The following is a 144,179-nucleotide window of genomic DNA, read 5'->3' on the forward strand; positions in this document are numbered from 1 at the left end:
TAACAGTTGTTCCAACCATAATGATTAATCTGACTTGCAGGAACCCTGCTTACAGCACTCCCCCTGTTATATTTTGCACAGAGGAAAACGTCTGATCTGGTATATTGGCTGCTTCATATGGCTGTGCTCAGTCACTTTCCCACTGACTCTTGCCCAGCTGAGCTGGAGCATTTCCATCCATGTTCAGTACCTTGAATTTTCATTAGAGTGGGAGATTGTTTTAGTTTCTGAGTATTTGTTCACTTAAAAGTCTGTCTGTAGAGAGCTGTGAAAACAATGTATTTGAAAGGGGAGGGGAAACTACAAGTGAAATAAGTGTAAGTAAAGTATATTGTACATTTGGGAGCCTTAGCTGATGCCTGTGAAAATATCAAGTAAGGAGGCAGGTTGCCTTCCTGAGACCGAGCTCTTTGTCCCCCTCCAAAAAGAATTGGAGACAGACAGGAGGTGGGATGTCTCTGGGACGTGGCTGGGTAAAAGCTAGTGCAAGCAGACTCAACGTGATTTTTTTTAATGAGCCTACAGGGATCATTGCATTTTTAAACACTATGAATAAGGCTGCAGACCTGTTGTTGGATTTGAGGTTTTTTCCTTTCTTCTACATGCATTCAGCTATGTCAAACAAATCTTTGTTAGTATTTATTTGCAATATTGTAGTTGTACTAAGCTATTCTTCTTAATGAAATGAAAGTAAGTTGGAAATATTGCAGCATTATGGTTAATTTGTATCCTGAACTACCTGTCTTACTGGTGTTAGTGGTGTTGCCTAAGATGCAAGTCAAGCAGAATTTCCTAACATTACGTACATGGCCACAATATTTGCATTGGTACCAACACAGTGTTTTCAACTATGTGCCCTACCATATATCTTGTTTTAATGCTTACACATTAAAAAAATAAAGGAACACCGAGACATGATTCCTTATATTTTTTCTGGCATGCAGCACAAGATGGCTGATGGTAATTAGCTGTTTTTAATGTACAATGTAACTCTTTAAATACCTCAATGAAAAAAAAATAGATGAAAAAGATCTATAAGAAAAAATACATGAACGATTCTAACTTGGCAACAATGCAGGGATTGATAAAGTGTCTTGATTCTCATCCCTGCAGCTGTTTCTTTCTCTTCCTTCAGCAATACATTGAGTAGTGGGCATCAATTGACAAAATAGATGATGCTCGCTTGTGATTAATTTGAATCAGATTTACATTTGAAAGACACAAAAATCTTGCTGAAGTCTGGATGAAAGCCTCAAGATCTAGACAGGCTTAAATTTAAAATAGAAGAAAAAAGTAAATCTGTAAGTACTGGAAATTTGACACTATAAAAAGCCATCAATAAACTCCCATTGTATATAAGAAGAGAGATTCAAATATTCAGCAGAACTGCTTAGATTACTTTTCTTGTGAGTTTCATAATACCTACCCTTTTCATTCTTTTTAATTGACTTTCAAACTGACTTCCAGACTGAAGTCCTGGTTTGTTAAATTTCTTGGGAATTCTGCTGTGGATTTCTGCAGCTCAGGATTGTAGTGCATGATTTGTGATTTTGGTTTAAAGATAAAACAATCAGAGAAAACTCACTGTTTTCATTTTTGTCTCTTTAAAATTCCTCATGGTTTTAATAGCCCAAATCCAACTATAAGCTTATAGAAATTGTTTCTGAAGCATACTTGTTTGCCTTGGTTCTCTCAGTTCTTTCCACTTTCATTTGTACAATTTATTTACCTTGACCTAAGTTACCTGTCATTTCTGCAAGATTCTGCTCTTGATGCTTCAAAGAAAGGACTCTGTAGTAAATCTGAAAGAATATAATTGGTTTTTTGAGTTTCACTTTTGGCTAAATACATAAAGTTGAGACATATTTCTGCACAGGCATTTCCTTTTCACTAGCACAGTGCGATGCAGTGATTCCTTTCTGACTAGAACATACTAGCCCTTGCATTAATTTAATTCATATTGTGATGCTGAAGCTTCTAACATGAAAACTTAGCTTTTATGTAGCTACAAATGTATTGTATTAAATAGAAAAGGCCAAATTATGTTCTCATTCACATTTGGGAGATCTGTCTGATGTCAGATGTCTTAGAGTATGTAACTTGTGAAAGAACTGGTTCATAGTGAAAGACAAAATATAAATACAATATTGCTTTTCAGTTCTAAATGGAGCTACCAGACATAGCAGAAATTGTGTTACAGTAAATCTACGCTGCCAGAGCCATCCTGTGATACCATTAACATTTCAGTTCAGGTTTCCCTCTCCCAAGGAATATTTTAAAGAAAAGGTAAACACCCTGCCATGATTAGGTTGGTGTGCAAGACTCACCTCTTCTGCAAAGCTTTCCCCAGTAACTGGAGCAGAAGAAGAACCCTGCAGGGTGCTCAGGGCTGCAGACAGGCGACTACACCTCAGAATAAGACAGAGATTTGATTTTCCCTCTTGGACGGATTTCACAATTGTGCGTATCAGGCTGTAACAGCTGTAGGAGATAAGAGGATTGATAATGAAATGTTGAAAGAGATTGCAAAAGTGTGCAGGCATTTAATATCACTGTCATTACATGTGAAAATATCAAATGACCCACATAAAGCACAGGTTTAACACCCAAGAAATTATTGCCGTGATTTTTTTGAACAGTGATTTAAGAGATATTTTCCATCTATAAGCTCAGATCACACAATATCTACAATATGAAATAACTTCTGTGACAAATCTAGGTAAATGGCCTCTTTGGTGTCATCTGTAATATTCGAAAATCCTAATATACGGAGTTCAAAATGGGCTGTCATTTTGATGTAAACAGGCTAATTAATTCATATTTCTCATATAGAGCGCTTGATAAGATTTTCAGACTAAAATTTTCAGTCACTGGCTGCATACCTGTATGTTATTTTGTAGTTGCTGTATGTTGTGTAGCTTGAAATTCACGTGGGTTTTAGAGGGGTTTTTTTGTTTTCCAAGCGAAGTGGATAATTAAGACTCCAGTATAGGACATTAATACAGTTAAGGAAAATGGGCTGTTATTACCAAGTATGGGACTGTAGTTGGAAATAAGTAGAAGGTGTATGTCCTCAGTGTTACCTTCTTTTCTATTGCTGTTGTGAAGTCACATCAAAGACTGACCTTTTTACTTTTATCTGATGCACATTTGAGAAAAAGCCATCTCTCATGCTGCTGTAGAGAAGCTCATGATCCTGAGAGATACACAAAGGGAAATGTGCCAGTTTCCTCTTGAGCCCTATCCATACCCCACTGCTTTCCAGTGGATGTCATTGCAAGACAAAATGAATCATCTGGGTCAAAAATAAAGTGGCGAGAGGCCGGCGGTGCTGGAGCACAGCTTCTGATGTGTTCATTTTTGCTGAATCTGTTCAGTAAACTGACAGGCTGAATCAATTGCCTTGCAGATTACCGGCACAGCTCCAGCAGGACTGACAGGGCTCTGACTCCAAAGAAACTCCCGCCCTACCAAAAATAGTAATGAAAATAATGTTATTAATATACCTACAGAGGATTACCCCATGGAAAATAACATGAATGAACAGCAAGCCTGAGTGTGATGCTGGAACATTCAGACCTGCGAGCAGCGGTGGGATTCCTGCCCTTTTGCTGTTTGCCAGGAGCATTTTGAGCAGTTCAAGGAGGTTTGCTAAAAACCCACTTCTGTGCAGAGCTGCAGCACAGCACTCTGAGTCATTGCAGGTCCTGTGCTGTCTGACTTCGCTCATGATAGACATTACAAGGCCTACTCACTTTTTATATCTCATATCTAGGATGTAAAGAGATATAGACCTTTTATTGGCCATCTGGCACGGAGAATAATTTCTTTCCTTCGTGTCTGCATAAACTGTGCTCTATTTTAGTTTTGCCTCTGAAGTTCTAAGCATGGTAATGTCTTTCCTTTTTTTTTTTTTTTTCTTATTTTGAACAAAAGTTCATCTTCTCATCTTCAGAAATTTATTTTTATTTTAAAATTTCACCTTAGTTCCTGCTGTTCCTTCCTTTGAAGTCATTATGCTCTTCAGTAACTCAGACCTTTCTCATCTAGCCTTTTTCTATCTGGTAGCTTTTTATAATTCACTGAAGATTTTTATAACTGTTTGATGAATTTTGTGCATTCTCGGACTTACGTGGCAAAACACATTCCTCAGAGTGTACATTCTGAAGTCTTCCATATGATCCAGCTTAACATCTCCTTCTTCCTTCAGTTACATCTCTTCCTATAAGGTAGCCATGGATTTTGTTATCCTCATACTTGTGTAAAGGCCTATCGCTCCAGCACTGGGTTCTTTTTTACCTCTATGGAAGTCCTGAGACAGGCTGAAATGAGAGTTCTTTGTTGAATTACATCTCTTCACATCTAGTTTAGCCAAAGTAATTGTAATGTCAGTTAAAAACTCATGTAGGAAATGTCTTTTAGAGTGAAACATAATCAAAAGGCCATATTGCATGCAAGGAGCTGCTCCCGCAGTTCCTACCCTGGATATATTTGTGGATTTGGAAGATGATAAAAATGGCAACCATCTAACTAAGCGGCAGGCAGTTTCCTTTATATTTGGGTATGGTTTTGCTGAACAATGAGAAGCACCTTTGAAACATATTGTAACAGGAGTTTCCCTCCGTCCTTGAAGCAATAAAGCTTCTAATAAAGTGAAACATGCATCCATGGACGGTGAATTTTTCTTCCCATTAAAGTATTTAGGACCTTGTATTAATAACACTATCCATTTCTCACGCTATTTCATGCACTGACACCCAGGTGCACTCTATTTCCTTCTCTGAAAGCTATCTCAAAGGTGTAGTCATAGCTGTCATTTCGGATATAAATTTTCTCTGTAGAGAGACACAGAACTTTTACGCCTGGCTTCAAAATTTCCCAGCAGGGAGGGGCTTTCTTGTGGCAGCTATGTGCTATTATTCAACAGCAAGGGGAATTTCTGAGTGTGGCACCCTACTGAATAAAGGTGTTTCTGTGCTCAGCATACTTGTCATCAATCATTTCCACAACCTACAGTTTGGTGGTTTTTTTTTTTTATACCCTGCTTCCTTTTTGTTACTTGAGCAAAGCTAAATATTTAGCAAAAAGAAAATGACTGGATTCTGCTCTTTGTTCTTTGCCAGAGTCAAGTTTTACTGTACGTTGATTCCTAAGAATAAAACCAAACAGAAGGTTGCAAAATCTACCCACAGAATACTGAGAAATCATTTTCCCTGGAGGAGCCACACCTAAGGATATAAATGGCTTTTTTCTTCCTTTCCTAGACATTTTTGAATAGAAATTTGACAGCTATATTCTCTATTTAAACTAGAATAGTTATTAAAACTATGGAATATATCATAGACCAAGAAATAAAGTGAAAAGTATTGCTTAGAGGCACAGCAACTCTAGAGAAAAATGCACCACATGCAGTTCTTTGTATCAGCAGAATGTAGATACAGAAGTGTTGAATCTAAAGCCCACCTAAGAGACACTTGGATCGACCCTGAAGTTTGAGACTGGTTCTGTTTGACTGAGTTCTCTGTGTTAGCGATACAGTTGGTTTCTGCACACCTTTAACTGTCTATTTTTTGTTTTCTTTTAAACACTTCATAACTCATTCTTCCCAAATCTGCTGCACTTCCAGTGAGTACCACAACATATTTAGCTCCGTTTCCATGAGTCCTTTCATTTAAATCTTAAAAATTATATTTATTTCCTGCAGTCATCAGTGGCACATTCAGGGATGGCATTCTACCCTGAATAAGGCTAATAGTTCCATGGACAGTTCTGTTGTTCATAATGCTCAAAAGATCCTAAATTCACTTGACTTTTTATTGACGTGCTGTGTTAAATCAGCTGATCCTTGCCTTGCTGCCTTCTACTAGGAAAAAAAACCTGTATACCTTTCACATATATGATATTGTTGTTTGAATGCATAGTCTGTTTTCAGATAAACCACCCTACTGGAGTATTTTTTATTTCTTTTATTTGCTTTTATATCAACCTTAAGAAAACTGGAGATGTTGTCAATATCAAAAAAAGCACTTCCTTCTATATTTCTTTCCTTGGATGAAGGCTTCACTTGTGATGCTGTAAAACAAGCAGGTAGAGCCCACAAGTGTCATTTCTGTCAGGTTCCAGCCAAATGAGACACATTAACAGCTCCCAGATGATCAGACAATTAGCCCACATGATTAGCTTTACTCTTCATTTAAGAATTAAACAAATTGTTCATGTTATCTGCTTATGATAACTTGAGAAGCATATCTGATCAAAATGTGGTTTTTGTGTTAAATATGTATTCACTGAAAATAGGCCAGGTTAATATGACAAATTTTAACTACTTAGATCTTGTATTTTTAGAGTATTATTGACTTGATTCATTGAAGGTAATTAATTAAATATGCTGCTGAACTGCTATAAAGTCTGTTTATGCCTGTGCTCCATCAACAGAACCAGTGAGTAACTTCTCAGTATCAGAATTGAGCAGGAGAGATTTATTTAAAAATATTTTTTCCTTGCTCTTCATATGAAAGAGTGAAGTAATGTAAAATATGAAAAAGTGGTATTTTCTAGTTAATATGTAGAAATCATTTCACATTTATTTCAATCAGAATTTGCCTGCAGAAAGACAGGAAGAGAACATTTCAACAGTTTCAGGGGTTGGCCATAGTTGTGGCTATAGCAGTCTACAGCTTAGAGAAACAGCAGTGCTTCTATATGACACAAGTCATCTACTTCTAGCATATGTGTATCTAATATCTATGTTTCTATATTATAAACATTCCTCAAAAAGGAAATAACTGTGGATTTAATTGCAGAAATTATAAGCCTAATTAAAACCACAAATCCCAAAAGAGTAGGTAGTTGCTCTAGTCTCTAACTTTCCCTTGAAAATGAATTGTGTTTCTTTTTATTACTAATACACAAAGCATCATTCAAAAAAACCCAACAAGCCAAAGTTAGGTTAAGAATTTTGTAATACTAGCAAAAGGCTTGTTGACCCAAACAAAGAGGTTTTGTTTTGATATGATTAATTTTGCCCCAAGAAGTCTTGTTATTAATATCTCAGTGTTGGGAATTAGAATAAAAGTTTTTTTCCTTCTGGAAGGTATCAAATGTTTAACATATTTATCATGTGTGTTTTCATTTGGAGATAGTTTATACAGTTTTAAGCCTGTCAGGGACCCAGCTACTGTGGTGATCACAATGTTAATATATGTAAGTCAGTGACACACTAATGTGGAAGATGAAGTCACCAGACATAGAACTAATACATCTGAAAGGAGTTGCAATAGTGGATATATAGGTGAAAAGGGAAAGCCAGAGCAGCAGTCAGTCAATGAATCTGGTATGCTCTCCACTGTTAGAAGCTGTGAAAGTAATAACAATAGCAATGGGAATGTGTCAGCATGAAGAACAAATACGTAGGGCTGTTTTTTTATGATCCTAAATGGCCAGAAAAGACGGTCCACCAAAGGAGGCTGAGACACTAAAACTGAGCAAGCTCTTTTTTTGGTAGAGTTGTTGTTAGAGATCAGTCTATCTTATGTTATTATAATATGTCATTTGTCCACAAAACCATGAACAAGGAATGGGAAAGTAGTGAAGCACTTTGTCTTACTTCACAAAAGGATTGGTTTTGTTAAGGGTATTTTTACTTCATGTGAATACCAGGAGCTCCGGGCAATTGTTTGGCTAGCATCAAAACTCTTTGATGAGACTCCTTTCCTGCTATTCATAAGGAGAAAGTTCTTGGATCTTTCTTCCTTCCTTCCTAATAAAATCTACTTATCCTGTAAATAGTGACCATCTCAGTCCACTCATATTTAGAGTTGGTAGGAGCTGTGAAGTACACCCTCTGTTTCTGTGACTTCAGCAGTTTTAAGCACTTTTCTTTAGAAATTGTATCATTCAGCAAAATTCTTTGTAATGCCTGGTTTTGGAGGTAGGGCTTAAAGTAAGTGTAGTACTTGCTGCTGCTACTAATTATACCATCAGAGAAAACTAAATTTTGGAACCCTTGAAGTGATATATTAACTTAATATGTGTTACTTCTTTTTAAGATGAGAGGAAAAAATTAGAAGTTTAGTGAGTACCTGACCTATGTTAATCTTATCTGTTCGAAAATATCTACATATAAAGAGAATCCCTTTGATTGCCTTTCCATGAAGAAGCATTACGTGGCTCAGTTGGGTGAAATGTAATGAAAAAGTAGTCCTGCTTAGGGGAGTTCTTGTGTTACGACAGCTGGGGAAAAGAAAAAAACAACTGATGAAGAAAATTAATATATTGGTTATTCAGCAATGCAATGGGGAGAATATTTTAAAATCAGGTGACAGCAAGCACTACAGACTCTGACTGTAAAATAGACACATTTTTATATCACTCATTCAAAGGCCTAGAGAGATGCACTTGATGTTTACTATCCTGATTTTATTTCTGTCTTGAAGCATTCTCCTAATCATTTATTGATGGGGTTTTTCCACGTTTTCATGTCTTCTCATAAACTGCCAGTAGTGTCTTAATTATAAACACCTTCGTTTTAATACTCAATAAAAAGAGGTATAATAGATGCATGAGTTACTACTATTATTGGAAAGAGAGAGAGGCAAGATCACTAAACTGGACCCTTTTGCTGCACTTTACAAACCCATTTAGAAAAAAAAAGGTTCTTCCTGTTCAAGAAGAGCTTAAAGTCTAATGCTAACAGCAGTAAGACTGTCTTCCCATTGGACGTACTGTGTATGTGGTGTTTTTTCCAATGAGAAGGGGACAGCTATTTTTAAGTCTGTAACTCCTTTGGAAATAGGCCGATAAATAATTTATTCGGAATACTTCCTCTGTATTGTGTTTATATTTCCTCGTAGTGTGGAAAGTTGTAGCTGTATAAAACAATTCAAAGCATCGGTTCCATTTGAATTGGCTGTAAAGTCCAACCAGCTGTCATTTAAGGGATTGGTATTTAGAAGCTGAGTATTCTCGTTTTGACTCCTGGCAAGACTATAGATCAATCATTTTTTTGACTATTTATAATGAGGAAGTGGGCAAAGTGACATTTTTTGTGCCAGAAGGTCAGCACTTGTCCTTATTTCTACCAGCTGAGAATCCTATTCCTATTGCCTTGGTAAGCTGTAGGAAAATCTTTTTTAAAGAGCTGGTGGTTAAAGCGCATTAAGTATTTTAGAAATATGGGGAGATAATAGCATACTAAATGCAAAGCTGCATAGCTTGTCCCATAGATCTAAATATATGTCAAAGGCAGTAAATACATTAATTGATGCAATAAATGAATATGCTTCTAGATGCATGGAGAGCACAGCAGGTTGGTGTTGAAGGATATTCGTTCTGTTGTTCTATCTTTGACAATTATTTTAAGAACAGGCAGTTTCTTTAGTGCCAGACTTAATATACTTGGACTCCAAGGCATGAAATCTCTTACTGGAATTCTCACCACCAGCGCTGCCCTCCATGCATCGTTTGCCCTTCGTGTGTCTCTGACGTAGTACGTTAATTATGGTAGCAAAAGAATATAGAGGCTTAAAATTGACTCATCGGGGGATGTAAGGGGCGGCGGCGAGGCCTGAGGTGAGCCCGAGGTGGGGGTGGGATGGCGCTGCACAGAGCGGTTTCCCAGCTCAGGGAGCCCCCACTCACCGCCCCAGGCCCAGCGGGAACCAGGAAGTCCGCGGCAACCAATCAGGCGCGGAGGGGGCGTGGCCAGGAGCCGCGCGGGGATTTCAAGGCGGTCAGCGCAGAGGCTCAGTCGGTTGGCGGCGCGTGACCGTGACCGTGGCTGAGGGCGGCGCGTGACCGTGGCTGAGGGCGGGCAGGCTGGGCTGACCAGAAAGAAAAGATGCGGAGGTGGTCTCCACTAGGTCTGTAGCCACAGTCAAAAAGAATAAAGCGACCCAAACTGACCTGCCACAGAAACGTGCAGCTGTCCAGGTGACGGGCGGCGTGGAATGTCTGAGCCTGTCACTCTGGCAGGAGGACAGTGAAGACAGCGCCTGTGTGCACTGTGAGCAGGTAAATGGTCTGCTCAGCCTGGTGGCTGAACTTAAGGAGGGAGTGGAAAGGTTGAGGATCATTTGGGAATGTGAAAGGGATATAGGTTGGTGGAGCCACACCCTGCCATCCTTAGGGAAAAAACAGGTGGAGATTCCACGAGAGGCAGAGGATCCCCTGTCCTCTCTTCACCAGGCAGAAGGAGGGGAACTAGAAGAGGATGGGGGGAATGGAAGCAGGTACCTGCTCAGGGTAGCAGGAGAGTCCCCTCCAGGCCTCCCCCGCCTTCCCAGGTGCCTGTACGGAACACATAGGGGCCTCTGGAGATAGATGATGAGGGAATTGAGGATGCTGGTAAAGCCCCAGCCAGGGAGTTGCCAAAGTAGCCAGCTCCAAGTATTAAGATTGCTTCTGTGAAGAGGAGGGCGATAGTTATGGGTGGTTCCATTCTGAGGGGGACTGAGGGTCCCATGTGCAGGTGGGACCCTTCCCACAGGGGGGTCTGCTGCCTCCCTGGGGCCTGTGTTAGGGATATAACCAGGAAGCTTCCTGGCCTGATATGGCCGTCTTACGGGTAGACAGTCATGAGTTAGAGAGAAGAAGTCTGAGGGCAATGAAGAAAGATTTCAGGGCCTTGGGATGACTTGTCAAGGGTTCAGGAGCACAAATCGTGTTCTCCTCTGTCCCTCCAGTTTTGGGGACTGATGAATGGGTTAACAAGAAGACCAGACAGATCAATGCCTGGCTCCAAAACCGGTGCTACCAGCAGGGCTTTGGGTTCTCTGATCGCAGTTTGATTTACAGGACACTGGGCCTGTTCAGAAAGGGTGGGAAAACCCTATCCTGAAAGGGGAAAAGGGTACTAGGCCAAGAGTTAACAAGGCTCATGGATAGGGCTTTAAACTAGAATTAAAGGGAGAAGGGGATAAAACCAGGCCCAATTAATCTCACCTCCCTCCCTGGGAAGGTAATGGAGCGACTTGTTCTGGATGTCATCTCCAAACATCTTAAAGAACAGGAAGTTATTGGAGGTGGTCAGCATGGATTTACCAAGGGTAAATTGTGCTTGACCAATCTGATAGCCTTCTGTGATGTTATAACTGGATGGCTGGATGAGGGGAGAGCAGCAGATGTCATATACCTTGACTTCGGCAAGGCTTTTGACACTGTCTCCCATAACATCCTCATTAGGAAATTAAGGAAGTGTGGGCTAAATGAGGGGGCAGTGAGGTGGATTGAGAGCTGGCTGTGTGACAGAACTCGGAGGGTTGTAATTAATGGAGCAGGGTCAAGTTGGAGGCCTGTAACCAGTGGTGTCCACCAGGGGTCGATACTTGGTCCAGTTTTGTTCAATGTATTTATCAATGACCTGGACAAGGGGACAGTGTATCCTCAGCAAGTTTGCTCATGATACCAAACTGGGAGGGCTGGCTGACACTCCAGAGGGCTGCGCTGCCATCCAGCGTGACCTGGACAGGCTGGAGAGCTGGGCAGAGAAGGATCTCATGAGGTTCAACAAGGGCAAGTGTAGGGTCCTGCACCTGGGGAGACAGAATGCCAGACACTAATATATGTTAGGGGTGGACCTGCTGGAAAGCACTTCTGAGGAGAAGGTTCTGGGCGTCCTGGTAGATAGTAAACTATGCATGAGCCAGCAAAGTGTCGTTGTCGCCAAGAGGGCCAGTGGAATCCTGGGCTGTATAGGGAAAAGTGTGGCCAGTAGGTCGAGGGAGGTCATTCTTCCCCTCTACTCTGCACTGGTAAGGCCACAACTGGAATACTGTATCCAGTTCTGGGCTCCCCAGTTCAAGAGAGACAGGGAACTACTGGAAAGAGTCCAGCATAGGGCAACAAAGATGATTAAGGGATTGGAGCATCTCCCTTATGAGGAAAGGCTGAGAGAGCTGGGACTCTTTAGCCTGGAGAAGAGAAGGCTGAGGGGAGACCTTATTAATGCTTATAAGTATCTAAAGGGTGGGTTGAAGGAGGATGGAGCCAGACTCTTCAGTGGTTCCCAGTGACAGGACAAGGGGCAACAGGCACAAGCTGGAACCCAGGAAGTTCCATTCAAATATGAGGAAGAACTTTATGGTGAGGGTGACAGAGCCCTGGAACAGGCTGCCCAGGGAGGTTGTGGAGTCCCCTTCTCTGGAGATTTTCAAGACCTGCCTTGATGCAGCCCTGAGTAATGTGCTCTAGGCAATCCTGCTTTAGCAGGGGAGTTGGACTAGATGATCTCTAGAGGTCCCTTCCAACTCTGACAATTCCGTGATCCTGTGAAATTATATCTCCTTTTTAATAACTTATTTTTGAATAGAATTCATCATAGGCAGGTGTTACAGGACGTCTTTAAGTCTTGTATTTGAGAAATGATAATTGCTCGTGACACAGGTGAAAAAAAAAGTGAAAAAGAGAGAAACCCTCTACCACAGCTAAATTAGGATAGCTGGAAAAACATCAGAGAAGAGGGAGGAAATGAAAGCACAAAGTTAATGAATGAGCAGCTAAACTTAAAAAATTAAAACTAAAAGAAGCTATGTAAATCTAAAGCATGAGAAAAGCTATGAAAGCAAAATACTGCCTTAGACCAAAGGAAAATCACAATGCATAAAAAGACAGATCAGAGAGATAACAGTTTCAAAATGTTTCCTTTGGAGGGGAGAGAAGTAATATTTCTAATCACTCTATATGCTCAAAATGAGATTTAGCTTACAGAGCAGATGGAAGCTATGTCTGTAAAATATAAGATGGAGAAAGTACGGAGGGTGTGGAGCAGAAACAGTTATCCCACTGGGAGAAAGATGAGTGTGTGCATAGTCTTTATATGTCACTTCCATAGAGATCTGTCATCCATTACCTCTGGGTGGAATGAGGATCCATGTAGACAACTGGTAATATTTGTTTCACTTTCCATTTCAACAAATAGGGGACAGTAATGTTGTTTTCTTCTGCCCAAAGTATTACACTGGTTTCTTAAACATTTGTTTATTTGTTGGTTTTGATACGGTTCAAATTGCAAGGGACTGCAAGTGTTTCTGTTTGAGACTCTGCTTATCAAAATGATCAGTCAGAGAGAGTTGTTTCTTGAGAGACAAGTAGTTCAGCAGGCCTCTGTGACTGTACTTCTAAGACCACACAGTAATGCATAAAAAGTTTTCCTTGTGAGCTCCTCACTGGATTTAATTTTCATTGCCATTTCAGTGGCATGCGGTCCTTGCAACTTGTATGAGCCTATGTCCTAGAAATGTCTGTTTCATCCTGGATGTTTCTGGGGTGCCATCAAATTACAAGAGTGCTTTGTTCAAAAGAAAATATACCTATTTCTTTTGATAATTCAGGTAATTGGCTATAAATACCTGTACTTATCAATGTTCATTTTAATTAAACAATTGAATTACATATGCAAACTTGTCATATTGTTAATCCAGTATTACTTTGGCACTTCCTGTAGGTTATTCCCTTCTGTACCAATACTAGCATACCCTTTGGGCATATTTATTCTGCTTATCTGTTGTCATTAAATTCAAACTAACAGACTCACCTTTTCAAAAAGTATGACCTTTTGCAATGTGGTAAATAAGGGGTTAAGAATTTTAGTTGGGTTGGGTGAAATATTCTGATTGACAGGTGAGGTGAGCTACCTAAAGGGATATGTTAATCCATGTGAAACACACTGCTTGGCTGAAACTGCAGTTTGGAATTTAAAACTCCAGAACAGAATATACTTTTCCTCTCAACAGTAATGAACCTTGAGCCTTGCAGTGTCCCAGGGGTGTGATTATCTCAGAAAAACTGTTTCCCCAGTTACATCTTGTTGCATAAATAATCATCTCTTTGATGCAAAGGATAACTGTGGGAATGATGTAAGTTAAATATGTTCTCCAGCAGTCTGACTTGCAAGGGAATAAACAATTTGTTGATACTTAGAGTTCTTAAACCGCTTCCTCTGGTTTCCAGGAAGCTTTAAGCATTCTAGCCATACAAAAATAATCTAAATTTCATCAATAAGAAATAAGATCTCTTTCTTTGTTTTATTGTTTCTTATATATTTTTTCACTAAATGTGTGCAACCAAAGCACTAGTTAATACTGCTGACATAGAGCTCCATAAGTTTACTTCAGCTGTTACAGTACTGGAGAAAAGTAATGTCCTGAATATGTTCAAACCAAACACGACAAAAACATTAGTGCTATCAGTATCATTCTGAAATAAAGTATATTACTTGGGTAGAATCCATCTTGGTATGGAGAGGGGACAGAAGACGAGTCCATCCATCAGAATAATGCTTCAAGGAAACTTTATGCAGCAGCTCATTGGTGCATGTCTGAGTTGTGTACAAACTACCTGCCTTGGCTACTCAGAATGCTGCTGCTGCAGTAGTACTAGCTGCAAAATGCAAGGGGCCCGGGAGGTGCATGCAATCCGCTTGTTTCAAGCTCGTTTACTGCCATGGTTCATTTTTGCTATGTTTCCAAGCCAAGTAGTTTAAGGCAGGATCGAGTCTGCATTGACTGCAGTACCCTGTTTGCTGTGGTGGAGACATGCCCTTAATGAAATGCAAGAGGCACCCGAGCATCTTGCTGCCCCACCTCACAGAGATAAATTTCAGCTGTTAGGAACTTGGAGAGAAATAGCTCCTGTAGATCAGTTTTAAGCCTAGAGATCAGAAGTTAACAGTGGTGAGAAGAAATTTAGGAGTGAAAGGATGTAGCCTTTAAATTGTCTGCACTTTGTAATTTTATAAATTAATATTAAGCCTCAAATCAATTACAAAGATGTTTGAGCTCATAATGAAATCATGTCGCTGCTAGTGAGTATCTCCTCACCTCTTTGACTCCTTTAGTTGCAATTGTTGTTTACGGTTTCAAATTTCTCTGCCCTGGGTTTCCAGGGCAGTTTAAATACCAAATTAAAAAGTTACAACAAATAGCATGGCTTCTCATTGTCTCTGAACTGTAGAGATTTTGATTGTGTCATTAATGTAAACATGGAAGGCATCATGGGCTGCCTTGCCCAACTGTACTTACATCCAGGACCACTTTCACAGGAGCTGCCCTGTTGTCTTCAAGCTAATTCTGTCTCTAAATGCATAGTGGCCAACATGAATTATGCTAAGAGAAGCCAAAGTTTTTGCTATTTCTCACCTGCTGTATTCTCTAAGTGCCCTTTCTTCTTAGACCCTCTTAACCAAGATATTCTTTCTATAATTTTATAGTAAAATCAAAGCAAGTTACATCTCAGTTACTGAAACAGTGCTTAAGGAGACTTTGAAATAAGCCATTCACAGAAATGTAAATCAGTGGCTTATTCTTAGGAAAATAAGGCATTTTGGGGAGAAAAATAAAAAGCTTAAAGATAAATGGTTGACAGAGACAGCTTGCTGTATAAGCGTGTATTGTGTCCCACGAAAGGCTTGGGTACAGTATATTGGTATCAGGAGAGTAAAAACTCTATATAAATTGTAATTTAACATGTATCCTTGTGATATTTTAGGGTCCATTTGCACTTGCGATGCTGTAGCGTCCATGGTTTTGCAAGTAACAGAAATTATTTTAATGTCATCAAGCATATTTTCCAAGTGATAACATGCACGAGGTATTTGTAGTATCCCTGATACTTGTAGTATCCCTGTTTGTTTAAAAATTAATATTCAAACTTGGTTACAAAATGGAAAAAAAAAATATGTCTGTAGAAAGAAAAGGTGTGGCTTCACCTGAACAGAGAAACTAAAGTAATAGCAAAGTCTTACAGTGTTGTCTGTGTCTCACTGTGCAGGCAACCCTGTTCTAGCTAGCAGGTGATAAGGGACATGGAGCTGTGAAGGAGAAATGAGAATCTCAAGGCTGAAAATTAAGGGGAGGTTTAGAAACAACCAAAAGGACCAGGAGATCTGTAGGTGAGAAATAGCCCAAAAGGATGCTAGAAGATTATCCAGGAGGAATAATGATGGCAGGTATGTGGAAGTTCTAGATTACAGAAGAGTTGAGTGTTTCTGGTAGGACAGCTGGAGCTCTGGTGTTTCCAGGGATGGGGGAGGGAGTCTGGAAGGATGGTGGTGCTTTGGAGAAGTCCAGTTCAGCAGCTTCAAAAGCCAAGATCCATTGCAAAGAGCCTTTTACACAGTGGAGAGGCAGGAGAAGCATACAGGAGGGACATTAAGTGTATGCAGAAAGTCAATAGAGTATTTAGCAGTGGCAGGAGAGGCAGATGGGGAGGCTGGAAGAGCAGATGGTGGCAGCGAGGGAGAGCAGAGCAAGTTCCAAGTCTGAAGCTGCAGCCTCGCACAACACATGATCGGTTGTTCTGACTTCTTCCTTTTTTTTGTGCATATTCAAAAAATGAGAAATTCAACTCCTACTCTCCCCCCAGAAAGGAAAGCATCACCCTGCCCTGTATGAATGCAGTATGCAAAGAGCTGGGTCTGACTGGCTGGTTGGGAATCACATGTGCCCTTCCAATGAACTGCTTGCTAGTGAGCTGGAAGAGAGGCGTATGGTCATGAGAGCTGTGCTCAGGTGTACAAAACAGAAAGCACATTTCCAATGCCCTCTCCAGAATGTCCAAGTGACCAAATCCAGGCCTGGAAGTCCAAAGGCGAAATGAAGCTCACTGAGCCTTTCTACGTACCAACTTACATATTTTCAGTCCCAGCTTTTGTTTCTTTATACATCCCATTTTTCATTCAACTGTATAAATCAGTAGTGGTATTTCACATTGAAAGATCTTAGAGTAATAATCACAGAATCACAGAATCACAGAATCACAGAGGTTGGAAGGGACCTTTTAAGATCATCTAGTCCAACCAATGAAAAAAAAAAAAACCTAATGTTCCTTACCTAAATTCATTCTGCTCATAAGTAAAGGTAACCATGATGTATTTGGGGGGAAATACTTGGACACCTGTGTTAAAGCAGTCCAACAGCCACCATGCATGCAAAGTGTTTTCCGTTTCTTGTGATGCTGGCAAAACTCATTGTTTCTGTTGCTTTTTCCCCTCCCCACAACTCCCTGATTCCTGTATGCCTCATTGTAATGACTAAAAACTACATGCATAATTCCTTCATTATTTTGGAATAATTCAAAGGTATGTTTAAAGGATCATCAATCATACTGGTAAATAACAATAGGCTTATAGCATTTCTTGGCGAAGTTCCTTTTTCTAGCATAAATTCAGTGAAAAATCTAGCATCGCTTTCCACTTTACAGCACAGATGTCAAACCGTTTTGTAATTAGGGGCCACTTGGGGGCTAGTGACTGCTAAAGGTACGTAAATATGTTGCAGTTCTGATATAGAAACTGAAAGCATTTACATGCACAGCACTGTCAAACTATTCACTGGATATGAGTGTGTTTATTTTCTGAATTATGCGTCAATTAGCATATGGTTTTATGTTTTTAGTATAAGATCTGTGGACTCTTGGAGCTTCTTCCAGTATAAATTTGATCTAGATTAGGCATGAGAAGCAATATGCTTTTTTATGCCAGCTTCACTCTTCATATTTACATTTTGCACACTTAGAGATGCGTGATCCAGTGTTAAGCTTGCAGAAACTTGCCAAAATAAATGTATTGGAACAAATTTGGACTCTCATAGCCAATTTTCACTTTTTAGAGTTTTATTGATACGTGTCCAAGCATTTTCAACCCATCGTGAGACATCTTTACTAATTCACCATTTCATGGAGTCACAACCATTGTGTATCAACCGGGCTTCAGAAATTGTGTGTTTATAGATGTAGAAAGCATTCCTGGGCAGAATCATGGTTTCCTACAGTATTCATTTTCTTATAACCAGCATTAAAATTATAGTGTCTGTTTATGTCTGCACCTGTTAGACTCATGTTCTTAATGCTTCTGTTCAGTGAACAAAAATTTCAGATAAATCCATCTTTTAGCCTTTGGGAAATAGGATTTAAGGTACCCGGTCTTCTTTCACCAATATGTCACCAATATTTGCCAAAGGATGCAGGACATCCATTACAGAAGATGAAAGATACTGTCATGTATTTGAAGTAGTTATTTTTATCTTTGTCCAATAAAAATATACGTTTCTAAGCAAGCTGAATTTGTAAAAGGGAGACAGCATCTATTGGGTTCTTCATAAATCTATTGTGACCAAGCACAATCTGCTCTAGAAGAAAACATTTTTTTTTTTCTTCCAAATAAAAACATTTGATTTCAAGCTATCTGTCTTTAAATATTTGCTTCAGAGATCACGTACAAAGTAGTACCACGAGAGGAGTCCCTCTTTTGGCAAATATATATTGGCTGTTTATTTCAGAGAACTATTCTGCCCATGTATATCTTTTTGCAGCCTTTTGTGTACAGTTGTTTTCATGGTGCCTCCTTTGAAATCTTTGTTCTTGCAATCTGTGTTTTTGCCTCTACAGTCCGTACAGATCTTGTTTATCATGAGTAATTGCTATTGGTGTTCACAAAGGCAGGGGTTTTCAAGTGTTAGTGGTAGAGTTGCTATTTCAGATGTAAATAGCTTATTCTGTATAATAATATGATCACTAAAATTAAAACCTTTTACGTGGAAGGCACTGGGGTATGAAGGGAAAAGGTTTGGAAAAGGGAGTAAAATCAACAATAAATGAGGAAAGTTATTCTGACAGAGAGGCACTTCATATGTCAGTAAACCAGAAGGAGAGGAAGGTGTAACAGTGAGAAGCCAAAGGACCAGCAGGGTACCACATTTGGTGTGTGAGATGACAGGGTTTAGCAGTAGGGATGGTGAGGAAGACGGTTGGACTTGGCGATACTGTATAGGAAGAATTGTCTGGATTTGCTAACAGCTTGTATGTTATGACAGAAATAAACTGTTGTAATCTTTTTTCTTTTTTTTTTTTTTACTATTGGAGTGGGCACATGTACATTTCATATGGTGTTTGCTGTCAACTTCATCTTCTCAGCTTGCACCTTAGGATGTAAGCAATGACTTCTTCACCATTTAAAATCCTCTTATCTTAAATATCTTGCTTTTATTCTTGCCTTATAAAGAAGAGTGGAAAAAAGCAAGATAAACCTCACTTCTCTGTTCCAAATTCTCCATGTAAGTATGTGGAAAGCAATACAAAGTGGGAGGTAATCGAAGATAATTATTTACAGTGAAGAAATGAGACAATGTGAGCACACCTTGATATCTTTCAGGCGAGTAGGCAACCTGACAAACAGATGCATCACACAAACTGTACAAACATTAAAAATGCAGTTCTTTCTACTTATAAATAAGTCTGGCCTGTGGGTCGGGTTTTTTTTTTGTTGTTTTTGCTTTTAAGATTATCTGTCCTTTTAGAAAGAGTAAACAAAAATTCAGACTTTTTATATTAATTTATTTCATTTAGTTTGCATTTTTCTCTTAGAAATCTCTTTGACAGTTTAGGGGACTGGTTCAGAAATAAATAACTCTTTCAAAAAAGCTCTTTATCTCATGCTTATAATTACAATTACTTAAGTATATGACAGGGTTTTCTATCAGAATGTGCCTAACAACCAGCATTTTCCAAAAACTTCAAGGAAGGATTATGAGTATCAATTCTCATTCCTTGAAAGCTAATAAAATGGTTATTGATTTTTTTTTTTTTCAAAAAAACCCACACCAACCCTCCCTTGTATGTAATGTAAAATGATGACCTAATTTGTAAATGGCCAGTCATATAAGCAAGCTGTAAGGCAATTACTAAATACTACCACATGCCACTTCCATAGTTTTAAAGATCTGATTGCTGTAGTTGCCTCTATTAATTTTTTACCTTAACTTGTTTCTTAACTATTTGGCATGATTTTTAGAAGTATGAGCACTCGAATTTAAGCCATTCTAGTAATTTGATTTATTCTAGTAAAGCCAATGGCAGAGAAATAATACTTATCTACTAAGTAATTGCTTGATCACTGTAGGTGCTACTCTCTAGCTGAAGAGTTGATATGAAACTTGATAAAGTTGATAACAGAAAGGCTGTCGTAGATGAAAATTGGCATGTACACTCCAGCAGTTCCTTAGCAAATCTTCATTGGTGCTGATCTGTGGTAGTGATGAATTAGGATAAATTGACATACTTGTAGAATAATTAACTGCTCTAGCTGAGACAATGGCATATAAAAAAGTTAAACCAGTTCCATCTCTGTTGTTAAAGGCTATCATACTAATCTGTAAAATTTTTCAACATATGCCATTTCAATTTGACCTTGCATAAATATTATAACAATTAAAATTTTCCACACACGAAAAATTGAATCTTATTTTTAGTAAGTACATTTAATAGAGAAGAAAATTAGGCTTCATTTGCTGTCTGCTAGTGAAATATTATCAGACAACACAACAGTCTTTATAGGGAAATAAGCTTTTGTTAAAAAAGGTAAAAAAATTATACAAACCTTAATTTTCCGTCTAGTATTAGTACTATATATTTGGATGTTTAAAAAAGATTATGTCTTTCCTTCTGGTTAAGATGATTTGTGTATAAGTCTGCAGTTATTTTCAGAGAAAGACATTTCAAGGGAAAGGTAAGAAGTGTTTTGCATGTAAGAGTAACTCCTGGAGAACTTGGTGTCTTAACTGTGGGAAATAGCTAGTCACCTCCTGAAGTGCTATGAACTTCCACAAGCCCTTTTCTCTCAGCTCCAGGGTCCCATGATACTTAGCACAATCTGTAGTGAAAAAAATGGGGGGGGGGAATCCATTTTCCAGCCTTGTTTAGCCGAAAGGTGAGCAGTGTTCCTTGCTGCTTGGAAAGTTTGAGTTTCACTATGCCTCTAAGGTCTCTGAGAACCCACTCCTCTGAAGCTCTGCTCTTCACATGCTGTGACCTGGTTGCTGACTGGCACAACATGGCATAGTGTCACAACAGTAGCATATGCTAGAAAATATCCATAATACATCCCATGCCTCTGCAGTCAGGCATTTTGTGCTTGCTCATTTGGTTTTTCTTTTAATAGCATATGTCATTTAGAAACATCATGGGCTGTGATATTCAGGATCCCTGTTTGGACAAGTTTAATTCACTGTTTCGAGGAACTGTAATCTGGTAGAAGTTGACTTTTTTAAAGCATATCCTTTGCTTGGCAGAAATGGGAAATTAATTTTTCCAGCACATTCTCAAGACAACAGATTTGAGACTCGTTTCATCTCTGTTCCTAAATCCATGGAGCTCCGTGCCACACGGAGCACCATCATCTGTGTAAGGCTGACGACCTTCCCTTTGCTGCAGTGCAGCCCATCCTGCGCCTGCCACCCTGCGCTTCTCACCACAGCTGCCACAGCAGAGTGTCTCCTGTGGTGAGTCCCCTTTAATGTCCCCACATCACTGGCGGTCAAAGGCACTTTCATGGCAGGGCACCTGCAAGCGCCAGCACCAATGGCTTCTTAGGGAGATGGCTGCCCACCGGCATTAGGGTCGGCCCCCCCCTCCACCACTTTCCTCTGACCCCTCATTTGTCACTTATTTTTTTCTCTAGAGGAAGTGATAATGTGCGTGGACAGAGATTAACTATCAGCCAGGGTGTGACCCTTGGTCAAAGCTCGCTCCGGTCACACTGACAGTTTCATAAGCAAAATCAACCAGAAAGGGGTTTGAGCAGGTCCTGTGAAACCCGTGTAGTTACTGTGGCCATTTGCAAATTAACCCATCATTTTATATGCCTGATGAAGGTTTTCTGGTGTTTGTTTTAAATCAGTAAGTTGTTTTTCAGCTTTTTAAGGAATGAGAATCAGGAAAGATTTAAGCTGAAGTATTCGTTCACTCAGGACAAGTAGAAATATATACACTGTGGTTGGATGAGACTAGCTGCCTTGGGCTTCACAAGGAAGGTAGGCTGGTCCTGTTACTGTTTTCCTATGGGCACTGAGCTCTTGAAATACTGTCAGCAAACTCTTGTGGTGCACGGTGCTCATAGTTGGATGTACATGAAACGTTACATAACTTTTTGTCATGAGACTTATTTTCATTCTCATTTATTTTTTAGTTCCAGATATAGTCGAAAGGCAGGATTTAGGCAGAAGGTTATGTCTTGGGAGACCTTGGACGTGTCACTTGGGAGAAGGCACTGAATTGCAGCTCTGAAAACTCCCACTCAGTCACTGCCTGACAAAAAAAGTGTCAGGGCTTTTATAGGTACTGGATATTGATACCACTTCTCAGATTTGGGAATTTAATATATTTTGTACTGTATATATCTGTTTGAGCTCAGTTCTTCCCTTGCCTGAATACCTTGGCAAATATTTCATGTATGTCAGTCAGGTCCTGAGGGGTTTCATCTGATGACTTTCAAGGCAGTGTTAAGAGTGGCCTGGCTTGAGCACTGTGTTGAACAGCAGCGACAAAGCTGGAAGCACAGACACCCAGCTTCTGTCTTTGCTTTTCACATGAAACAGTCACCGAATGCCATTGAATAAAAAACAAGATCCTCCCAGATATGAGTCTAAACCTTGGATTACAGATCTATACTTGCCCTTATGCTCTCTTTCACTGGTCAAAAAATTTTCTGCACAATGAAGTAACTTCAGCAGGTTAATGGAAATCAGTCCCCTCCTTTTCCCAGCTGCACTCTATGATCTGTGAGTTAGATTAGTTGTTTGTGCAGGAAACCTGTACTTGAATCCCTTTTGGCGGAGGAGGGGAGGGTTTGTCTCCCAGGCACCACATTCTGAGAGGGGACCATAATCAATCAGCTCTTGCTTAAAAATGGGAGTAGGGCAGCAGCTGTGAGTAACCACTTCCTCCAGGTATTTTTTAAGTTTTCGTTTCTCCCAAGAAAGTCCACGAGGCATTATCTGGTGACTGGCCAAGGAAAGCAGTGGGTTTCAATTTGTCCTCTACAGGGGGCTCCCTGCCAGCAATACCAAACTGAAATACCAGAAGTCCCATATTCTGACATACCCGAGTGTCCTGGGATGCTCTCTGGGAGAATGGCTTGACCAGAGCTGGGGTGACACAGACAGGCCAAAAAGCAGTTTATTTGTTTTGGGCAGTGCAGCTTCCTCTGTGCTCCAACCCTTCATTTCTCCCATCTGCAACATGATATTATCTGTCTTCTTATGGTGTTTATCTAAACTGTTTATAATAGACTGAATTTTTCAGGGTCAGGGCTTTATTATGTATATATACAGTTTCTGTGTTCCAGTGAGGGCCTCTGGGTGTTTTTATATTATGCGTGAGAATAAATATGAGAAAGCTAAAAGCTTAGTCTTCTCAGACTTGTGAATATCTGTGTACTAAGAAATTGTAAAGTTACCATAGTATTATTCACTTACTGTGCATTCAACAAGGTCAAAAGTGATCTGCAGTCTTGCGCTTTTCCATACCAAGTAGGTTACACAAAAATATTGTGTAAAAAGGGATGTTTTAAATATTTCCCTTATGAGAGAGCTCCATAGAGGAAAAAGAACCTTCCAGATTGAGAGGTCTCTTTATGATCCTTGATTTTGCAGTAATAAAACCCGAAAGCTGATTTCCATCCTTTCATTTACACGTCTTTATCATGCACAGCATGATGCTTATAAACTGGACCATAGCCATGGTTAGAACTCCTGTGGGGAGGATAAGTGCCCATTTTCCTAATAATAATAATGCCTTTTCTGGCTTCCATAAAATTCATCTCCCAGCAACTACACCTATTAGCTGGGTAACAGATTAAGTTTTTTCAGCTAAATTCATAGGGTTTCTGGAGAAAGACCCACACTAGTTCAGTAGTGCTCATATGCTAACATCCTCTGTGGCTTTTTAGCTGAATCCTCCTTGTTAATAGGCTCATGAAGTAACTAGCAAATTACGAGGTATTGGTGTTTGATTTCTTTCAGCAGTGAACGGGGTTTGAGATGTGCAGCTTGGGAAGTGTGGGATTTTTGGAAATAGTATGAAGACGTCACATCTGCTGACTGAATGGAACAGAATATAGCCCTGCGATGTCAGGGGTGGGAGTGGGTCTGGAAAGAACCTGCTCAGAGTTCTGGAAAGCACCCAGAGACAGATCAAAAAAAGCTACCCTCTTTTCCTGGAGGATATAACATCTCCTGGTTGAAGAGACTACAAAATACTGAACTGAAACTTGTCTGAAGAGGCTAGCTTGTTAAAGAGCTTAATAAGATCAGTGGTAGCCCAGGAAGAGATAGGAGGTTGTGATAGAAGATGCTGTGCAGAACTAATATGGGGTTTTTTATAGCTTCTGGGATCCCATGCCCTGGTCAGTTACTGTCTGATGTTCCATCTAGCGCTTTAAACAAAAAGAAGTGGTATTATGTTTTGGGAAAGTCAGAATCCTTTGGTCACAATAATTCAAATGTTATCTCTGAGAGAGCAGAGTCTCAGGTATTGAGTAAATAAGATATCCTAATGCATCCCAGTATTCAGAAACTAAGAACTGCTCAGTAAATCCCAGGCAAACTACAAGCAAATATCTTTGCTGCCAGACTGTTGCTTACCAGCTGCTCTTATTTTACATGTAAGGTGAAATACATATAATCTGGTCTGGACTCTGTTTTCTCATTTTTCTGTTTTCCTAAGGTGCTCTTACTTCTGCTCTTACTCTTTTAGATCTTCTGGCATGTAGAAGATGGTAAATGAACCAACCTGTATGTTCGGCCTGGTCTTTGCATGAGAGTCTTTATCCCATATTTTGACTGGATTCTAAAAGACATAACTGAGATGACTTGTATTTTGCAGTTTAGGTTACATCTCTCTTGCAACATTAGAGAAATAGTCAAGCCAGACATAACTGTACAAAAGCGCAACAAAACACAAACAAACAAACAAAAAAATCCCAGTTAAGTTATAGCACTTAAATATAAAAATGAGGACATGTAGATGAAAAAGTAATGGAAATATGACCTAGTCATAACTGCATACTTTTGATATAAATCTAATTTTACCATTTCTACTAGAAACAAGAAATGTGGGTAATTAATTTGTCCTATGGGTTTTCAGTTCTATAGTAAGTTGGCAAATGTATTTAAGATACAGCAATAATTGTCAATTCTTTCACATATTGCATCTTTCTGGGGACATAAACTCCCTTCCTTGCAAATGTTTTTTCACTGCAAACTCATCCATTCCTATACATAAGTTTTTTTTTCTTTTTTTGTAAACAAATTTTGTTAGCTGTTCTAATCTTTTTTTTTATATTTTTCATTATGTACAGGAGTCTGAATATGCTCAAATGATCAGGCAAAAAGTATTCTTTTATTTCTGCGTATGTATGCAGAATAGAATGAGTGAAATCTGGCTTAGTTGGCCCTTTTGCTATGTTAGTGAAACACAAGTGTGTACATTCTCAAATACTGTACTGTGGGTCTGATCTCCTGTTTAAAAATCAGTATAAAAAGAAACCAAAGAAAGTAATCTAAAGCTACAGGAGTGCCTCAGCCAACTATTTCCACATCTATTGGTTTAGTTGTCATTTGAGAAGAGTGCATGTGGACTTCACAGGAAAGGAAAATAGTCCAGATAGCTGTGTGGACTACCATCAAAATGAAAAGTTCAGCGTGACTTCGTACCCAGCCAGTTTGATCTTTTCCATTGTAACGGCTGAGCACGGTATGTTTTCCAAAACCTGCTGTACAGATCAGAACCGGCAGACATCAGGTTGGGTTCTGGTTTTGTCATTCCCAAGAATTTTTAGCTATGCTCATTAAAATTCCTGGTCTTCCTCAGATGTTGGGCACGGAGTGACAAGGTGTTACTGGAGAAAGCTCCATGAAAGGCTTCTAACAACAGGTACCACAGAGGGCCATGAATTTTACTGCCACTCGCTGTGCTGTGAGTGGCAGTTGCCCTATTTCTTGGTCATATTATCTTCTATTCCACAGTTTATTTTTAATAGAACCTAATTATCCTTTCCTAATCAGCTAGACATCAAACCTTGCCCTTCTTACACACTTACCTAGGAATAGAATCACAATACAGAAAGGCAGTGTTTAGAGGAAAGCTGTTCTTGTGCACCAGAACACACTGAGTGAACACATGGAACACTGAGGCTTTCTAGAGAGATATATATATGGCACATATCAGCAATACATTTTTAATTTATCTATTAAGTAAAAAAAACTTTCTTTCATTTCTAAATTCATAGGGTTATACACCAATTAAGCTTGCTTTCCTAATATTATTATTGGATGCATGTGCATTAATCTGCTTTTATTTTTTTTTTTAAGTGGTGCTGAGCTTAGGAAGTGTAAAAATGATGCCTATAAATACTGGGAAACTGCTAAAACTCATCAGTATTTCAGTTTTCACTAAAAACTACACACTTCTGTCTTAGCATTTGCACATTGACTGTTCAAAGAGCCAATTCAAAATTTTATCCTGATAAATATTTTCAAGGGACAGAAACACGTTGGGAAAATAACAAACATATGTTAGCACTGAGAATAACCAGTTCAGCAATGTTTTCTTGTGTGCGTTTTGGTGCCTATGTAGGCTATTGCAATGTTAATTTTAGAAACTCTAGCTCAGCAACAGACACTTAGGAACAGAATGATGTACTGCAAGCAGCAAGAATTTTAACTGCAGACTATAGCTTTATTTTCTTATTTATAGCTCTGTTCACTTTGTTATGTTTTATGAAACACGTATCTCCTTTGAGAGTGCCTTGGCTCTGTGCTTTCCTGACCAATGGACTTGACTTCAGATTACATCCTGTTATCTTCAAATACTGAATTTCTAACAAACATCCATGTTGTATCTTACAGGGAACTGACAACACCAAAGTTTAAAAATTTAATAGGATTACACATTTTAATAAGAAAAATCTGATAGCATTAGTTTTTTGCTGAGGTTGAATATTAGGTGGACAGGTTCACAACTGGTATAAATTGCTGCTGCTGTATTGGTTTTGATTGATTTCCCCAAAATGGGAACCAAAGCTATACTTTTCATATTATTTGACTGCATATCAGTACTGTGTAGGGACAGGCTCAGCTTCAGTTACAGTTTTTTCTCTATTCCTGATGTTTTACAAACCAAACTATTCTCCATAGAAAACAAGTTTTTTGTTAGCATTAAAAAAAAAAAAAAAAAAACCCAACAAAAAAACCCAAACAAAACAAAAAAACTCCATACCCAAGACATTTTATGGAAAAATTATTATTATGCAAAACAATTTGTCCAATTGGGGGAGATTTTTAAACTCAACCCTGAATTTTCCAAAGTCTAAAAGAAAATCAACCCTTGGCATTTTAAAATAAAGATTAATTTTATAAATGTGTTATTCTGTTATTAAAAATAGCATTTTGTCCAATAGGTAGCTGTAGTAAAACAAAAAGTCAATAACATAATGACTGAAATAAATGAAAAAAGGATATAATTATTTACTGCCACCTGTTTCAATTGAACTTTCTATTTCTGAATTTAAATTCAGTTCATTATATTCTCCCATTTTGTTGGGAGTGGAAAATGTCTTAAGACAAAAACATTTACAGGAGAGGAAAAGAATTCCTATTCTCCTCTATTTTCTCTATTGACTTCAAGACCAAAGTCCCATAAGAAAGCCAAAGTCACAGAAGAAATTATGGACATACGTGGAATTCAAACTTTAATGTATATCTACTTCAGGATGCACTATGTTTAGTGCAAAATGAGATTAGGGGATTGAAAACTATTTCTAGGTGGCTTTTTTATTTCAGTATTGATTCTTTAGGCAGAAAGCCCTTCTGTTTACATCTTTTTTTATTTAGACTAATAATAAAGAGGCAAGAGTGAAGAGATATTTCTTTCCCTTCTACTTGGCTTTATACAAAACCTCTTTTACCTTTCTCCTTCATTTCCATCATAGTGTCCTTAACTCTTTATTGCTTTTAATGCCATTATTATGAATCACTCTTTTCATGTTCAGTGTGCTCAGTCATTTTAATACAGACATAATTGTAAGGTGAAAAGTGTAAATCCCCATAATGTGTCAGAAGACAGATGTGTCAAAGTCCCTTTGTCATACTGACGGGTTATAAAGCCAGTCTGGCTTAGTTTAATCAGGTTTAAATTTTAATGACATAAGCAAAACTCAGAGTAAAGTAGCTATTTTTTTTTTGTTATTACTTCAGATCTGCCACAAATGAGAAACATTTTATCATTTATTCATTGATTGTTTTGTTCAGCGATATCTCAATCTGAACATCTGTTCTGGAGAATGTGTTTTAAATCATTAAATATTTTTCAGAGGCAATGTCACTGTTTGGTGGCTAGTTGTCATCTTTTCTGATGGTACCTTTGCCTTTTCACCCTTATCTTTCTTCAGGAGAATTCCTATCCCTAGATTTGCCCGCTGTTTGGGAAGTTCCGGGGAAACACTTCATTTCTGTAATGGTCTTGCTTACCTGTCTAGCTTGGCAGTTGAGAGTTTTCCCTTTCAGAACGTGCAAGCGGTGGCTAATAAGGCTAATAATTGGTTGTGGCATTACTACTGGGGGTAAGGGAGGAGGGCCAAGCAGGGAAAGGAATACATAAAGAAAAGAAAAAAAGAAAGATGCTAAACCAATAGACCAATAAACCAATTGACAGGGTTTTACTGGGTTCATCTTCTAGTGTTTGGGGCACATGGAGTATGTTCCACGTCGGTCTGATCCTTGCTAGCATCTCTGTCAAGCATGGCCCTTGTTCTCAGACATTATTTTATTTATGCAGCCAGTTTATTAGAAAAGCATTTTGTAAAAATATTGCTTCTCCTTCTTTTTAATTTTCCTAGTAGCTGTGCTAAGTGGTTCAACCAGTAAACATCTCCAAAACCCAGTAATCCTAAAGGTGTCTCAATAGGTGGACCACATGCTGTAATTGTAACTTCTTCTAAGTCGTTTCCACATCCTGCACTTGGAGCTTCTTATCGGTAAAGTTAATTAAATCAAAGTCTTCCGGAGATGTTACTAACTGTTAACTTGATGCCGGCTGCCTTGAGGAGCAGAGACCTTCTCTGTCAACCTGAAAAGCACCAAGTGGCCAATGGCAAGGCCATACCCTCTGCTGCAGTTCATGTGATGTGAAGGATTTCTGCCTCCTAGCTGAAAAAAACTCTAGCTTCTTCAGTCTGAAGCTGTCAACAGGGGCGGAAATTATGATTTTAACTTTAAATGCAAGTAAGAGGAATGAGATTTCTGACTTAATTAAATAAGAAAGGGATAGTAGTACCTTTTGGTGACTGACATTTTCATTTGACTTCGTAGCAGTGTTCTACAGGCTGGGCTTGTACCGTATTTTCAGTGTTCTGAATCCCCACTGCATTAATACCACCAGATATTCAAATAATCGGAGTGATTGAAATGAAAAAAGAAAAAAAAATAACCGTCCAAAGTTGTGTGTGGACATTGCTGTTAAGCAGCTTTGTATTGGATTTCTGTGTCAAGGTTTTGGTAGCGGGGAGGGCTACAGGGGTGGCTTCTGTGGGAAGCTTCCCTATGTCCAATAGAGCCATTGACAGCTGGCTCCAAGATGGATTGACCACTGACTAAGGACAAGCCCATCAGCGATGGTGGTGGCGCCTCTGGGATAACGTATTTAAGAAGGGAGAATAAAAACCTGCTGGGCAATCAACAGCAGGGATAGTGGAATGACAGTATATGAGAGCAACAACTGCGGGCACCAAGGTCAGTGAAGGAGAGGGAGGAGGTGCTCCAGGTGCCGTAGTGGAGATTGCCCTGCAGCCCATGGTGAAGACCATGGTGAGGCAGGCTGTCACCCTGCAGCCCATGGAGGTTAATGGTGGAGCAGATATCTACCTGCAGCCAATGGAGGACCCCATGCTGGAGCAGGTGGATGCACCTGACAGCGACAGTGACCCCATGGGAAGCCTGTGCTGGAGCAGGCTCCTGGCAGGACATGTGGCCCCATGGAGAGAGGAGCCGGAGCAGTCTGTTTCTGAAGGACTACACCCTGTGGAAAGGACACACACTGGAGCAGTTTGTCAAGAACTGCAGCCCATGGAGAGGACCCACGTTGGAGAAGCTCATGGAGAATTGTGTCCCTTGGGAGGAACCCCATGATGGAGCAGGGGAAGACTGTAAGGAGTCTTCCCCCTGAGGAGGAAGAAGCGGTGGAGACAATGTGTAATGAACTGACCTCAACCCCAATTCAGCATCCCCCTGCTCTCCTGGCAGGGACAAGTTGGAGAAATCAGAATTAAACCCCTGGAAGAAGGAATAGGTGGGGAGAAGGTGTTTTAAGATTTGGTTTTATTTCTCATTACCCTATTGTGGTTGATTGGCAATGATTTAAATTAATTTTCCCCAAGTCAAGTCTGTTTTGCCTGGGATGGCAATTGCTGTGTGATCTCCCTGTCCTTATCTTGACCCATGAGCCTTTTGTTATATTTTCTCTCCCCTGTCTCTGCTCTGGGCTGTCCTGCTTCGGCAGGGGAGTTGGACTAGATGATCTTTATGGTCCCTTCCAACTCTAAAAATTCAGTGAAATTCAGTGTCCAGCTGAGGAGGGGGAGAGATAGAGCAGCTTTGGTGGGCACCTGGTGTCCAGCCAGGGTTAACCCACCACAAGCTTCAACAGCTTCATTAAAGCTTTTTTTTTATTATTATTAAGGGGCGTTTTATAAACAGCATGGCCTTCCTGAAATCAGAAGCTGTTTTCTGGAACAAGAAATGAGGTGCACCCCAAGTAACTGTTTCAGATGAAATAAAGACTAACGAAAGATGTGTCAAACTGTCTATTGGTTACATCAGAGAAAGTGACTGTCGTCATGTTTTTTTCCAAGGCGCAGTTGAGAGGAAATAGAAAAATACAGACTTTTGTCTGTATTGTAGTAGTAAATCATTTGTTTTGTCATATACATGTGCCTGACTTCTTACTAATCATTGCAATATGCAGCAAAATTGATGTCTTCCTCGTGTTCTTGAGAAGTGTGATTCTACCCTCTTAAGGATCTTTATAGAACTTTATAAATCACAAATAAAAGCATCAACATACATTGGAAAAAAATTGCTTAAGAGATGAAACAGATTAAACATGTTAGTGCAAAGATAAATCTGATAAGCAATGTGAAGGTATGAAATATTTTTAAGTGAAATTAGGTGGAAAGCAAGCAGAGAACAAGACAATTTTATACCCTGGTTATAAGCATCACTAACCTGGTGACCAAGACTTTATTGCTGCTTTTCTTTGTGTTTGAATGGTTTATATACATAATGAAAAGGTTGTGAGTGTCTTGTGCGATAGTAAAGTATTCATAAGAGACAATGCCACCCCTTAGACTTTTTGATTTCTAAATTGGACCTCAATTCTAATCTTACATGGAACCTTGTTTTTTGCCCCAAAATTGAAGGTTTATAAATTTTTATCTTATTTTGTGAGGGAACTGCAAATTTAACATGGAGGCAGGTGGGGAAAAGAAAGGATGAGCTGTCCTCAGCATATTGGAAGGGGGCTGAAATCTCTGTGGGGAGTGTGTATATAGCATATGCCTATCACAAATGCTCACTGTGGTGCCTACTTATCAAGGGAGAGTGAATCAGATTTAGCGTTAGGAAAACATCTTTGCATGTCTTTGCATGAAGTGACAGCACATTTGACATTAATTTAAAGGGTATTCTTAAAACATTGATATTTTTAATTGCCTTCTAAGATGTGTTGTTAATATGTGAGATTCAGAATCTACTTGAACCTGCAAAATTTGAATCTGCAAAAGTGAAGGAGACTCCAAGAGAAAAAAACATCAGTATTAAGCTTCCATGGTTTTGCAATTTAGCAATTTCTCAGAAAACTTGGTTTAAAGCACTGGTGGGTGCAAGAGAACTATATCTACACAAGAGTGTAGCATTAAAGATTCTATGAGAAGTAGGCATAAGTAGAGCCACAGTTCTCATGCAACTTACATCTTTCTACAGCAACAGGGTATAGAGACGTTGGCTTTGCCTTTCTGCTCCTTCTGCGTGTTCAAGTCAGGTTTGTGCTGCCCCTCTTTGCAAAGAGAGATCACAGATCTCCTATGCTGGAGGTGGACCCAAATAAATAGAAGAGAATTAAGACATTCGATAGTGGGTGCAGTGCAGTAAATCCTGATGTCCTAATATTAAGTCACCTTCTGTCATTTATGCAAATTTGGCCATCCTGGCCAAAGATGCAAATCTACTTGCAGATCATTTGTATAAATTTGCAAATATTTGAACCTTAGCTTTATTAGAATTGGAAGTTATCTTTGGTTGCCAGATACACAATATTTTCTGCAAGGTTAGCAATGCTGTGAGAACAAGTTCTGAATCCTGCTATGTGAGGACTTCCCCAGATGCTTGTTGGGAAGGTTGTGAGGTTAAGAGCGAACACATGAAAAATATTGTTTAGTAGAAAAGTCAATCAATCTTTTCCAGACTTTGAAAATTAATAGTTCAAGATTGATTTGGGTTTTGGGTAATGGGCACAGGGATCTCTTGACTCATGTTTCATAGCTTTCCATAGGTTACAGAACATATTTCCCTTTACTTATATGAAGCAGTATTTCTATATCCAAAGCCATGAACTGCAGATATTAAACTCTGTAGTTAATATTCTTTTCTTCTTGGGTTTTAAACTGGTATCAGCTTCACTGTAGCATATAGTGTAGTTTAGAAAATGTGGATTGATGCTCTGTTTTCAATCAGACATGTTTTCAAGATGTTTGATCTTGACAAATGTAGGCAGTGTGAGTCACTCTTCTGTGTATAAATGTATATGTGTGTGTATATTTTTACCATTTGTCCCTTTCTTTTTCCCAAGGCATATTCTCTGCCAATTTAAGAGCTTCAAAAACGTAGCTCGACACAGAGAAATGCTTGCAGCACACAACAAAGACAAAATGTATTGATCCAATAAAATCCAAGATCAATGATATAAATTTTTGACTGGCATCTACCAGCAACACATCTCTTTACGTGTATGACAACAAATACATTTTCAGGGGTACTCTGGTAACATACAATAATTAATTATAATAGCCAGCCACTCAGTTCCTTATAGACTGTCATTTTTTTGCACATTTCATTGTAATTCCAGCAATTTTTAAAGCAACACATTTCTCAAATTTAGCAAGTTGAGATACTGGTGCCAGAGTCTATGTTAACATGCTGTAGTAGACTGTCAGTCAGCGAACACTAGACGGAAGGGAGTGCCAACTAAAAAAAAAACCCACAAAACCACACCCCAAGATCCAAGTCACCGTTTCTGCCTTCAGGTAGTGTCTTCAAAACAGGTTTGAATTTCATTCTTCATATCCACCAAGTCAAAGGCTATCTTTTCCAGTTGGGAAGTGCCCAGTTTGAGCGATTGCTAAATGTTGATTTGCACTCCACAGAGCATGCTGGGCCTTGCAGGTTTTCTACAGCAGCTGTTATGTTTTATGAACTACTCAAGAATCTCTTTCCATACTCAATTTCCTCAGTCTCCATTTTATTAACTATTAACACACATCTAATGTTATTCTCTGTGAGGTACTGTATCTACAGTTACAGTAGTAAGAATCTTAACATATCACTTTTTAAATAATTGGCAGGTTTCCAAATACTTCAATGACTGGAGAGTCGTCACGTAGAGTAATGAAGACAAAGTAAGAACAGATGTAACATGTCACCTCTGGTGTCTTGGACTGAAAGCTTATTTCAGGAGCTGGCACCATGTTTTCATCCTCTCTAGCTGTTTTAGACCAATTGTGCAGACAGCTACATTTCATTTTATAAAATAGCTACATTTCATTTTATAAAATGACCACAGAAAAAGTATGAACAATTACCAGTAGGAAGAAGGTTAATTAAAATTAGTCATTGCTTTTGATTACAGTAGCAATCTTGCCAAATATGGCACATTCCTTATAAAAGTATTGCATAAACATGTGTTTGGGGTTTTTTTGTTGAGCGGGTTTGTGTTGTTTTTTTTTTTTACATCTATGTATCTGCTGTGCTTTCTCTGTATAGTCTTCACAAATGGTTAGCAATGATCTGGTCATTATGCTTATAAAGATGCCTCTGTAACAACTTAGTTATTTCCAAATGCCTAAAATGCATCATGTGGGAAATTCAAAGTTTTCTATCTATGCTCAAGGCCTGAGATCATGTTCCCTGCTGTCCTCCTTGCAGATAGTGTTGTGAGCAAGAATTTGTCACAAGTAATGCAGGAAATAGCATAAAGATTCACTGTGTGTTAGTGGGTATGGTGGGTATGTACAACCTGAAGTCTCAGTGCAACCTGTTAGGAAAAGAGCTTTATTATGAATTTGTCCCATAGCTGTGTGTGTTTATCTTATCAGCATATGTTTATACATTCATCTTCAGAAGGATGGGAGAATCCAGTTTTATTTATTTTACCTAGCACAATAACCTCAATGCACTGAAAATATTCCTTTTCTCTTTTCATCTTGAAAATAAATGAAAAATAATAGAAAATATATTTCTATATATTAATGAAATTAATAGAGCAGATTCAGTACTGGTGAATGGATTAAGCCGACATTCTTAGTCTCCCATAGTCATCCAAAACTAAAAATTTTTATTTCCTGAGTTTTTGTAGGCAACTAGTATTTAAATGAAATTTTCATTTAAAAAATATTATTTACATCACTAAAAGAAAGAGAAGGTTATGGAACAGTCATAGAACATTTGCACATTTCTTCTTTTCATTTCCACCTAGCTGATGCACTCATTCTATATAAATGTATGTTTTGTTAGTTTGTTTAATGCAGTTGAGTGCGAAAAACTGGAAATAAATTGTGTGTTTATGGTACCAAAATTCAAAAAAGCAATAGCGATTATCTTCTATATATTTTATTTTTAATTGATATTAACTGTGATTTTTTTCTCGAAACAGAATTCTTACTTTATTGTTATTCCAAAGGTAATAAAATTAAATATATTTTGCCATTTTTTGTTGAATAACTTTCCCCTGATGAGCTTAGCAGATCTTCCTGCAAATGGAAAGCTCTAAGTGGTTTGGTATCCCAATACCTGGATTCAGATGATCATTTACCAGCAGTCCTGGCAAACCGGGGACGTCCCAGCTGGCTGGCGTCTGGCAAATGTGAGGCCCATCCACAGGAGGGACTGGAAGGATGATGCAGAGACAGGCCTGTACGTCTGACCTCGGTGCCTGGAAAGGTCATGGAATAGATCATCCTGAGTGCCATTATGTGGCACATGAAGGACATCCAGGTGATCATGCCCAGCCATCATGGGTTCATGAAAGGCAGGTCCTACTTGACAAACCTGATCGCCTTCTATGACAAAGGGACTGGCTTGGTGGATGAGGGAAAGGCTGTGGATGTTGTTTACCTGGACTTTAGCAAGGCCTTTGATACAGTGTCCCACAGTATCCTCCTGGAGAAACTGGCTGCCCATGGCTTGGATGGGAGGACTCTTCACTGGGTTAAAAGCTGGCTGGAGGGCTGGGCCCAGAGAGTGGTGGTGAATGGAGTTAAATCCAGTTGGCAGCCAGTCACAAGCGGTGTTCCCTAGGGCTCAGTGCTGGGGACAGTTCTCTTTAATATCTTCATCAATGATCTGGATGAGGGCATCAAGTGCACCCTCAGTAAGTCTGCAGATGACACCAAGTTGGGTGGGAGTGTTGATCTGCTTGAGGGTAGAAAGGTATTGCAGAGGGATCTGGACAGGCTGGATTGATGGGCCGAGGCTAATGGTATGAGGTCCAACAAGGCCAAGTGCCAGGTCCTGCACTTGGGTCACAACAACCCCATGCAGAGCTACAGTCTTGGGGAAGAGTGGCTGGAGAGCTGCCTGGCAGAAAAGGACCTGGGGATATTGGTCAACTGGCGGCTGAACATGAGCCAGCAGTGTGCCCAGGTGGCCAAGAATGCCAACAGCATCCTGGCCTGTATCAGGAGCAGTGTGGTCAGCAGCAATAGGGAAGTGGTCATCCCCCTGTAGTCGGCACTGGTGAGGCCCCACCTTGAGTACTGTGTCCAGTTTTGGGCCCCTCACTAAAAGAAAGACATTGAGATGCTGGAGTGTGTCCAGAGAAGGTCAACGAAGCTGGTGAAGGGTCTGGAGAACAAGTCTTACGAGGAGCAGCTGAGGGAACTGGGATTGTTTAGCCTGGAGAAAAGGAGGCTGAGGGGAGACCTTATCGCTCCCTACAACTCCCTGAAAGGACGTTGTAGCAAGGTGGGAATCAGTGTCTTCTCAGATGACAGGACAAGAGGAAATGGCTTCAAGTTGTGCCAGGGGAGGTTTAGATTGGACATTAGGAAAATTTTTTGCACTGAAAGGGTTATTAGGCATTGGAACAGGCTGCCCAGGAAAGTGGTTGAGCCACCATCCCTGGCTGTATTTAAAAGATGGGTAGACATAGAGCTTAGAGATAAGGTGTAGTGATGGTTTTTGTCAGTGTTAGATTGATAGTTGGACTAGGTGATCTGAAAGGTCCCTTCCAATCTAGGCGATTCAATGATTCTATGATCATGAGTGCTGTGTTGGCAAAGACAGGACTTTTGCCTGCACTTGCTCATAGTAAGTTTTCATTGAATGAACTAGCCACGGGTCCCAGAGCTGCAGAGCTAAAAAGGCGGGGTTTTGCACACTAGACAGTGGCACTCCTATGACCTGGCGCCTCATTATCAATGCAATCCACAATGTCAGAGAAGACGTGTTTAGGGACTCTTACCCACAGCTGGACCACCCTGAGCCCTCAGCTGCTGGGCCACCAAGAAAAAAAGTGTGTGCTGTCACGCAGTTCTCTTAAATTGAATTATATTTCATACTGAGAATGAAGAAGGCCATGTATTTTCCATTTATTAAGAGAAACTTTGTCTACGGTGCATATCTGATTTTTTTTATCAAAGGCCATCAGATCCTGCCTTGTCTCATTTAATTTTTTCTTATTTGTGACCAACAATTTGAGCAATCAATTCCTGTCAAGTGGGATAGCATCTGAAACATACCACCTGTGAGGCAATTACTTGGACGTTACTTCTTTGGATTTGTTTTGCTTGTTTGAATCTCCCGTGGGAAGAGCTATCACTCCGAAGTCATGGAAAATGAATGCAAGTACCTTTCAAAATTTGCTTTCAAAATTTCAATTTAATTTCTCTGGTTTACAGTTCTAGCTCATAATAAGATCATGATTATTTAGTTTGCAAGACTGATTTGTGATTTTGAGGGCTCTTGAGGGAGAAAAAAGCTCTATAAAATGGAAGTTATATGTGTTTTGAGCATTATATGTATCCAAAAGAACAAGTATTAGTTACCATTTAGCTACTTGCTGGCTAGGAATGCTGTAACAGCCTCTATGGGAAGTGTTTATAGGCAAGTAGTCATGCTCCAGTGTGTGATCATTTACTCATTTGGCCATGTGATGTAGGGTAGGAAAATAATTCTTTCTTTGTGATTTTGCCAAGTGACTGTTAATTTCCTTTGTGGGGAGCAAGGTTTGAAAATCTTTTACCAAGGCTTTATTTACATAATAAAGCACAAGCAGTCTTTTGGAGGGGAGATGATTATATAAACTGAATATGATCTGTGTGCCACTGCTTATAGGAGTTTTGAGGTTTTTTTGATTAAAGAACCTAATCCTAGCAGTCTGGATTTTGCATATGTCACAAAGACTTGGAAATTATTTGTGTATATGCTTTTTTTATGAAAGGAAAGGGTAAATAAGTATCACATTATGCTGTTCTAGGACATTTTTCAACGTGGCATTAATTAACAGTGAAACATCTGCTATAAATTTGAATACTGTCCCTTTTGCTGCATCACTGCCTTTAATTTTTGAATCTTTGGAGACGTTCCATTTGTAAAATTTTTTTAAAAGAAACAGATATGTTTTTTCTTTGAAATGGTGTCTGAGGGAATAAGTAACGTTTTGCTATGAATATATAGGGATTTTATTTTGTGAGCCCAGAATATTAGATGCCATTTGAACACCTTAGACTCTCTGGGAGAAATGTATATGTATGTACACATTATTTATGACAGCTGGCCAAATAGAAATTGCAACTTCAGACTATCCTGGCATCCCAGGTATTTGCATAGCATTAGGAAGTAGAATCTTTCAGTACAGCATTTCTTTCATTCATTGGACATCTTCTGGTACCACAAGAACTGCCACAGCTCTAAGTAACGCACATGACAATGATGCCGTTGTACCTTTGTGAGTGACTGTCCAATTCGGACATGTAATTTCCAGAGGTTCCTAGCGACCAGATAGCCTCCGAATATTCAGCTATTCCAGCAGGTGTCAAACAAATTGAATTTTGGTGGCTTCTTCCAGTAAGGGCATCACCATTTTAAAAAATATGAAGCTGCTCAATTTTTATTTCTATTTAATTCCCCTAAGAACAAAGTGCCTAGACCTAGTCATTTATGTTTTATGGGGAAGCTTATGTATCAAGGCTGCATGGAAAAGAAATACAATCAGTAAGAATTTTCTTTACATGTTTTCAGACAAAGGTGAGAGTTGGATTTACCCTGGTAGATCGATGCTCAAACACTGAAGCCCAATGCCCCAATCAGTGGTTTCATCAGAAGGCCCCGGATGTTTTCCCACATTCCCACTCTGAAATGCTGGAACTGTTATTAACTCATACACTTTGCTTTGAGCCCAAACCATCAGGACTTTCTCAGCTAAGGGCAGCCCTTGTAGATCCATCAATGGAGATACCCATCTGAAAAAGGACTAAGGAGAAGGAAAGGCACTCGGAAATGTAGTTTCTGACTTCATTAGTTTTGCTGACTGATGGAAATGTAGGGGAAGAGAGTATCATGCTGTTTTTATCCAGATCTTTGTATGCTTTGTTCATTTATGAAGATGTCCTGTGTGAAGGAAAAATCTTCCTCGAGGACTCTCAGAACAGAGATACCAATCTTCTTTTCTCATTATTCTTGTAGGAGATAATAATTTTCTTCCTCCCTCAGGGTGGAATGAGGAAAAATCAGAGTACCGGCTTCCAGGTTTTTACTGTTTTGAATCATGAAGTCTTGTATTTAAGAATTCAGTAAAAAACCTTTCACCTCATTAGCAGCAACATCTCAGGTTCATCACATCCCAATATCTGCCCCCTCCCTAGTCTAATAATTATCTTTGGATATACTGGGACTGTTATTGGGACTATTAGCAAATGGAAAAGGTTTTGCTTGATTCAAAGTTTCACACAGACTTTAAAAATGTTTCGGTTCTTCATTATTCCAAAACAACAAGCTTTTTTTTTTACAAATATGTGCAATGGTTAAGGGAGAAGGGTTGCAACAAAACAACATAAAATACTCGGCATAAATGTATCTGCTTACAAAGATTTAAAACAAAAATGTTTGTTCTTATTTCCTGTACTTACATTCCTTCAGGAAGCAATTTTTTTGAATTTGGTGAGACTGAATGGAAAAGAAAGGCAACAGTGAGGTAGCTAAATGTTTATGTGCTGATGATGCAAGTAAACACATGTTCAGAATAGGTGCAAATGTTCATGGAGAATTAAGGAAGCTTGAGATAACTGTTAACAGGGGCATTAGAATTTAATCTCAGCTCTACAAAGTCAACAAAAGGTTCTTGTTTACCTGTAGTGGGGTAGGACAGCCTTCCTGTACCTACCTGTAGCCCCGTAACTAGTTCAAACAAGTCTTCTGAGTTTTGATCGATGGCACAACCTTGAAATAAGCCTGTGACAAATGACTTGTAAAAGAACAGCCTGCAAGTCATTCTCTGAAATGTTCACTTTTTTGTGCCTGCTGATGTCTTTGCTATTCAAAGTCTATAAAAATTATGGATGTTTTAATGTTATTTAAACACACTAGTCTTAATCTGCTGTCATTGCAAAAAAAATAAATGTACTCATTAGCAGGAGCTAAAACCTTTTTACAATCCTAGTATATAATTTTATCCTCAACAATACCTTTCCAATATGTGTCATGTGCTGATACAAGCAAGAGATGTGGGAACATTCCTCCTGGGACTAAAGTGCTCTAGACAGAATATTGGTCTTCTTTGTGAGTAATAAAAGACAAAGGAACACAATGTCTAACCAAGCATTTACTTGGAATTTCTAATAGATTTCAACTTAATTAGAAACCCTTTCATGAGCTTTTTGTTTTTGATGGGAGCTACTTATAGGTAATCATAATAATATGGCCTTAATAGCACTGCACACCAACTCTACTATCCCTCCAGTGCATTGAAAAGGGTTAAAAATGTCGAAGCACCAGAGAGGTTAATTCGCAAGTAATTTAGAGAGAAACTGTAGTGCTCCTATATTGAAATCACTCAATCTTCAGCACTTCAGGAATGTTACTCATTGGAACACATAAACAAGTTTAGCTTATCTGCTTTAATTTTACAGTATATAGACATGGGTTTAGGGAAGGACCTTTTTCTCCCCATAGCATGTTTCTCTGATTTGAAGCAGATAAGGGTTTGCCTGGTCGTTTTCTCTGATCTGTGGCAGGGAGGTGACCTGCCCAGTGCAAGGATCAGGAGATGCTGGTTTTAGGATACCAAGACTCTGGTGCAATATGGAGACATTTGCAGAGCTCTATTGCCCAGGCTTTAACAGAATTGCATCCATTAGCAGCAGGGAAGGAGATGGCAAACAAACAAACCTGAAGCATCCTGCTGTGACTCCAGCTCCAACAAAAATCCCTGTGGCTTCAGTAGGAATTTGAGGTGCAGAATGATTGCAAGAGTAGGTCTGTAAAAGAAAAAAAAAAATAAAAGGAAATTTATAACTATGAAAATATCAAATATGACATATACCCCTATAATTAATTGCTGATCTACCTTTGACTATTGCTTTTAGTTAAGCAATCCTAAAATCAAGTGAGAAATGTTCTATGGCATTCATAGTATATTTGTATTGATTTAATTGGAGGTTACTGTATGTGGCATTTTCAAATTTCTGAATTTCTTTTTTTCCCCCTATTTTACTTAAAAATGTGTTGGATTGGAACATAACTGTTTTGAATCAGATTGGAAAGAATATGCTTAGAAATTTACATAAAAATTGAATAAGTATAAATAATATATTAAATTTATAAGTTTCTTTCTATTACTTAAAATCATATTATACATTTATAATTTTTTATTATATTCTCAATGTTTATAATTTAGCAACTAAATATAGTCATAGATATATAAAATGCAAATCTTGACATACAGATAGACCCAGTTACCAGTGGATTGACAGACATTCAGAGGTAATGCTCAGGTCTAATGGACATAGCTATGTTTTCCCAAAAGACTAGCTCTGTTTCTTGATAAATAACATTTGAGAAATAAAAAAATAAAGAGAGAAGAAAAGAAAGAAAAGGGTTTTTTTCTTTCACACAGGTAAATACTATCTTGAAATAGAATTGTAACTTTAACATAAACCGGTGGAGTCAACAATGAAAGCAGAATAAAGCTCCCGTGACTACCTGCTTAACTCATTCTTCTCATATGGAGGTTTTCTTCTCATTCTTGAAATACAAGAAATCTGAATAAAGGATTTAAGTAATGCTAACTCACCTGGATTTAAGCAGATTTTCACTCTGTTTAGATTTTATACATACTTTTTAATTAAAATAGATTACATCGGAGATTATTGGATCAGTAGATTACAAGGAATTTATCATTCTTAAACTTCTCGAACCTGTAGATGGATAGGTAATTCATAAAAGGGAAAGTAAGAAAATAAGGAAAAGGAAATAATTTACCTCATAATGTACCTAATAATGCCAATTTTATACCAAGTGTGATTGTCCAGAACAGGTAATACGTGAATGTTTTTATTACTTTTATGGCAGTAATGCAATAAAGTCTATATTTCACTAAGAAATATCTTAACATAATTGAAATAATAAGAAAAAAATTAAGGGAGTTTTAATGTTGGAGGATGGAATAAAAAAATAGGGTAAGGACAAACCCTTTGTTAAATCCAGGCAGTCATAAGTAATAGAAGATTTTCCATTTGAAGAATCCCATTGTCTGTTCTGTCTTTTCTTAAACAACAATATAAGATAAGCTGTAAGGAAAAAATAAAATTACCTATGTATCAGTAGCAATTAGAAGGCCAATATAGAGAGGATGGTTATGATCCTCAGTGACCCTTTGGAGAGAGAGGGGAGGCCTCTGTGTTTACAGGCTACATTCAAGGAGATGAGCAGCAACAGGCAAGGAGCAGTTTGGGGTTGATGGGAGGAAGGTAAATCCTGCACCCATCTTCAGAAACAGGCGGAAGGGCAATCTGGGAAATCACAGGGTGGTCCACCTCACTTTGGTCCCTGGGAAAATCGTGGAGTGAGTACAGCTGTGGGTACGCAAAAGCGATGGGGAACAGTCAGCCGGTGCCTGAGGAGAGCTGGGCTGAAGGTGCTCCTCGAGCAGTTGTCTGGTGTGAGCTGTTAGTGCATTGGTGGTGCCTGAAGGACGGTTCAGAGGGAAAAGCAGGTAATGGGGAAGGTGTAAAAAAAACAGCTGGTTTTGCAGGTGTTGTCTCGGTCTAATCCGCTCTGTGAGAAGAAATAGGTTGCAAGGTACAGCTTGTGAGCTCCTTCTAATGTGATTTTTGCTATTTATTTTTTAAAAATCACTTCTAAAATGGGTATGCTTAATTCAGATGTAATTTTCAAGCAAAGAGTTTCTCTGTGGGTAGTGAAGCCAGTGTATTAGTCACCTCAAAAGGTTTTTAAAAAACCCTTGGAAAATTTTGTAGAGTGTAATTCTGTAATATTTTTGTAGAGTGTAAATTCTGTAATATTTTTATAATGACACACTTAAAAACAGTATGGAGTGATTTTTAAGAAGGGGGTGGAGCTCTGAACGAAGAGGGATGGCTACAGCAAGCGTGCTTCAAAAGGAATGGAAGCTACTCCCTGGGGGAGAGGATCTGCCCATGAGCAGGAGGGCTGTGTTTCAGGTGGGAATGGGAAAGCCTTGTGCAGATGCACTTCTGTTAGACTTTTCCAAAGGTGGGGTGGTAGGAGATCGCTCAAGAGATGAGAATAGCCCTTTACCTTTGGGATAGCCAAGATATACTTTGCTACTATAGGTTAAACATCTTTAATTGCATTTTTCATCTGTTTTTCTTTAACAAAGTGTTCAGAGAAAAGAAAAAGCAATAGGATTTGGGGTATCTCTGTATGCGCCCTCTCTGAGCAGAAGCTGTGAAGCTGCAGATAGCATAGCCACAAACAGAGGTAATAACTTCTGTCGAGAGAAAACACATTGCAAGGGCAGACAAATGTATAGCTCCTAAGTAGTCTCATTGCCTCTCCTTTCACATTTCTTGGGGTAAAGAGCAATACATGGACACTTAAATTTAGTTGGATATATAATAATGCAGGAAGTATATGGCTTTTCTGTATCAGTTCAGACACGTCTATTATGTCCTGCAGGGTTTGTTTGCTTGTTTGTTTTCTGCCCTTGGTACAGTGGCTGATCTATCTGGCCTTGTTTTAAGTGAGGGGCTGAGCTAGATGTCCTCCAGAGGCACCTCTTCGTACCTAAATTATTCTGTGATTCTTCACAGTATTTGGTGGTCACTCAGGTTTCAAAACCTGCACAAGGAGACCTGCTTTATTGAATTCCTAGCTGGGTTGTGATAGGCTGGTACAACATGGAACAACTTTCTTTGGAGTGAGGAAGGTGTGAACAAGTTGTAAAAGTAGGGTGGACTGTTGTCAAGCTCAAGAAGTAAGATTGCTGTGAGCAGTGTGTGCCAGTGGAAGAGATTGAGCTAGTAATGAAAGCATTGGGAACATTACCTAAATCAAAATTGCTGACTCATAGGCAATGTACAAACTCATTTGTACATAACATACGAACTACGTAAAGGAGTTTATCGAAGTACAGCTCATTATTTAAATAAACTGATTTACAGTACAACTGATGTTGTAAAGATAAATACATTTGTGTATATGAAGTACTGGGGCCCTACATGTGTCAAATAATGACATGGGTAAGAAAAATGACCACAGTAAAAAATAGTGATGATAATTATGTTGAAAGAATAAGAATACATATACTCCTACTTCACCTACAAGAACAAAATTATTTTTACAAGCCTTCAGCAGCTGCATGGTCCTAACCAACTCTAAGGTTTTTCACTGTTCTAATCTGGTATGCTTTTACATTATTTTAATATATCTTTTGCCTTTCATGAAATTCTCTCTGGAGTGTCTGTTCCAAAATAGGGAATCCCAAACTCTCATTCCTCTATTTTTGACCTGATAGAAAAATCTCAGGAAATATATAATCTATTTTTTACTGAGTGAAAGGGCGGAAGAAGTTATTTGCCTGATAGACAGCTACATTTTACTGATTGTCAGTAAAAATGAATTTTGCAAGCTATTTTAACTGTTAATGCATATTTTATAAGATTATTATTATTATTAAAATATTATACAAGGTGTGTATATTCGCCAGCACTGCTTAGGTTTTTTCCACATAATTTTTTACAATGTCCTTACTATTTATCTGTTTTAATGTTAATAGCATACCTATTAAGTCAGTCCTCTGACAAAGTGCTGATGATGATTGTTTGCCCTTACAAAATTGTTAATAGGTTCCACTTAGAATACATGCAGCCCATTTTAAGTCTCTTGTTACAAGGTCACACTCATCTCTGGTTTTTGCCTGCAATTTGGAGGCACAATTAACGGGAAGAAAATTTTACCTAATCAGTGAAAGATGCAAAGCACAGATTTTAGAAATCTACCTTCAAATCGCAGGGAGTTACGTATGTGGATTTATCCTTTGTGCTTAAGTGATTATGCCCATTAAATTGTAGATGCCAGTATAAAGATTATTAAAAAGTGTGGTTCAAAGTAGCAGTGAATCTGCTGGTGTTTCATCCTGATGCTTGACAAATCCTGAACCCCATGTTGTCAGCTTGGAGTTTATATATATGTGTGTAAAAAAGAAAAAATATATAAATATAACAGAAAAGAAAATATTTTTAAAAATAGGCAAACAGGCAATTTCCCATATTTCCAGTCTTTTATATCTGCCATGATTTGTGGTAAAAGAACCTGCAGAAATTTCTAGGAAGCCTTTGAAACATGTTAAACTTTGTTGACATATCTGCTACGTATTCCCAGATCAGTGACAGGTAGATTTTTATAACTCAGCATAGAAAGAGAGGGATAAGGGGTTCCAAACCTAACAGCTTTGTTAAGAAACACCCTATGCCCCCAATTAGTAAAAATATGTGCTGTGGTTCATTATGGCAGGAAGAAAAGAAAACTGAGAACATCTAGAAAATAAACCATTTTTTTCCTTAGTGCCTTCATGTGTCACTAAGAACAGAAATACTATTTATGTAAGGCTCACAGGTATTGCACACTTTTTTGGTATTTTTAAGGTAATTTAAGCAGCAGTCATTGCTAGCTTATAGAACAAGGTATGTCAAATAAGATTTTATAATATATTTTCCAAAAAGGAGTGAGGATTTTTATTCTTTTTCATAAGGAAATGGTATGTTTCAAAAGAAACATTGTATTGTGGCACATAAAATATCTGAACATTATTTCAACACCATTTCCTGATGCAGACATTGCATCTGATTGAAAAGAAAAAAAAAGAAGACAGACTGTTGAATGCAGGGTGCACGAAGCTGAGTCTGCACCCTACTGTGGTTTCTGTGCTTTTGTAAACAGTTTCATATTAGTGCAGTAATCTAACCTCTCAGTTTTTGCTTTCTGGTCTCAAATATGAGGTGGCTCTTGGTTATCCCCAAATGTCATTTATGATTGCTAACATCCATAAAAAGTTGAAGGAGGCTGTAGTTCCGCAGAGTGAGGTCTGTGACTGTTGGTGGTAAGAAAGTGGCAGAAAAATGGGAATCCAAGAAATCTGGAGAGATGACAGGACTGACGTGGTGGGGTGTTCTCTTTCAAATTGTAATTAATGACTATACTAAAAAAAAAATTGCATTTTTTATCTGTATCATTACAGGCTGCAGCCAGCCATAGAGAAAAGCAGTCTCTTCCCTGAGGAGCTTCAATGTTGTTTTTTAGTTTAAAGGAAATGCTTGTGATTGTATGGATGATTGAAAGTTGGTTGCCTCTAGCAAAGGTTTGTTTATTAGAGCTCCAGCCCATCCTAATTTGTATATCTTCATGTGTGATAAAGACAAGTCTTAAACCAGTGTCTCGTTATTGCTCTTCCTCTGGTATAGGAGATAATTCTGACAATAACTATCTTGTGCACAAGAGTATTATGAAATTTATTCTCTTAAGACGTATTTCTGATTTCACATCTGTGAAATTAGATTAGATATATCTCTGTGGGAACTGGAGTAGTTATGCCTTCCCAAAACCATCTTAATGAATTAGGAACCAATTCCATAAGATATCCGATGCACAAAAAAGTGCTAATTATTAGCTTATTAATATACATACAGACATAATTTTCCTTTTTTTTTCTAATTGAAAAAATCTAGTGAAATTTTAATGTGTAAGTGGGGTGTTGGCACATCTAAATTCCAATAGGTGGATAATGTCATTCTTTACTAAGTAAGAAAGTAAGCAACCCAAATACTGCACATGGAAATAAATCACACAAGCTTTAAGTCCCACCATTATGTCAAACCACTTTAGTTTAGATATGCAAAATTCATTGATAAGTAATATACAGCCTAGAATATTGCATGAGAATGGAAGAAACCAAATATATCTGTCCATGTTAAAGGCCAGTGTTCCTTTTTCCTTCACTGCTGGTAGTATTATAGTTCATTTTCAATAAGATGAAGAATTACTCTAACAGTCAACTACATTTCAGGTTTTGAGAGCATCATTCAGAAAAGCTATACTTTCAGATACTGTTCAGGTTCGCCATGTTGCTAGTTGGCCAAAAAATGTAGAAATCTTTGATTATTGTGCTATTATTAACTGAAGTTTAAGGACTAGGAAGGTCCAGTGGAAAACCCCAGTATATAATTATCTTGCTGGAAGACTGCTTTAATTAAATTCTCCCAATTGAGACCTGTCCCCATTTTTTAAGTGAAGCATACACTATAATCAGTTACATTAACATTCAATTTGCTTCTCTGCAGATGACCATGAAAGTGAGTGCATCTCAGTTAAGCTGTGCTTCATGCGGGACAGTTCTTCCTGAAACCAGTAAGCCATCAATTCTCCACTTTCCCAAACCTGTTTAGGTGTCAGCTGATGCAGAAATAGGAAGAAAGGATATTGTGCATTGTAGATGTTTGTCAATACCCACTTGAGTGCATACATAAAATTACATTTTGGGGCTCTTTTTAGTTGCTTGTCTGGTAGAGTGCTACAGTATCAGATTGGCAGAGTGTACATGCAGAGAGGAGCTTCAGTGAATCCTGCTTAATGGTACGTTATCTTTTCACTCGTATGGTGAAACCCTGTAGAAAAAGAGGGACTTGAATCACTCCGAAACTTTCCAAACTCAAGATCTCTGTGAGCAGCAAAGTGTTTGTACTGAGGAATCAAGAACTGACAATTGCCCTCTCTACTGCAGGGCCTGACAGCCATATCTGGGCTGCGTGCTCTGCTCTCATCAGTTCATATGCGACTACTATTTTTAAGGTAGAAGGAAAGATCAAGACAAGATAGTGAAGACTGAAACACATGCACCTCTACAAATGTGCATTTTTGCATTGAATTTTTTTAACATTTACACTCTCCTAGAAGCATCTGAAAGTCACAGTGGCTAGAAGTAATAGGGGATCAATGAAGTAAGTGCAGAAATAATTCCACATATTTCTGGTGATATTGCCATAAGGTGGGTTTGTAGCTCCTGGTCTATTAGGTGAATGTTCTAGGATAGCTCCAAAAAGAGCATTTTTCAGAACTCAGTCTGAAGATGAGCTAAACTGTTGTGATACCATTCTGAGAGAAAAAGTTGCAAATTCTCAACCACCTGTGACTTGGAAAAAGGCATTCTTCTCAACACTATTACCAGAGATTACATACCAAAAAATGTCAGACAGCAAACACTCTCAAGAATAAGAAACAGTCCACTACTGTGATCACTTTTGTACACTACAGCCTGATTTTTCTTGTTCATGGTTGAAAAGTTAGATTCCTAATGGGTCAGATGATGAGGTAGAAATGAGGCCAAGTACTTCAGGCTGATGTTTACAAGGCAGATCTTTGACAATCCATTTTACTGACATTCCTGAGCACAACATTGTATATACCCACTAAAGATAAATATTAGGGTTTTGGAGGAGAAACATCTTCACGGACATATAAATTAATTATTCTGCTTACGCAGTCCCTGTGCAACTAAACAAGTTGTTTCATCTTAGTGGTCCATTGTCCCATTGGCAAACTGGAACTAATGAGAATTACTCGCAATCCTTCACTTGTAAGGACTGAAATAAGAAAAGAAGTTCCACGGTCTTCCCATATACTCAGCAGAGAGGAGAGGAGGTGTTTTTACAATTCACTCTGAATCACTCTCTGTATATGGAATTTTCAGAATAGATTAAGGATTTTTTTAGTATTTCAGTGATTCAGGCTTTGGAAATAACTAGATACTATGCAGAAACACCTTCTAGTGTTAATTGTGATACATCTTTCAGGACATAAGAATGATTATTTGGTGATAATTTTGCAGATCTAGCTACAGGATAGCTATTGGTAGACATGCCATTTTGTAAACATAGCAAAGAATTGTTGGGAACCCAAGAAGGGAATGGAAAATTGAATGCACACTTACTGTTTCTTAACTACTAGGAAATGGCCTTAATTCCAAATAATTTATGCAAAAGAAGCTCCTCCAAAACTGCCTACTCTGAACTTCCAGTGGAATACTAAGAGCCTATTTGCCCCAAATTACACTCATCTGAGAGAAGTTCAGAGATTTTACCATTCACCAAACTTAAGTTGGTAGATTTAAATCCACATTTTAAAATCCTGTGAAAGTTGCAATTAAATTCAAGCAAACAAAGAATCATTCTGCAGAACAGCCTGTGAATTATTTGGCTGTACATGGGGATATGCAGTATATGGACTGCTTTCAGCCTCCAGTGTCAGTCTAACTCCACCCTTGCCATGGTAGTCATGATTCAGTGTACCAGCTCATGCATCCGTACAGTGTTTGTGCTAAGGGAGTTTTAGATAACCTTTGTTTAATTGACATCAGAGCCTGGATTTGCCTAAAGAAAAAGCTTGTAATGCAATGGCTATTAAAGTACAGTTCTTGTTCAACCATCAATCTTTATCCATTTTGAAGGACACCTTATGGATATAAATTATGAGGTCTGTCAGGGGAAGGTTCATAGATAAATGGGTTCAGTCACCAGAATATTACTTCCTACAGGAGTGACTGCTGAGTAACAATAAATTGTGGGGTCTAAAGAAGTTTATAAAAAGCCAGATCAACTTAATTGCCTCACTCCTGAATAGACAGCAGCATATGCAAAAGGCAAGGTTATAGCATCACATGGCAGGTTCAACAATGTCATTTTGACAATTACGATATGCTTGCAGATTGACAATGTGATAAAATACAGCAGTAGTATAAAACCGACGGGCTTTAGAGCTTCAGATTTTTTTCAGGTGTTATGTAGCTACATCAGACATAACACATAAAATAAAACCCCTTCAAATTAAATAAACGTCTTTTCTACCTTGATATAATCCAATGTGTGTACACTGAAAGCCCCCAGCTTTGACAGCTCCATCATTTGCCTTAAATTCTCATGTTTTAAAGAGTGTACTAGAACAATTCTGTATTTTTATTTTCTGAAATGCTTGATAAATCGGCTTTGGAATGTACAATATAAGAAATAAGCAATGTCTCAATGTTTTTTACATAGTTGTCACCTTTACTAATGACCATTATGTTTGATTCTTCCCAGCCCCATTTTAAAAGCTTCAGAAACAAGTTTGTATCATCTTTTAACTGTGAGTCAGGTGCTTGTATGTATGTCTGCTGTTGTATGGGTAATAGTTCTGAATGATGAAAAGAAACAAGACCCTTACTGCATGACTCTCTTTTCTTACTCACAGAAGGAGCTTGACATAGTTTCCTTGGATACTGTCCAGCACATATCTCAGACAGTGGTTTTATTTTCAGATTATTATTTTTTTTTTATGGCAGAAGCGGGTGATATATCTTATTATTTGTTAAGAATAATGGGGGTGTGTGTGTGTTTTCTGAATTTCTAGCATCTACTTTTCAGAAAGACTGAGGTGCATCTTAAGTCTCACAAGGATGAAATACCTTCATATCAGTAATTATCTCAGCATCTCACTAAAGGGTCATAGATTTGATTTTCCCTAAATATGGCTGGACTAAGCCTGTATCATAATGCCAAGGACAAAAATGAAATCTTTACAGAATTAATTCCATCATTACATGTTTATCTAAGAATTTTGCTGACACAAAATTTGTTTCTTTTTTTCTTCAAAAGCTTGGGCAAATAGTCACCCACCAGATACATACGGATTACAAATGGATGGTGGAGGAAGACAAATTGAATAGAAGGAGAACAAAGCCAATTTAAAGGAAATCTCTGTTTGACAGAGATAGTTCAATTCAGATTTCATGTATGATTCAAGTACAAGTTTGGCTCAATCTAATAGAGAAATAACTTTTTTATTTTGTAACCATCTCTAAAAGGAATAAATGCAGTCCCTCTATAAAGACTTAGCTTTCTGGTTTTGATGATACTGAGTGTAGCAGAGTAGTTCAAAATGAGTGCCTTGGTTCTACTTTGGCTCTAGAAATCTCCATCATCATTTTCTTCCTAACAGAAATTTTCTACCTTATATAAGGATTACCACTGCTGTTCTTTTGCTTTTCCATCATTTCTGTTACTTCTGTTACTTATGTTTTTGCATCAGACAGGAAGGTGTATGTAATATATTCTTAAAGTGTAATACGGATTTTCTGACTTGCATATGTCTAGATTTCACCCATAATTCCTGCCCCAAAAAAGCAAGGCAAAAGTTTATCTTCTAAAATTTGATACATACAGGAAATGTTAACACAGAGGCAACGTTCTGATGAAAGATATCAAGTGTGTAAGGAGAGGAAATCATAATATGTCCAAAAATGTTTTACATCACCATAGTTTGCATATTTGTGTGGTTGATCTTTGATCTGCTGATGTGGTTTGGGGACAAAAGAAGTGCAACTCAAACCCTGTCAGTGGGAGACTGCAGAATTTCTGAATTAAAAAAAAAATATCACTCCTAAATCAGAAATCCAGCCAAAATTTTTTTTTTCTTTTCCTTACCTGCAGAAATGGGGTATTTTTGCAGTTCAGTAGTTTGGTGCTGAAAACAGTGTTGATTAAGTATTTTCAATCAGATTTGTCTTTTTCCTTTAAAATCTGAAATATACTGATTAACTCTATAAAAAGTGCATAAACATGCATACAAGCACTCAGACAGATAGAAGACAGAGAGGTATCTTCACTTCAAGTTTCTTTTAGAAATTGCGTCATAATTAGGTAAGTAAACAGGTACTGCCACTAGTTTTCCCATAGCTTTCACAATCAGCTTTTGTAGTTTCTTCTTATTCAGTGTGGGCAGGGGTATGGAATTATGTCTCATCCTTTTGTTTCAGGAAATATTGCTTCTTCCGTAGTAGCTTATAATAACCATTATTATGTTATTTTCTAAAGGGATACTTTCTTTTGCAAATAGCAATTGTTTCTTGTTCCAAATCTTCCTTACAAGATTCATGGATTTCTCTTGGTTTCTTTTCTCTCTCCTACCCTAGATGAGACATTTTGTCCCTGAACTGTGTCCTAATTCCATAAAAACAGGAAAATAAAAAATGTTCATGGCAAGCCCACAATGTAATAGAGGTTTTCAGGTTTTCAAAATTACATTGAATCGCCCACCTCAAATGACTCAACCAGTGGGTAGCAGCAGAGTCATTTCAAGTGGCTGTTTTCCAAATCAGTGATTACTTACCACATTACACTGTGGGCTGACTTTCTTCTCATAAAAGGTATATTTTAGAGCCCAGAGACAAAAAAAAGGTAACATCAATCTCAGTCTTGAATCAGAAGTGCTATTGCATTCATATCCTTAAGCCCTGAATAGCATCACAGACATAACAAACTTTAGTCTCTCCTTGGAAAATCCACCTGTTTGACAGGTGGAAAACCTGGAAATATAAAAAAACCATCCCCGTGCATGAATATGTATGTTTTGATAATCTGCCTAAAACCATGTGACAATGGTGGAAAAAGTGAGAAAATCATTGAATCTACTTTGATTGTATATTTTGGGTATTAATATATAGACATATATCCAAATATGCCTTGTATTTTTTATAATTTATTTTGGCTGGCAGAAATTGTCCCTTGAAGAAGAGAATAGAAAACTGGGTAATAGAGTTTGTTTGCAAAGGATTTGTATTCATAGAACCATAGAATAGTTAGAATTGGAAGGGACCTTAAAGATCATCTAGTTTTGACCCCACACCATGGGCAGGGACACCTCCCACTAGACCAGGTTGCTCAAAGCCCCATCCAGCCTGGTCTTGAACACTTCCAGGGATGATCCACAACTTCGCTGGGCAACCTGTTCCAGTGTCTCACCACCCTCACAGTAAAGAATTTCTTTCTAGTATCTAATCAAAATCTCCCTGCTTTCAATTTAAAACCATTACCACTTGTCCTATCGCTATACTTCCTACACGAACAGAGTCCTTCTCCAGCTCTCCTGCAGGCTCCCTTCAGATACTGGAAAGCTGCTGTAAGGTCTTCCCGAAGCCTTCTCTTCTCCAGCCTGTACCCTAGCTCTCTCAGCCTGTCTTCATTGGAGAGGTGCTCCAGCCCTCTGATCATCTTTGTGGCCCTTCTCTGGACCTGTTCTAGAAGGTCCATGTCCTTCTTATGTTGGGGGCCCCAGGGCTGGACACATTACTCCAAGTGGGGTCTCACCAGAGTGGAGTAGAGGGGCAGAATCACCTCTCTCAAGCTGTTGGCCCAACTTCTTTTGATGCAGATCAGGATACGGTTTGCTTTCTGGGCTGCAAGAGCACATTGCCAGCTCATGTTGAGCTTCTCATCAACCAACGCTCCAAAGTCCTTCTTGTTAGGGCTGCTCTCAATCCATTTTCCACCCAACCTGTATTTGTGCTTGAGATTGCCCCAACCCACATGCAGGACCTTGCACTTGGCCTTGCTGAATGTCATGAAGTTTGCACAGGCCCACCTTTCAAGCCTGTCCAGGTCCGTCTGAATGACATCCCTTCCCTCCAGTGTGTTGACTGCACCACACAGCTTGGTGTTGTCAGCAAACTTGCTGAGGGTGCACTCAATCCGACTGCCCACGTCTCCGACAAAGATGTTGAACATCATTGGTCTCAGCACCGATCCCTGAGGAACGCCACTCGTCACTGGTCACCACTTGGACATCAAGCTGTGGACCACAACTCTTTGAGTACAGCCATCCAGCCAGTTCCTTATCCACTGAGTGGTCCATCCTCAGATCCATATCTTTCAATGTAGAGACAAGGATGTCATGTGGGACAGTGTCAAATGCTTTGCACAAGTCCAGGTAGATGGATTTGTCCCTTATCCAACAATGCTGTAACGCCGTCGTAGAAGGCTACCAAATTTTTCAGGCACTATTTGCCCTTAATGAAGTCCTGGTGGCTGTCACCAGTCACCTCCCTATTTTCCATGTGCCTTATCATGTTTTCCAGGAGGATCTGCTCCATGATCTTGCCGGGCACAGAGGTGAGACTAACCAGCCTATTCCTCCCTGGGTCTTCCTTTTTACCCTGTTTAAAAATGGAGATTATGTTTCCCCTTTTTCAGTCAGCGAGAACTTCACCAAACTGCCACAACTTCTCAAATGTGATGGATAGTGGCTTGGCAAATTCATCCACCACAATTCATCTGTATTAGCAGATGCCAGGCTTTTATAAGTGTTCCCCAGGCCTCTAAATTAATAAAAGTGCAGAGTTCTGCTTAATACACCCATCTTTCAGGGGATCTAGTCCATTTTAAGGTGTATCAATATAATATGGAATAAATTCCCTGGAGCTGTAGAAGCTGCTCTACTTTGAAGTCATTAACCATTAGCTATGGAAGTAAGTACACCACTGGTATGGCTAATGACAAGTTTCTAATTGTTTATAATAGATGATGTATTTATGTAGGAATTGCTTCAAATGCAGCACTTTGTCGTATGGGCTCCCCAGGATGCTGCTCAAAGACTTTAGTCATTCTTACATCACAATGATTTCTTTTTAACAAAATATTTTTGGTGAGGAATATTAGCACAGCAGGGGAGGCAGCTACCTGCCGCATTTTCACCAGGGCTGAATTTTAGGCCGGCCACAATTTGGCTGTAAAATTACAGCTGCATATACCTTGAGTGCAGTTATTATCTCTCGGATGATGAGATCTCTCGTATGTGAGTGCAGTTGTAAAACTACATAGTAAAGTAATCTTAATTACAGCTGTGCACATGTACAGAAGGAAAAGTGTTAATTCAAGACCGACCTTTTGAAAAAAAAAGCTTTCCAGTTTCATTCCAATATTGAACTTGCCTCTGCTGGAGCCAAGTTCCACAAAAGATTACCGGTGATGAACTTTGATTTAAGAGCATTATCACGTTTGTGGGACTATAGGATTTTTCAGGAAACATTTAAGTCTGTGATTCTACAGGTCCCTATAATTATCTGAAAAAGCAGAAGTCTTAGTGTACTTTCCAGCCTGGTAACCAGGATGTCGTTTCCTTGGAGTCACAAGGCATTAACAGACACTTTTTTCAGCCTCAGGACAGAGGAAGGATGGAGAGAAGCACGTTCATAATATTCTGTTTTAGGTATATCTGGGCATGATACTGAAAGCGTGGAGGGAAATTTTAAGATATCTGAAAGTTTTAGTTTTCACTAGTCCACTTAAACTCTGATATTATTATTTTTGGGGGCTTTTAATGTGATTGAAGTATTTGTCCTTTTGTGAATATCATAAGCCACGGGGAATTATTCTTTCCATATGTGTTCTTTTCTTTTAACTGAATATTGAATTCCTTGAGTTGCTAGCACCTGGTCCTAAAATGACTGTATAATGTATCCTTCTCTGAATAACTTAAATATGATCTCATTTTTCACTTATTTTCTAATGTTGTTTTGACACGTCGCTATTAAGGCTGCCTGACACACCTGATTATAAGATGATAATTCACTTGCTAATTATTTTGCCAAATATTAATCATTTGTACTGAAATTGTATATTCCAGATGTCTATTTAGGACATTTTTTGTTGTATTTTTTAGTTCAGTTGAAATGGCCTATTATTTTCTGACAATGAGGTAGAAAAGGTCTTCACTATTGATATTATGAAAATATGGTGATCATTTGTTTGGAAAATTTCAAGTCTTTAATGAGTTGGAACAATTTACATTTTCTAGGCCATGTGCAGAAGTCTTTTGTCAGAGATAATGCTCTTAGTCGCATACTCCATTTTTCTTAAAACAATCTGAGATTTTATCAGGCCAAGGGTCCTGGCTTATGGAACCAGTGAGTTTAGGAAAATGGGAAGGTAGCCCAAAGTGCTTCATGACCCTGGAGCATTTCCGCACAGAGGGATTTCTACTGAGACACTGGGGCCAGCACTGCTGGGAGTGGAAGGACACTCAGCCTGTGCCATGAGCTAGACTTTTGCCTTGTTTAGGTAGCGTTAGTATTTCCTCTTGGAAGGATATTGTATGTTAATTTTTGCTTAATGCATGTGTACAGTATGGGTAGAGACCTAATGCCCGTAGATGTCAGTGGAAATGCTTAGATCAAGCAGAGCATGTACAGCGGGCATGTCTCACTCTTATGTTTTTAAAGACATTAATAATATTATATTGATGATGCAATATGTGCTTTTGCAAATAAGACTTTTAGATGGCTTTTTGCAAACAGCAAAAAATCCCACAACATTAGAGAAGCTATAAATTTATTTTAGTTTGAAGGCAATGTGTGAATTCAGTAATGTTAATTAAAGAATAAGTATTAGCAGATTTTAACATTCCTAGCATGCTTTGAGGATTGATTAATAAGAGTAATACTTAGCTGGCACAATGGAATAATTTTCAACATCATTACCTTGTCCCTTGAACAAGTCAAGCTTGAACCCTTGGGATTTGGCAACACTTTGTAAAACAAACATTGCCAAACACATCTGACTTTCTGAAGGACAAAACTTTTATAATAATCAAAGATTTGAATGTCCTAAATTTGTAAGTGATGCAAACCAAAAGCAGTGACTTGAGGATATCGGGATTAGAAGAAATGTTTGAAGGAGTTAATGAAATGTTCTTCAGCCTAGGAAAAAAAAAAACCAGAGAAACTAAAGTTAAGCCTATATATGCAATCATATATAAAGCCTATATATTCCCATCATATAAGCAATATATGATGGGAAGATTGACATGGCAGCGCTGGAGTCATAGCAGCCAGCAAATTAGATACTAGGTAAAGTCACTACAGCTATTGATGAAGGAAGTTACTTATCAGATCTTTACACGGATTAAGGAATAAGAAAATAAGAATATAACATATAATATAAATAATAACACATGTAATATATACAAAATAACATAAAAATAGACATTCAGTGGGAGTTGCAAGACTACTAAAAGATATTCTATGTGGTTTGATGCCACGAAATCATTATAAGTACATCCCACAGGCATCTTACTAGATGCATTGCTTGAACAAGACAAGAGCGGCAATTTGTAGTTGTCACCCAAAAGACATCCAAACCAAGCAAGTTTAGATTTTCTGTTAAATAGGCTTGGTAAATAGGCTTGGTAAACTTTCATATGGGAACTTTATACAAGGGTATTTCCTGAGATCTGACCCCTAGGAGAGCTTAGCCTTGAAGACAAATTGGCCAGGGTGAAAGCTGAGATGGAGCTGAGCTTCTCTATGGCCTTCCAGGACTGAGGTGGTTCTACACATGCTCTGGTGCAGAACGATTTGCGGATAGTTATCTTCAATAATGAAAACTGAAGATGAGGTGTGGTTCCTTTCACAGCCAGGCCAGCAGGGGTTATAGTTTTGGACTTGGACTCCCAAATGCTGTGTTTGATTTTATGTTGTGTTTTTTTAAACTGGATCTCAATATGTAACGGTTGTAACATTTAGATATCTAATTCAGTTTCAACAGTGTTTATCTACATATTCATGAAGACATTACCTATAAAACACAGTCCTTTGTCATGACTTCCTTTTATAGATGCTCTTACAATCATAGTATCCTTAAAGCAGCAAAATAACTGCAAGAAAAGCACAGAACTGCTTGGGCTCACACATATCAGAAGCATATGGATTGTCTGTGGCAAGGATGTAACATTGAGTTTATTATAAACAGGCCTTTGACAGCTTTTCTGATATTGCCATTTTTCCTGGTTACAGTATAGGAAGACAAGGACCAGCCAGGCCACCAAAGGAGCAAAGGTTGTTTTTTTCAAGTGCGGGTGTTTAGTCTTGATAGATGGGAGTTCAAGCCCCAGCTGAAAATGAATCAAATGACTGCCTGAGATGTACCTAATTGCTATAGAGGTTGAAAGAGCCCAGTCCAAGAAAGTGAATTGCAGAATTAAAGTTGGCTCTTGTAGCATAGGTATTTAGGAAGAACTGCTATGAGTAGGAAAGAAGTCTTTGATTTAGGAAGGGCATCTTTTGAAAGACTGGAAAATATATAGATCTGTTCCATTTAGGGGCTTAGGCCTAAGAAAGGAGAAATGAGGCTTGAAAAAATTCTGGGCTTTTTTTTTTCCTTTTCCTTTTTCTCACCTTCCCTTTTTTAATGTTTCCTAAGCTAAGATTAACTTTCTAAGGTCAGATTTTGCTGGTTTATAGGGCAGACTTTTTTTTTTTTTTTAATGGCTTTGAAGTGAATCCTTTCAACCTGGATATGCTCATATTACTTCTGCTGAATATGATGCATTCTTCTGCTTTATTCTTACTTATGTGGCTTTTCTGAAGAGAGTAATTTTACAGATTTAATAAAAACAAAAAAAGTTAGTGTTCTGCCACTGGTAGAAAGAGGGAGTTTGCAAAATAAGCTGGCAGGTGGGTAAAGAATACCAGAAAACAGGATTCCCAAACTGAAAGTTTTAGATATGTTTACATAAGTATTATATAAAAGAGGAAAATAGAGTTGTTCAAATAGTAGTCTAGTTTCAATTTCTTACATGAATGTTTTGTTAAAGAAACAGCTTGAATTCTCTCCTACTTGCCCAAACTCCTGTCACATTTAAATAGTTGATAAAATGACTAGCAAGCAAGTTGTCGCCCATAATGAGACCTTGCTTGAAACTGAGGGAGAGAAGGACCTTTTGAGAATGCAGAGAACTAATAACCTCCTTTTTGAGTCTGCATCATCCTCAGTACAATGTATCATATCTCTGAAAATGTCAGAAGGTTTAGTTTTTCAATGTGGTTATTTAGCACTTTGAGAACTTGATTCTGGCAAACCACTAGCTATGGCTATGTTCAAAATCAGCCATCAGGCTGCATGAGTGAAAGATCAGTTGTCCCGAATGTGGCATTGCCCCAAGTATGACAATAATGAAATTTTACAAAGGATTTATTCTTTTTTTAATTGTAGGAAAAGTTTTGCTTTCTTAAATCTTACATGGTATGCTACCTCTCAACTGTTATATAAAATAATAATTTAAAATATTTTTGATGTTTAACATTTCTGTGATTGACCTGTCTGCCATTGGGTACTTATAAGCCTTGTAAATCCTTCCTGCTCTCTCTGTGTACCTACATAAGCATTGATGTATCTGCCTAGTGTCTTATTTAAGCCTACATATGGTTTGTGTAGATTTAGTGGATTAGTCTTCTAAAACAGATTTCCTTCCACCTTAGCTGCATTAAAGCTGACCCGTCTGTGTATTATAAAGTTCTTTTGTTTTAGATAACCACAGCCTATTACACCTCCTGTTGTAGAAACTGCATCTGGGACTTGGCCAAGTTATCCTAAAAATCACCCATCCCTGACAATTAAACAGCAATGACAAAATGGAGTAAAATGAAATGGCCCTTGAGACGTCACCCAGCAGTCTGCTAACTGGGCAGTCTCAAGAGCAGGAAGGCTGAAAAACAGCCTGGCGTCTTTCCGAAGCTATTTTAATGTTGCTGATTTATAGATCTGTTATTTTGTTTAGAGGAAGAGACGGAATAGCAAAGTAAACATGATGGAGAGGGCATCCACTTAAGGCTAAGGTCAATTACTCAAGGGAATAAATGTGCGTAATTGTACACCTGATAACTAACAGCATAAATAGACTGTTGATTTATGTCACGAGTCTTAAACTGCAACCCTTTTATCCAAACAATTACAATAATAGGAGGTTGATTATTTGTATTTGTTCCAAGAACTTGTGATGATCATCTTTGCAAAGATACAGGAGAAAAATAGACTAGTGTTCCCTTTGGCAGATATCCTTTCTCATTAGATGATAACTGGCATTGTGGATAAACCTTTTATAGGTTAGGGCAGACAAACACTTTAATTATGCTCAGGAAGATATTAATTCCCAGATGCCTAGATCAGAGAATCTTCTGGCATCTCAAGTCACTGAATAAAAAGCATCTATCTGTCTTGCTAGTTCAATGACTTTTCATTAGCTATGATGTTTTGCCACTCTTCTCTATTCTTAGCATAACTACAGTAATTAAGAGGCAATTTTTAAAATTCTATGTTGGAACTCGGCTTGATTCAGAGTTTGCTGAGCTCAGGAAACCAATGTCTGTCAGGCAAACTGGAGGCCCAGTACCCATGTTCGAGGCCAAAATCATCACTACTAAATGGTAGCATCCCTAAGCAGTGCAAGTCCAATCCTGGAAATAGCTGCTTCAACAGACAGGATTATTCTTTTGTTGCATGTTTCAGTTGTTGTGGGGTGTTTGGAGGGGATGAGGGCTTGGCAAAGGGATGTTGGCAGGGAATAGGGATTGCATGAAACTAAAGCAGTTTTCAAAACTCAGTGCAGTCAGACATTTTTCATCTTCCAGAGAAGATGAATCTTTTTTCCCTCCACCCAGAGTTTTTCGTGTCTCTTGGCTGCCGCTAAGTCTAAATCACAGTTCAAATCAGAAAACTCTCATGCATTTCAGTAACCTTATTGATATCCTACACAAAAACATTAAAAGATAACTTAAGATTGTTTGCAGATAATCACACTTTATTTATAGCTAAACCTTGTCTAAATGTATTTACTGTTTCTGTTTCATTGTAAGTCTATTACCTTCTGCAGATACATACAGACATACATTTCACTGTTCTCTAATTTTGTTGTTATGCCACTGACTAGCCTGCCTGAGTTTTGTGTACTCTTTCCTGCATGCTCCTCTTTTCTGATTTTGGTTAGTGAGCTGTAATTCTGAGTTGTGTACATAAAAGTCTCAGCCTGGGTTTTTCTCTTCTCCAGAACTGAGGAACTTTACAGTAGTTATTAGCTAAGCCCATAACACACTAACAAAGCCTAGTTAAGCTTCATAATATGGTTCAGTTTTAGCAAAAAACTGCTGTGTCTTCAATAAAGTCACTGTATCCAGACTTTCCAAGAAACCATAAAGGAAATAAGTTTTTCTGTATTCATTATTGATTTTGGGAGCTAATCCTCTGAATTCTGCAAAAGTATGGACAAAAATCTGAATTTGACGGTAATGTTTCAATGTGTAAAAAAATTTGTGATGGATGTGGAAGTATTTACTTCCACAAAGTTCAGTCCAAAAGTATCTTTTTAATTAGCAAACCTTTCCTATTTTTCTTAGCCTTAGGAACCTCAAAAATGTATTCCTCCTAGGTAAAATGATTAATGCCGTAAGAAGGTACAGCAGGATGCATCCTAACAGGGTGCATCATTCAGTTGGAAATTTGCTAGAACATTGTTTGAGCACTTGTTTTTAGGAGAGGGGAAAAAAAAAAAGTTTTACTTTCCTTGGAAGGAACTTTTCACTTGGGAAGGGGGAAATATTCTACCCTCCCAAACAGGAGTAGTGTTGTTATATGAGAGTTGCATTCTGACCTTTTAAAATGTGTCTCCAGTCTCATATGTTATGTTCTGCTCAAGACACAGGAACATTATTTACGCTTGATCTATTAAATGAGTTAGTGGTTTGAATCTGTATAGCTTTGTGAATTACTAAATTACTGTTAGTAAAATGTGGGTTTGGACCAGATTTTTCAAAGGGCTCTAATTTAATATTGACCTTTGTAAGATTTATAAGATTTAGCCATGTATTTGTCTGCAAATTAGAGAAATAGGTGGCTAAGCAATGCCATTTAACCTGCTATTAATTCCAGTACAAAATTATGCCTGTGAAAAGTGTAAGCCATGTTGAGTCCTGTTTATACACTTTGAAAATCAAAAGCATTTTATATCTCATTGTTATGTTTTATATGTTCAGCAGATATGTATTCTAATACAAGCAAAAGATCATAATTTCTGGAGACTGTGGATGTTATTTTAATAGCAGATTAGCACATTAATACATGTTAAAAGGCTGTCCCCTGCTTCAGCAGACTGTGTTCAGCTATAAAGATAAAATCCGTTTTCAGGGGTCTCTTTTACCTCAATTTGGCATGAACTGCGTCAACCTCCGCTTCCTTACCTTCCTAGGTGTGAGACCATCCCCTCGTTCATTCAATTATTGGATTATGTCTAGTGATGAAGGACGGAGGATAGCTCCAGAAGGGTGCTGTCCAGAGGGTGAACATAAACAGCTTTATTACAAATTCAGAAATAGCTGATAATGACCTCCACCCACTAAGGAAAGGGAATTACTTGCATACTTTGTACTTTTTTTCCATACAAACCCTTAATACAAGAGTAAAAGATCTTGTCATTTCTGTTTCAGAAGCTTTACTAAATGAAACTTCATATCCACTTCTTGTCTTGCAGCTACAACTGACGTGTGGCTTTGGCAGAGCTCAGCACATTTCTCGCTCACCTCGTTCATCCTTCATGAAGAATCTGGCACGTGCCAGGAGCACAGCTCAGAGCCTGTGGCTGCAGGGTGGAGGCAGGTCAAAGAGTTAAAGCACAGTAATGTGGACTAACAGGCTGCTAGATCTGCCTGCTAAAATTCCTACCCAGAACACAAAGAGGTAAGGAAGGGTCGCAGTTTGCAGCCTGTGAATGGGAGAGTGTTAAGCTAACACTTTGTAAGTTGCTGAAGATGGAAAACATCTGTCTCTCTTATTCCTTGTGAGGATGTCTCCTGGGATGTGTGAATCAGCCTCTGAGCTGAGTGATTCCTAGGCCCACACTCACCCTGCTGAAGACGTATTTTGGGAAAAAAGTAAGGAACATGTTGCTCAGTCTCCAGAGAGTAAAATCAAGGAAAGGATCTCTGCTATGTAATTCACTGACACACTAGGTTTGGTTTCAGGGAGGCTAAACATTGACAAAGAAGAATGAGAGAGACAGAGAACTGGGACTGTTTTCCCTGTGTTTTATACCCAAGCAACATACTTTTAATGTTAAAACAGTGGTGGATAAATAGAATATGGACCACAAAAGTGTTGCATACCATTCTTGTGGATTACCTTAGAGTAAGAAGTTTGGTTCTGTAATTAAAATACTAGTTGTAATGAAAGTCAGCGTTGAATTGAAAAATCTCTTCATATTTCTAGTTGTGCCACAGTTTTTTTCAACATGTAGAAAAATCTTGTCTTTTGAAGTAGGCTTTGATGTGAAGTAAATGGGGTCAATTTATTTCAGCTGAGACAGAATCACAGAGTTAATCTCAGTATATGATTTTAGGAGCAATTTTTTTCCACCCTCTCCATAGGATTTTATATTATGAAATATTTGGATAGGAATTCTCAGGCTGACTGAACACAATATTTGAGGTAATATTATCAATTATTATTTCTTTCTTGAAACCTCTAGGCAATGAATAAAACAGAGATGTGCCACATTCTGCTTTGAAATCAGAAGTTTTCTCAGTAGTGAAAAAGGTAGGTTTAAAGGGTCTCATTTAAAGGGCCTTCAAGGGCCATAAAAAGGCCTCACTTCTAAATGAGCATTCTGGATGGGATGCATAAAAATAGTTAGACATTTAACTTAGAACAGCTATAATTCAGTTATAGCTTCAGAGCTGTTATTTCATGTCATTCTAGGCTGCTTGGAGTACGTCAGTCACAGTTAATAAGGTGTACAGTGCTATCAGCGCAGAAGAATAGATTTAGAGCTAAAACCAGGAGTTGAAATTCAGTTTTTCTCAAAAAAATAATAATGATATTGATGTTTTCTTTGGGAAGGAAAAAATTAATCAGATCTACTTTGAAGGTAGAGTTGTTCATTACTTATCTCATACCAGCATAGAACTTCTGATTTTTCTGAGTACATTAGGAAGTTGGAATATAGAAATGTAGATGTACTACGAAGATCTGAAGATAATTTTGACCTTAGCTTGACGCTACTGACCCTTTCTTCAAACGGAGTCCACTGTAAAAATCTCTTATTTATGCAGTTAATACAGTTCAACATTATTATGTGATGCTGTTGACCTGAGTGCAGCCAACAGCTGTAGCCAGACTGAGAAAAGTTGTATAAATATGCGGTGAGTAATGGGAAGCATGCCTTAAGCCTGTGCCTTTACAAATTCTATGAATTTTCAATGTGCTAAGTGTAGTACAATTTATTTGTTCACAGACCAAGGCGACGCATTGGAATCTAAAGCTGTTGATATCCTTTGTTTGAAATAAGAGAGCATAGTCAAAACAAACAGCTACCATTTTAACAGAAATGCACAGAAGAGCAGTCACATACAATCAAAGTCACCTGGGTTTTTACTTCTCACACACTATTATATCACCCTCAGACAGAGATGTTTTCTACTTTCAGCGTGTAAATGCAGTCGTTGCCCCAGCACTGAGCTCTGAATTTCACGCTGTAAAGCTTTTTTTCAAGATTGGGTTACGTGAAGAGATGGTGTTGCTCACCTCTCTGACCCATTTTTTTTAATATGCAAAGTGATGGTTTCCTCCTTTGTAGAATAATATTAAAGCCTTGAATGCAAGATTTTTTTAGGAATACTCTTTCTATCTTTTAATCACTATGTTTTTCCATTCTTGCAACAATGTGGAGTATATTCTCAAGTACCTTGAAATCTTAGCATAATTTTAGAGTTATGCCTCTCATGAGGGGTTCTATTGGATACTTAGATATCTTCTTGTCTTTAAAAAGGCTTAACAGGAAGAAGCAACTGAACTCAGTGTGGAGCCAGGATTCCAGAACACGAAGTAATAATCCTGATTTTGCAGTTAAACTCTGCTTTTCCTTGATCAATTGTGACCTTTATTCTGCAAAGAAATCATTTCAGCTGTGAGTGGTATTAGTAGCAGTAGTAGAAAACTGCACAAAGTTGGTGTTTTCAGTAGTTCTTCATGTGTGCCAAATCTCTGTGTAATTGTATCAGCATTTTTGTGGAAATATAATCTTGCCCATCTATAACTGTTCTGTTAATTTTTCTCCACTTGTTGTTAGTGAAAGAAAGAGAAGCGATAAAATAGTTTATTTCTTAATAAGGCCAAGACATGTATAGTATGGCAAAACATTTCTACTGCAGGGACCAAAAAGTGCTTACATCCAGCAGAAAAGCAGACACATGGAGACACACTTTGAAGAACACCAACAAGAACAGAAGGAAAAGACGAGCAAGTAGGCTCTTGACGATTGCAGAAATTTCTGCTGACAATAGAGAGATTAAAATACTTTAGAGAGAAGTCTGACTGTAATTCACAGCAGGTGGGGAAGAGGTGAAATAAGAAAAAACAAAGATCAGGGAGGATTCTGCCTAGAGTTTTTGGCTTTGCTAATGCTCACCAAAGTTCTGCCTGTGTCTGTATATTTACCTTTTATTTTCCATTACTTGCAATTGACCAGGTGATATTCTGGTGATAAAAAGTGGTGCTGCTTCACGTCTGCTGGAGAACTGTCTCTTAAACAGTGAAGTGATTCAGTAATGTTAAAAATAAATGAAGATAATCTGTAGTTTTTATGGCTGTAACTTTTAAGCTTCCTTCGAAACGTCCTTTCCTTTTACATTTCTTTCCTTTTCTTTGTTCTGTGTTCTCATTTGTCTTCCCCAGTCACGAATAGAGATCACATGCTATAAGCAAAAGCAACTTGTGACCGTCTCTTTGTGTTGATGATTTTGCTTTTACTCAGGCAATAAACAGGGTACTACAGACTGTAAATCACATGAGAAAAGTTCTAGATGAGAGCTGTGACCAGCAACAGTGTCCTCACATCTCTCACTTACATCTGCCATCAGGGAGATGTCTAGAACAACTGCTGTTAAAAAGCAGCACCTCCAGTAACAAAGGGAAATTAGTTGGTAGGCATATGCCCAGCTAACTTCAGCATCATAAAAGGAATAATTATAAATCATTATTCACTAAACAGAAGGAAAGTTAAGCTTGCCATAATACCTTTCATCTATCTGAGTGTATAGTATATAATGGATTCCGTGCTGAATGGAGCCTGAGAGATACCCCAGGAAGCAGAGCAATAGCTTACAAAACAACTGTGAAATCAATCTGTAACCTGGGGGGAGTTTAGATTTTTTTTTCCTAATATAATTGCATGTTACAGTAATACATACTATTCTAGAACAAGGCATAGATTCAATTCACTTAATTTTAAATACTGTTTTTACAATTCTCCTCTGCTATTTTCTAATTATTTCAGGTGAGACTATTAAAAAAATGAAAGAGAAACTCTTGGAAAATGGTAAATAATTCAGTTTAGCCTAGCATGAATAACTAAGCTGCAAATGACTGTAAACTGAGAATAAAAAACATTTGATAGAAATGTTTTTTTCTACTTGAAGTCAGGAAATAGAAACCATAGTGGATGTTTCTATTCTATTGTTATGCAGACTTTACCTGGTATCAATAATAGCATTTAGTGTGATTGAATAGAAGGAAATCCTGATGATACTGTATTGTCTTCTGAATTATTGTCACATCTGACCACAAAAGACAAAAATGGATAGTGCAACCAGATTACAGTTATCTCCCAGATTTCCTAGTCTGGGGGCTGTGTCCCTGTGTACCTGGAGAGCCCCCAGGCAGCAGGCTGAAATAGGGGTTTAAAGCTGTGAAAAGTTGAAGGACCGCAAATTGCTTACAGTGACTCGGAGGCTCAGACATCCACACACCATTTGAAGTTTGTCTGCTCACTACGCACCAGGGAACTTGTCCTACTCTCCCCCTTTGTAAAAACCCTTTCTGAAATGCATCTGTCAGGAGCGGAGACCTTCCTCTTGCCACTGCTGATGGAAAGCAGCAAAATTCCCCTGAAGAACTGTGTGACTTCTATATTTGTGTACCTGTTTCACATCTTCTTTCAAACTATCTGAAGTATCTTTTTCAGGCTTTTCCTCAATCTGAAAAAAATTATTCTCCTTTATTTGTGTAATTTTGAAGCCTTGCAGGTTGCAGGGCTTTTCTTAAATCTCAGAGACAGTTTATTATTAATAATATATTAAGAAATCCACACAAAGTAAGCAAAGAATTAGTTGAAAAAAAGACATTTCCATTTTCATCCAATTCTTAGCAACTCCAGTGCCTCTTGGCCCATTTTTAAATTAGAGAGAAAGAAACAGACAGGAGAACAGAAAGGTCATGGTAGGTTTTCATACTTGCACTTGACCTAATCGTTTGTCCCACATCACTCTCTCTTTTTTGCTGCGGAAGGCTTTCTCCACGTGTTCTCTCCACTGAAGGCCTCGCTCTGTGATCAGTCCCACAGCCAGGTCTCCCTTTTTCATCTCTCACCATCATGGGTGTAAAACCTCTTATCCCCTCTAATTTGTGCCCCAGGCCTATCTCTCTTTTTCATAAGCCATCTCCCTTTACTCCAGACCTCACTTCAGGCAATATCATTACTATTCAGACACCTCTGTTTTGTGCTCCTGGGCTCATCCTCATTAGCTCCATTTAGTTAATCACCTTTGGACTGCTCCATTTTTTCCTGTTTTATGTGATGATATTGTAACTTGCTTTTAGATTTGTTCTCCCACAGCCACTTCATCAGCTATGTTTGACTGGCCTGGGACTCAGGAAATTATATCTTCAGATCCTTTCTGTCCCAGATAGTCCCATTAGTTTTCAGTGAAAGCATTTCCTAGAGTAGTACAAAGTTAATAATACATAAATAAGGGATAATGAATAACGGATAAATCCCATGTCATTGAATGACTGTATGATCCACCAAAACAATAAGAAATATCATCACTATGAAGGAATTACTGTGATAAGGCAACTGTTTAAGTATTTATTTAACATTTGGTGTTTGTCCATGACTGGTTGTCTGGGCTTAGAGATTTTCTGCCTTCGGAAGGGTCAAATGGAAACAAATAGTTTTCATACTGATGGAGTTAAGATAAGCAGAGATTCATCTACGAAACATTCAATTATTCCAGACAGTAGTAAGGGATTAACTTGTGAACAATGTAATCAAACTAAAAAAAAAAAACAAAAAAAAAACAAAACAGATATCATAAATGACAAAAAAGTCTCTCACTTGCACAGAATTGCAAGAACCATTTAAATCTGAATTTATTATAGGAGAGTTAAACCCTTCAGGCAAAGATAGGTCACTTACGAGAACAATTTGTTTTTCATTAGCCTAAACCTGCCTGACCTGTTCATCTGTTTGTGTCCTATAAAATATCCTGTTAGTACATGCAGATGCAGGATTAGCAGAGGAAATTACATTGTCTCTTTGAACCTAAGAATTCTTGGTACAAGTCAATGAAAATTATCGTATTCCCCAGAATCCTGCCTGGCAAGCCTGCTGGCTATCTGGAGCATGCTTCCAGGAAATAAACTGCGTAAGGTACCACAGAATAGAGTTAAAATTGGAAAATTTTACTCCAAGATAGCCAGGAGTGCTTTGAAAACGAGAAATTACTTATTTTATGAGGAATGACTGCTGAAACAGCTTAGAGAGATTATAAAAGAACCAAAGAGATCTCAAAACGAGCAGTAACTTTGACTTCTTTACAAAATCTCCAAGTAGAGCTGGTCTGTCTGCATCTTAAGGCTCACACAACAGTGAGTTGCTGTAAACATCTGTTAAAGTGGGTGACACCAATCTGTTCTAATTTTCCTTGTCTAGGGAAGATCAGGATGGTGGGTTTGTATTTTGTGAGTGTCCCTAACCCATATATACAGGTGTAGGTAATGAAAAAGGTGAAATTACTTTTCTTTCAAAATTAAACCGGTCCTTTTTAGGGGAATTATTTGCAGAGATGTTTCAGCTCTCCAAAAGCAAACTCACTTTCCCTTCAAGTTCTATATAAATAGCCAAGCAAATAACAGCCAGATTCTCAATCAGTAAATCTCAAATAAAATTGTTCTTTAAATGTCCATCCCATTCCAAAGCTTCCTGTATATTTTGAGTGCTGCATACAGAAGATATTCAAAATTTAATGTAAAACTACTCATATTATCTACAGCTAAAATTTAGGCATAGGTCTAAAATTAATTGTCTCATCTTAAGGTGTTGTAAATTATCATTACTCTGTTTTTGTGAATGGGAGTGTGTCAGTTGTAACAGCTAAGGATTCGTCTATAATACATTAAACGTTGGATACTACTCAGGTAAGCAGTAGGTATTTTTTATTTAGAGCATGTAGAAAATACTCTGAAAATATATAAATTCAGAAAGTGCTGGAAGGATACTGCAAAGCTGGTGAAATTTCTAGTATGTTGTGCATACCTATTTATAGCATACATTTTTAGTGTCAGTAAGAACTGCTAAACGGAAGATACACTGAAACAGAAATGTTTTCAGGGAAGTTCCTAGTAATTCTAATGATGGGAAACATACACATCCTTACCCTGATTGTTTAATAAATGTGTCTTGTAATAAACCTCAAAACATTTAGACTGTTTGTGAGACCAAGCAGCCAAGGGCATTACAGCAAAGTCAGCACTCCGCTAACATTTGTCACGAGACTTTATAAATACTATGGCAAACAAACTAATTTTGGTGCTAGTATCATCTTCCTCACAGGCTGTCTGAGCAGCGCGCCAGGGCCACTTGCCCTCTAATGTCTTTCTAGATGTGGTTCTCGTGTTCCCTTCCTCCCAAGCTCAAAGGTGAAAAGATACTTCTTCTCTCTCCTTAAGGGCATCGATGATTTTTGTCAAGAGCCCTTTCTCATTGCGGGTGTTCGATTTGTTAGGGCCAGGGACCTGTTCCCTTTCATATACCTGGAAGCTCATGCCAACCTCTCCTCAGCGCTTGCTTGCTCACCTTCTGGGCTCACCATCGCCCACAGGCTGAGACAAGAAGCCTGAGGACAGCTTTGCAAAAAGGAAGGGAGTCTCAGGAACTTTGCAGGAGAAAAAAATCTTAGAAAAAAAGCAGATCCTGGTAAAATTTGATCATAGAATCATTTAGGTTGAAAAAGACCCTTAAGATCATCGAGTCCAACCATTAACCTAGCACTGCCAAGTCCACCACTAAACCACGTCCCTCAGCACCACATCTACACATCTTTTAAATACCTCCAGGGATGGTGACTCAACCACTTCCCTGGGCAGCCTGTTCCAGAGTTTGATAACCCTTTTGGTGAAGAAATTTTTCCTAATAACTAATCTAAACCTCCCCTGGCACATTGTGAAGTTGTTTCCCCTCTTCCTATCATTTGTTAGTTGATGCTTTTTTAAATCATACAGATGTATGTCAATTGTTATATTTATTTATTTTTAAAAAGGGAGTATTTTCTTTTACTGTTTCTTCTGTAACGCTGAAATGCTACAGCATGCTGGCAGACTATGAGTATGAATGATGGGAACCTAAAAGACTAAGGGCAGGAAGATTTGTATTATCTCCAAAACAGTATTCCCTCTTAGGCCATATAAAACCAGAACTGAAAGTTAAAAGTTTAAAATTCATCCATCAACACAGTAAGGTCCATTTTTTTTTGGATGAACCTTTACTATTAGCATTCTTCCCACCTATAATTCTGTGGGAATACTGGGAACTGAAAAACCCCAGGTAGTAAATATGATCCTGTAAACTTGAAACTGAGAAAGAGTTTTCCTCCCAAGCTTGAAGGGGCAGGTTAAAAGAATTTCCTTTCCCAAAAGCAAATATGAAGTTGCCAGAGAGGTGTTGTGAACAGTTTTATTACCCTTCTGCTTTGAGATAATGTACCATTGATAACCTGATTGCTCTATACAAAGACAAGGTAAAGGCTAATACTATACGGGATCAAAAAAAAAGGTCAGATTTTGAGTTTACCTCTGCATTTCAGCATAACACCACTGATACTGTGGACTCATTTGTTATTATACTGGTGTGAAATTACATTCTTAATCCTGATTTTGAACAAAGAAATATATTTCCCCCCCCACTGTAAGGGGAAAGTGGGGGCATGGTGCGGGACAAAGAGAAAAGAACACTCGATACATGCAGTTCACAGAATAATCCTCCATGTGCTTTCACATTAAAGTACAACTTGCCAGGTCACAGAGAAGGGAATACACTTCTGAGGGTAAAGTAAACATTTGCCTCCCAATTAACAGTTTCTGCTGTTAAGCGTTTCACATACTTGGAAAGCTGAGACACTTTAGGTAGAATTTGCATATGTACTTGTGCAACACACTTCTGCTTATTTTGTTCCTTCAGATGTTTTCAAAAGCTTTAACTTATGATTTTGAATTTCCAGACATTTCTGCCAATGCTAAAGAGCTATTCACCAACTTTACCAGAACTCCACTGCAGTCTCTTTGTAGGAGAACAGTGTGCTACTTCATTCAAACTTAATGAGTTGAATAACTTGGCATCTAATTGGACTTTAGATCACTGCTTGTCTTGTTAATGCAGTGTTAAAACTGAAGGTGACCAGATGTAATCGCAGTAAAGACTATTTTAGTACTCAGTATGCTAGATGAGATCATATTTTAATTCCTATTATATAGACTTCATTTAGTGATACAAAATCCCAAGTATCTCTCTGTGCAGGTACCTGTTGAGCACCCCTCATGCTAATTTGTGATAAAACACTAAATAATAATGAACTTAGAGTACTTAAAGTGCCAAAAATACCCCTGGAAATATACTTCCAGCAGATAAAACTACAAGCTTTTTATTTTCTCTAAATTTCCAATCTATTAACCTGTGGTACAAGTTGGGCTTCCTTCCATCTTACCATTCTGGGAATGAAATAGGACGGCTAGATGGACTGCAGTTATTACAGGCAGCTTTATATCACATTAATATGCTTTGGGGCTATATGAGGATCTCAGAAAGATATCCCAAACAAAATAAGAAAATTAATGAGGATGAAAGACCAAACTATGACCCTGAATGGTAATGTGGGATACAGAGAGTGAGATGTGAATTTAAAAGCGGTGCCAATTTGTATAGAAAGAGAATAAATGTGGAACTGTTGAAGGCCTCTATTCTGCAGTACTTAAGCATGTGTCTGTTTTGAAGCATATGATCCTCTTATCCAAAAAATAAATACAAACCCACATATAGACATATTCATAGGTCTTTCATCAGATTTTGTTCCTACTCAACACTTTTGGCTATACCTTAAGGTCTAAAAAATTTCCTTTCCTGGTTCCCAGAGTACTCACCTTGTCATTTTTTGAACACTTGCCAAACTGTGTGCCCTTGTGTTGTGCAATCCATGCAATGCAATTTAAGAGGGAATATAAGGGGAACAGGCATGACTTGAACTGTGTCTGAAAGACTAATCCAGATTTGATTGACGCCTTGTCTTTTAAAAACTTATAATCTGCTGGATAGAATATTGTAAGTGCTCATCTGCCTTGAGAGTTAGATTTTGTACCCTACCATTTCATAGCTACAGTCTAGTGATTTATTCATAGGCAGAATCTATCAAATATTAACCATTTCGAGGAAAAAAAGTTTATATAAGTAAGGCAGGCATTCGGAACAGTAAGCCTGATGAGTGAACACTCAACTATGTGTTCTGTCCTTAATCTTGGTTAAGTAGTACACCATATTTGTCATGCAAAAAAAAAAATCTAAAATTCTTAGCACATTGCCAGTGATTTTTGTGCTTTATGAACTGTACCACAGGTAATATGTACAATCTGAAATGTTTGTGAAGCCTTAAGATTTAGCCTACCTAGATCTAGTGGTACTAAAAGTGAAATGTGGTCAAGGCGGGACCATTCCTTTTGCCTTCAGACAGTAAGAATTCAGTCAGTTACAGTCTGCTTGAAATGAAAGAAAAACTACTGGGGTGTAGTAAGCAGGCTTGCATTTTTTTTTTTTTGCGCTTTTTCTTCATTCTTCTAATATTCCATACATATTTTAAGGTGCTTGTCTCTTCCAACATCACAGAAAGTTATTATGCAGATACTTGATCTGCCCCAAAAGGAATTCAGCATTTCAAGAAAGCCATTAAATTATGCACAATGTTAGCCTATGACCATCAATTCTTATCTCTATTATAGTTGCTGCCTATCTTCTATTTCTGCTCCCATTTCACTGCTTTCATCCCCCTGCTGCTTAGTTGTGTCCTAGTTAAAATTCAAAAGCAAGACCTTCAGGAAAAGTGTCAGGTCCTCCATTGATACAATTCTGTGATCTATGAGAATGGCAGTGAAAATAAGTTTAAATAAGAAAAGTATTGGTGATTTTGTACATGCTGTATCATATTGCTGTTAAATATTTCACTTAATGATTGAAGGTGGAAAAAATATTTTCTCTTTAAATCTGTTTGTAACATGTAGAAGAAAAACATGTTTGATCTTAAGATTTTCAAGTTCATTCAGCAGGTTTTCAGCTGAAGACACTTGCATCCTACAAGATCCAATAGACTCAAAAAAGAGATTGCTTATTTTACTTATGTAAAGCATTTTTGCTCAGCCTCATTTGAATGTCAGCTTTTCCCAACTGCCCAGACTTATGTATGTGCTTGTTAGGACTCCTTCTAATAATACTCCCAACTCAGAAACTCTACTTTGGACGCAAAATATTTTTTGTCAAAGCTTTTGTTGATCCTATCATTTCACTAATCAGCAACCAGCTACCCAAAATAAAAATAAAGATTTCTGAAAACTTTTCACATAGCTCAGCTGGTGACATTATTACTATATTTCAGAAGAAACGTGGTGAAGTTCATAATTGTGCATCTTACCAAGTATTTAACCTGGCTCCTCTTCAGTATGGGTATAATATAAAGGCAGGTATTTAATGGAAGCCTTTGTATTTGCGTAAATATTTTAAATTGGCAGGTGGTGGACTTGTGTGATTACCAAGAACTTTGATAAGCCAGAAATACACCAGGAATAGCGTGTCTTTCTGAACTTGGATGCTTCTATTCCCCATGATCAATTGGGAAGTGTGGAGAGACTCTGCAGAGACTTCACTTCAGTGAGGATATGTGGGAGATACATACAGACATTTTTGTGATTTCTTTGGCGATGATAGGTCCAAGTTACATTTGGGAAGTATTTTGGAGCTTATTTGGAGTCTTTGAAAATTAAGAGGCTCTTTATTTTCAAATGATCCCACTCTGCCATAATGCAGCACTTGTCTCTTAGGTGGTGGGTTTTTTTCAATTTTTGTCACCTTCCTAGGGAAAATAAAGTACACCTACATTTCAAATTGTGAACTACACATGCAATGTGTAATAGTGTGTCCTGTCATCACACAGGAGCGCTATATCCATCTTTTGGCCTGATAAGCTATCTTTAGGGGCACCGCTGAGCCTAGTCTATGACAGGGGAACCACAATAGTGTGTTAATCAGTGGCTAATACTCTCCTGAGGAACTGAGAATTTGAAAAGACAGGTCTGGCGTAGCCCAACCACAGAGCCTTTGTCTAAAGATGGAAATGTCTAAAAGGTCAGCTAGAGAGTCAAGTGGAGCCTGTGGACAGGCAAGCTTTGTGTAAAACAGCAACTGTCTGTAGACATTGCTTGGGTGCTGCTTGGAGAGTTATCTGTTCAGACAAATTAATAATAACCTGATACTGGGAGATACTGAGAGCCCTCAAGTGATACTTGTGTTTGGATATGGTGAATTTCACAAGATCAGACTAGTGAGCAGGAAACTATCTTCAGAGCTCTTTAATTTTAAAATACACCTGTATTTCTTCAATCTCTAAGACTTTACCAGGAACTGTACTGTATATTCTCTTCAGATTCAAAAATCTGGTTTCTATTAGTAAGTATATGAACTTTATTAAACAGAATATATTGGTGGGAAGGGGAATGTAATTTATACAGTAAACATATGCCTGTGGGACTGTGAAGAAGTGAATTGTTAAAATGGCCCCAGCATGTAAAGGATGCATAAAAATCTCACAAAAGCCTGAGATACAAAGTTGATGCTGACAGTGTATAGTGCAGTAAGCTAATAGTACCTTTATTGTAGACAGCTGCAGCTGAAGGATCCTCTTGGGATCACCATTTGCTTGCCCAGGGAATTTGTTGACGTGTTAGATGTCAGCATCCACAAGTTTTATGGACTGGAACAGAAGGGTGTTTCCTGATCTACTTCTTATAGGCAGACTCTTTTGGTTAGTGAGGTAGCATTTGATAGTACTGTTGGACTGGGGAGGGAAAAAAAATTGTCAGGACATAGCTGGGGACTGGATTTGTCTATGTGTGCTGAGGATGATATTCTGGTGCAGAAGATTCCTGACATCACATGAAGTGTTAAATGTTAGCTTAAAATTACCTGTACTACTCTCAGACTTCAGTAAATATTCTTAAGCAGTCCTTAAGTTACAGAGAAATTCCAATAGTATTGCATTCTATACCAAATGAAAGCAGTATCATTAATGACACACTAATGAATACCACATGAATTAATAATAATCGGCTACTTTTTGAAGTCTCCCTGGCTTCCATCTGTCTCTTAAATCACTTCAAATAATTAATTGCTTAATGCTTTTCACCTTTGACAGACAGAAATAAATTGCAGATTAAAAATACTTGTGTTGGCAGTGGGCAGAGCAAAGTAGTATGACTGCTTGCTGGCAGTTGAGAAGGATGATGTGCTTTGCCCTGCTGAGCCTGCCTTGCCCAGGTAGTAATGCACAGGTAAAGGAGGCCGATACTGTATTACTCTTTTGAGTCAAAAATTCACCCAGACCCATAGACTTTTTTGCAGTTTTTTCCCCTTGACAGAGCTGAATCGATACCTCTGAAGCCTCCAGTCCTCTCTTTGCAGCACTGCTGCAGGATGGTTGGTGGCAATAACTTTCCCCTTTAGCTTGTCTGTGTCAGTAGGTGGCAAGACAGTGCATCAGTTGCTTCTGCTGAATTGGAGTGTCAGAGGTCTTTTTTAGGGTCACCTCTACATTGAGAACTGCCCTGACATCACCTTGGTCGATAAGTGAACAACCAATTGCAAGACATTCCAATCCCATGGACCTCGGATAAATATGAATGATAGTGTTATGTAAATGCAAACACCTTAATTTAACATTGTTTATTCTGGAAACTACCTGGCCCTGAGACAGATCTAATAAGTACTTATTGATTGATTGATTAAAAATAATTTAAAAAATGTTATTTTTATTGTTTTTGTTTATAGGTACTAAGGAGCTCAGTTGCTTGGAGACCTACATCTTTTTATCTCTGCTCAAAGCTAGGTAAGGCCAGTTTTTGAAATAAAGTCGTAGGGACCAGAGAATGCATGAGAAACATGTTAATTTTTAATCAGTTTGAAAATGGAGAAGACAGTCATGATTCTTTCTTCTCAAAAGATTTAAAGTTGTGGATTGTGCAATCTTGCTGTTTCAAAAAGTACCGGAAAGTGTCTGAGATGGGTTGTGGCAGGCATTCTCTCCCTTTGTGTATTCTGCTTTATTCCACATGTGGCAACTTCATTACAGTGCTGGATGCAAGAGTATTGCTTTTGTAAGTTTTATAACTGGCAATACCCATATATATTGTACTGCCTGGGCAATGTATAAGTTTCATAGCTTAATTTATTTTTTCTTAGTCATTTTTTTAACTTTCTTTTATGGCTTTACGATAAAGTGTGCAAGAGTAAGAGAAGGCATGGGTGCTCTGTGATTCAAAGTGAAGGAAAGCCCAAATGCCTGTCTCTCAATCTCTGATAAATGCAGCTCACAGCATTCAACTGCTAATGCAGAATTTAATTCTAGTTCTACATTTTCCCTTCCTCAGCCTTTTATATGTGATACAGAATGGCAACCTGCTACTTTATTCTAAATGCTTTTTTAAATGCACATTTTCAAGCTCTAAAGTTACTGGAGGAGTTCGTTGCATAAAATGACCTTACCCTGTGTACACAGAGAAAAATGAAGGGTGGTAGAAGGTGGTAGCTGCTAAACTTTCAGATATTTAAAACTCTGGGAAAGATACTACAGTTAAAAAAAAAAAAAAGTAAAGAAAAAGGTTCTTCTGCATACTTCTGTGACAATAATCACCACAAATTCCTTGCAGAAAATTCCCCAGGCAAAATTGTTTCTCACAGGTATAATTATGCTAGACAGAGGGAGCTGCAGAGGCCAGGTCCTGGCCAGGTCCCAACCTGGAGAGCCTGTATTCCAGTAAGATCAGGCCCGTGGCAGCAGCAGCTCCAACTCTAGCACTTCCAGGCTGGACCTTACTGAAGGATTTCTGCCCTCTCTAATGCCGTAAAGTGTGTAACCACAGCATTTGAGGAGGGGACAGAACAGGGGAGAAACAAAGTCAGGTATCAATGGCAAAGAAACTGCAAGTAGAAAAAGACAGCAGTGAAGGAGCAAGGGGGCTTGGAGTACCAGTGACCCATATGGCAGTGGCAGTGCCTGGGAACCTGTCGCTGCCTGGCTCTTCAGCCCCATCCCCATGCCGCTGTGTTAGATGAGGTGTTGGCAGAGTGACTGTGAGTAGGAAGCAGAGCTGATAGTAATTTCTGAAGAGGAAGGAACATGAAAGACAGGAAAGATTTGACTAGAAGGGAAAGCGAAGAAGGGAGATGTGATCTAGAAAAACCTTATGAAGCAGAAACAGAAAAGCAAGGGAAAAAAAAAAAAGAGGGCAAACAAACTAAAAGCAAAGCAATAACAACATAAGGCAAAAGCTCAGAAGTGTTTTGCACTGGTATTACAAAACAAAAATTCCACCGGGAAAGAAGGGCAAGCACTGGGTTAAGACAAGAGGCAAGATTTCACTGTACCTGAGAGCATCTTGTTGAGATGAATGTTCTTTATGAATCCATACCCTTCATCTAAGTGCAGTAAGAATAGTTTGGGCCTTAGAATCATAGAATCATAGAATGGCTAGAGTTGGAAAGGACCTTAAAGATCATCTAGTTCCAACCCCCCTGCCATGGGCAGGGACACCTCTCACTAGAGCAGGTTGCTTAAAGCCCCATCCAGCCTGGCCTTGAACACTTCCAGGGATGGGGCATCCACAACTTCCCTGGGCAACCTGTTCCAGTGCCTCACCACCCTCACTGTAAAGAATTTCTTCCTTATATCTAATCTAAATCTCTTCTCTTCCAATTTAAAACCATTGCCCCTTGTCCTGTCACCACTCTTCCTGACAAAGAGTCCCTCTTCAGCTCTTCTGTAGGCTCCCTTCAGGTATTGATAGGCTGTTATAAGGTCTCCCCGGAGCCTTCTCTTCTCCAGGCTGAACAACCCCAGCTCTCTCAGTCTGTCTTCATAGGAGAGGTGCTCCATCCCTCTGATCATCCTCGTGGCCCTCCGCTGGACCCGTTCCAACAGGTCCATGTCCTTTCTGTGTTGAGGACTCCAAAGCTGGACACAGTACTCCAGGAGGGGTCTCACGAGCGCAGAGTAGAGGGGCAGAATCACCTCGCGAGACCTGCTGGCCACACTTCTCCTGATGCAGCCCAGGACACGGTTGGCTCTCTGGGCTGCCAGTGCACACTGCCTGCTCATGTTGAGCTTCTCATCCATAAGCACTCCCAAGTCCTTCTCCTCGGGGCTGCTCTCCAGCCATTCTCCACCCAACTTGTATTTGTGCCTGGGGTTGCCACGTCCCAGGTGCAGGACCCTGCACTTGGCTTGGTTGAACTTCATGCAATTTGCACGAGCCCACCTCTCCAGCCTGTCTAGGTCCCTCTGGATGGCATCCCTTCCCTCCAGCGTGTCAACTGCGCCACCGAGCTTGGTGTCATCAGCAAACTTGCTGAGGGTGCACTCTATCCCACTGTCCATGTCACCGACAAAGATGTTAAACAGTACTGGTCCCAGTACCGACCCCTGCGGAACACCACTCGTTACTGGCCGCCACCTGGACATTGAGCCATTGATTGTAACCCTTTGGATGCGGCCATCCAGCCAGTTCCCTATCCACCGAGTGGTCCATCCATCGAATCCATGAGTTTCCAATTTTGAGACCAGGATGTCGTGCGGGACAGTGTCAAATGCTTTGCATAAGTCCAGGTAAATGACGTCAGTCGCTCTGCCCTTGTCTACCAAGTCTGTGGCAGTATTGTAAAAGGCCACCAAATTTGTCAGGCACGATTTGCCCTTGGTGAAGCCATGTTGGCTGTTTCCAATCACTTCTTTATTCTCCATGTGCCTTAGCAAGGATTTCAGGAGGATCTGCTCCATGATCTTGCCAGGCACAGAGGTGAGACTGACCGGCCTGTAGTTTCCCGGGTCTTCTTTGTTTCCTTTTTTGAATATTGGAGTTATGTTCCCTTTTTTCCAGTCAGTGTTGGGTATGAAATATATTTATGATTTTCTGCTCTCAAATAGGTGTTCAATTTTGTTCAGAAATTGTTTTCTTTATTTACTCAGAACATGTACTTACACTGCTAAAGCTAAATGTCACTCCTGTCTGCTAGAAATATTTTGTTTTGGGTAATAGCTGAATGCCTTTAAAATTCAGTGTATTATGCTTTAGTTAAAAATAATGGGCGATATAGCTGTATTTCACAATGAATAAGTGTATTAATTATGAGACAAATCACAGTAGATACTGTTTGCTGCTCAATTCCCTTTGAATTTCAATGAATAATAACTCGCTTTAAAATAAAGGACATTTTTAATGCATCCAACAATGATGAAGTAGACTAATTACAGGTAATAAATATATTTTTATTGAAATCTGAATCACTACACCTGTCATTGGCTCTCAGAAGTATGCTATACTAATTTGAATTATATATACCTTAATATATATCAATTAATTATGTATTTGTTCCATTCCTAATTAAGAAAAACAAGTTAGAATTTTATCAAACCAAATTTTCCTGAAGTCATGGAAGTAAAACTCCTCTTGACCTAAATGAAAGCTCTATTCGTTCTGCAGGAGCGGTCTGTTTACCTTAAGACTTTTGCAAAACAGAATATACAGCACTGGAAACTAAGTACTCATTTAAAAGGCAAGGAGAAAGCAGGGAAAAGAAAAACAATGCTGACCCAGGGCAACGCTAACCCCCACAGAGTTTGGCTTCTTGTGGTATGCTTGCTTTCAGGCCTTCTCCCAGATAAGTTGACAGAATTTAGGCTGCCGTTAGCCCCAGAGTTAGAATCCAGACCCTCTTCAGAGCAATCCTTTTCCTCATCAGTAGAGAAAAACTGCAGGCTCCATGGAGTTCTGTAGCACTTTGTTCCCCTGATTCAATAAAAGTCGTATAAGCATTTTTAACCTCCTGATGCTGGAGTCACCAAGCAGTCCCCTTGCCTCACTATCACAAACAAGAATTTCAGAAATGCTGAAAACTCCTTTGCTTGGCTGTCACAGGCATAGCCCATTTAATGGCTATTGGAAAGAATCCATAGTTCAGCTTCGAGGAGACCATTTATAGTCCGATATAGGTTGCTTCCTGAGTTAAAACATAGAGGCAAAGTTGTTCTGTGCCTTCTGAGATTCCCCAAAGCAATAGGAATTACAGCCCCAAAGACTTCAAAATATATTGTGCTGCCCCAGCCCTGGCAGCTGACTAGTCTGTCCTTGGGGTGAGATCTCACTTATTGGCAACTTGGGTGTCACCTGCAGGCAGAAAGGCTGTACCATAATGCTCCAGACCAATGACTGGGAAAAAGAAATCAGACGCCGCCATCTTAAGTTTTAATTTTGCTTTGGGTAAACCTCAGCAATGTTCACTTATACTTGGCTGTTTAAGCACTTACACCTGCTACTAAATTCATTTGCTGAAATATTAATGGAAAAGGAGCACAAAGGGTACCATCAGTCTAAGTTAATTTCAAAATTCAAATAAATGATCCATGCTTAGGTTGTTTTTCTCCAGTATTCACCATTTCTAATTAGGATGCAGTATAACATGTCCTGTTTTCACATTTCATATGCTGCATATTTCAAGTAGCAAATCTAGACTCTCGAGATGATGGCTGGCAACTCGGGAGAAAGAAAAACATAAACAACTTGGAGAAAAAAATTGAATATAATAAAAATAATCTTGAAAATATTCCAAGGCTAAGTCAATTCAGAAATATGTTCAAAATATGGAGTGTGAACAGTGGTTTTCCATAATACAGATGGAATCAATGCAAGCGGAATATTGACTACAGATTAAGCTTGCCTTATCGATAAAGATGAACTTTTGCAATCTCCACCTTCTGAAGGATCCATCATGTAGTTCCTATCAATCCTGAAAAAAAAAAAATAAAAAAAAATTCCTTCCATCGTTAGCAAGGTTCCATTTTTCACTGTAACAGAGTCTGAAAACAGTTTCTCACCAACTCAGTTCCTAAGGAATCTTAGCTAATGTGTTTTTTTCCATTTCTTCATCTGTAACAATATTATTTTTTTAGAGATTAATATCAGTTTCTTAAGCACTATTGAAGAAAAAAATTAGTAAATAATAACATTATACTGAAGGTAAAATTTAAAGGGTGCAGCACTCTGCAAGAAAATATTAAATTATATATCAAAATGTAAATACCCTAAAAAGCATGAAACAAGTATCTCTTATTAAGAATATGCAGTACACATTCCAAAACACATATCTATAACTGGAATAAAAAAAGTGAAGCTAATGTGGTATTCAGATCTTATTTTGTTCCTACAATTAACTGGTTCATGTAACACACATTTAAAAAATAATATTTCCGTTTGGCAGCAAAGAGCTGCCAAACGAAGGAACATAGCCAAACAATGAGTTTGTGGTTATTTAAAATGAACATTGAACTATTTTGGTCTTAGTTGGTCATAAGAGTTAGAACAAAGCATGTGTTTTCCGGACTGGTGGAGATGGCAGTTACAGCAGACAATGGCCAAACTCTTCTATCCAGAGCTAAACAAGGCTGAGTTATCCTTGTCTCATATGTGGTTACTTTCATCAGAAGGTGCTGTAGAGGTGTATCAGGAAAGAGCAGTGCTGACAATTACCCAAAGGCTAGATTCAGCCAAAAAATCATTTGACACATAATCAAAACCCACAAATGGAGAAACTGAACAAATAAAAATCTCCAACTTTTTTCCCCTTGCATATAAAGCAATAGATCAACTTGCCTTTAATACTTCAAGTTCAAACTAAGTCTGCATCCCAAACAGACATGAAAAATCATATCATTTAAATAATACATAAGCTCCAATTATGACTCTATAAGTTATATTCCTTAGTCTTGTAATCTTCAAGTATAGAAATTGTTTTTGTTTGATTTTTACCAAACAGAGTAACAGCTTAGAGCTTGATCGTTAGTATTTAAGAAGGCACCAAGAGCTTCAGTAATACTAAGTGTGTTATCAAGGCTAACTGCTCATTTCATTAGCTTGTTCTCAAAGTTGTGCAATTCTTATTAAATAGAATAGTAATACTGTTCTTTTAAGCTAGTTTATTGATAGTTTAACAAATTGACAGAGGAATTATGTTTTTCCCTGAAGAGAAAGAAAAAACAAAAGGTTGGAGAAAATTTAAGAATTAAGAAGTGAATAACAAACTGCAATTAGTTGTGCAGTAGTGAAATATTACAGAGATTTCAAATTGCCATTGGAAGGATTAGTTTGTGAAAACTGTCCTGGAGAATAAGATCCTTTAAGAAAGCAAACATGCATCAAGTTTTATGAACTAGGAAATCACAAGAGACTTGTCTCTCTTATACTCTGTTTAAAAGGACTTTTGAGGCTTGTTTTGCTCTTAGCTCAGTGGCAACTCAGAAGTGTTAGTTATCATTGCTTGCACTAAGTCCAGAACTCTTTCTAGAAATGTTTCTCTACTTGAGAATCTGTTTCTCTTTCAGACTTCCCTGTCGCTAAGGATTCCTATGCATACGCTAAATATAAAGAGGTTCTAGTTAAGACTTTACATGGTATACTTTAAAAAAATTCAGCTTTAAATCTCATCTGGTAATGGAATATGCTATTAACATGACAAAAGCAAACTTCATCTATTATAAAATATGCTTCACTGTGATTATTTAGAAATACAATATGCCTATAAGTGTATCTAAATTACAGTAAGCAAAACAGCACTTTATGAAGAGTTGGGTAGTGTTGGGTTTTGGGTGATTTTTCTTTTTAATGGACTGAACCACCCACTAAAAGATTTCTGGTTTCTTGGATGATTCATTAATGCTTCCTTCATTTTCCAATTTCTATGGGACCATCTGGCCCATCTTTGTAGAAAGGCATTTAGCTGTAAATATATTTTACAGTCTTTCTCAATTTAAAAGTAGTTGCCCAGCTGCTTCACAGAAACTGTCAGCAATTGGTAAACTCCTCAGAATTGCCAGTCTTCATTAGTAATCCAATCAGGATGTAGTTTAAAATACTGCAAATCAGATTATGCTCCATTGGACAGGAATTGGAGTGACATGATGCACTGGGTTATCTTATTTTGCATCTGTGATTACCCTTAATCCAGGAGATGCATGCACATTCTTTTGAAGGGAGGGCACTTAGACTGAGATTGGCTGTCCCTATGCATGTATGTGGTCATGTGTGTGTGTTCCCCCAAGTAGAGTACTGTTCAGGCTTTATCTGTCTCATTGAATCTAATTCAATGTCAGGCATTGGTAGCATGAGTTATGTGCAGTATTGGCTGTGCTCTTGATTTCCTGTTTTATCTGGTTTAGATTAATTAGAACTGTAAATTTGTGTTTCTGATTTGAGTGGATTTTAGCTCAGTCCCTTTCTCTCTTCCTATTATCTTCTGTACTATCAAAACCATATTTCTTTAACAGCTGGCAGTGCTTGCTGGTAATAAGATAAAAATGTGGAGGTGAGGCAATAAGGCTGGCACGTGGCGGCATTAAACAATTACATTAGTACATCATTTCTCTAGTTGCAAGACTCTGGTACAATATGCAGGTTGGAATATTTATAAGAACAGTCTTATTATAATTAATTTTTACACATGGAGAATCTTACACGTTAGAGATCAGGCTCTACAAGAACTTGGATGGATACAGAATTCCATATTTATTTAGAAGGTATCTATCTATTTATCTCAAATAAATATGTGCATAGAAAAACTGCCATTTTACACCGGACCGTACACTCTTTGGACTGTTACTTTCGGTAGTATTAGATTTTCTGATAGGACAACTCATGTAAGTCATTAGTGAGGGAGTAAATTTTACCTTGTCTAGCCCCATGGTGTTTCCTATGGCACATTTCACTATGTTACACTCAACAGTAACTCTGAACTTTGTGCTTTACACAGGTATTCTGAGTTACTCATTGCTATAATAAAAGAAAACGGGGCACCCAATACCTGCTACTCAGCTGTAGAAATCTCACCATTTGTTAAAGGCTGAAAAGTCCGTTCGTTTTTATCAGTTCGATGCAATCAGAGTTGTATCATAGAGCTTTTTGTCAGTTGTACTTTATATGCCTCTAATTAGATGAGCCTTCAGGAACAGCTTTGAAACTATGAAGAGGACATGAAAACTTTACGTAAAAAATTCTATGAGACATTAATACACTACTTCCAGTTGAACCAAAGATTTTCTAGGTGTGGAATATAAAGGGAAGTGTTAACAGAATAATGTAACGTCAGAGAAGTTTGTCTAGTCCTTATTTTCAAGAGAAATTTAGAAATAGGTAACAGTGTGAAGATGAGTTCTGACAGACAGGTCTACACAGAGGAGATAAAAGAAGATAAATTCTAGACAATCATGTCTTTGGGATCTATTCAGTTAACAGGACAGAAGGAGAACATTTAAGTGAGTAGAGGAGAAGAGAGACAGAAATTGTGTTAGGGGATTGAAATCATTAAAATCACATTTCAATAGTTTTGTCAAACCTGTAATTGAATAGTAATAAAAAATACTAAAACTAGATCTCTTAGTGGTATGAAAAGATTAAATTTTAGTGAGTAACTTACACTCTTTGAAAATACTGTGTTAATAAATCTACTTTCTGACACAAAAGAAAATCATTTTGCAGTTCATTGTCTAATGTATTCACGTCCTCCAAGCAATATTTTTGGTTAGCTTTAGGGAGGAAATTATGGAGTGCTAGAAGTGACAAGTATCCATTATCAGGTGTTTGGTAGGGCTAATTTTCCTTAATTAAATCCATTGTTTATGGAGTCATTGGCACTCAGCTAGTGGAAAGGTTCAAGGTAACTGCTTTTCTTGTAGGCAGTTGCATGGAACTATTTGAGTGTGTTTGATTACTTTATTAAATTCAGAGAGCTCTGCCGATTCCGAATTCCATGTATCTTTTTGGTTTTGTCTGCTATCAATGAGATCTGTGAAGACTTTGGCTTTTTAACTAAATCCCCCAGTTCAGTTCATTCCAGGCATAGTTTGAAGACTCATCCTAGTGGATAATTACACATTTCACAGCATTTTTATGAGCCTTTGCTTCATAGCTTGTGGATGTCTGTATTTCATAAGCTTTATAGTCCATGAAATAAAGGGGTTATGTTGCAGTACGTTCAACAGCTTATACGTAGAACCTGAATGCTAATTTTTAGGAACTGAGATTTTAGACAAGTGGCATCATTTTCCTCTTTCAGTTGGGAGTCAGAAATTACTCTACTGAAGTGAATGGAGCTAAGCTAATAAAAAGCTTTTGAAGATCCCATTGGTTCCTAAATACAGTATGGCTCCCAGTGGAATTTCCTCTAATCTCCGTGGAATTGGGAGCAACTCTGTATACATTTCATACAACTTCATACATTTTTGTTCACTCCAGAACTGCTGAACACAGACTATTCAAGCAAAATAAACAGTAATGTACAACACTTTTTCCACAACCGAAAAACTAATATGTAAAGTAGTGATTGTATCAATACATACTCAGCTATCAAGAAAAGTTAGCAAAAGGGAAATGAAAAATGGTACATGAAGGGAAGAATGAAAAATGAAGAAAAAGCAATCCAGATGTCATCTCCAAAAAAGGATCCAAAAGAACAGCTGCTGTCAGTTCTCAAGTGTGAGAAAACAGTTCTCATGTTCATGTGAAGACTGCTATCATTCTATCCTTGTCATGTTTAAATATTAGGCTTACTTTGGTTTAACTATTCAGTAAAGAGCAGTTATGAAATTCCTTTCCTACTGGATTTGGTGATTGATCCTTTATTCAGATCTTCATAAAATATCAACCAACATCTACCAGTGAGTTAGCTCTTTTGACTGGTAATACTGATGATTTTATTAGCATAAGTGCAAAAGAGAATGGAATATTTATATTCAGAAAACCATAGTTTAAACCCCATATTTTATATCTTATTAAATTATATTGCTATGGATAAAACAATGGATGCATTGGATACATAGGATATATTCCATAGCTCTGGCTTACACTTCCTCTGTGATTTTACTGTCATAAATGATTGCACAGTAAACTAGGCTAAATCACAGAGATTTCATAATTTCTTCCCTTTTTCTCTTTTGGTCTGTTCCTTGTTTCTCTTCTCTCTTTTGCTCCACCTCCACTGGCAGTAGGAAAATGAGGTAAAAAGATCAATGACATGATACTTATTCTTCCACAACTCTTTCTATTCCAGTTGCCAATGTCTAACTCATGGATTAAGCATTATTTAGCCTTAAGAGTTCTCTATACTATCTAAGAGCGAAATACACATATATATACAAAAGGCATATGCACATATTTACATATATTTATGGATTTTTGTACAATTTGTATAGCAGTCAACTTTCAGCAAAGCTTTTGTGGTTATACAAAAATCCAAGGACATTTATCGGACAAAATGAAAGAAAGGGAAAGCTGATAGAATATGAAAAGTATAATTCTCTTAAAGAGTGCTAAGAAAATGAAATGCATGTTTCTATTGCAATCCAGAAGTTAATTCTTAGAGAGACATCTGACCACGTAGAGAAATGTCTGTTCCAGCTCTATCATGTGAGAATCTCAATCATTCTAGTACTTGATAAACACAATCCTGAAATGCTTTGTCCAAATATTGTATAAAAGCTTATAGACTTCTTAATATTTTCAGTGGACCTTATAAGAAAATGTGCAGTATTTTGGCATCCCTTTCTCTAGCCATGGTCATCCAGCCATGACCAAGAATCACAAAACTTGAAAAGGAAAATAATCCGACAATAAGTTATGCAAACCTGCTTGACATTAAAACATTTTACTTCGTAAAGATTCAAATCATGATGATGCCTCAGTATCTTGCTGGTCAAATAGAATGAAACTACTAGAAGAAGATTTGAGTTAGGCTGCCTTTCAATGACTAAAATGATAAGTAGAGGATATCAGCTCTGTAACTTGACCATTAGTTCAGTTGAAGATCTGAAATATATATTTCAACATCACTACCCCTTTGATTATGGATCATTTAAAAAGGGCTTCTAATCCCAGGGGACTTCTAGTGATAAAAAATATATCAAAGAAAATGAAAAGGACATATGTTGTATCACCTGCAGCTACAAAGGTCTCAAGAGCCATATATGAGAAATAAAAGCATAGTTATTCAGTGACTGAAAGCTTGTGACTGGACAGAACAGTGACTTTAATCCTGATGTATAAATGAGGAAAACTAGGTAGCTTTAGAATTTGGACATGGTCTCTGTAAGTTGGGGTTTTTTTTGACTGAAATGACAAACGGAAAACCAGCATCATAATGGGTTTTTTTCCAACTTAATCCTTAATTTGTTTTAGGTTTACTTTTGGATGATTTACTTTGTATTTGTAAATAGTATTTATAAGCCTATTTTACAAAATTAGTAATTTTCTGGTCTTTATTTAAAAAAAATCCATTAAAAGTTAATAAAAAAAAATCTACAGGAGAACCATAAATTTTAAGTAAACCAAAAATTTAAAGTTAATTTCGTATTCAAGGTTTGGTTCGAACCTGTGACACTTTGAAAAAAATCTGAATCTAAACCATACACAACAGGACATGCATTGATTTTTGTGTTTTCCATTTTACATAGTGGACATTGATTTGCATTCCTAATAAGGCCATTAATAACAGAGTGAAAGGAAGGGTAGTAGTCATCCGGTATATCTGTAATAAGTAGGAATATCAGTTATTAACTACTATGCCTGTAATCACTCAGTACAAAATTGTCTATAGGTGCCCTCTACTTATATACAAACTGAGAGAGTATACCACAGAAGAGATTTTTGTGAAATTTTTACTGGCCTCAATAAAAATCCATATATACTTTAGATATTACTTATTTCTGCCCAAAGAAAGATGAGAATCAAGAAATTTTAGTTTAAAGGAAACATTTTTCTTTAGAAGGTTCTTCATTGGGGGAAGAGGAGATGGATTACACATGATGGAAATTCATTGGTAACATGCATCGCTATTTTATTGGCTAGAGTAAATGAGTGAGACAGCAAATATAAATTAAAAAAGGAGAAAATAGCAGGTCAGAACTTCTATCTACTCAATGTACTTTGATATAAATAGTAATATTGGCCAGAAGGCAGGGAGAATCCACCTGAAAGATACTTGAGCTTTGGGGTTCTAGGAAGTTCCAGAGACAGTGGATTAGCAGATGGGGACAAATGGTACGAAGAGGTATGTTGTCACATAGTTACCATCACAGCATAGCTGGGAACATAATTTAGTGCTAGAAAACACAGGTACTAAAGATGGAAGTGTAGAGATCATCAAACTTAACACATTCAGGTTCATAATAAATCACACCTATGTTACTAGTCTCCATGTTGTCTGTCCACTCATATTTTTTCAAGACTCAAAGGTAAGCCTAAGAGACACTAAAATATAGCTCAAGCTGTTAAGTAGTGGTTTTATGTAGGCAGAATAATGGAATCACATACCTACCTGTTTCACATAAATATTAAATCAATGACATGTTACATAGATGAAATTATAAATCTCCCCTAACATAATTATTAACTTGTATAGACCCCATAATTCCATTAAGTTATCCAAGAACTTTGGTCTTCTTTAGTCCTCTCTGCAGAGGGTTAAAGGTAAAGGTGGCAAAGAAACATTCTTATTCTCTTTCTAAGGGTGAGGTCTATCAGTTAAAAAACTTATGTCTCATTTCTTATTTACTATTTTTATCTGTGTTGGACATAGTACTGAAACTGTCTTGCTTACAGTGCCACAAACTCTCATCAGTCTCTGCATAATTTCTTTCCAATTTATTCTTTGTGGGTCCTTACCTAATTCTATCATTCCATGTTGGACAAACCATTTCATCTCTCCTGAAAAGCTCTGGCAGGGAGCATTGGGAAAAGAACAACGCCTTTCCATGGTGAACGGTGATGCCTTGTACTTCCTAATCCCCTCAGTCCCATCCTTTCCATATTGCTCAAGAGTTCCCTTTCACATACTTTCATAAGTATTTCAAATCAAAGTAATTCTCATTCTGATAGGTGCTTACTTAGCCTTCTGTATCCCTGTGAGTCGCAATTCTCAGTTACACAAGTATACTCTTTGGTTTATTTTGCCCATCCAGTCATTGCATACTTCCCATCAGTAAATATGGAAGATCATATATTAAGCTGCTTTCATAAGATGATAAGCACAGAATTTAGTCTGTGCTTTATCTACCTATTGAACTACTTACCTGCCTGTTTAAACGTTTGTCAAAAACAAATCCAGATATTAGCCAATGTATATGTAACCAAAAAGGGAGACATTTTCTAGCATTCATAGACTTCCACAGGATCCTCATGATGAACAGAAGCAGACAATAAATCCTACTTCTTGCTAAGATCTAACCAAGTTAATACCATTTTGGTGTTGATGCCAAAAAAAAAATAAAATTCTGGTTAGGCAGTTGCCACATGCCCACCTCCTGATTCCTCACAATGAGAAAAAATTTTAGACAATTCTGTCATTTACGTGAGTTTTCTCTTTGTTCCCCCTAGGCCTTCTCACAGTTTGAACAACTTCAGAATAATTCAATATCAAGGACATTGCTGCTTCTGAAAACTGTGCATCTGCCATTTTCAGATATGTGTGGGGTTGTCTCTTGCCAGCTGCAGTACAAGTTCATTAATTTTGAAGGCATCAAAAAGGCCACCATAATTGATGGTTTAAATAGAAGTACCTCTTTTCCACATCTGCAATCATTAGTGGAGACCCTCCTTGTCTTGTCAGATCTGACAGCCACCATCACCTTTCCCGAGTCTCTCACCTACTCACCGTCATTTCAAAAACTCTTTTAATAGGAATTAATGATGAGAGGCATAGCTTAAAGACATTTTGCAACAAAACAAAATATTAGGTTAGTAATGAAGCTGGTAGTCAGTACCCAAGAGTGTCACTTGCTCCAGATTTGGCATTTGTGCTAAGCTTCCTCTTAGGTCTTGACTCTGTAAGCTTGCCAAGACTAGTCCAATAAACATTGTGGAATATCCTGTGGCATTCTATCATCTTCTGGATAGCCACTGGTGAAGCTTGAAGATGCAAAGCAAGGGCAAGAGGGCAGATCTTTGTGACTAAAGAGTTGGTATACTCCTGGGAAAGTAGAGAGAGCTAAGTCTGGTGTCTTGTTTGAGCCAACCACTCCCTCCTGCTGACCAAGGAAGCTGAGGCATGTTTTTTTCCCGTTTTCTCATGAGTACAATGATCCTTCCATGCCTTCAAACCTAGCAGACCCCGAACATGTGACGAGAAAGGCATTTTTAGGTAAAAGTTGCTTTCTTTCCCTATATCTGCTCCTAATTTCCCTTCTCAGGGAACGTGTTCTGTCTCTAGTGTTTCCTAATTCTTCTTTCCTAAGATTGTTTTGATTTCTGATCTATAATTCTTCTCCATGTATCTCATGTCAATTAAGCACAATGAGTAAACCCATTTTGGTACAGGATTACTGCTGTACTTTGAGTAACGTTTCACTGAATTTCACTGAATTTTTAGAGTTGGAAGAGACCATAGAGATCATCTAGTCCAACTCCCCTGCTGAAGCAGGATTGCCTAGAGCATGTTACTCAGGACTGCATCCAGGCAGGTCTTGAAAATCTCCAAAGAACTGTCTCTATGTTAGCAGAGTTTGAATTATTAGTTTGAATAACTGATGAAATTTACTGAGATGTGATCAGCAAATGTTCAAAAAAGTAATAGGCTTTTGAATTTCTTTGGTACCCTCTCATCTTTGAGGAAATCAGTGAAGGACTACATATTTAGGGTGTACATGTAGACATGAAACTTATATTACTTACACCCTAGAAAAATTTCAGTCAAATTAATTTCATTTTTGCTTCCACAATTTAAAAGATTATATGTTATTCTGACATACATGCTTGGAAAAATAACTCACTCTGGAGGTAAGTGTCCAGGTATAAATCAGTTTGACGTATTCTGTCTCCATGGTTAGGAATGACATTGAAAAGAAGGTAACATAATTTTAAAGATAAAGAATAATATGGGCCACAGCAACTGAGACAGTAATGAGTAAAAATTTCTATTCATTGTGCAAACTTGGATATAAAAGAAACTGTATCTAAGAAAAGAATCTGGGAAAAAAGATAAAATCCAGCATCAGTTCATATTTGCTCTTTGAGGTCTGATTGTGTCCATGGAAAATGAATAAAAGAAACAGGGAGTGCTTTTTTTTGATGATCAGGTTTTTCAGTGTTGACAATTCCCGGTTTGTGCTGGTTAATACTCAGTGTCAAGTGTATATTTAAATATACATAACTGGAGATCAGGAAGATTCCTTTTAATCTTTCTTAAGTTCATTGCTAAGTGTAGTGCTTCAGTTTTGGAATGACATGCATATTGCTGTTGAAATCAGCAGAGTAGAAAGAATCAAACAAACGAGACACCACTCTTCACATCCCAGGATGTTCTGGTTTATTAAAAGAGAGTCTTCAAGAAGCGGATTTATCTGAGAGTTGACAGTGCTGTAGAAAAACTGGCAAAACTTTAGTTTTACACAACGTTTAACATGACCTTTTTAACTATATGGTAAAGTGGTTGATATCTGATACTGAATACTTCCACAGCTCCAAAAGTAGGGTAGGAAAAACAGACTGAATGTATTTATTCCATTTTCAGGTTACCATGCTTTCATGGTAAAATCACCTTTCTTATCCTGAGTCCAATACACTCTGACCATGTTCTTTTAGATATTACCCACGTGGAGGGATTAATTTATAATACAAAATATACTAATTTGTTCCTTGTTCAGTCTTCATACTCTTATGCTGGGCTGAGCCACTTACACTTCCCCATACTGGTCTGGCTAACTCAGGAAGATATATATTTGCATTCCTTTGATTAACTCGGGGACAAACAGTTACACAGCCAGTTGATTCTCTCAGCTGATGTAGCTGTTTGTCAATAATAAAGACTGCCCTCTTGCTCCCTTGTTGTTGAGAAAAGTTCAGCTTCTTTTGTATCAGCTGTGGTCGATCACCCTAAATGTTCTAACCTAAAATTGATGAGGACATTGCCCTTGCCCATCACCAAAGAGCCGTCTTCCACTGTGGGGGTTTGCTGGCTTAGCATACTCTTTCTTAAATTACTATCTATTAAATCTACTGCACTGCATTAAGCACAATGCAGCTGATAACGACTGAAATCTTTGAGCTGTTCCATAATCAAAAATAGCAATGATGAGATTATCAAGTGTAAAAATAAAAAATGAAAGCATTATTCTTTTTTTCTGATAAATATTGGCTGGATCAAGTGTTTGCTGGGCAGCAAAAGTTTTGCCAATTGGGGCAAGCAGTTTTCTTCGGAAGATGTGGCTGTGCTTGCATGGAGTTCCAACTCTCACACCTTCCTGCAAGCTTGTAGTAGGAGCTATGCAGGGAGAAAAGGCAGTGGTAAATATTAGGTGAGCCTATAACTGCTATCCATGTATCTCATGTGTCATAGGATGCAGTCATCGTCCACATCATCTGCATTTGATATGTGCTTGGTGCAGGATTGTGTACATGCAGGGGAGTATGTTTGCCTCTAGTCTCCCCTTACCCTCCTAGATGGACACAGACATTCAGGATTCATGCATTTGTGCGGTTTAATGGCTAGGTGTCATGGAATATTATGCTGGCTGCTGTTACCAAGGAAACTTGTGATACAGATTTTAGAAACTGTCTGGGAAAGAATTAATGAGCAGTTAACTTATTTTCAGATCTAGCTGAGCAAAACTATTTGTGTGAAAAATGTGGCTTCGTCCACAACAAAAATGTTTCGTGAAACCTTAATTTGGGTTCTTTTATGTGGTTCTGTAACTGATAATTTTGAAATCTATTTCAAAAAATTAGAATGTTTTATTTCATATTTTTTCTAACACATTGAACCTTACAAATGTTAAAATAATATTTTCTTTTCAGGAAGACTGTAAAAGTGAGAATAAGGCTGAAAGGGACCTTATCTTGTCTTCTAGTGTATTTGTTTGCCTCAGGATAGGAGCAGATATAACTGAACAATTCTTGGCTGATGCTAGTCTAACCCACCCTTGAAAATCTGTATTTCTCCACTTTCTTAGCTAACTTAATTCCTTCTTTATCCTCTCAATGATAAGTTTCTCATAATATCTAGCTTAAACCTCCATTGCTGCATTTTATGCACATTACTTTCACATTATTCTCCAATGGATATAGAAGGCAATTTATTACTAGCTTGGCTAGAGTAACCTTTTATGTGTGTGACTAGTACTCCCTTGTCTTGTTTTTTTTTCCTTTCAACAGTGAACAAAGCAATTCTTTCCAAATTTCCTTTGATTTCAATTCAAGCTATCCTTACAGAAAAAAAATCACTATAAACAAAAACCTGCTAACAAAACAGTCCTTGTCTTTGCTTTATTCTTGGAGCAAACTTTGCTGAGAGCTGAGGCAATGTTCCACATTCCTTCTTGTGGAAAGGAAAAGCCAAGCATCCAGTCTAATAGTGTACATTACAAACAAAATGAAAATTTGAGAAAATTCTGTAACTGAGTAATTTAATGGAGAGTTGTTTGTAAACATTAGGAGGAAAAGTAGTCTATAGCATAAGGACAGGCAAATGTGATTCTTTCTGGTTCTTATATCTATATTCACTGGATTATTTTTATTTGCTCTTCATTTTTAAAGCTTCTTGTTCTTATTGTTACCTGCTTGCAGTTAGAGTTATTTTTTTTTAAATTTATTTGTAAATCAGAAAGTATAGTTATGTGGACACATCTCTTCATCATTAAAGCTCAATTATATTACTAGGAATGAAATCATGTAACCATATTTGTATTTGAGGTATGTGGCTATATTTTTTGCAGAATAAAAGATGTCCTACTTTTCCAAATGTTGCTATTAAAAATAATTTTCTGAAGTTGCCATTAAAAGTATTTCATGAACTTCTTTGCAGGAAGGGGTTTATAGGAATTAAGGAATCCCCGAGAGCAGTCATTTATATCATTCCAACAACACATAAAACAATGACAGCTTCGCAAGCCACAACTTTGTTTTCCCATGTAGTTTCTGAGGCATACATCATGTTGCATGCATGGGAACAAGACTCTTGCCACGTAATTTATCGTTGGGGATGTCAAAAGATGTCAGTTTAATCTAGGAACTAAGCCCATTACGTAGATGACAGATGCAGGTCAATAGACATTCTCTAAGTGTCTCCTTGTTCCCAAGACTTAAGGTCACCAGCTTTCTTCATGTTAATTACTACTACTGAGAACTAATCCTTTTCCATCACAGAACTGCATGTGTAGGAGCACCTGGTTCTCTACTTGGTCTGTTTGATGAGGAAAAGAATTTGTTCAGCTATTAGCAGGGAGACCTCACCAGAAGGAGATATCCTTTTTATTTGTGCCAACATTGTTACTCACAAAACAGCCAGTATTAGTCCAGAGAGGTAAATGGCATTTCCTGTCCTTCTCATGCTCAGTATCAGTACCATACAGTATCGCCTTCACCCAAAAAGAGTTTCATCTGCTCACCTAGGATGCAAGAGTACATATGACTTCTACCCTGGTCACTGAGATGGAGGGAACAGAGCCTAGAGCTGCAGTGTAGCAGGAATGTTGTTCTTTCCTTGCCTCTTCTGTATGTCGTAGGTTATGGTTTACTAGGACAAAATTGTAAGATTGGCACTTGGAAGTCTTGGAAACACTTTGGAATATTCTGGTATCTGCTTGAGTTGTAGTGATACTAAAGCACAGTTTAACGATCTGAAAGAAATTACATTTTTAATTACAATATTTAAAAGAAGTGGATGATTTTCTGAAAAATAGAAACAAAAAAATTGGGAAAACTTCTTTATGCACAAGAAGCCTTTCCTTCTGTTTGGCAAAGCTTATGTGATTGGAGTTTATTACTCATGTTCTTGAATGTCTACACTGCCCAGGGATTTTTGGTTCACTTGCTGCTTCTTGAACTGGCACACATTACCTGCTTAAAGTAGCTATTTTAAAGCAAACAAAACCTGTAACATTTAAAAACAATAAGATTTTATTCTCAGGGTGGGGAAGTAGGCAAAAAATGCAATTTCTTTAGTCAGTCATATGGGACTCTCACCTTTTTCAACTGATAAGTCTGAGAGAGCAAGGAAAATGAAAAATGGTTTGAAGTGAAAGTGAGAAACATTTTCACGTGTTAGTGGCACTGTGCATTGTTGGCTATTAAGCATCATTTTAATTTTGTTTGGTCAATGAAACTGTGAGACTATGCTGAATGAAATAAGCTGGCTGTATTCCAGTAGTGACGTTCTCTTACTTTGTATTTGTATATGCTGAGATAGAATGCAAGTTTATGTTGGGCAGATACTTACTTCACTCGTTTAATGGCCTAATCTATAAATTAGAGTGAATATATCTTTTCACCCCTGTATTATATTCAATTTCTGTTTACTGGTCTATACTGTGAACATACTGCATTGATCATTTTTCTAATTAATTTTGATTAAAATAATGGAAAAAATTAATAATAGCTGTCTGTGATCAAAATGTGCAAGCCTGTATCTGCGTGTCATGCTGCTCATACTTGACACATACACCTGACCCATTCTAAAGAAAAAGCATGCAGCAAGGCTTTCTCACCAAATTGGGACTGCTCTTGACAGAACCTTCTGCACCCTGCATGCATTTGGGTGCCATTTTTAAGTGTTGTAGTCCGGTAGAGTTTTATGACAGTGTGTATTGCCGATTAAACTGTTCGTAGTGTCAGTTAAATGAGGTTTTATCCATTTTGTGAACTGCAGTTATATCTTATTCTTGGATGTTTTTTCACATAGTTCCCTTCTCTGTGAAGAAAGAATGAGCTGGTATCAATAGGATTCATACACATGTACTTTTGTGGACAGCCTTCTTTACCCATGTCTTATAGTCACAAGAATAAAGTAAATATCTCTGTGCATTAGAGTGAAATACTCCAGGTATTAGAGTGAAATGGAAGGAGCAAGAATTATGAAATATCCCCTCAAATAAAAGGGCCGTAGCTTTTTAGAGCCCAAAGGGTACGTATGGTAATCTCCAAATAGAACTACAGTCTTTGCCTCTGACATTGGGAGAGAACATTTCCTCATCTTTGAAAGCTGAACAGTGATTTTTGCTATAAACTAATGAAACATACATGCATATTGTTTGTATTGTGTGACTAGATTCCATTCAAGAATAGTGCATTCTTTATTGCTCAATAAATTTAAGGCAAGCTAGTCTGTTTAGAGCCTGCAGTGCAAAAATTATGTAATTCTTTACATTCTTCATTTGCATTCATTGTTAGCAAAACCCTGTCCTTTTAAGTAAGATGATGCTAATGATGTAACTAGTTAGGTATATGATAGTGCATACCGTGTTACAGATACACTTTAGCAACATAGTGTAATATGAATATATATATCAATATCTATGAATTTTCCTTGTAAATTCTTTAATCACTAGGAAAATATGACTGTGCAATGGTTTATCCATAGTTATTATAATTACTATAGATATACTTACATAGTTATTTCGTCTGTATCTAATCTAGAAACACACAAATCCCAAGTAAAGAAGAAATGAAAGGAGGTACTCCTCAAATGGCTCCTAACTGGGGAACTCTTACAAAAAAAACCCCAAAAACATTTTCTTTTTATGTAAGTAGCAAGAAAAGCAAACTCAAAACTTGTATTCATATTCAGTTCTTTATATCTGCATCTGCAGTGTATACTATGAAGAACCTTAATGACTTTTATAAACATTGATTAGCAGGTGAAAGCATTTAAAAGTCTTGAAAAACCAACAGAAATCTGACAACCAGTCAGACAACCAGACAAATCAGTCACCCTGTCTCCTGACATGCAAGTGAAAAGATTAACATTTTCTTAACACCAGAGACAGTTTCAATATTCACTCTCTGTACCTAAAGTAAACCAATTTAAAATTTCATCATGACTATCAAGAATGACTACTATCAGAAAGATACAAAAATCCTGAAGGGATAAAATTCACCCAAAAAAAGCCAGGAAAGTGTAGAATATAATAGCATTGGAGAGAAATTTTTATCCTTGACAGATTTTTACAATAGGCATAAACGAAGCAGGTAATTTTTCTGGCTACAATAACCTTAAGCTTGATACAGAGGCAGAAAGAAAACAAAGGAATCAAGGCCATAAGTGACCTCTGAAAAAGTGAGTCTTAAAACCCAAGTAACAATGCATAGCACTGGAGCTAATGGGAGCAAAAGCTTTTTTTTTTTTTTTTTAATAGTAATTCCATTAAATGCCAGTCTGCTAGTCAAACACTTGCCTGTCCAATTGATCTGCCGGTGTTGTAAAAGAGACTGTACTTATGTATTTTTCCCATCCTCGTGCTTATCATACTAAGGTATCAGTTTTCAAAGCCAGTGAAAGTGTAAGACTGTTAGTAGAAAACACTTGCTCCAGAATACAGAGGAAGGGAAAGAACAAAGTCAAATCAGGCGTTGGATGTTTATTCTGTCAGTGGTCTGTGACATCATACGAGTTTAATAAGAGGTTAACTGAACTCTCAGGGAAAGGGAATTCTGTTGAAAGCCCAGGATTTTAAGAGGTTATCAAGGGACACAGATTTAGTTGATGAAATGTCATGTCATGAACCTTGCTCATTGCTAACAACATAAAACAAAGAACATGCTGCAGGACCAACCAAAGAAGTATTCTCTTTACTGATTTCATTCTGACTGAATGGCTTTGTATCTATCAGTTGCAAAGAGCTGATCCCTTCTAAATTAAAACTGCTATAGGTGTTGTGTGCTGTTCATAGGCTTCCACAAAAAGAGGTGTTACTATACTCATAGAGGAATATTTGAAAAAGTGTTATGCTCCCAGCAGTTGGCAAGTTATCTTTGCACTAAAAATAACAGTGGTGATAGGACCAAGAGCCACTGATTGTCCTTAAACCTAGAGATTATCAGCACTTCTGCAGCAAGAAAGCTCCTTTCCCAAACAGGTATGCAGATACAGGAAAGGCATAATAGCAGGGTGATAAAAATCTCGAGGTAACACAATGCAATGAGGAGTTAGAACAGTTTGTCTTAGTTCTGTCATCCAACAATACTTCATAACCCAAAGGACGTGGTTTTAATCAGTGGGTCTGAAATGTAAATGAAGCAAATTCTGACAGCCTTTGATCAAAGGCAAAGAGAAGGATGGAAAGTTTCTCAGATAAGTCTCTAAGGGAGCAGTCAGAGTTAGTCAGATAAACAGAACAAAAGTAAAATATATTCAGATCCCAAAATTTTGCTAAATTTAGCTTTGACAAAAGAACCCAGAGGTAGCCTTAAGCCAGTGTAATTAACTGGTTAAGAAAGTAGCAGTGGGCTAATACTTTTTGGTGGCAGACTATATGCCCACTGAAAACCTGTCTGATAAGGTGTGGGCTACAGAGTTGACACCATCAAAGCAATTTTGAACCCTTTGATGGGTGTCGAGAGACACAGTTTCTAAATGGGTATTCAGTTACTTACTGATTGGTAATTCAGAAGAATCAGGTTAATACTGCCAGCTTTAAAAACTTGGAATTAGAGATGGCTGACTTAGGATTCATTAAAAAAGCAATCAGCTGGAGTCAGACTTTAGAGCACTTTGGTTACTGTGGAGAGGAAGAAAAGGCACATTAGGGTGTAAGTCCCATTGCAGTTTTCTTTCCAGCAATGGACACCAATTCATTATTACCATTAAGTGCCAGACTAAATACGTGTCAGGATCATACACACAAAAGGTTTCTCACAATCACAAAAGTCTGTTACTTATGTTTAAAAAGTTTAAATATATGTTACTTTGTTAATAAAATATAAAATAAATTAATAAATATTTAAAGAAATAAATTAAAAATTAAATGAAATATATATTAATATGTTTAAAAACCAAAGCAAACAAAGACAAGACCTCATGTTATTTCACTGATTTTAAATTATTTAATGTGTGAACTAGATTTGATTGAATTGGCTTCATAATGATCGAAGTAATTTGATCATTATGCTCCACTTTTAGGGTGTAAGTTTGGACAAAAGGAAATAGGCTTCAGTAGGCATTTAATTGAAACACAGTTCTGAAATGTCAATAATTTTACAATAATTTATTTAAATAATATTTTAAACAATATGATATAAATAGAACATTTAAAACAATATATTTTTAAATATTATTAGAATCAACCGGTCTTGTTACGAAGCATATTCTGTATATTCTAGGTTTGGTCAGGCATTTGCCTATTTGTGAAACTCTCACTACTTACTGCAGAGACTCAGTTTGATTTAAAAATGTTCTAGTGGGCTATGACGAGGATTTTCACAAAAATCAATCGGATTGCCTTCCAGAGCTCTCAACAGTCTGCTAAGCCAGGAAATAGGCTGCTGAGGCAGCTCTCTGATGACTTCCAGGTTCCTGTTGGGCCCACTAGCCAAACCACTGAAAATATAGGGCTTCTTTGAGCTCCTTGACTTCATTAATGCTTGTTAGACAACCACCAGCATGAGAAACCTTAGGAGGTGAAAGCTGATAAATGGTTTTTCTTAGTTTCCTTGCTGGCCATCAATGAGCAGTAGAAATAAAAACTGACCATACTCTTCTGGTCAGCTTAACAGAAACATGGTCACATTTTTCCATCTCAGGTCTCTGGTGGGCAGTAGGGAAACCAAGCTATATTATGTAATATATGCTATATATTTTTATATATGCACTAATATATATAATTTAAAAATAGAAAAGTATATAATTGTATATTATATACCATTATATGTACATCTGTCTAAATATAATAAAAAGAATAAAATTAATATAATATAATACAACATAATTAACAATATGTAAATATACATATAATTATATATCACTTTCAATCAGCAGTTGCTAGGACAGTGCTTTAACATCTGGCAGGCAAAGACTGCAGGTTGCGTATATGATTTTGGTAACTTTAATTTTTTTTACTTCTCAGTCAAAATACTTTTTCATTAAGATTTTTAGGAGTTTAAGTTTTTAGTCTTAATCTGCCACAGGATGTATTTATTTCTATCCTTTTTATAAGATTAATTTATTATAAGGAAAATTTGCTGCTATTTTTAAATTTAAAGAACAAATGCCACTGTTCATGTGTAGTATCATTCCTAGGAATTTTCACAAACTAATTCAGAACATGTTCATATACTGTTTAATTGCAAACTTCCTCATCAGCCTTAAACATGTAGAAATGAGGTCTATAATTCCATGAATAGGTATTTTGTTACTACCTCATTGCTACTGCATTCCCAGTGGGAATCTCCCATTCCCTGTGGGCTTTCAGGTGCCTGTAAGTGAGGGGCTCATGAGTTGTACTCATAAGCCACTGCTGGACGGTGAACAGATGCATCTCTGTAGCACAATGTTCATGGCAGTCGCAAGAACAGCCTTAACACAGGTCTCAGGATACAAAGGGACTCTTCAGCTCCCCATGTGTGGACATCCTATTGTTTGACTTTTTCATAAAGTCACACAGGTTGTGGTTTTTTTCTTGAAATAGTACTGTTGTGCCTTTGAAAACACAGTAAATCTTAAATTGCTTTGATAGCACTTGGGAGAATGTATGGTGGCTCACTTAACTAATTAGAAAACATTTCTTTCAGGATAAAAGAGGTATGGAAAATACATTATTAACATTTCTCAAATATTCATTAATGAAACTTCCAGTGTGCATTTAATAATAGATGGGCATTTACTAAGAAAAGTTCACTTCTAGTTTTTGAAAAAATGTTCATAAGAGAAAGAGTAAGAGCAACACTGTAATTCAAAAAGTAATAATATCTCTACTAACATTATTTTCTTTATGCTGGAAAAATACTTTTGCATCATTCCTCTGTGTCAGAAAAGAATGTATTTGAAAAGTGAGAGTATCTGTGAAGGAATCCATGTAATCTACTCTTAACGTTAAAATAGGTTATTAATCTGTAGACAAATCAAAAGAACTATTCTTGAGTTCTGAACTTTGTGCCCCAATCCTGAGGGCAGTGGAAGGACCCTTACTGATTTTGGTAATCATTAGATTTTGACTTTATGTCCAATTCAAGGGTTTGAACAACTCAGAATTGTAAAAACGGTATAAATGTAAAGCGTATCTACTTGCGCAATATCATTTTATTGACTCTTAAAATTGTTTAAGATGGGCCAATATTTTCACAGTTTGGAGTAATTCCCATTGAAAACAATTAAAGCTATAGGAATCTTTATATACATACACTCATCAAATAAGGCAACAAGCATGATGTGATTTAAACTGTCTGGCTCAGAGCCTTCAGATTACCTTTCTTTTACTCTGGACAGTATTTTTTCTATGGCAGCTGGATTGTAAACTACATATATTTTCCTTTTTTAATGTTATTCTCCATTTACTTGAGTACTTCATAACTGGTTCTACATTTGTCTTGTGGAAGGCATGTCAGCAACATGTGAGAGTTCACACTTGGGAATATTGCATATATATTTCATGTGGCTATCTAAAATCCCCAACTCCCAAGCTCACTGTGTTTTTTTCTTGTTTTATAAATTCACTAATCCTCCTGTAAATACTCTTGCATACTACTGAGAAACTGGATTTTTGTTTAGACAATCTACTGTGTGTCCTCTCTGTAGAGAATATTTTGAATATTCTTTTCGGCTTCAACTAAAATCAGTACGTTTTAAAAAGACCTTTTATAGAACAGAGCTTCAGAAAATTGGAAATAACTAGATTACCTTTTTTAAAAAAATTCCATCCTGATTATAGAAAAAAAAAAAAGACAAAGCTAAAGAAAGACAACTTGCACGCCAATTTTGGATCCAGGCATGTTTTAATTAAAAGGAGTTCAATGTTGCTATGGACTGTAGTGATCAAAAACGGGCCAAACAAACTGACAAATGTTGAGGTTTAAGTTACAGAGTCATTAGTAGATCATTAGGAGTATGTCAGTCTTTAGGAACAGACCTATGTAGAGGTTGGCATGCAGCTGTATCTTACCAGAACAGAGGCTCAGGAGACCTCTCTTTCAGATTGATACAGACACAGCCAGGCAGGGTATTTCTTCCTGTAAAGGAGAAAAGCTTGCAGAGAACACAAGAGTCTATCTTGATAAGACTACATGAATGCTCAAGGACAATTGGGTAACCTGCCTTGTCTAGTGTCTAGAATACCTGAACAAACAATTTGGCACAAGCAGAGACTACATCTACTCCTTTTTAGCCCTTTGTCTTTGAAGAGCTCAGCATATATGTTAGGATCATTTATCACTACTTCCTACAGGCAAGTCATTGTTTCACTGCAGTTTTATCTTAATTTACAATGTGTTGACTTTAGATTGTTTAGTACTAAACATCAGAGCTAGAAGAAATAAAAAAAAAAACATAGGGTAAGATTAAACTGTGGGATTTATTCCCTGATTTTATGTTGTAGAGAGTTAAGAGCAGTAAACAGAAGTGAGTTAATAATAAAAAAAAAAAAAAGTCTCTACCATAAAGAACACTTGCTGCTTTTTTACCATTTAAGAACATATCTTCACTTGGTTCATAAAACTAAAGTGGTCCAAGAACCGTGTAATATCTAATTAGTGGGAATGGCGGATGGAACTGATTCTTTTTGGCTCCTACTTTCATTAAACTTCATATTCAATTACATGATTAGAATATTAAGCTCTGTTCCACAAAATCCTTGGGGGAGGGGAGGCCCTGCAGATACTTTTGAAAGGGCCACAAAAGAAAAGCAAGGTTATTATTAGCCATCTTAAATTCTCTATATAGGCTGTCATATCTCCAGTGGAAAACTGTCAGGGTGGCAGCTCAAAAAAAGTTGAAAATCAGGATGATATTGGGATCACAGAGGTTTAAGATCATGAAAAATTTTAGTGTAGAAAGTATTTTTTTCTCATATTCTCCAAATGTGTTTTAATTTTTAATTGAGCACAATTTCCAGCTGTCATCCTCTGCATTCCTCCATTCTCAGCTGTTGTCTCATAAATGGCTAGAGAATGCTCTTTCACTATTTAGCACTAATTAATTTTGTTAATTAAATGTCACCCTGCTTTTTTCCTTATTAGACTTTTTGTACCAAAATGGTTCCCAGGACATTGCTGCTAAAATCACTAAAGATTAAAAAGAAAGGATGCAAATTGAATGTGCAAGCACTAGAGAATTCATTAAATGCATTGCAAGACTTACAAATGCCTCTTGACAAGCGGGATGGGAACGATAAGACACTTTCCTCCAAGGGTGAGTTAATAGGCCAGCCATTTATGTCAAATGTTTTTTTTGGTGGGCAATAGTATCACAAACTGCTGAACTCAAGAACCAGTGTCAACATGTAATCCTATTCTGAAATTTCTCATTGTAGCAATTACATCGTCTCGGAATTTCCCCATATTAATTACATAAAGCCAGTGGACAAACATCTTGTTATTTCTCGTTTCCTTTTTAGATCTAAAGTAGCAAGTGTATGTGGGAAGAAAATGAGAAAGGCAGAATTTGTCTTCTTCCAATTTATTGGCAGCTCATCCGTCCATTAAAAAAAAAAGAAAAAAAGGCTTGGATTGCTTTCTGGGGCATGCTGATGTGTGTTTGTGGGAGCTGGCAAGCAGCCACATAAAGATGAATACTGCTTTTTGAATCCTTATAGTCTATAGCAGAGCATAATACATATGTTAATATGCTCTTTTGTAGTGTTGAAGGGTTTCACAATTTTTTGCTGGCATGATACCCAAGCACAGGCCAATTGTATTGAGTAACACGGAAAGCTGCCAGTGAGGAATGTAGTCCGGGATATTATCAGGAGAAACATGCAGTCTTCATTGATTTCTTAACACTGTCATTAATAACAAAGCCAGGGTTTCCTATAAGTCCCTGAAGTTTTTACTCAGCATGTTCAGTTAGTTGTTCTTATTGTCATTCATCCTTCTCTGAAGGCTTTTGGGGGAGTAGGGAAAGAGAGAGAGAGAATGCACCTGGTTGTGTATCAGTGGTCTGGTTCTGCTTCATCTTCCTCAGCTGCGTGGGCACGTGGATAGAAAGTGCTGTGTGTTATGCACAAGGCAGCGACCTGGGAGAAACATGGGCTGGGCTTTGTGTAAAGGTTCAGATGATACCAGAATTAAGCCCAGTGTTTGTCAGCTTTCAGGGGAATTGGATGGAAGCATCAGTAAAGGATATTTTACTCAGTCCCCTCTGCTTGTGTATATGCTTGAAATGCACAGGGATGACCTGGTTTGTCAAAGGCAATGTGGTGAGGAGTTACCATGTGTACAAATAAATTAAACTTGTGGTACTTACCTAAATATCGTGTTCACCTTCGCTAACTACTTCCAGACAGCATCCGGAAATGTTTAGAAGGGGTTTATATTGTTTAGCTCTCTAAAACATTGTAATTCAACGTAAAGCCTCTCTTTCTCTACAGACTCTTCCCCATCCACACCCCCTAATAGATCAAGATCTTGTGAGAGGGAAAAAAATCTGTCTTGCAAATGAAATAGTAGAGAGCCAACCCGTATTCTATTCCAAGCCAGCATTTAATTTAGATTTGCTGCTTAAACTTTCTAACATTTTAATATGCATGCACAGAGACACAGGGTCCTGTGATTGTTAATCCTGTTGTGTTAGTTTATTAGTTAGTTTAGGTAGTATATTATTTAATACATTATATGTAAGACCTCTCTTACCTGTCTCTATATGAGTAAAAGGTTCACAGTTACTATTTAGAGGATAGAAACACTGTATTGCCAAAGGAGCAATGAGAGTATCTGCTAATTCCAATGAGAAGCTGAGACAAATGGAAGAGACAGTAAGTCTCCAGTAAAGCTGTAATGTAAAATATATATTATAATATAAATTTATTTATATATTTATATTATGTTGCTCTTAAGTAAAAATCATACTTTTTGGATTATAATAAATTTATCCATAGATTATGGATTCTTTTGTCAGCTGCTGCCTATTCAGTTCTTTAACTATTAGCTATTGAGTATCTGCTGGTCTTTAAGCTGCTTTCATTGCCCATGTGCACATTTATGTAGGACTATCCAAAGCGTTCTTTACAGTTTAGTGAACTGTTTTGGTAAATGAAGGGGGTAGCACAGGTCAGCCACTTCTAACTAGTTTATCTACTTGCCATGCTGACACAATATGGAATGCATTTGTTTTGCAAGTTTTTACTGACACCTTAGAGATGCTGAAACTGGAGTCTCTTAAATGTCCAAATTCAGCAAAATCAGTCCCTAATTTTCTTCATATGTTCTTTAAAATTCTTCCTCAGTGAAGATCTCTTCCTTTGGTAAAGGCCCAAGAAGTTCAAGCAGCCTGTAGGCAGAAATATATTGAGCTGATCTATTTTGTAAACATTTCAAAGTAATGAATGCCTTCTGAGAGTTTTGCACAGATTATCCACAAACAAACAAACATACAAACACAGACTCTTTTCAAAACAAGTCCGTTATGGCCTATACTTCAGCCAGTCCTAGAGATGTGACAGTATTATAAGAGTGATCAGGAGGGTAAAAATAATTGTGAAGAGAAGCTTTAAGAAGATGGCAACATTGCATGAATTAAATACAAAACTGGAAAAGAAAAAGAGAAAATTATAGAATAGATTTTTATAAAGTAATAATAACTGTAAGTATATTGGCATCCCTAAAAGAAATAGAGGAAAAAAACTGTCCAACTAAATCATAAACCAGCTGGCTAATGTATACGTATTACTGGATCTCAGTCATGCATAATAATAGGAAAAAAGCTAATATATCGTTCATATCCCAAACTTGTATCTGGCTTAGAGCTACAACATCATTGGGAAATTGCTTAGAAATAAACTAAAGAATGGGGACTATTAAGATAATCTTCCTGCACTGCCAAAACTGTACAGTCGATACTATAATAGTAATAATAATAATACCCTTTATGCTTGACATTGACACACTTGGAATATTGAACAACACGATGTCCAAACAGCTCACATGTGAAACTAATCCATGAATGCAGGTGTTTCAGATGAACTGGTTTCTAGACACAGGAGAAAATTAGGTTGCCTGTGTGGATGGACAACAGGAGTATTATAACCTGCTCTTGGTAACAGGCTGTCATCAATTACCTCTCTGCTGTACGGGTCAATGGGGGGGCAGGGAAGTCAAAGCCATCGCTGTAGCAAGCAAGATCTAAACCTCTATCATGTCATTGATCCACCCCCAAATGCCCTTTTGTGCGAGTTCCTCGTGGCAAGGTAAATACAGTTATTTTTCTGACTTCTCCCTGTTAGATCTTGTACGCGCTCTAACAGAATCGGAGTCAGCATCTCTGGTGCAGTATATGCTGTACCTATGCTATTGACTTATATTCAGCAAGTTTAAGTCAATTGCAATCATGTTCTGACTTAAGTGCCGGCGAGCGTTCGGTGCCTTACAGCGTAATGCCAGTCTGAAGAGGGCTGTAACAGGAGATTAACTTGTAGGAACATCATACCAACTGAAAGAGAGAGCACAAAAATAAGAGGTAAAGCAAAGCAAGATTGAAGATTAAAGTATAAACATCAGGAGATCATTCTGGAGCTTACTGGAGACTGGCCAACGTGAAGAAACGTGAAACAGACAATAAAAAATCGCTGGGGTTGTAGGAAAGGAAGTTGGAAAATATTACACGCATTATGGTGATGTCTGAAAATGCAGTCCTTCTGTCTGCAGAGATATGAGGGAAAAAAGGAAACAATGAACCCCTTGGGTTGTGACATTCCTCTGCAGCCAAAGTTTGGGGGATTTGAGGGATCTCGTAAATTGAACAGGACACTGAAAAAATCATTTTAACAGCTTCTGCAAATAGCAAAATTTTTATATGAAAACTGGGACTTGGCTATAAAACTCCTGTGTCTGAATACAAGATATATTGTGAGGAAAAGGTTAGTGGATCTAAAAAAAATGATAAAAAGAAAAATGTGGGGTTAAATGAGAATAGAAAAAACTTTGCATAGACGATCAATGATCCATTGATTCCACAATCACTCTTAGAAAGGTTAAATCTTTCCAAATCCCAGTGACAGCAGTAGTACAACTCTCACATATATGTAACAACTCTATAAATTAATATATCTATATACACAGCACTGTATGACAATGTCTGAATGACATTGAATAGGTGGTTGGCAGTTGGTATAAAGATTAAGAGATAGGTAGCTTCAGTTAAAGTGCTGGGTACAGGGTTAGTAAAGAGCAATTGCCTTAGCACACGGGAGCTAATTTTGGAACGCCACAGCTGGCAGAACTGGAAAGTCTTGGAGCAGCAGAGAAATTGCGCAGTATAAGGAAGACCCATGCAGTTCTGCTTATATTTGCGAGGAATAGATAACATGGATAAAACAGGTAAATTTAGTTATTCTGTCTCTGGCCATATTCCTGTTGACGCCGTAAGAGCCTTTTAGCTAGATGAGGCCAAAGATTTACAGTGTTGTTACAGAGGAGTCAGATCCACATTGCACTCTGGCCTATGTACAATTCAGGGGGAAAATATCTGTTGGGAATTACATGTGGATATGAGGTTTTGAGTATTTGGCTCTAACATATGAACAGCACAGGAGCAGAGAGATTTTTAGCCACTGAGCACTGGCCTTTTTTCGCTTTAAAATCCTTGGTAATTCCAGGATTTTGAGCAATTCCTTGTGAATGATGCCCCATTGACTTCTGTTTCACCCAAGTACATCAAGATTATTGCTGTTTTCTGGTGTAATCATTTTTGTGGGGTTAATACAATCTATGTAGTCATGGTAAAGAAATTAAGTTAGCTGATAACATGATTTGCAATCAGAGATTTTCTTTTCTAAGAAATTAAAAGACTTAGTGAAAACCCATCATTTAACAAGAAATTAAAAGTCCAAAACAAATATAGAATAATGTGTTCACTTCAGGCATTTCACAATTCTGAGCTACAGCTACCTTGTCTGAGTAGCTTTGGGTGACTTTCAAAATCATGGTTGCTGGAACAAGATCTTGTGCTCCCTTTCACTGACTTATATGCAACATTTATACTTCAAAGGCAAGCTAAACTAGTATTTTTGAGATAGTTTACAATTTTAAATTATCTACCATTTAAATCTGTAAGTTTCTTGTGATGCTGGTGAGATTTTTGTACCATCTGGTTTCTCGGACATAAGGTCTTCTTTTTTCTAATGCTGGCAAACAACCCACTTGCCATAGCTATCATTGCATGACTGTGTCTTGGAATTCAGTTACAAAGAGAAAACATTTGGTGAATTTGGGGGCGTTTTCTATTATTTTATGCTATGGTGCTGAAATATTAATACCTTATCTTTCATCCGTACCTTTAATGTTTCCTCTATTTTACTTACTTTGGTATACAACATCTATTGCTTTTGTAGTGTATGAATATAAGATCAATGGTAATATCTATGTGCATTGAGTCATATTTAGTTGAAACCTATATTTAGAAATGTAGTGTCTTAGAAAGATTTCCAGAAATCCAACAGAGAAACAAGCACAGCCAGTGTTATTCATGGTGAAAGCTATTGGTTTGAATTTTTAAACTTATGGAAAAGTGAAACATATTTAGTGGGATCTGTCTCTAAGACCTAAGAACTAGTTTGATGCAGCACAGCTCTGTAGGTAAAACAGGTAAACTGTGCAATGAGAACGAAAAATAAACTCATGAAAAATGAGACAGTTGAGCTGTGCCATGTTTTATATGACTTGCAATCCATCATCTTTGGTTTTAATATATTTAGAACAGTTTGGTTAACATTCTTCAGGAGGAAAGGAAAACTGATGTTGACATAGCTGCTGGAATATTTACGTGTAGAAACAAAAGTAGGGACTAACACAGTTACAGGCTGCAGGCTGTTACTGTGTTCTCATGTTCACTCACAAAATTCAGGTCTTTGGTTTCACTCTGTACGTGTTGCTTTGTATGTGAGAAAGAAGTCAGCATATGACTTCCATGATAGGTACAAGGTGCTTGTGCTTGACATATTTAAAGAGCTTTTGTTTTCTTTCTTCTTTTTCTCCACTAAGGAAAAAAAGAAACAAATACTATATATATATATATATATGTACAATTTTGAGCAGGGAAGGGAGAGTTGAGGGAAACGGCATCACCTGCAGCAAAAGGGTACACCATTCGATGTTACACTGCTAGACACTTGTGGGTAATTTCATAAGCAAAAATCAAAACCTCATCTGCTTTTTCCTGTGTAGCTTCTGCTTCCTAGAGAAGCAGGATTTGGGAGTTTTGTTGTGTTATGATGCTCCCACTGGTGCCCTAGAAACTGAAGGAAGGCACTTCATGTTGGACTGCATGTAAGAGGAAAGAAGCACAGGCAGGCTCACCACACTGCTACCATGCACACCTCTGCTCCAAAGCAGGCAGCAGCAGGGCATAACCCAACCTGCCAAGCCACAGGGCAAACAATCTATTTCATGAGGAGAAAAGGCAGAAGAAATGTCGACATAGGAATTTATATGGTTCTCAAGCACTGGAATACATACGTGCTTGTAGCCCCATGAGAATCTGGAGGGCTTTTGTTTAAATTGACTGGTAGTGGGAAGTTGTCAGCTGTCCTTGACTGGGGAGGGAGGAACGTGAGGATGCTCACTGGGAAGGCACAGCTCAGACAAACTTTGAGCTCTGCTCCAATCTTGGTGCTAACTTCAAAAATAGTGTGCCCAGCTCTCCTGCAGGCGGCTCCCACCTCGTATGTGATAAGCAACGCAGATTTGTGCCATGCAGAATTATACACACACATAAATACAGGCACGGATACACACAGAACAGATACAGAGAGAGGTATATACATATATACAGTACACATACATAGTACCAAAAAAAACCCATTTCTTCATCACTTAAATACTAAATATAATCTATCTATATTTCTTTTTACCTATAAATAAATCATAAGCATTTATCTATATGAATATGAAGTCAATCCTTATTCTGTCCTCTTGACATTTTCAGTAAAATATTTTTAAACATATTATGTTATATCCTGTTACTTTCAGTGAAATCATGATTGCATAACGAAGTATAATAATTTTTGTAATCCACCAGACTGTAATTAATACATGTTTTAATACCTAGCAACAGAAAACCAAGACAACTCTCAGATGGACTCTGAGTAAGGTATTTTAAAATCATGTATTTCAAAATAATGAAACAGCGGAACCATGTGCAAATCATGCTACATATCAGCTGAAAAGGCCCAAAGTGTGTTTTCTTGCAGGAGACGTAAAATGTCTGTATTAATGAAAGTAGGATGCAAAGATAGAGGAATTTAGGAATGTTGTTGTTCTTCTTGCAAGTGTTTTTAAGTTACTCTTCTCCTGATGTAAAGATCACTGAATGAAAAAGGTAGCTTGTGAGAGGAAAATTCAGTGTGAAATCCTGGCCTAGTGCAATCAGTGTGAGTTTTGCCTTTCGTTCCAGTGTGGCCAGCTTTTCTCCCAACATACTTTCCTTGTGAATTTACAGGCCTAATCCCGCACGCCTCTTCCACAATGCCGGTATGCAAGTGTGCAAGGCTTCTCAGTTTTTGTTTTCCATTTCCTTTTTTGTGGAACTGCACGGGGTAATAAACAAAGATACCTGGGAGAAAATAGAAAGTTGTTCTTTTTTTTTCTAACACTGAAGATCAATAATAATAAGTCTTGTCTCTTGAAATTTAGTATATAGCACTGACAGTATCTTAGTGGGTTTTCTGTTGAAATCATTAAGCTAAACCACTTCCGCAGAGTCTAATCCTCAGTGTACACTGTTGCATAGAAAGCATCTTCTATTACCAACTTCTGCTCATGTTATTAAAGCTCATTAAAAAAATTACGCCTTTTCAGATTTCACTGTAAAGTCAATCCTCCTTCCAATGTCCAGTAAAATTTTTATGGCTAGGATTTTTTCTACCTAGGATGGCAATGCTGGGTAGATTTGGGGGATAACAGTAGATGTACTTTTCTTTCCCACTGTCTATTTAAATGAAGTGCTAACTGGTTTACCTAGAGGGAGTTAATAAAAATGAAGAAGTGACAGACAGCACAAGAAGTCTAGGCTTAGGGTTAGGATAATACTCATAACAATGAAGAAATAAAGATTTATTTTGAAGGCTTTTTAAAAGTAATTTTTTTACACTTAGTACTTTGGTACTTCAGTATCATAAGTGTTTCTTCATATTAGTGATCATAATGAATTGAAATTATAGCTATGGTTCAATTATGAGAAGAAGTTTGGTTTGTGATTAAAACAACATTTACATAAGAAATTTATAGTTTCCAAAGAAACTATTATTTCAAACAACAGAAATTACAGTGTGTTGATGTCCACTCTGACAAACCACTGGCAGTGATTATTCATAGGGATCTTTTTTAAGAAAGCATGCAATAGCCATCACTGGGCTGAAACATACCTTCCCCCCCAAAAGAACACCTCATAAATACATACAAAACTATTCATCATTATCAGAATAATGATGACTACTGACATGGTTATTCATGTATTTTTACAGGCAATCAATAAGTTGGTTTGGAAACTCTCAAGAACTGAAAGGGTAATGCATGCTCTCATTTCTTATTGAGCTACTTTGCACCAACAAGGAAGTTCACAACAGCCATGTGTTTTTCCACAGTGTTTTGCTTTTTCAGTTCTCTGCCAACTCCATTTGTCAAAGAAATGTCAAATGTGCAAACAAAATAAACACAAAATGTTTGACCGAAGGATTCTGTATGCTGATTTCAGAAAACAATTTTGAGCATAGAATTTTACAGATTTTTTTCCAAATTCTTTTTTAGCAAAACTCCATATGAAAATGGAGCTTTCCATTTTCATTCAGCTCTTACAAGGCCTCTCTATGCTTCTTGTTACCTGTACTACAACACTGTCATACCAGTCAGAATAAGGTACAAATTCAAAGCACGAGAATAAAGATAATTAATTGTGAACAATATACATTCTGGATAATAAGGAAAATAATAGCTGACAAACTACAGAAAAATCAGAAAAAAAAATATTCCATAAATCAAGGATGTTAATTGTTATTTCCACTACTTGTTAAGATGAAAGATGACACTATGTAGGCATTTTCTCAGCATGATCTCTCATAAACAGATGTCCAATGCCTTGGGTAAACCTGTACAAACTGAGAAGTATCTACTGACTGCATCATTAGTCTTCTTCTGATTTCAAGCCAGGGATCCTGAAGAACAAATTAGTCAACTGATCCTTGCCAAAGTCAAGTTTTATTAAGGAAAAGCATTTGTTGCAGGGGAGAAAGGAATGCTGATTGTATGCTGAACTTTATATAACAAAATCTCAGCGATAAAATATTTTTGTAATTTCACATTTGAATAATTATTTCCAAAGTTTACATTCTTCTTCCTGTGTCCAATTCATACTGTACATTCATTTTTCCTCTAAATATGCACTTCGAATATGTTAAAAATGAATATGCTTGAGGATACAACAGTTGATATTCAAGTAAAATACCACATTTTCCCAGCATCATTATTCACATGTGCTCCATTAAGCACTGTTTTCTTGCCTACACCTAATAAAGGAAGTGAAGTGAATCCCCAGGTCACCCATATGTGAATTCTCAGCTCTAATAAGCCTGCAGGTAATAGCAAGCATCAAAACCACTTTTGATTTCACAAGGCAATATTGCCTGAAAAGAGACTGATGCAGATCATGATATAGTTCTCTTAAAAATGTATAGAATTAACATGTTCTTCAGTGTATTTCATTTTTACTGAAGCTAATTTTTTACAATATTTTAAAAGCACCATTTAAATATCAGAAACAAAAGAAAATTGTTTAGGGATACACCTGTCTGAAAAGTGGGGAATGATAGAATGAAATCAAGCAAAAAATAATTTAGACTTACATCACAAAAAAAAAAAAAAGCATGACAGTGAATTATTAGGTCGTGGAGAAATACTGCAAAAGACAATGGAAGATAGAAATTTTCAGTTCTTATCTGTGTATTTCTAATAAAAATAATATCTAGAAAATTAAATTCAAGAAATAATTATGCATTAAAGGATGAGAAGTCTGGATTAGATCAACTCAGTGTTTCTTCCTATCTCTACTATCTATAACTCTGTGCTTACTTTGTATGAACACAAACAACAATGAATTGCCAGAAACTAATTATCAAGGAAGTAAGTGGCCTTAATGAGAAATTTACAGTTATATTGAAAACAGGCTTAAAATAAGGCTGGTTATTGTTTTATTGTCATTGTTTAGCTTTTTTTTCTGTTAGATGAGACAACATAAAAAATTAGGGACTAAAATAAAACACTTTTGAATATAAAAGCCCAGAAACAATTTCTCCCAGCAGCCCTTATTGCAAAAAATCTGGCTGAATGCAATGCAGTTGCAAATATGCGTGTGACCAAATAAGTCACTTGGATACACCTGCAGCATCTTTTTACCACTGTTTCAGAAGTTAAACAAAATAGGAACTGGATGTACCTACAGATATCTGACCTTAATGGCTCTAATAGGCATTTGCCTGAGTACAGACTGAATAAAACCAGAGTACAAACCCAGGAATACAGCCCTTAATGAGGAATATCTTCATGACATAGAAAGATTGAGGAACTTTTTCCTGCTCCTGGTGAGTTCAATAGGAGTTTGGCCATTGGCTTCAACCACAGCAGTGTGGTGCTGGAACCCTCTGTGGTAGAGGGGAACACTTTGTGCAGGCAGTTCAGAGCTGCTTCGCTCATCCCCTGCACTCCCTCCCCAGCCCTTGCTCCTCAGGGGCTGCTCTGTGCACCTCTTCCTGTCTCAAAAGACTGTATTTTCCCACAACACTGATTGCTGAATTCATTGCCTTGCAGTGGAGGTAGCAATACACTAAGCAAGTTCAATGCACACAACAGATTTTTTTTTTCCTTTCTAAATAATATCCTGAATGACAAAGTCTATTACTCTTGCTTGTGTTATGATAATACATTAGAGGTATTCTGATTGTTCCAAACAGTAGTTCCTTCCTAAACTCATTGACATTATAAATATTAATGATGCATGTTTAGAAGCAGGTTTGATTAGCAATTTCATTAGCTTTGAGTAGACAGCAGAATAACTAAATGTCAACATTTAACTTTATCTCCCAAGGTAGGATAGTTAAAAATAACATTAAAAAAATCATAATTACAAAAAAGCTAATGCTTATTAATTGAAAATAAAAGTATTGGTTGTTTCCATCTCTTCAGCCTATTTCACATTTCATAGTAACAAATTAATATTAATTGGATAACAAGACCAAATATCTTGCTGGAAGCATTTGAAAAATTGAGTATGATTTTGAAATGACAATATTTAAGTGCAAGGAATCTGCTAGTAAAATATGAGAAAGCCCTGTCATCTTAAGTGATTGCTTTACCAGCTGCGTTAAAAAAAATACAGTTTTTTATAGTCTTCATCACTTCTGGGCATTAATAGCAATGCATCCATCAAATACTGCAGGTGATGTGACAAATCATATAGAAAGATGTTTAAAGTTATATTAATTGATACCACATTGCTCACTGTTTGATATTAGGATGTCTTTGGTTAGCACCGTCAATGTGAAGCAACAATTGGAAGCTTTTATCTACCATCAGTCACCAGTAGGTGATATAACACCTACCTCCTTTTAAGTCACGTTGTCTTCCAAAACCGAGTTATAAGTGTAGGTAATTTGGATCTAAGCTTAACTGAATTTGCGAATACAATTTGTCTACAGTAGCTGTAAGTACATGTATTAAGCCACTGTAAATTCTAAAATACAATAACCAGATATACTAGAAGAACAACCTAGCATAAAATGCATTAAAATTTGTGATCAGAGGAAATGTCAAATAAATGTTTTAAAAGATCTTGAGAATCTGAATGTTTGCTAAATAAAAACCCTGCAGTTTACTAAACTCAGATTAATGTATAAAAATATTCACATACAAAGCATTTCTTTAGGATTTTAGTTATTACTGCTATTATGTGCAAGACTTGGATGCTTCATGGTTCTGTGTCAATTATATTTTTTAAAGTGTTAGAAAATAATTATTTCAAATTATGCTGCATATTGCTGAATAAACTGGAGCTGAATCAACAGCATATTTAGATAGAGCTATGTATTTTAGCATACAGTGTAAATTTAGCAAGTCCAAATTTCATATTATTTTAAGCCCTGTTCCCAACCAGAACTGTGCTAGAGGGCCTCTTATGACAATATGACCCTCCCAAGAGTAATAGTAATGTCTGATGGCAAAAAACTGCACACAGTAATGCAAGAAAAGCTTGTACGTCTAATTTCATATGCAAGTTCTCACTGCACATGAAAGTACCTGGTTACCATGCCTCTGGGCAGCATAACAAAACTCTCAGTGCAGCATTATGCTGGAAATGACTCTTACAGTAACTTTATTAAATATTTAACCTCAGAAAAACTTAAGAGAGATCACAACCCTCATTTTCCATGGATTTACATGTACTGTGTGTAAATGTTGATGGCTAGTATGACCAGACATTTTGTCCCAAATGATAAATCTCCTGGCCTTTTCTGTTACTGAATCATGCTTACTGGGATGTTTCATTACATGAGAAACGAGTGTGCTGGTTCTGACGAATTCAGCTTAGGGACTCAAACCTCAGTCTGACTATCACCTTTCTGGGGAGTGTCTTAACTGTGGCTCTAGGCATTTAACTGCTTTTCTAGGAGGGGAGGTGGTGGACAGTCCTTCTTTCTCTGCCTCTTTCTCTCTCACTTGTGTATTCTGGAGAAGATTTTTAATATTATTTTTGAAATAGCAATATTAAAAATGCTAATATTATTTTGGCAGAAAAAGGACTGACTATAGCTCATTGATACAGATAGTTGCTTCAGCTTGAGGGCTGAGATTTATGGGCATGTTATTCTTAAGCAGTTTTATTTTTCACCTTTTTACATGAAATGCAGGTAAGACATAACTAATTATAGCGGGAGTTTCCACCATAGATTAATCACAGTCTCGATTTAAATATCTCAAATTTCAAAAAGCACTATAGAAGATCTAGTTTTTGTGTACTTTCATTCTACAACAGGGGAAAAAGGAATCAAAAGTACAGAAAGATAATTTTAAAACACCCCAAGATAGAAGATGTTAGGTAGAAGTACCTGGAGGTTATGAGTGTGCAAATCTTGTAAACTCGCCCACGTTCATCCTTATTGCTTACAAAGCTGGGAAGAACATGTGACAGCTGTTTAGAGTCAGGGTGGAAAATGATGAGTCGGGTAGAAAAGAAAAGGAAGTAGTAAAAGACATCTTTTCTCAAAGTACCTACTGAAATGCGGAGGAGTCTGTCATCTGGCACCCATCAGGATATAAACCCTGGCAACAAACACAAATAAATCCCAGAGGGAAGTTAGCAATACTTCAAAGACACCAAAGTAAGTTCACAGTTAGCTAGCAGTAGGAAGACCTCAAAAGTTTATCATTATGGAAATATGAAATATATTTTCTGTGAATAAACAATCCAAACACTTAACTCTTTTTCTGCTGCTTCTTAGAATGGTAAATTTTTTGTTAGTGAGTCTTTGATGAAAAAGCTTATGCTAATAAATTTTAGCCTACATGATATCCGTGAACCATTCATTAACTATTTGTTTCTATAAAGTGTGCTTTGCCGTTCAGATCATGTGCTGTTATGTTTGCTTCCCAATTGGACAAGTAAAATATTCAGACAAGAAAAAAAAATCACTACCAAATGCTTAAAAATTTTGTTTTTCTCTGAATGCTTAATTCTTCATGGGGGCTATACAGGTATTAATGTAGGGAAGAGCAATTCTTCAACCATTTATGCAAACAGAATCTTAATAGTCCAGATGTTCATGAATAGTAAATAAAAAGCAGCAAAAACATGAATGAATGGAGCAGCTGCTCAGAATGCAGAAAAATGTTTGCAAACACCATTTTGAAGTATGCAATCAGCCCTGGTTCGGAGGGAAAACTTGGATAACCAACAAAAAGTTTGAATAAGCAACTGAACATGTCAACAGTATTATCTAGTCTATCCAAACTTTGAAACTCTTCAGCTGAAATAGAAATTTCCTGTTCTTTTATGATTATTACTTACTCCCAAATGGATCAAAACTAGATCAAGAAAAATGCTATCAGGTTTAGGCTGATGTGTCTGTATAAGGGCGCAGAGCTCTGCACACACAAGTACGTGCCTTTGCTCATTAATGTGACTGCCTTACGTTGTCGTTCTTCAGGTATGTAGGCCCTACATTTCTAATTAATGAACCATCAGCTGTCAGAAATTAGGTTTAATTGGTGGGCAAAAGATCAGGATACTCCATCCATCCCTCTCCTCTGAAATTCTTAAAAATAAGCTATTTACTGGGTTGGTAAATGGGATGGAATAAACTTTATTGTTTTAATTGCCATGACTCATTATTTATGAAAGGCCTGCTGTAGAGCCTGTTCTTGTGTCTCCTCCTGGAAGACATCCTGCCCCAATGAGGCCGGGAACCAGCAGTGTGTGCACAGAGGCACTGCTGTGACTGTGCTCATCTTGAAATGGTAGAGCGCATTCTTCTCCCACGGCCGTCTTTCCCTAGCAGTGAGTTTTCAAGGAAGATCTGGAACAACAAGCTATACTTTCTGTCTTTCCAGTTGTACCATCTGTCTCATTTTAGTGTGAGTTTGAGCTAACAAAGAGCAACTGCCCCATTCCAATTCAATGGAGTTTTTAGACTTTCCCTCTCTAATTCCATTGTCATTGAATTAAGCATGTGATAGTCTCCATTTTCAAAATCTTAAGAGTTTAGTCTTCACATAGAGTTGCAAACTGAGACTTGTATTAACACCTGGAACTCTCTCATGTTGGGTATGTCTCTTATTTGCTCACAGGGCCATGTATGTCTCCTGGTGCCTGTGAAGCTTGCAGGAAGAAGCAGGAAAGCAGAGAGAGCCTGAAGGACAGTGAAAAGCAGCAAAGAAATGATTGAAAAAAACAAGGTAAAGGCATTTAGCTGGCCTCAGAGGTGAGAGAAAGAAAAAAACTCTTTCTTAGGGACACAGAGGGGATTTTGTAGAGCTTGTTGCAACTTAAGAAGTCAATATAAGATCCTGAATTAAAAACCAAGTATCAAGGACATACCTTGTAAATCACATCAGAAGAAAGAGATTTCTTCAGCTCATGCTTTTGTCTTAATTTGTCTCACTCTGTTTTTCTCTGGTTTAAAATTCTGTGCTGTAAATTGTGCTCTGATAACACACTGACTGAGAACGTAAAGCCCCTGTTGTGTTTTTGCTGTGTTTACTGTAAAGAAAAGATAGAGCAAGATGCACCCAAAACCTCTGGATAGCCATCTGGTCAATGCTGTCTGTCCCATTTATTCATCAAAATTAACTCAATGGTGATTCTAAGCTGAGCACCTGCGAACGGCAGCAGATAATGAATTTCGTCTCTTCAGTTCCTTTACCTCCCATCTGCAGGATTGTACTCTGCTGCTATATGAGCAACTGATATTAACAAACTGATGGTGCAGAATGAATTAAAATTTGGAAGGAAGCATAACAAAAATAGCAGATAGAGTATTAGATGACTTGTATTGTTTTTCATTAATAATTTCTGAAATGCTCCCTTTACCATCAATTATTTGTTTCAAATTTTGGCAATAAAATTAATGCAAGGAAATAACAGGCCCGCTTCTTCATGTATACACACAGAAACTGGTTTCAACCATCAAGTATCAGAAATTGAAGATACGAGAGGTTAATCTGCTTGAGAAGATCAGCTCAACTGTGTTCATAGAATCATAGAATCATCCAGGTTGGAAGAGACCCTTGGGATCATCGAGTCCAACCATCTACCCTACACTACAAAGTTCTTCCCTATATCATATCCCCCAACACCACATCTAAACGTCTCTTAAACACATCCAGGGATGGTGACTCAACCACCTCCCTGGGCAGCCTATTCCAATGCCCGACCACTCTTTCTGTGAAAAATTCTTTCCTAATGTGTAAATTCTTTCCTAGTGTTGACTGCACACAGGCAATGCGTAGCAGAATTTTTATCTCTAGTTAGCAATATTTTGATTTTTGTTCAAATTCTGTTGCTGATTTAGATTTTGTATTTAATGTGCCTTGTCCAAAGTGCAGTGAAGCCAATGCAGAGATCCCATTAAGCTTTAATAAACCCCAGTTTAGACCCATAGCAGAATGGACATACTTAGAGACACGGCAAAATTACAACATTACTGGGCTCCCAATATCTAATAGGCCAAGTAGCTACCTGTATAAATGCATGGATTTGTCTCAGTAATTGTGTACTTTTATAATTTTCATATTGTCAGACTAAAATCAGCTCCCATTGAACCAACAAGCAAAACATACTGATGTAACCTAATTTTATCCTCATGGCTTTTATGTTTTATGGAAATACCTTGAGTCTAGAATATCAAGGACATTATTTTATGCAGACATACAAATATCATCACACTTGCTGTCATTTTTTATTAGTTTAAAGATATATAGTCCCATTCCTGTTTTGACTAAGTACGCTCTAAAATTCCCAGCTGTCTCTGGAAAATAAGCTGACTTGCATGCCATTGTCTCTCTCTCTTTTTTTTTTATTAGCCTTTGCTACCCTTCCAAACTTTCTCTGTCAAAATATAAATATACAAAATGTTCATTTTGGCTCTATGTTATCTGTAGTTCTCTTAGAGTTAGGTGTTCCAGTGGATGCCTCATTTATTTGTAGGGATCTCACATCTATCTTGTTCCTCTTCTCTTTAAAATTTGGCTGACCAGCTTAGAGTAGGAGAGAGGAAAAACAAAAGAACTTCTTACAAATTGTTTTGAAACCATTTCACAACATCATGCTAATGAAATGAATGGACAGGATGGGGATTTACGCTCACAAGAGCAACAACACCCAGAAGATAGGCAGAATTTCCTGCGGCATCTGTGGAGTTTGGGCTTCTGCATGAATGATTCCCGTGAAATCAGTGAACTAAAGCCACCCCTTCATTAATGACACCTGAGCACAAGGCAAGACTCCCTCCCTTTCAGAGGATTCCAAAGGGAGAACACGGTGCAGGATTGGGCTCTGCAGCATCAAGGAGAGAGAGGACGGGTCTGGGATTAAACCATAGAACTAAGAATCAAGAGGTATTGGTTTAATTTCAGAATCTTCAATTAGACTAGTCTAAAAGTTTCCAGGTGGAGGTGAAGTGCTGAGCAGCAACGTCTTTCATGATTCTACTTTAAACCTCTGTAAGGACAGGCAGCTTTAGCAAGAGCTTATTTAGAGATATTCTCATAGATAATACGACAGAAGTAGGTTATTAAGTAATATAAGACTCATGGTCTCACACAGGGTAACATCTGCAAAACCAGAGTGAAAGTTTAGATCTGATGTTGCATATTTGGTCTTTTTTGTGCTTAACCCAGGATTGTCATTTTTGGTAAATGTGCCTTGCATATTTTTAAAAACAGTTAACACAAAAGGACAAATACAGAGTTTCACTTAAAACAACTTACTCTTTTTCAGTTGTTCCTTTTGATTTCATGTTTTGTACATCCAATGATTGGCTACTGTTCTTAATTAGAAGATGCTGAGTATTGTAACAGTGAATGGTCGAAAAACTTGTCATTTTTTAGCTTGCCCTCTCATATGAAATCCCACATGCTGTATTTTTAAATGAAAATGAATGATTATAGTATGACCAGTCATAAAGCATTTTTTCCCAGAGTACCATGTCATGAAAGGGCATATGCACAGAGCTAAGTGTCTAAAATGAGATCTTTATAGCCAGCTTAGACACTGAGAACAATGGACTGAAAGTGGTCACTAATGACATTGTTAATGATAGATACCATTACCTTAGAACAGATGTCAAAGTGAAATAGCATTATAGCCTTCAAGATGGACTGCCTTGTCCTTCTCAGTAAATCTATTAGGGCGGCTTGCAAGAACAAAACAGCGGGGTGTTTCTTTTCTCTCCTTTTTCTGAAATGCAAAACATTATGTGCATTTTTAACACATTTACTTGCAAAAGGCTCAAGTAACAACAAATTTTGTAAGTAAAAAAAGTATGTGGGGGAGTACATAGAAAAGATTAGACAGAAAAACAGGAAGGTCTTATGTATTTAAAAAAATAATTCTAACTAGACAAAGATGAAAATATAGTTAATCTAGACTAAGATCAAACACTAAAATGTTGTCAGCACAAGCTAGGAAGAACAGGAACTTTGTATTGCTGTAGCTGTACCTGAAGACTGCAGAGAAATCTTCATGGTAATAGGTGATAGGATAGGGTTTAATTTTATGAAACTGTATTTATTTCTAATCTGGGAGATGTGAATTCCCATGTCTGCTTGCCTACAAATCACTAAGTATGATTGTATATGTGTAGGCATAAATACAGCCATGAAATTCCTTATTAAGGTAGGGGTATGTCATACTGCAGGAGTGAAAATATTAACAGAGAACAAGTCACTCGTGACTCTCATTTTATTTCATTATTTCTTTTTAGATGTGTTAATATGTAAGGTTAAATGGATTTTAAAATTGTAAATTAGATTATGTATATATATAAACACCCATATGTGAAACCAGTTAAGCATATGAAGGTCAAGTAAAAGCATGTTGAAGCGTATCTGAGAACAGTGACAAAAGAAAAGCTCTGATTTTGTATTTTATTCACTTACCATTCAGTAACAGATCGATGAACATGTGCATCAAATTAAACACATTACTACCATATGAAATGTACTTTTAAACTACAGTAAGTACTGAGTATATGAAGTCGTTTCAGATGACTTATTTGGAATATCATATTGAATATTGGCTGCAAACACTTGTCATACAAGCCATAGAAGGAGTTTATTTTCTAGACTATTCTCTGTATCTCTAGGTTTTATCTACTACAGTATTCATTTCTATATGTATTTATATCTCTGGTTTAATAATGAAAAAAAAGAATGGATGTAGTCTTTTGGCTAGAACTGTAGCTTAAATTATCATATCTAACAGCAAAAATGAGATATCCATCAAGCATATAAATGAATACATGAAATACTCATGCGTTATTCACCAGTTTTATCTTGATGATGTTCAGGGCTTCTGGATTATCATCTGCTGTTGTGGCTCTGCAAAGCGCTTTGCAAGGTACTAAGTGTAGTACCTACATTAGGAGGCTGGCTCAGGCAAAGGTAGATGCTTTTATGCTCTCAGAGTTGTTCAGTCAAATTACATCTGCAGTTTTTAATGAGGTTTGAAGCATATCCTGGAACAGGAGTCATTTGGATTTTGCAGGGGGAGGAATAGTAGAGAAGAGAGAATATGGATCATAAAAACTCGGTCCAAAGTTCAGTGAGTGCAACAGGATTGTTTAATTTTCTACTGATTTCTGTGTGCTCTGGATCAAGCTCAGTGAATTGATCTCAAACTGAATTTTGGCATACTCACAACCACATTTCCTCACGCAGACAGGAAATTTGGGTCCAAATTTTGCAGCATTTCTGCCATACAAATCAAAGGAACTTGTTATTACTCTCAGTTATTTCATATCCTCAGTAATAAAGAGGGAAAGCGCCTCACTTCACATTTTGCTTCATGTACTGTTCTGTTATCTTTGAGGCAGAATTTTTATCATTTTGCTGTTGCACTGAACCTTGCCAAAAGAATCAGCAAAGGAAAGGTAAATTGAAATCAGTCCTTGCACTCAGCAGTGCCTGTTCTGCAACAGCACTGGATCCAGCTGAGGGAACATGAAGAATTTACGCAGACACACCCTTCTCAGTGTGTTTTTCCAAGTTCCCAAATCTCCTTTCAAGACAAGCAGCACTGTTTGGTACAGAAGTGGGATCAACAGCATTGGCGGTATCGAGGAGAGAAGTGCTATTTTTTGAAGTGACAACCAGCATAAGTAAGTTGAGTATGAGCCTGATGAGCAAATGGAGGGACAAGACAGTGATTTTCATGAAGGCCAGTGGGGTCTGTTTGTTTGAGTCAGGATTTTTAATGGGCGGCTTGCTGCAGCTATGGTTATTGTCAGCACCTGTATCAGCTGCTGCTTATTGGGATTTTAGTTCAAACTGCTGCAGGAAATGGGATTTGGCTTTAGATTCAGGGTTTAAAATTTTTCTTACGTGTTGCGACGTTGTACCATGTTTTCGGATCCTCAGCACTAACAAGGTGACACTAACAGGAATTAGAGTTCCTACTGACAGAGGACTTTCATGAGCTCAAACATGCTTGTGGCTCCCAGACACAGCAAATGATAGAACAGTTGCCAGACTAGCAGGCTCTGTTATGTATTTTCGCAAATTAAAATGCAAAAACAAAACCAAAATTCATTTAAAGGAAAAGCCTCTGCTAGAGAGCAGCAAATCAGCTGCTGGGATCTAAATGTGTGAACCAGGTGAATACTTACCTCCTTCTATAAACAGGAGTGTGAACGTGAATAAAAGCAGGTTTTTTCCCGTTGTCGTGATCTTGAAGGAGGGATTCAGAGAGCAGCACATGTGCAAGCAAGAAAAAGAGTTTACAAAAGAGTCTCCAGATCAGGAGTGCCCTGCCTTCAGTAATCCTTTTCCTGATGCTTCGTTCCCTCAAAAACTCTCTCTCTTCTGATTCCAACAATGAACTTTTCCTCTCTTCCAAAATCAACTCTGACTCACTTGCACTCTGCTTTTGATTTTGAGCAGGTATTCTGAGCATATGAGTTATCTAAGGATGGGTGTTCTCTGAGAAGGGATTTCATGAAGTAAGCTTTTTAAGAAAGTTGGAGTTATCAGAGATGGGAGGAACTACGCATGAGAATATATGTCATTGAAGTCCTCAGGATCTGTCTTTTATTACAGTTCCTGGAAGAACTGCTGTATAATTGCTGGCGCTCTGTAAATTGTTAGTATAAAATTGGAAAGGGGCCTCTTGTTAGCCCACAAATTTTTAGGGAGGATTTAAAAAAATTTCTCTGATTTTCCTGGCTAAAAATACAAGTAGAGTGACATTAAGTTGATCCAGGTTCTGAGAAAATGGTTCTGAGTCAGTTTTATGTCTAATCACCTTTCACAGCTTCACTTTGAGCAAGACGAATTTTCTTTCTTGGCTGTTGGAAATTAAAACAAATGGCTGACATTTGATCTGTTGGAGTACCAGACCACATTTTACTATTCCTGTAAAACAGACTGTCATAATCATGAATGTAACTGCTAACTTCACACCCATCTATAGTATGGAAGCTTACTTAGTGTCTTGCAAATGATGATTAATCCTGCTCCTTCCAGTAAAGGCCTCTACCACACCCCATCCTCTGGAAGAGGGCCTGTCCTTGCTGAGTTGTTTATTTATGGACCAAAATGTCTCCCCCTGATTTTTTATTTCACAGGAAGACTACTTTATCCAACCAATTATACTATTGAAAATTATGTGCCAACCAGAGCTGTTTTTAACAGAAAGGGAATCAACCTATTTGCCTTCTTAGAGAACTGCAGCTAAATTACAAATAAATATCTCTTCTCCACACATTCACAAATGTGCATGCTTTTATCTTTCTCTGCTAAAGGAAAGATAAATGAAGATGTCACTCTCAAGTCTTGGACATTTGAGCTCTTGATACATAATGAGAAAGTCCAAGGTCAACAACCTTATTTCTGAAGTACTTCTTTTCTTGTTCTCTTTTCCTTAAATGCAATAAGAATACATATTTTAACAAAGATAACCCAATTCTGTCCTAATGCTGAATAGAGAAAGAGGTCTTTACCCAAGACTCTGATCTTTAACCCAAGAGTTTATCTAGGAAGGTAGGTTGTCATTTCACCAGCCATTTATTTCTTTTTCCTTATGACCATACTATGTCAGTTTAATGTACCAGATGGATATATTTTTAAAACATCACACTCAATGCCTATTTTTCAGAGATTTCTGAAAGACCAAAAGAGGCCCACAAGTACAAGTAGGTATGAGTGAACTTGGATGAAATGTTGAGATTAATCCTAATTCAGTTTTATCTCTAATACTATATCATCAGTCCTTTAATTCTAAGGACTTGGATGTCCCGAAGTCTTTCATTTATATGGAATAATGTATATTGGAACGTATCAGTTCCAGCTCGTTGTGTTAGGTAAGGTCGGTTTTCTTATTTCAACTGAATTAATGCAATAAGCTTATTGTCTCCCAAGATGTCTTTTCTTTCTCGTCAGATCTGGCAAAGCAATCTGTATCTTTTGTCTGAAACCATATCATTGTAAAATGAGATAAAGCAGAACAAAGAAGAACCCTCTGATCTGTGGTGGTCTTCAGATATTGAGCAAAACCAACTATTTTCTCCAATTGGATAAAAAGCTTTTTTCCTATTTTTCTCCATTTGGCAGTTTAGGCACTTGGATTTACAAAGATTTATATTCAATAGAAGTGTCACTAAGAAGCTGTCAGAATTGGGGGATATTGACATTTTTCAGTGAAGGTATGGATGAAAACAGAAAAGATAAAACTGACACCATAAAACAAGGTGTAGAATCCTGTTCACATTGCAGTCAATAGCAGATTTCCTAAGATTTCACCCAAGGGATTTTTAAAAGCGTTGGGTGACCTGGGAGCCCTTATAGTGGGGTTTTATGGTGGAAAGACATACAAACACATTTTGAAGTTTCCGACTTTGACCCAAATTGAAGTATTAACTGGTACAGTACATTGTGATTTCCTCTTCTTGATGTCTACACTCTAACTAGGAAACAATTCAAACAGCCCTCAACACCGGTGATGGAAGTCTCTAAGATTATTCAAACAAGGGAGGCAGGATAGCCAACTGTAAAAAAGTTTTGTGCTTCCTTATTAACACTTCTCACTTGTGAGATGCTCTTTTAAAACTTTGGGAAATTCAGACTCTTCACTGAATTCCTGCAAATCCAACTCTAATAGGAGTTGTGTTTTGGGTCCTCCCTTATGATCCAGGCTTCCCAGCTGTGGGGAGCAATACACCACACGCAAACTGCAGAGAAACTTGGACTTAGATGCAGTGTGTTTGTAGATGTGCAATGTGTTCTACTCAATGTGTAGAAAATTTTCTTCCTTTGTATTACTGTTATTAAGAACCTAAGTCTTGACGGGAAAACTAAATGATAAATGGTCATTGTTTTTTTACTATATCCAATATTTTATACAGAATGCACAAGAAAAGAAAGAAAACTCTCTCTATATATTCATAGACTTCTATCAGTGAAGTTTTTCCTTCTCTCTGAAATTTCTGCTTTTTATGTGTATGGCAAAAATTCATCTATACTGCAGTCAGCAAGGTTGCATTAGTGATTCTTCCTGTTCCCTTTGCATAGCTGCTGTTCTTTACTATTTTATATTGTCTGACCAAAGCACGGAGAGATTTAGTCAGCTAATTAACTTGAAGAAATGAAATAACAAATAGCATATATAACATTCATGAAAAATAAAGATACCAGGAATGTGCAATATACACGTCTTACAGATTTAAGCATATGTTTTGATTATTATTTTTTTGAGTAGTTCCTCAGTAATAATAATAATAATGCTCACTTTATTTAGGATGAAAGACTGTGGGAAGGGTTTTCTTTGAGCATAATGAGGACATTTCCAATGACATCTTTTTTCATTTATGAGAGAAGAAATTTTGTTTCTGTCTTATATGTTTGGGTATTCTTAAAGTCCAGACCATTCATCCTATGGGTTCAGTCTCTGGCTTCCAGAGGTGAGAATAATTTTATGTGCTCTGAATATTACTTATGGCTTTCTGTTGCACTGTATTGAAAATAATATTTGTGTTGGGGCAAATTCTTGTTAAGGGCAGCTCTTTCTCTCTTTTCCCTGTCTGTTTTGCAAACTAATACTTTTATTGAAGTGTCAGTAATTTGCATGTGTACTGTCAGCTTGCTACAGGTTCCACAATGGTGTAAACGTTTCCTTGATTTGCCCCACGCATGTAGGTTGTGCAGGAACCAATCAGAAAATCACTAAAAATAAAGGTGAAATTTATCTTCAGGGTAATTGTACAGCACCAAATGCAAGCAAACACAAATGAAGTGAGCAGACATTTCTATTTTTTTCCAAATTGCAAGTATTATTTTCTTACAAGGGAAAGGAATATTTTAATAGGATGTCTACAGTGGTTCCAAATCTAAACCAATGGCAGGACACAAACAGCCATAGGGCTGCCAGTGGTAAGTGTGGAAGATTGCTTACCTACCTGACATCCTTTGGACGATTCATAACTGAAAAAGTGGGATATGTACATAGTATAAACTATATCTAGAGTAATACCTGCTGTAGAGGAGCAAAATCTATTCCCACATTGTCACGCATTGTAGTCTTCTTGCTATTGGCACTTGGTGTGCTTTCATGAAAAAAAAGTGGTTCGTAACTGTACCCTTCTAGAAAGAGATAAGTAGAATTATTCAGGTTGGATGAGACCTCAAGTGGTCACCTTGCCCAACCTCCTGCTCAAAACTTTTGATTTGCCTGCTGCTACTCACACATGGTGATTTAGCCTCTCCTCAGTTACCACCCATTTAAATGACGAGTGTTTGGGAAGAAGAATTAAGTGATTTCTTCCTGTGTTTGGGCTCCCCAACTCCTACAAAGTGGTTTTGGTTAGGAGGCCCTCCTTTCTCTGTTCACATCTCTGTCATCCATCGCACTCCCGTGTAAGTGGCAGGCAGAATCTGGCACTTAGTGAGTTGAGTGAACTACTGGATTGGGAGCAGTAGCAAATCCCACCATCCCACTGCAGTTATGAGCTTTTAGTAAATAAATGGGAAACATTTCACATAATTAAATACCATCTTAGGAAACTGGAAAAAAATGCCCTAATTTAGAAAATCATTCAGAATGGCATATAAAACATGCTGCTTAAATGTATTTTGTAGTGATTTTGCAGCAGAAGCACACATCTGAATACATTCATGAAAGTTCACAATTAATCAGCCAATGATCTTTCAATCTGTTGGTTTTTTTTCTAGGGCATGTTGTTGCTAACATTGCTTTAATAGCTTTATCATATCCAAACTCCAACTGCTTGCCTCCCTGCCCCCTCAAAATTCCCATTTAACCAGGGTTCTCATTTTATCAATCACATTTTGTAATAGAAGTCCGTTTTGTGTGTCCCAAGTGGCTGAGCATTTCCATCCTTATATCAAGAATTAAGCATCTCCTGAGAAGGAAGGGAGGTCAAGTGCTGTAATAAAACAGATTCCATCAAGAATGTGAAAAAATGCTGCTCTGACCAAAGCTAAATGGAAGTATAGCTGGTTTGAGATGTGATGTGAAAGCGTAATGAGTAAGCGCAAGCTATTTCTAGAGTTTATGTCCACTGTGGTTGATTCCTCCTCATTCTTTCTGACACTGTTATTTACTCTGAATCGCACTGAAAACTCTTTATACATACATGATGTATTCAGAAGACCAGGCCCACAGCCAGTTTCAAGCACCATAATTTCACAACACATATCTGTGCTTTTTGACTACGTACTTTAGAACTATAATAAACCCTTGGGAATGAAATCTGAATGAGGAATAAGCATAAACTAAGTATAAGCAGGCAGATATTGAATAAGAAAATAGTTTCACTGGACTTCTGGTGAAGAAAGGGCCTCTGAGAAATATGTCAGCCTGTCCCTGTAGTTCAATAGGTGAAATGTTTGTCACATTAGTGGCATTGGGAAATCTCTTATTAATTTCAGCAGAAATGGTATTTTCCACTGAAATTTTCTACTTGATAGCATACCACAATATTTTTTCCATTTTATATATTGAATTACCAGAGGAATAAAATACAGGCTTTAGTATTTAGCAGAAACATGATGCTGTATTTATTAGCTTGCTGTAATATTTCTTTTTGGCAATAAATCTGGTAGTTTTCTTTTTAATGAAAAATTTAGAAACCTGTCCCTTTCCTGCTCCCCAAATATTCTGAGATGAAACAAACTTTTGATATTGATTCTGAACAGAACACATATTGTTTGAAGCAAAACTTAATTTTGTTTTGAGCCCAATGAAATATAGTGTATTCTTTTTAAAAAATATATTTTATCCCTTTATTCTCATTTCTGATGGAATAATGCTGACAATCACCATTAAAATCTGATCTTACAAAAATATTACTTCATATGCAAACCGCAACAACTGTGGCTGAGGAGAAAACAAGCTTATATCACTAATGCTCACATAATAGGTAGTTGGTAAAAGAAGTTGACATATAGAATTCTCTGTAAATTAATAAGTGTAAATTCATCCTTAAATTGTGAAGGGGGCACATCAGTTATAAAGACTGATGAGAAATTACTTGAATTTCTGAAAAATTACTTGAAAAACTTTAACTCCTACTGTTTATTAGTAAGACTATGTCTGAAAAATATTATTTGTCAATAAGTTTTTACTCCTAATCTACTTTTTTTGAAGATTGCTACTTCTATATAGGCTGAGAGAAAGTTTGCTTTTTTTTTACAGTTATATAAACTAATAATATAAAGGATATTATCTGTACCTACAAGCCTTGTCTTTGCTATATCATACAACTACAAAATAAAGACAATCCAGGGCATTACTATAATTGCCATCCACCTTAGATTTTCAAAAGTACTAGAGGTGATTGTTGGGATTGTTGGGTATTACTGTGCAACACTGTGTTGTCCTCTCAAAATAGTAGTGATCAATATACCAAGAACTTTTGAAAGTACCCACCAACTTTATGATCTGTGTAGTGCTCTACCTACCCACATTATTAAATAAAAATAAATATTTGGAAGTTCTCTTTTTAGAAGAAGACATATTTCCTTGCATAGGACTCAGCTAAACTACCTTATATATCTGTGCAAAAGGGAAAATGATCAGTAATATGGATAGTTCCCTGTGTTGTGTGTTGAGTTCCCTGAATCAGGCCAGGTGAAGCTTCAGTGTGTACTTTTTCTTGCTGATTATGGATATCAGTTTCTCCAAATGCTTCTTCATTGCTGAAATGAACATTTTCTAGTGAAAAATATTCTCATTTCTTTTCATATCTTCCAGCCAACCCAGTTTCATCACTATTACTTCTTGCTTTTTATGCAAAAAATATTGAATCTCAGATCTCAGTTTTTACTTTTTTGTTCCTGAGCATACTAGATGGAACTCCTCAGGAATAATACTTTCACCTTAAAGATGAATCAATTTACATTATTATTAGAAAGAATGCCAAGACAGAAGCAATTTGATTTTCATAATATTTCGATTGAAGTGGATAAGGACTTTTTTCAGCCTTTTGTTTTTTTGACAATTGAAAATAGCAAAAGTGTAGTTGTAGAGGGTATATTTTGAGATTTCTGGGCTGAACAAAATTTGAACAGTAAAATTTAGTATCATGAATTTTCAGTTGTTCTCCGCAGGCACACTTACACTTGCGTAACTCATGCACTAGTGTCTACTTAAGAGTATATATGTGGTGTTAATTCTAAGTGTGAATAACTATAATAAATCCCAATGAAATTATTTGAGAAAATTAACAACTTTGAATTTTTTTCTTAGGAAAATTAGAAAAAAACCCCTAAGTATCAAGTTGTATTATCTTGAATTGATTTTTTTCTGAAAAAAAAAGTTTTTATTTGCTTTGTGGTTTGTTTTTTTTTTGTTTCCCCCAAGTCAAGGCTGGTATATGTCAGAGAACTTACAGTCTTTCCCCCAGATCTGGGGACACCCTCACAAGTCATCCTGTCACTGGGCATAGGTGCAGAGTCAAGGCCAGTGCCTTCTCCACAGCCGGGCTTGCTCGTGGAAGCCCCACCAACATTATGGTGACATCTTTTTTTGGTTTGGTGCGCAGATTCTTTGAAATATTTCTGGTGTAAAAAGAAGGCTAAAGCTTTGTTTACACAATTTAAAAAGCAATTCACTAGGAAAGATGGAAATATTCTTCAGAAGACTCATGGTGTTCAGTTTTCTAGAAAGCTTCAGATACTGCATCCATAAAAGTTTTTTTGCCTGTTTGTCTTACTCTTAGGCAAAGCCCCTCTTGCCTTGCCTACAGCAGTTGCCATACTGCTGCTAAGACTGATGAGTCACCTCATGTGCATAATATTAACTCATAGATCTCAAATCACCTCACAAAAGAGATCAGTGTGATTCCAGAAGGGGACAGTGTGGCCAAGTGACTTGTTGAAGGTCAACAAACCAATGGTAGGTTCATGAGTTTAAATCCATATTTTTCATGTTGTGTAAAAACATATGACACAGGGATTGAATATGCGATAGAGACACATGAGACAAATATGGAGATCTCACTATGGATTTGCCTTCACAAAACTGCCATTAAACAGGAAAGTAATATACATGCTGGAGATGAGTTTACATTGTCTTACCTCCAAGTTGCTTATGTGGATTATGCTCTCTAAAAAATCTTGAAATTAAGGCTCTACAAAATATACTACTATGTGAAGGTTTAGGAGCCGTATGGGAGCCTCTCACCACAGCTGTGTGATGTGAACAAGGGCTTGGGGAGAAAGGCAGAGTATACAGATCACAAGTACTCCCAATTTGCACATACGTGAATACTCAGTGTCACAACCGCTCCTCTCCATTTACTGGTCATTCCACAGGGACTTGTGGTCCCAGCCATACACCTACCACGAAAAAGAGTCTTCTGCAGGGTTGACTCTCTTTTCGTACCTCTGGAGCTCAAGAAAAGGGAGGGAGAAGAAGCCACAGCAATTGCGAGGGCGTGCGGGGTGGGACCTGCAGGGGCACAGGCAGTAATTGTGTGCTTGCATCTGTGTTATGGGAGAAATAAGGACAGGGAAGAGGTGTGTGTGTGCGCGCACACTTTGGACACCAAAATATCTCCCCGTATAAATGGCTTGCTGCAACGTCATGATTTAGAAGTTTGTTCTTGGACTGATTCCTGATGTTATTCACTGGAAGTGCAAATGGCTTCTCAGAATTTTGTCTAGTCTTCCTTTAAATGTCCAAGTGATGTAATGAAGATGTAAAATAAGTCTTAAATGCAGTTTTCGTGGTACTTAGAAGAGAAATTTCTGCAATCTCTTTTTAGGGCTTTAAAACTAATCTCTCAATCGCAAACTCATGCAGGCATGATCTCACCTTTTGGCTTAAAAGTCATTTCATCTTGCCAGAGACTGTTGCTATTCCTCACCTTTTAAATGCAATTTGATCTTCTCATGCAGCTCTAACAATAAGATTTTTTGATGGGTTGAAGGCAATTGCAGAAAATAACAACTTGGCACAAGGGAATGCAGAATGACTGATAATTTTGCAGAAAAAAATACAAGTACTTGACTTCTGAGGCTGTAGGGTAGCAAATGTCCTTGCCTAAAGCATATAAGCAAAACTGAGACTTTCTAAAAGGTTTTTGTTTTCCCTCCCTATTGCTTAATCTTCCAAAGTGCACACTTGCTTTTTTTGTCTTTGCTAATAATTTTATCCCCATGAAAGGATATTGTCGTCATCAGAGATTTTCATACGGCAGGCTTGTTTCCAAATATTTGTTAAAGGGGTACAAAAGTCCCTTCCAGACCTCCCCCTTGTTTGACTAATGCTTCCCTGCATAGTTGAGAAGAACCCAGGAGCTACACCAAATGCTGGATCCATTACCATATCCCTAGCTAGTTTAAACCTGACTCAGTAGCGTTGTTACATGACACTGCAGCTTACAGTTCAGATACAAGTCCTTAGCCCTTGGCATGTCACTGTTAGTAAGATCATCTCTTTTAAGGTTAAAAAAAAAAAAGAAAACCAACAGTAAGGAGGCATTGTAAATTATTTAGGGCAGTATCTGTGTAACAAAGGAATCTGTGTCACTTAGCAACTGCTGCTGACATTGTATTTTATGATAGTGTTTTAGCACTGTGGCTGGTACTTGTCAATTCAGTTCTGCTCCAAAAGTAAGTACTATTGGGCAACTTGGTTTTAGATATGAAAGTCACATCATTGCAGTGACGAAAACTGCTTAGCTCACCATACCGTCACTGAATAGATGTAAGGCCATGATAAACTCTGAATAATTCATCTGAGTTTCAAAGGAAAGTGTGTTGTAATAGAGCTATACACACATTATTTACAGATATGTGATGAAATAATGTGGTCATTAGAACTCATGTTCCAATCAAAGGTAAAAATTCCAGTACAAAACCAGACAAATATCTTTCTGCTTTTTCCCAGGTACTTCTCACTTGTTTATCAACAGATATTTCTAAGTGAAGGGCATAAATTTGCCCTGGTTATATTGATCATATTGATTGTATTTAAACTAACTACTTTGGATATCTCAGTTTCATGAAATATAACTTTAAAGAGTATAAATAAATTCAAAATATGCCTCTCCAATCTGGAGCCCAGGATGGAATTTATAATGCTCCAACTTTCAGCCTGCATGAGTATTAGCATTAATTGCTTCCTGAGAATACTGCAAACATAGCATATTAAAATTTCTTTTCTCCTTAGTACAACTCTAACACCATCATTATGAAATTTGATATAAATTTTGTTGTTCTATAGGCAGAATTTTAAAACACTTGAATTTGAGCGAGCATATTATGGGCAATGTTCAGACTGCTAAACATCTTTGATATTCCATGCATGTACAAATAATTTTCCCCGTTCTTTTCCCAAGTACAATAATGCTTAAAACCAATCTGTAAGATAAAAGTTGTCATATAACCCTTCTACACAAAGGATGTTAACTATACAAAATTGTGAGAATGTGTTTAAATTTTCACCTAAAGTTGTTACATAAAACAGAATAAAAATATTATCACCCAAGTAAAATATATTTTGCATTGCACAGTATAGATACTGCTGAGGAGACAGGAAGAAAATTTCATTGTTTTGAGCAAAAAAGAAATGGTTGTTGTAATGCTGTGGCATTTTATATAGATCAATTTCTGTGATCAAATGTGAAATAAAAGATTCATGCAAGATCCCAAGCACTCTTCTGTATGATTTAAAAAACAACAAAACTAATGAAAAAGCAGCAATTGAAAATTGAAAAAGAGTCTGTCGCACAAGTGAGCCTATGCTCAAAAATCCATTTCTTAAGGTGGCACTTCCAAACCAAAATACTAATCAAGTCCTGAAAAAGAAATGCCACATCACTACCTAAAACTTCACCCTCCACTGATAATTCTGCTTCCAAACAAATGCGATTTCCATCAGGTTTTAAAAGTGAAGACATTTCAAAAGTAGGACTGGAGAGAATTCCATAGTCGATAGTCTTCCTGCAGAAAGACTTGCCAGTGTACAGTCTATATGTTAAGACAACCAGCTAGATATCCTCTGTGGCTGCACTTTCATGAGGAGATGGATGTGGTCTCACTGGCATGCAGCTTCCAAGCTATTCATATTTTTACAGTTTTCAGAAACAACACACTCCACCCACTATCAAACAGCTAGCCCATAGACACTGAAGTGCACTGTGCTCTTAATGTGTGCGTCACAGCTTTCTGTATTACTTTGTCTCTAAGTTGATATTAAATTCAGTTTTCTGATGTGTAGTAGTAACAAAGATCTTATCTATCATAGTAGCTGTAAAAAGCATAACACCTGAGAAAAATAGTTGTTCTTTGTTGGATGATCAAGCACAATTTACAAGCTTCTGAAACTTTCTTTCCCTGTCACTCCCTCCAAATTATTGTCTCATTTGGCAAACTGAATCACGTGATCTTTGAGATATGCCAGTTGTTCTCCCAGATCTACCAATATCCCTTTCATTTTCTCAGTGTCAGTACTTAGCTTACTCTACTCCCCATCCATTTCTTGATCCAAACGGAGATAGTGAAGCAAGAGGAAGGAAGGAGAATATTACCAGCACTGTGTGAACGCTCCTCTGCTGCTTTCTTTTCCCTTAAACATCTATGTATCCATCCATATGGGAGATTAAGCAGAACTTTGTGGCATAAGACTGATATTCCCTTTAGCAGAGAAATGACTTTTTCCTCTGGGCTCTCAGTAAGAAATGATTGAAAGCATAGACATTCCTGGCTATTCATATTTGAGTGCACTATGTAGGGTCTGAAGTTCAATGCTGATGATAAAAATGGTCATTAATAGTACTACTGCAATCATTATAATGTTAGATTTTTACAAATTCATTTGTGTCTTTAATAAATTTGAAGGAATAATTACAGGCACTTTTATATACATGGATTATTTAAGAATACAGTTTGTGAATATTTGATTCTTGTTTTATTAAATTAGAAGTCCAGGCTGATTAAAGAAACAGAAGAATTTCTGTTTCCCTTTAAGAAGTATTCAGGAAAAAGGACTGGGTTTTGTCTCCAAAATCTATACTTAGCGTTTCCATATCCAAACACATCCTCTGTAATTGTATAGCTGCTATATTGTTTTTCTATTCAGTATGCTATAATTCACATAATGTTTAGGAGAGAATGAAAATAGTAGTCACTATGATTGAGATGTCGTTTCACAAGTTTGGCAGGAGTTTTAATTGTGTATTGTTATATATCTACTCTAGATGGTACTCTTAAGGAAGTTAACAAATTAATGAATTCAATGTCTGGAAGCTAAAGGGGAGGTGTTGGAAGAACAACCCTGGGAAGAAGGAGCAATAGCAAATAATACTAAATGTAGCCACTTCCCCAAATCCATCCTTCGCCATTGTTGGCTTCTTGTAGAAGTTCAGTGATGGAAAAACAAACTTGCTTATTAGGTATTGAACATTGCAGAGAATCATCAAAACAAGAATACTTCAGCATTTCATTAGGAAGGGATGGGTCCATCAGCAGCCAGGCAGCTGTCTACTTTCTTATGATTTGCACTGTCAGGGTTTATGTTGCAAGTCTGGCCACTGTATTGGGTATATAATATTGCTGAATAATGAGGAGGCAGAGGCATCCAAGTGTTTCATGAAAACAGTCCCTAGCTATGTTTCAGAAATGCTTTCAAAATTTTATTAATATTCCTAAAATTAAAACAAATCCACTGGGGCTTGTCTCTGAAGGTGTTTTAATCCATCCCTGTAAATTTTGAGAACTGCGTTTTGTCATGTTAAATTTGTTTGATAGGTTAAGGGTACATATTTATTAGTCAGTCTATCTAGCTACCTATCCATTTATCCTAACAATATAAATTTTCTATTGACTGGACTGAAGGGGACTTTTGCAAGTGCTCTGTTTCAGTGAGGATGAACAATTCTAGTAGTCTGTAATATTTTGTTGCCAGCTGAAGCTCTACTTGCCATATATATCCCATGGAGTATGTTTGCATTTTCCAATAATTCTATAGTATCCAAATTTATTTTGTATTCTGAGATGTGTCCAATAACATTAATCAGTGTTAACAAGTTACCAACAAAATCTTCCGTTTATAGATGAAAACATGAACAGCATTTTTTGAGAAGTAAAGCATTTTTTTGTATTCTGTTGTGTTATCCTATACCACTGACTTCTGTGTCTAGTCAGAGGTGCAAGTTGGGATGCAATTCCAGTGGCAGTGATGTGGGAAGACAACCCTTTTGGAATTAGTGAGGCATGAATGTTCAGAAACAATGCAATTAGTAACCGTCTTTGAAGAGAATTATTTGAAAGTTAAATCCCAGCTATAAATTGGCTATCAAAGGTGAACATATAAGAAAAAAATTAGTAAATAAAGGGAATTGTCTTTCCTGTAGTAAAATATGGGAAAAAGAGGACCCTTTGCTATTATTTTTTTTAGAATTGCTAGGTTCCTATCTGTAAATAGACATGGATTCAGACAAACTGTTATCAATCCAATTTTGAAAAGGCTTTAGCTAATAATACTTTGATATTGTTTTGACATGGGAAGCTAGAATGGGTCCTTTCTAGGTTTGGAAGTGGTTGAAATAACAAGTTTCCCCTGAAGAGCAAAGTATGTCTCAAGCCACTTTGGATGTAAGCAATTCTGAATATAAAATAATCTTTATTAAAACAAAAGTCAGTGGCAAATCCATCTGGTCCTGGTGCTTTTCCAGCTTTAACTTCTGTGACTGTTATATTCAGTTTTTTGCCTTCCAAGGACTTCTTTCTGTAAAAAAATGAAATAATAAAATCCTAAACATCTGCACGGATTCAGCTGAGTGGGACATAAAACTTCTGAAGTCAGTCATTGATTGTCAATTGCAGTGTAATTCCTATCCAAAATAGCAATCATTTTTATTTAGTAGTTTTTTTGGATAAGCACCTAAACCAGCAACTTGCTAGACTCTACACCACACTCTCCCAAAAACTCTTTGGAGAAAACTATGGCAAATGTTGGTCTCTGCTTTTGTATCTTACTGATTTCAGACTTGAATTAATAAGAGTCCGTAGTGTCTACAAGGAAAGACTGATGTATATCATAAGCAAAAGCTTTCATTTCTATCCCTTTAGCATTTTACCACTCTCATGTAATAAAAAGATATATGCAAAAGGATGCCCACCAGTAAAAAAATGTGTTGCTTGCCTACAAAATACCAAAGGGTCTGTCAAAGCACTAGTTAATAAAACCTCTGGAATTCCAGGTGTTTGCTACACATGCAGAGATTGAGGGTACGTTATGTTACTGAGTGGGAACAAACAGGGTATGTCTAATGGGCCAAATCTCACTGTGGAACACGATCTTTGAAAGTAAATTGCTCTCATGAAACAGACATCCTTGCTTTTAGTCAATGCCTGATGTACTACAAAGTAATTTGGATCACAGTAGATAGATTGCATTGCAGGAAAGGAAGAGATCCTTAGCTGTAGGGCTACACATCTTCAAATAAGAGGTAGGCTCAGACCTGCCGTAGCTGACAGCCTCTTGTGTCCTGTGTGAGTTCAACATGGGAAGAGGAACTGGCTTTTCAGTTACATCACCTTCACAGGAGAAATGCCATGTGGCATCCAGATTTGCAAAAAAGCTGCAAGTAAATTGGGTCGGCCACAATTACTGGAAAACAAGAGCTTATCAGATCCAGCCCCAGTGAACTGGACTTACCATCCTGAGCTGACTTCCTATCTGGAAGCACTTACCCTATGGGTTCCGTAGGTTGTTGGGGTTTTTTTCCTCTTTTTTTGTTTAAACAAGAGTCCCAGTCCCCTTGTCTGGGCACAATAAATGCCTGTGCCTTAGCTTCACCCCAGGTCCTTTGCAACATCTGTCTCCCTCACACTCAACTCCTGAAGCGTGGCTACTTCAACCATCTAAACGTTGATCAATTTTTTTCTCCCACTTAATTGGATTCTTTCCATTCCAGAAGGCATACCAAATTGTTGGGATCATTGATCACTAACAAAAGCATGGACCCCACGCAGTTGCTTAGCACTGAGCTAAAAAGCCAACATAATTCAAGGCGGGTTTTTCAATGAACAAACCAAGCAGATGCCTGGAGCAGTAACATGGAAGGGACGGCATTTCCAGGGAGCTCTGACAGACAGCAGTGCTGTACCAGCTGGCTCAGCTACGCCAGCGTAAGGATGGGATCAGCAAATCATGCACTGCCTAAAGCAATTGCTGGTGTAACTTCTGCTTCTGCTCTGCTCCCTGGCCTTGCCTAACAGTGGGTTTTGACGATTTCACGTGTTTAAGAATTCTGATTCTTGCTCTTCCCAATTTCACAGCTACTGAGATGCTTCTCTCCTTGTAAAGTATCTGGAGTGGAGAAGAGGACTGGGAAAAACATTACTAAGATAAGAGTAGGAAAAGGAAAGTTGAACATTACTTACTCTAGGGAACAAGGGGTGATAACAAAACAAGTAGACAATTGACACCTGTAATCCTTAGACTGCTTCAGATGTACAAGCACTCACATTCAGCTTTCAGTCCCAGCATCCTGTAACATACTCAAAATTGAGCTTACACAGAAAAAGAAGGTAAAAATAACTCTTCACAAAAAGTTATATCCAAAATCACAAGATAAAATGTAAATACTAATCCCCAAGAAAGGGAACATAATCATGACCATTGTCCCTGCTCAGTCCGTTGATGCAGCGAGTCTGGTCAGAATTAGGCTGCTCCACTAGACATGGCCAAGTGAAGGAGCAATATATGATACAGTATATAATAAATCCATTAACAAAGAGGGCTTGGAGGAAGTATGTATTGGTTACAGGAAGTGAGAGAACTCCAAGTCCCCTTTCCACTCCAGAGATCCAGCTGGAGAACACGATCAAATGAAAACAGTTCCCAGTAAATGTGCTGCAAGCTTACCAACAGAATACCTTTTACACTTCTTGCTATGGGACAAGAGGCAGCATCTTCAAAAACTTGGAAATCTTTCAAACAGCACTGAAAAGAAACAAGCCACTGTGGCAAAATCAGAACTAGCCATTGTAGAGCTTAATCCAAACAATATTCATTCAGAACAGGAAAGAGCTAAGTCTATTAGGAGGCTGTTAGTGATTTATTTGCTTTTTTTACAGAGTCATGTAGTGGGTAAAGGCAGCTAATCTTGTTGGACTCCATTAAGGAAGTCTCTTCAGGCTTCAGACAGCCATGCATCCCCCACCTGGGCTTCACAAGCAACATGACTGGAAATTTCATGTAATGTTCAAGGCCTATTTGCATAGACATGGAAGCAGACTTACATTAATAAAACCTGTATTAAGAGCCTAAAAAATCCTCATCACGTCATTGGACATGCTCCCTGGACATTTTTTCTGCATCAGAAATATTTCCTGACCACCTCCTTTATTTCTGTCACATCCATGATGGTTTTAATAACAGTTTTATCATACAGCTGAAGTCAGAGTGAGAAGACTTATTTTTTAATTGATTCTTCTTTTTTTTTTTTTTCCTGAAAGAGGAGAAGGAAGAGTTTTAAATATATCTAATATTATCTGTCTTCCAGAGATACTACTCTTAAACCTTCAGGGTTTAAGATACAGAAAGGAAACTGGGAAGATCGTAGGCAGGATTTGCCATAGTAGAGATAGTGAAGTCTGGAATCATTCTGTTGTCTATTTAAGGAGGCGTAGAATGATAATCCTGTACTTCTTACATCCCAGAATTTAAATTGAAAGTGTTTTATATATCCAAAAAATCGCACCACCAAACTAGTAAGTTAGAGGAGAGGTGTGCCCAGTCCTATTGAGGTCCTTTCGGGTTTTAGGGAAAGGCACAGTTTGTGAGAGTTATGGGGTTTTCTGAGTTTGCTTTTCTTTCTCCAGCCCAGAGAAAGCTGTGTTTAAATTGTGAAAACATGCTGTGAGATTTCCAAGGGGAGGATGGCCGCATGCCAACAAGTACATTTCTACCTCTGAAAGATAAAAGCAGGGCTCTTTCGTCGGCTGAGTTGCTTTAACAGGCAAGCTCACTTAAAAGCGAGAGATGATTTCTGCCGCCTGCTCATGACACAATGTCAGATGCTGCCAGGGCCCCGGGTGTCCTCTTTGTCCCCCAGGCAAGAGGATGGCTCTGCTCCAGGGCAGTGGTGGGGCTTTGGCCAGGCTGGGGGCTGTCAGGCTGTGCCCTGCCCAGCAAGGCTGCCTCCGACACCGACCCTCAGCTCCCTGCCTGTCTCCCCCCTGCTCCAGAAAGATGTTTCTTTGGCTTGCTTTTTGAAATATTATTAACAACCTGAGACAGAAAGCAGAGATAGAGGTTCTGGACAGTTTTCGTTGCTGACGTTGATCCAGGTCTGAACATTTATGGGAATCCAACAACAGATACTCATAATTTATTGGAACACGGCTCTTCAACAGTGTAAAAAAAAACATTGACCTTTCCTAGTAACAAAAAAACTGATAAAAATGGTTATCAATTAGATGCTGGTAAAAAAATCAACATTTACAGAAAGTTACGGTGCAGTGGTTTGTCTTTTTTAAAATTACATCAATTTTCTACTTGTGTCTTTTAATCAGATCCCACTTAATCTCCTTTTCATTCCACCAGCTTTTCAGTGAAATCCAGACATCCTGACAGTATTTGGGATCGAGCAATGCATAAGCAACCTCACAGGAACTCAGTTCCCATTAAAGTCTGGATGAACAAAAAAAATGAGTTTGGCAGCATTCAAGCAACACATTCATGAAGTCCTTTGAAATGGGAATTCCAGTATAATTCAGCATGATTATAAATGCTTTAAAATGTGTAAGCCTAAATGGCAAAGGGAATTGTATACTGTAGTTAGTGATAAATGTTCCATGCAATATACTGGTTTTAGCTGCCCCACTTACCCAATGCTCAGTGGAATTAAGTAGTTAAATTTACGTGCATAGTACTGAAACTGTAATGCTGAGTGTCAACCTTGGACCTGTTTTTCTCCTAAAGCATAATAAAAATACCAGTGGAAAAACTGTCCCAAACCTCAGTCTGGTAAAAGGACTGCAAGTCAAGCAGAAAATGTAAAACATCTCTGGTTTTCCTGACCAACCTGTCACAGCCCAATCTGTTGTGACAGTGCGGGAAGCACAGCCTGAAAGCACGCTGGGGAGGGGGTCACGGCTTAGGCTCCTCTCTTTTTGACAGAGGTGAAAGTCTAGGTACAGCATGCCTGCCTGCTTGCCTGCCTGCGCTAACACGGTGGCTTTTTTGCAAGCCATCAAAGATGGAGGTGGGACACAGAGGGTTTTCTGTCTCCTGGGAGGTCCCAAGTTAGCCACTATCCTTCTTTCTGATCTGGAAATTCTCTTAATTTCCCATTAAAGCTCTGGATGTTCTTGTTCGTCCTTAGTGTGAAAGGACAGTACTAACCATAGAGTACAGCTCTCCTGCAGTTCTCAATTTACTGTTTCTGAGGCCACAGCATAGCTACTTATGACTACTGGTGGCAAGGAGAAAGTAAAGGAGGTTGTATAACTGCCCATTTCTATGCATATATCTGAGCACCTAGGTCCTTGCAGGACAGCAGTAGCTGACCTCCCCCCAGCCAAAGCACAGGAATTTACTGTGTGACCTGAGCAAGCATCAGAGGGAGCCAGTCTGTAGGTGACACATGGGTCCTTTCTGCAAAGGCCACCACAGCAAAGCATATCAGAGGGAACCCAAAATCCCCACTCTGAAACAGAAAGACTCACTAATTTCTGACATAAAGGAAGGAAAGAGCCACACCTGTGTGGGTAAGGGTGGAGGGGCCATCTCAGGTGTTAGCAATCTCTTGTGATGAGACAGGCTGAGGACACCTTTTATTTGCACAGTGCTGCTTTCTGCTCCCTTTCTTCAGAAAGGTGCTGTCTTAGAGAGGAGTTACACATAAAGCTGGGAACAGTCCTTTGTGGTGCTACATCCCCCTGGGAGAGACTCTAAGGGTGAGTCACTGTTTATGGAATTACTCTGCTTTTTCTTTGATGCATATTAAATCAAGACAGTATGTCATTCTTGAGTCAGGGACTTAAGGAGATGAAAGATGGGAGAGTGCAAAGATGAAGTGAGTTGCCCTGGCTATTTTGGGGTTTCTGGAACGTGAGAGGTTAAGGAGAAGATAAAGTTATTGGTTATATACAGTGGATGTCTATTCTACAGCAGTTCAAGATTGTCATTCTTGTAAAATTACTAATTTCTCTGTCTTTGCATAAATGAATTTTCTGACTGCACCTGAAAAAGATCTAGTTCTCTGTAAAACATAACCAAATAAATGCATGCATTGTGTATCTTAGAATATATCTTGAGTGCTAATAACTGCAGCTCTATGCAGGGCAAATAGTCCATTATTATTACAGACCTCTTTATCTGGCACTATCAATTCACCTGAATTTGCTCCCGTGGCTCAGAAATTTGCTTGAGCTTCAAGTTAATGCTTAACAAATCTAGTTCAATGCAAACAGACCTCAGTTTTCTTGGGAACGGCATTGTAAAAAAATGACGATTGTGTACCGATTACTGTAAGACTTCATATAAAAAGTGGGGAAAGGGGGATACTTGTGTTGCTTAACTGAAACTCACTGTAATAGAGCCTCATGAGTGCGTTTGTGTGGGTGGGCCCTTGGGATACCTCTAGCCTCTGGCAAGGAGCCTGAGAGATACCAACACATCAAAATGGAGAACATGTTTTCTTTTCCCTACTGACTCCCTTTCTTCAGTTTTCTCCAGAAACAGTGACTTCTTAGTTCTACTGTTTGATGTGTTCTGCTCTTTGCTATGACTTCTTCAGCTGGGTCATAAGGATCTCTTTTTTTGTTTTCTTTTTTGAAAAAAAAAAAGTCTCATAGTATTTTCAAATTACTAACAAATCTTCTTGTTCTTGCTTGACTACAGTAGTTCAAGGCTGTATTTATTTTGCATCCTTAGTTCATATATGTGATGCATAGTGTTTAACTTGGGTATTCCTTCTCGGCCTGAAACTGAAGTTTATGTTGAAGTGCTTTAAAAGAACAAAACACTATTTTTCTCTTTGATAAGCTAAATGAGGACTTGAATCAAAATGTGTACCAAGGAATTTTTGTGGAAGTACATTAAATTCTTTTTCTACTGTCTCAGGAGGTAAACAGGTTTGAGCACAATTTGAAATGTAAGAAGTCTTAGTATTTTAACAAGGTTTTTTTCCCCCAGATTTGGAGTAGAAATTGAAATATTCAATTCCCTTAAATGATTGCCTAAAACTTAAAATTGAGGATAACATATTTTGGATTTTGAATCCTTGACTGAAACAGAAATACTTTGTTTCAATTTTTAAGTTCTTTATTTCCAGCCTAAAAAAAAAGCCTATGTCTGTGTTAAGTCTTTCAACATGAAGTTTATTGCAACGGTTTGAATTCCTGAACTTAAATGTGGGATTTCTGGTGATTTGCAGCCAGATTGAGAACAGAGGGCATTCAGAATAAAATATTAAATGTTTTATGCTCTCAGAGGCAAAATACTTAAAATTTTAGATAGCACGACAACTTACGTGACAGCGTGTAGTGAATGTGCCATAATCAAACTAAACGTTTGATTAGTAAATAAAACTAAACTTTTTTTTTTTTAAAAAAAAAGGGGGCAGATATAACTGTAGCAATACTGGGGGGAAGAACAGAGGAAGCTGTCATGTATATGAGCAAAGTGATGGATTCTGAGAGGCATCAGGAGTGCAAAGCACCTCCTGAAAGGCAAGTTTTCGCTCATTCCTTCTCACTGCCTCTATTTTTTTTTTTCTTGCCAAGTTTCCACAGGGATGTTTCAGAGTAGCTGTGCATACTTGAAAAGATTAGAAAAAGTGAGGCAAATGCTGCACTGACACGCACCTTCACTGACATCAAAGGGATGGCATACCTTGTGTTTTTCCTGCTCCAAGATTTTTTTTTTAAAAAAGCACAAACTGAGAAAATATGTCCACTGCTTAAAGGGAAGTGTTACTATTGATGCCAGAGGGAGAAGGCAGACATTAGCCAAATAAAAAAAATAATGATTAATTTAAAAGACAGCTATGATCTCCTTTGCTCTAACCTCTCTGATGCTGGTTCTGACCTGTCAGACTAAGTCTTGACCTCAGTCTCCCAGCCGCATCCCCTGCTGAAGGCAAGTCTTATTTCGGGCCACATTTATACAGCGAAGCTTCTAGGTTCCTTTAGCAAATCATTTAGTCCCATTGCAGTCACTCACCTAGTTAAAGCTCAGCCTTTGGGGTTGTCCTAGTGCAGTGGGGTCACAGGAATTATGGATTTCCAACAGGAAGGGCAGCTGCTCCTTCAAACTGAAAATGTTTCAGTGAACAAACTTGTTTTCCATTTGGCATTTGACATTATTTCTGAATACTAGGAATGTGGGTGGTACTATAACAGCAACAGTCTCGGGAAAAGTAAATATATGTCAAATACCATAAGCCAT

This window comes from Numenius arquata, chromosome 3, assembly GCF_964106895.1.
Source record: "Numenius arquata chromosome 3, bNumArq3.hap1.1, whole genome shotgun sequence".
Lineage (NCBI taxonomy): Eukaryota > Metazoa > Chordata > Aves > Charadriiformes > Scolopacidae > Numenius > Numenius arquata.